The 121,896-nt window shown below is 49.6% G+C and overlaps 1 protein-coding gene across 2 annotated transcripts; it reads left to right on the top strand.

Moving 5' to 3' along the window:
- Nucleotides 1-3,240: 3,240 nt before the first annotated feature.
- On the top strand, nucleotides 3,241-52,110 carry SIM1 (SIM bHLH transcription factor 1). 2 transcript variants are annotated; one of them, XM_064170028.1, is made up of 13 exons: nucleotides 3,241-3,587; nucleotides 4,579-4,702; nucleotides 4,794-5,252; nucleotides 16,194-16,276; nucleotides 17,268-17,357; nucleotides 17,480-17,588; nucleotides 17,709-17,794; nucleotides 18,899-19,098; nucleotides 19,208-19,314; nucleotides 20,243-20,390; nucleotides 40,137-40,302; nucleotides 47,842-48,247; nucleotides 49,314-52,110. In XM_064170028.1, the coding sequence occupies exons 3-13, from the start codon at nucleotides 5,078-5,080 to the stop codon at nucleotides 50,042-50,044; spliced, it is 2,301 nt and encodes a 766-aa protein (XP_064026098.1). In that variant the 5' UTR covers nucleotides 3,241-3,587; nucleotides 4,579-4,702; nucleotides 4,794-5,077; the 3' UTR covers nucleotides 50,045-52,110. The 2 variants fall into 2 exon arrangements, with proteins under 2 accessions (XP_064026098.1, XP_064026099.1); XM_064170029.1 differs by lacking the exon at nucleotides 3,241-3,587 and adding an exon at nucleotides 4,115-4,260.
- The last annotated feature ends 69,786 nt before the right edge of the window (nucleotides 52,111-121,896 follow it).

Here is a 121,896-nt window from a genome sequence, read left to right as displayed (position 1 = left end):
GAAACTGGATCAGACTTGTCTTATAGGGAAGTGACCCGGTGGGGCTTTTCTTTCTTCTTCCCCATCTCTGCTTTGATTTACACAGTTCTCTCCACCCCCCAGCCCTTTCTCCGCACGCACAGGCACTCCGCGCTACACGCTGCGTGATGTGCCTGCTCACACAACTTTTCCGCTACGTGGGCTTGGAAACCTGGCCGTGAAGCGCTCTGCTTTCACCCAGCCTTTCTTCGGAGACCCATTTTATTGTGTGTCTTCAGACTCCGGCTGGGCTGCGGCACCCCTTTATTCCGTTTGCCCTATTTTCTCTGTTTTCCAGAGTATTCTCCCGCAAGAACGGATACGTCTGAATTCTGTGGAAGAGGTCTCCCGGTCCCCTTCCTCCGTGCCCCGACCCCTTGGTGCTGCCGAGCCTCTTTGTTCCGCGCTTCAGACACGGCGTGGGGAAGGACACGGGGGACCCTCCCCGCACCTCCCGAGGCTCAGCCACTCTGCTCTCAGGTGTCCTCAAGGCGCTGGCAGCACTCTCACTGTTGTAAACCCTTCTCCGACAGCGGAGTAGCTGCGATGGGGTCAACCCGTCGCTGTGCCTTCACTTCGTGTTTTAAACAGCGCCGTGTGACCCCAGTCCGAGACCCTGCAGCCTCAGTGGGGTGTGGTGGTGGCCTCACTGCACCCACGGCGAGTGTCAGTGGATAGGAAGACCACGAATTTATCTGCTTGGGCAGATAAATGTCCTGCCCTGTCCCTGCAGCAGGACAATGCTCACTCTCATCTCCGCAGTCACAAATAGCGTATTTTGAGGAGAGAAATCAAGGTTTATGCCTCTGAAACGACCCCAAAATTCTCCCATCCTTCGGGAACTGCCTCTTGAGATTTGCCGGGCAATGTCCCCTACCCCATGCCAGTCGCTCCGCGGCGCGGGGATTTTCTCCGCGGTCGGTACAACTTGACAAGCTTAATAATCGCCTTCCGTGCGCTGCTCCTTCCACATCTTGGGCTTTATGTACCGTGGCATTTACACATCAAAAATTACCCAGGGACTCGTCGAGTCCAAGCTCCCCGGGCTCCTGCCACTGAGGGAACCGGGACGGCGGCCGGCACCCACCGGGAAGAGCCCGAGTCCCGGTACAGCGGGAGAGCTGCCGTCCTCACTGGGGCTGTGCGAGCTCGGTCAGGGGGATGCTCACCTTCCCTGCTGTAAACTAGCGGAGTGTATCCGTCTGATTTCTTTATTTTTCCCAACCTGAGGGTGCTGTAAAGGACATTCCCTGCGGCTCCTGGTGACAAATAACTCGTGAGCTACCTGACCGTGTTAGCCCAGTTGTTGCCCATATGTCTAAATACCCTGCGAGAGACGCCAGGGGCGGTTAGATAGAGAATTACCTCAAATGAAAACCAGAAGGAATATGTTGGGAGTTTGCTTTTTTTTTTTCCCCCTCCTTTTTTCCCCTTCCTCTTCCCTCCTAAACTCACTTTACACCTGAATGCAGTAAGGCACAGGGAAGATTTTTTTGACAAAGCGATCGTTTCAACACCTAACAGGGGAGTGGAGAGGGGTGGTTGTTGTTTTTTCGTTCTTCCTTTCTTTCTCTCTTTCTTTCTCCCTTTCTTTCTTCCTTTCTTTGTCTCTTTTTTCTTTCTTTGTCTCTTCTTTCTTTCTTTCTTTCTTTCTTTCTTTCTTTCTTTCTTTCTTTCTTTCTTTCTTTCTTTCTTTCTTTCTTTCTTTCTTTCTTTCTTTCTTTCTTTCTTTCTTTCTTTCTTTCTTTCTTTCTTTCTTTCTTTCTTTCTTTCTTTCCCTCATTGCTCCTTTCTGTCCTTCCTTCTTTCTCTCTATCTTTCTTTCCTTCTTTCCACACGGTCACTGAATGACTCCGCATTTCTGTTTGTTTAGCAACGGGTCGCCTCGATAAACAAGACAATCAAAAGAACATTTCAGGGTAGGTAGATCCGTTTCTCTGCTGCTCGTCGACGCCTGGACACCCAGAGGAGTTGTCGAACGCCTCTCCTTCCATCCTTCCTTTATTTACCCAAATGAACACAGGGAAAGCTGTTAACTGAAGGGAGATTTAAGGTGATAAGCAGCAAAGCTGCAGCCCTCCGTGGAGCAAAAGGGACATTGCGCTTCCAAGGCTGTTTTAGTGGTCTGGGGTTTTTTTCCCCACACACACATTTTTTCTTTCGAAAACCTAGGTGATTCCTTCTTCCTCGAATACCCCGGCGGCCGCCGCGCCAGGACAATCTCATTTTAAGCAATTATTTCAGCCGAACTCTCTCACCGAGTGGTTTGGCAATAATTTCAGGCTTTTGAGAGTCCGTTACGGGTTTAGGGAGGACTCCACAGGCGTTCTCCTTCTATCTACTCTTTTTTTTTTCAGGAGCCAGCAGGTTTAGAAGCTGTTTCTGTTGTTTTTTTGGTCAGTTGGTTGGTTGGGTGGGTTTTTTTTTTGCCAGGGACTAGGGATATCAGGAATAGTGCCAGCCCCCGTGAATGAAAGACCCTACCGCCACCACCACCTCGTTCCACATCGACTTTGCGGGCAGTTTTAAAGTATCTCTGTCTCCTGTTGCTGGAGGATTGGGTTTGGGGTGATTTTTGCTCTTTTTTGGTCTGTTTGCAGGATTGACAGTGGGGTTTTTTTCAGCACGTAGCAAGAAGATTTGTTGTTGAATTTTTTTCCCCTTCCTCCTCCCCCGCCCCGACACCCTGCGAGTCGTTTCACGCTGTCCCACAGCGCATCACCCCTGGGCTGAACCGTACCCCCTTGAAGGGGGGGGCTAGAAGGGTGTGACAGGGGACGTGGCTGAAGCTTATTTCTCCCAAGAGCGACCATTGCCTTTGGGGGTGGCTGGAAGTTTTGGAGGCGGTTAATTTCCCTTGGGGGTTTGGGCGAGGGGGGGGGATAAAACAGCCGATCCTCACAACCCGCAGTCCCCAGGGGAGCCCGGGGAGTCGCTTGGTTGGCGACGGCCCCAAAACCCCCAGATAAATAACAACAAAGTGGAGCGGGCCGGTACGCACTGAGGGGAGCGGGGAGGGCCAGCGCGACCCCCGCCGCGGGGAAGAGGGAGAGACAGAGGGGCGGGGGCTCCGTCCGGCGCGCAGCGCCGTCACCGCGCCTCCACCAATCAGCTGCCGGGCGCCGGGTGGGGGCAGCCAATGGGAAGCGAGGTGAGTCCGTGAGTGGCATTTAGGGAGGGTTTGGCCGGAGAGGCAGAGGGGGCGCGGAAGAGGGGGGGGGGGGGCTAGGGGAGAAATGAAGTTGTGCTAAAAGGGCTTTTAGCCATCAAGAAGTTATTAGGCATTTCTCAGCCGCAAATTAGGGATTCTTCATTAATACCGAGCGCGCCCCCCCACTGCCACCCCCCCCCCTGCCCACACCATCTCGCCCCCCCCCCCCGGTTTTGCGAAAGAGGGAGAGCCTGGGAGCCGATAAAGGGGCTGGGGAGGCGGCAATGTCTGCCTGCCATCGGTGTCAGGAGCAGTGACAGGCGCAAACTTTTCCCTGTACCATTAATGAGCCAATTAAAGAGTTGGGCTCCTCGCCCCGGGAGAGCTCTCCGCAGGCTGCCGGGCTCAGGCACTCAAGGTAGGTACAACCCCACAGATCGCAACCCACCCACAAGCTGCCAACCTCAGCGCGGAGCCTCGGAGGTGGAGGAGGCAAGGCCGGTGGAAAAAGAGGGGGAAAGAAACAATTTGTTTGGAAAAAATGTGATGTTATGGGAAGGGATTTGGGGATTGGGGTAAGGGTGAGCAGAGCGTGGTTCCCCGGGCTGGGGTGCAGCTGGGGTAGGCAGAACATCACCAGCCCACGCCTCTTCGATTCCAGGTGGGGAGTGAGGGAAGCAGACTAGTGGAGGGCAAAATTAAAAAGCGAAGGGGGGGAGGGGGAAGAAGGGGGGAGGAAAAAGGGGGGGAAAAAACCAACAAAAAATTAAGAGAGAGAGAGAAAGAAGAAAGATAGGGGAAATAGAGGGGGGGAAAAGGGAAGAAAGAGTAGAAGAAGAGAATAAAGAGGAGGAAAAGGGGAAAAAAAGACCAAAAAAAAGAGAAGGAAACAGAACAACAACACCAAAAAAAAGTAATTAAGAAAAAAGAAGGGGAGGAGGAAAAGGGAGAAAGGAAAAGGAAAAATATAAAACAAAGGAAAAAGTAGAACTACTCCGGGATGGGAAACGCTTGCCCCGATGAGGGGCCGGGTTGATCCGAGCCCGCGGGAGTGCAGAGCGGAGGGGCCGGCGCAGCCCCGGGAGCAGCCGGTAACTCCTCCGCCCCTGACCGGGAGTTAGGGGCTGGTTTCGTTCTGGCCCATGCAGCCCACACCTGGGCTGAGGGTTATGAGGGCTGTGGGAGGAGGGTGCGGGGCAGGCTGCTCCGCGCTGCGCTCGACGAGAAAAAGAGAGACTTTTGAAGGATTGTTGGGTTGGGTTTTGTTGGGTTGGGTTTTTTTTCTTTCCTTTCTGGTGGGAGCAAACGCAGCCTACCCCTGGCAGAGCCTTGGCTGCTGGTTATTATTTCCCGCAGCTCCTCGTTGTGTCCCGGCTCTCTCATCCCAGGACTCGGTGTTGTCTTCACAGAGGCTCCCAGGAAGTCACCCAGCGCCCTGGAAAGCAGCGTTTCGGGGCTCGGATTGACAGCAGACCACGGGAAGAAACGGGATTATGATGAGGCTCTGCCGAGGAGCTCTGCTGCCCGCCATGAGTAGGAAAAAAAGGCCAGAAACACCTCCTTTGGTTGCTGTGTGGTGCCGCAAGCTTCCAGCTTTTTAATTTTAGATTGTTTCTTCCTGCAGTTGCTTGGAGTTTCTGAGCTGCATTGGATAAATGCCTTCTCCCATGTGATTGACTCTGCTTTCAGAGAATTATTGGTAAAGGTTGATTTTTCTTTTAAGAACACCTCTCTGGTCTTCAATTTTTGTTTGCATTCTACACAAGTGAACGGCGTGAGAGCCATGGCTGCGCTCGGAACCACAGCGTGATGCTCCGGAGAGATGAAGCACAGCTGAAAGTTTCCCTTCCACCTTTGGATGAATTTCTGGAGTTTAAATTGTAGGAAGAAAGGGGGGAAGAAAACATCATGAAAGAGAAGTCCAAAAATGCCGCCCGGACTAGACGGGAGAAAGAAAACAGCGAATTTTATGAACTGGCTAAATTACTACCCCTGCCCTCCGCTATCACCTCTCAGCTGGACAAAGCATCCATAATCAGACTCACCACCAGCTATTTAAAAATGAGGGTGGTTTTTCCAGAAGGTAGGTGGGAATGGCTTGTCGGCCTCTATTTCCATTCTTATTTAGGTGTTTCTTGTCGGTTTTACTTTTAAAAACCCAGAGACAAATGGCCTGGAGTGGTGTGCTCAGAGGCAGGGTGCTCTCCGCTCGCACTTTTTTCTATGGCGTAAATACTTCGCCGGCAGGTTTGGTTGGGGAGTTAAGGTGCTTTTTGTCAACACTTGAAGGCACTGAGCCTTGCTAAAGCAAACAAGGGTTTTCTTCCCCCCCCCCCCCCCCCAGTCTCCCCCTAGTAAGATGTGCTTCCCCCGCCAAGCACGTGTGTGGGGAAAGAGGGGGCGATTCACCCCTATTTATAGTCCGGCTATGGGGGGAGTTAATATATGGGTAAATATTTACATAAGCCTATGCGAAGTCCTCAAGGCTTAGATCAAGTACGGAGCGAAGGTGCTGTGTGCAGGTAGGGCACACGCCTGCCCACACACGCACAGCCCAAATAAATACGGCACCCAGCCGCAGAGCCAATGCCGTGGGGCTCGCCCTGAGCTTCACTGCGGCGGTTTAGGGGCCTTAAGAGACCTCGGATATTTTTACCAGTCGCTCTGTAGAGCCTGCTTCTCTTCCGTGATCAGTCAACTTGATATTGACTTCCACGGTCCCGTCTGTCCAGCAATAGCAGTGTCCTACAGTGTGTCCTACTTTGGAGTAGAATTAGGATTTAAAGTCGCCGTCTCGAGGCTTCTAAACAGGCTGCTGAGAAAAACAAACAGCACAGAAAGTTAAGAGAGTCGGGATAAAGTTCTGCGTTCTCACTTTGCTGCTTTTTGTAAAAGATGAGGTAAAACAAAACCCCTAAAAAAAAAACAAAGCACCGAAGGTATGTCGTGCATCCTTTATTTAGGTCAATTCGATCGAGAGGTAAAAGAAATAGCATTAAAAGCTTTTTTTGTCCCCTCCACCCAGAAAAAAAAACAACAAACCAAAACAAACAAACAAACAAAACCAACAGAAAAAACCTCAATCTTTTGTTGTAAAGTGTGCAGATGAGGAACAAAGTATCCTAGCCAAGTCCCTCTGTGCTTTCTGTGTCTGTACCTGGAGCTGGTCGCTCTGCCTGTTTTACAAATCAAGAGTACATACTAGGGCCTGGGTTTGCTTTGCTTTGGTGTCGGAACGGTTTGTTCGGTTGTTTGGGTTTGTTGCCGGGTTTTGTTTTTTAACCTGATTACGTCTGGTAGCTGCTGCTCCTAATTCTAGCTTTGAATGGTCCTAATTCTGCTTTTAAAATGCAACCCAGAGAGTCATTTGGACTTGAGGTACCCGCCATGGTCGCGTACAAAGGTTTATACTTCAAGTCTGTAGCACTATTTTCTAGTCTAGTGCGTTTTGCAATAGCTTAAACAAATTGTCTTCCACACCTCCCAGTCACACAGAACCGAAGGGATAAATTAATCCTTTAGAAAGAAAAATACTAATTAAAGCTCATCAAGCCTCTTCACTGCGCTCTGCCACCTTGAAGATCATTATGCGGGACACTTTCAAAGGAGACTGAGTTGTCCTTTATATTGTCAGCGCATACTTTATAAAAATAAAGCTATTGCAAACGCTGCTGCCCGTGATGTTCCTAAAAGGATTATTAGCAATGATTTGTCAACTCCTGCGGTCTCAGTGGGCTACCTTTCTGCGTGATTTCCAGCAGGTCTCGTCAATTACTGCTGCCTATGTAGCGGGTTGTTTGATCAGAAGAAGCATATGGTGTTGCTTGTAGGCTGTGAGTAATCACGAGAAGAGAAGAATAGCTGATCCCCGTTCCTCGGTGGCCGCGCTGGATGTTTGAATGCCCTGGGGAACCCTGCGGCCAAGTGCGCCGGGGCCGGGGCCGCTGCCTCCCGCCGCCGATGCTAATTCGAGCGCGGAGACCTAGGGGTGGCTGAGCCTTGGCGGCCTCATTAAAGACAAACTGCAAATTAAACAGAAAGGCAGCGAGCAGGCACCAAAAGGGCTCGGTCGTCCCTCCCAAGCTTGTTGCCGTCCCAGCCCTCCGGGCCGCGTACCCTGCGTAGGGCCGTGGTCCTACCGGGGTCTCCTGCCCACGCACCTCCGAGGAAGTGAGGGAGAAGGGAAGTGGCGAGGTGCCCGGTGTCGCATTGATCACGACCCGCTCGCCCACGAGAGGCCTCTCGGTGCTGCGGCCGTGCGGAACCCGAGCCCGGGGCCTCTCCCCAAAACCTCGGGGGGCTCCGGGAGCGGGGCTACGGGTCCCGGTGCAGATTTCCTTGTGTGTTGGCTCTTTGAGGTTGTTCCCGAGAGTGGAGGGGGGCACCACGACACGGACAATCCTGGCCCCTTTGTGGAGTTATCGCTTCGCTGGGAAGGGAGGGCAGGTAGTGGCAGCCGCGGAAATTATGTCCCCGACGGAAAAGCCGCTCTGAAAGGCAGGGCAGTGATGCTGGATAGATTTACCGGAGGGTGTGTGTGGGGGTCCAGTTGCTTGATTTTCTCTGGAGAGGAAAGCAATACAAGCAGGGTGAGAGGCTCCCTGGTTTGGGCACAGAGCTGAAGGTGGGCAGCTAGAGGCTCGGGAGCACGGCAGTATCCTGTCATGTGCTGCAAGATATGCTGGAGGAGCCAGGATTGAGAAGCTGTGTTGCCCTTCCAGAGTCTAACTCATGCTCTCTCTCCTCGGCACCAAAGCGAATTTCCAGCTGCCCGGAGAGGGTCTGCTCGGGGGGCTGCTTGTGCGTGGTCACGGGCAGGAAGATGTACAGGCGGGGCGGAGGACAGGGGGACAGGCAGCAAGAATCAGTGCGCGTTTCTCTGTGCGCTTTTATTTTTACGGCTGAGGGGTTCGTCTGAGAGAGAGGAGGTCACAACATTCCGGGTTCGGTTTGGAAACAAGAGAGTTTTCTAGGAGTGAAATGCCAGGAGAGCCACACGCACAGGAATCTTTGTACTGTTTCCATCTCACACCCAGAAATCTAAACAGTGCCACCAAATAAACTGGACAAACCGAGCAGAGGGTTTTTTTTTTCTCCCCAGCGAGCTCCTTCTCTTAACGGCTGTGTAATTCTTACAAGCTGTTGAACTGCCTGTGTTGTTCTCTCTACCCCTGATTTCGCTTTACTGGGTCTCCAGAAGATTACATCTGTCAAGGGCAAAAAGTGTTGAGCGGCTGGGGTAGCTTGTATTATTTCGATGCTAAAACTCTTCTGCCTCCGGAGGAGAACACCTCTCAGACCTGCATTTTTCAGTGAGCAGCGTTTGGAAAGGCTCCAGACCGCTGAAGACAGTAGAAAACATGCTGCTTTTAATTTTTTGTTGTTGTTGTTGTTTAAAGCAGATCTTCCTGATAATTTAATTCTTGAGCTAATGTTAATTAAAACAAAAAAATCCTACTCTCCCAATTTAACATTAAATATTTAATGCCAAGAAATGTAGCCTTATTTAAAAAAGCGTCACTAAATCTTTGAGATGCCAAAGAGCTTCACTCAAAGCCAGGCTGGTCGCTATAGCTAGAGAGGTAATTCTTCTCTGACCCCTGCCAGTATCAAAAATGAAAAGGGCAGGGGGTGGGGGACACCAGCCCCAAACGCCCTCCCCTTCAAAAAAAAAAAATCACCAAACAAAAAAACCCCACCCCAAATCAACAACCCCCACCCCAAATCAACAACCCTCGCCCCAAACAAACAAACAAACGAACCCCCCCAGGTGGTCCAATATGTAGATTTTTGGTTGTGTGGGTTTGGGGATTTTGTTTTCGTTGCTCTTGATGCTTGGTTGCTTGGTTTTTTTTTTTGGGGGTGTGTGTGTGATTGGGGTTTTTTTTGTCGTTGTTTTTTGGGGGGTTGTTTGGTTGGTTGATTTTTTTTTAGGGTAGTTCTTTTTGGGGCGGTTGTTTGTTTTATTTTTTTCAGAGTTTTGGGGCTTTTTTTTTTTTTTTTCCTTTTTTTTTAATTAGGAATATTTTCAGGGTCCTATTCTCTTTCCGTGAACAGAGAGGGAACAGGAAGGTTCGTTGTCCCTGTCCTAGTGGGGATGGATCATTTCGGCGCGGAAGAAGGGATTGATTTTTGAGACAAAAGCGGAGGAGGCTCCGTTTACATAAACTTCTGTGAATCAGGATGGTTAACATTTCAATATCGAAACCCTTAACCTTGTTTTATTTTAAAGGGGAAAGAGATCAACAGGAAGGGGGGGTGGAAGGGGAAAAAAAAGAAATCCGTTTCCCACGTGGATAGGTGATTTAATGCTGTTTTTCTTACTGCTGAGGGAAATGATTGAGCATTAGGTTTCAGTGTTTATTTTCTTACAGAAGTTTTTCCCATTTAAGCTGCCGTTTACTCTCTGTTTAATTCCGGTTTTGATGTGAACCTAAAATGTGAAGCGTACGGCTAAACTACTAACATGATCGTTGGAAAAGGAGATTTATGTGTTAATTTCTTTCGAAGCTTCCTCTTCCTTTTGAGTGGCACAGAACCGTGGTGGTGGTGGAGGATGGTTTTCAAGCGTGCGCTCCAAGCGCCTTGGTGCAATTCCTTCCCGGTTTCCTCAGAATAGGGCTGTTTAAGTCTGTGTCTTCTGTGGAAGCAAAGAAGGAGCTGCGCTTGAAAATTTCCTTGATTGTCGGTCGGGTTTTTTTTTGTTTTGTTCTGTTCTTTCCCCTCTCTCTCTCTCCAATCCGAGCACGGTTCCGTTTGTTTGCAGAGCGCAATCCCGTTACCCTCCGTGTGCCAAAACGCTGGGATTTCCTTCAGTCTCGGTATTATCTCCACTACCATTTTCTTAGCAGGGTTGTTTGTTTAGACAACAGGACTTTTCCTCCCTCTTATTATTACTTTTTTTTTATATAAAGAAAGCGGGCTGCTAACTTCTCCCTGCTTCGAATGAACACATGTGATTTACCGAGATAATAAATCTTCACAGAACCTTGCTAATGGCCTCTGCAGGCAGTTGGAAGTGAGCTGCGCTCTTCTCCTGTATTTTTATCCCCCCCCCCCCCCCCCCCCCCCTTTTTTTTTTTTTTTCCTTTTTAATATATCTTATTCCATTTAATCTGAGCCCTCTGACGGAGACCCACTCCTTCACAGAAACCTCATTTGGCTAAGATATGGAGTTATCATTAACCACTGCTTGCTAAATTAACTGAGAAATCTGCCTCGCCGGGCGCTGGGCGCTGGCAAAGCGGAGTGCTAGCGGTAGGCGATATAATGACATGGTTAATCGAATCAAGCTAATTCCTCCGTACAACATCCAGTTGCCTTTTCGTTTGGCGGTGATCAGGGCGTGCAGCTTGCGGTTCCGGCCCTTCTATTTGTCATTTTTCCCTAGGCAGCGAGGGAAAATGACCCGCCTTGAAGATGGGTACAGAAATGACCCCCCCTTTTGAAGATGGGGACCGAGCTGTTCTGCCTCCCGCTTCCCGGGAACGCAACCCTCCGTGCCCCACTGCTTCCCGCAGCAGAGAGAGGTACAAGACAACAGTGGTGCCAGGGAGGGGCGATGGGGAAGGTGCTGCTCTACTTGCTGCCTAGGGAGGAATTGAAATGGCCATGCTCCCCCTTAAAGCTCTAAAAGCGGATTCGCCGAGCAGGTTGAGAGGCTGGGAGGGGAGAGGGGCCCAAATCACTCCTTCTCACCCTCCCCAGTTCTACGGGGCCCGGCCTGCCCCGAAACAGGTACGGGAGGGGCGAGCAGCGCATGCAGAGGAGACCGGAGGGTCCCGCATCTCTTTGGAGAGTCAGAATCCCGATCGAGCTGCGCTCCTCCACCTTGAACGGAGAGAGAGAGGCTCTTAAAAGGGCAAAACGAAACGCACCGGAACAAAAGCGAGACGGCCCGGCATCGGGGCGAGCCCGGGAGAGCGGGCGAGAGGAGGGGGAGTTATAGGAAGCGTCTGGAAGCGGAACGGCGGTGGAATTCCTTGGAGCTGGCTCAGCCAAAGTCCCCGCTGGTGCCCCGACGGCCCCGGGCTAGTCCCCTGCGCCTCTTCGTGCCCTCAGCGACACAACAAAACTCTACCGGGTCAGCCCTGTCCCCAGGCCCGCATCCACCCGGCTCCGCTGGCCCTAGCGCCGCAGCCCTCGGCCCTGTGCTTCGCCTGGGCGATGCGGCCAGACAGGGCTCAGGGGAATGTCCTTAGGAGCGGGGTCTCCGGGGGCCGGAGGGAGCCGCTCACTCAGCCCTGGCCCTGGAGAACCTTGACCTCGACCTGGACCCAGCACAAGGTGATTTTTTTTGAGGAAGGGAGCCCTCCTCGCGGCTGCTTTCTGCCCCCCAAACGCGGATTCCGCGGAGGCTCCAGGTCCTCTGGGAGACCGCATTGAAAAGCCTGCAGATCAACGCAAGCCAAAGGCTTCTATCTTCTGGCCATCCCACCCCCACCTCCTCCCTCTGCTATTGCCAGACAAAGGAGGGGGTCGAGGTGGGTTCTGCGCTGCAGACTCTCGGAGAGGGACAAGTAACCCAGAGATTTGCCAGGGCCAAGGAGTTGCCCAGGCCTCTTGAAATCTCATTTGCCTGCTCCTGCCTCTTTCCCTTCTTCCTCCGTCTTTCTTAGATCAAATTAGGAATGATTGGGGAACCCCTTCTCCCTTCGGTGGGACAGAGGAGCTTCTTGCGACGCTATCGACATTGGATAGGGACGATGCCCACCCAACCCCTCCATTGGCTGCCTCAAGGCTCATATCAATCAAGCAGTGAGAGGAAGGACAGGGCCAGCGCAGCCTCTAGCCGTCCCGGAGGGACAGGCTGGCGGTAGGGACCCGTATGCAGGGTTCCAGGGGCGGACACGGCTGGGGAAAGTCATCTCACATGGACCCACCGGTGAGGCGGAGCCGTGAAAGCGATGGAGATGCTTTTTGGTGTGGAAAGCGTAGTGGTTTTTCACTGGGAAGTGCTGGGAGAAAAGATGAGTCAGCACGCTGGCTCCGCGCAGGACCCGCGCAAGCTCTGCCACCCTGTTAGGTAACGAGGGTGTTGCTGGCAAACTAAGCAACAGCTAATATTATTTTTTTCTTTCCCCTCTCTCCCCCCCCCCCCCCCCCCCCCCCCCCTCCCACTTATTTTCTTATTTTTTCTGTTTCCTTTTTATCTTTCCTCCTTTTTATTTTCTTTTTTCCCCTTTTGCTTCTCATTTTCTTCTTCTTCTTTCTTTTTCTTTCAATTTTCCTCTTTTTTACTTCTTTTAAATTTTATTATTTTCTTCTTATTTTTATTATATTTTTTCTAATTTTATTTTTAAAATAAATTTATTTTTTTTTCTCTCTCCTGACAGAGGGCACCTTCTTGTGGCCCAAATTATTTAACTTCTTAAGAAAAAAGAAATCTTAGAGTGGAGGAGATTGTTAGGCGGGAGCCTATAATCTACATTTTGTCAAGAGTATCAAACTCATTCCGAAAGAAAAGCTCGAGCCGTTTATTTTTGCTGCTTGAATAACACAGCTGGATGATGCCTTCAGCTTATGCTAGGCGGTTGCTCATCATTCATTCGCCAAGAACTGGCCTAAATGGTGCCTGTGGGATTAGGTCAATTTTAGTGGATCTACTTCGCCTCATTTGGTTACTAATTGGTTTCTTGTTTTATAAATCGAAATCTCATTTTCAGGAAATTACAAAGCCCATGCAGCCAGTCCAGGGAGGTAATCCGTGGGTCGGGGGGTATTTAAATGGAAATGGTTCTACAATGCAGCGAGTTATTAAGCAACAGTAAAACTTCGCCTCTATTTCCAAATGAAATGTGAGCTCGCTAGCTCCTTAGATCCCTAATAGACACATCCCTTCTAAGGCTACTTATGTAAATATGATAAACCAGACCTTGGGAGGGGGAGGGGGCGCAAAGAAGAAAGCAAATTTTATCTACGAAAGGTTAATGTGGCATATCTTGGAAATCTTCCAAAATAGATTATGTTTTCCTTTGTCTTCGGCCACTTTAGCTGGGAAAATCCTTTGCCTAAAAACCGATTTAGTTATCCTTCCCCTCACAAAGCTGCTTGTTTCTATTCCAAACCCATTATGCTGTTGGCTCTCCAAATTACAAGAGAATCTTTAGATCTCGTTTCCGACCCTAATCCTGAAGCGAAAGGGAGAGCTGATTTCCTTGTTTTGTTTTAAATAGACAGTCAAAGAATTCGCAGAATTTTCTGCGGTAGGTCAAGTGCAAGAAATCACAGTTTGCCCCCCTCGATAAAAGGAAATGGGATGTTAAAGCGAATAGACGGCGGGGGGGAGGGTGTTGGCGGTGTGTGGTTAAAAAAGAATATTAACGGAAAGGTTTTGGGGTTTGATTTTGATTTTCGTCTAATCTTTGACAGTAATACTCAAGGGGCATCAGGAGAACCCGTCGGTTTGGGAGAGGTTGGGTTGGGCAGTGGATAGAAGCGGTCTCCAGCTTGAAAGTGCCTGAAACATCTGGGAAGGACAAATAATGGTCTGGTGTCACAGGACCAAAAAAAAACCCAGCTGTCCAGGTAGAGAAATTAAAACGTTCCGTTTTCAAGCACTAACTGCCAGAGCCCAGCAGCGCCGGGTTGGCACCGGAGCTCAGCGCCCCGTGAAGAGCCGCCCTCTCGGGGGGGTGGGGGAGGCTCACCTGCCATGCCCAGGGGCTGTTCATTAACCCGCCGGCGTCGGGTTGTTTTCCCTTTTAGAAGAAGAATAATTAGAGTCGTAAACTTCGATTAATGAGCAACTTAAATAATAGGTGGGGAGTTGCAGCTTTAGTCCTGGATACTGGAAACTGTCACTCAGATTTCTCTTGGTTTTGGCACGTCGCAAGGAGGTGCCTTGGCCCCCGCTCTGCTCTAACTGGCCCTGCTGGTTCCCCAGCAGGGAAACCTCTGAGGAACTGGGGCAAAAGAAATACACAGCAAGTTCTTGTCTCACTTTCCCTGGAAGCTGCTCAAGACTTGCCAGCTCTTTGCTGATTCTGGATGGATGGGGGGGGAGGGGGGCGCAAGGTGACCCTCTGTCCTATTTGCTGTTTCCTGGCTGGGGAGTAAAGGTACCTGTGGAGCCCCCTGGTGCATCCCTCATAAATCTGCTCTGTTTGGACAAGGAAAGTCCGGGGAATTTGCAAAAAGTCTCCCTTAAGTGGGGAGGAAAAAATAAAGGGAAGAAGCCTGCGTCTGTCTGAGGCTGTGGGGTAGGGGCCAGACCAGAGAGGTGTAGGAGAGACAAACCTGAAGAGGTGGCCGAGGAAGGGGGAGGACAGGGAAAGGCGGGGACGAGAGGCACACAGGCTGCGGCCCTGCGGCGGTGGGGGAGTGCCGTTCGAAACGGGCGGAGGGAATCGTTGGTGTTGCTGAGACCGGCAGACACCTGGGTGAAACCGGTCAATAGCCGGGGATGCCGGCGGCTGCCTGCTGTCACCACCTCGCTCGTTTGGCTCGAAATAGCTGGGAAACGGGGTCTTGTCTTCTCCGAGCCCAGCCACTGCGGGACGGAGACCTCTCCGGCTCGGCTCTCGCCTCCCCTGGGCCATTCGCACCGCATCCATCCATGGAGTTGGACTTATTTTCTTTTTCACTCTGTCTTAGTGTCTGTGCGTGTCAGGCCGAGCCTTATTTTATGCCATAAGCGTGAAAGGTGTTAACCGCCCTGTTTGAATTATTTCAGCAACAACGAGGCTGTGAAAAGGCTTCGCCGGTAAAGAAGTAGTTCTACCCCGGTGAAGTAATTTCCATCTGGCTTTTATTCCTCCTCACTTTGCATAGGAGAAAAACAAGCAGCGTCTGAAGCATTAGAGAGGAATGGAAAGATTCAGTTTTGGAGGGGGCTGTTTGGAGATGAATCTTCTCAGGAGGCAGACAATTCTTCTTTGGGGGATAGATCGACTCTCTTTGCGTGCAGATAGTCTTTGGGGACAGATCATCCCTCCCTGCAGACAGAACTATCCCTCTCGCTTGAGGAGAAGTTGGGGCAGGAGGTGGGTCCCTCGGACACGGTTCCGTGGGGCATGAGGGAGGATGGTCCATGCCACCAGTGACTTTCCTAGGCTGTCCCTTCTAGCAGCCGTCAAACCGCACTGGGCTCAGCTGCAGGTGGTTGGCTTTTGGGGAGGATCACTAAAAGGGGAAAATACTTTATAAACACGGCTCTCGGGAAGAGCTGCATGGGTCACATCTGGTCTCTCCTTTTTCCCTCCCGAAATAGGTGATTGCAAACCTTCCAGATGAGAGGATTTCCACATTCCAGGTTGGATAGGTCTAGTAGAAGATAACCCTGCCCATGGAAGGAGGGTTGGAACTAGATGGTCTTTATGTTCCTTACCAAACCAAACCATTCTGTGATTCAGTGAGAGAAAATGTCACAGGTCAAACTGGAAGGTGATCTCTGGCAAGCAGAGGGTCTAACCCATTCTTATCCCTCCAAAGCCTGCTGACTAATGTCCCGACAGGTTGTGACCAAGCTCTACCTTCTGCAGGGAGATTAACCACCGGGATGCTGCCGTGATCGATCTCGCATCTCCTGCTGGCCACCGCCGAGAGCTTTGGCTTCCTAGACACCATCCTGCCAAGCTAACCGCGTCCTTCTCTCCCCATCAAAGACCTCCCCAGCACACCTCTTTCTTTCACTTTAAACAACTCCCGGGTTTGTCCAGGATCCCTTCGGTGGCGTGAGGAGAAAACGCCCTTTCACCAGCAGCCGAGGACAGCACTAAAAAGCCCTTTCTTATCAGGCAGGCTGCTTCCCTAATTAGCTCTTAGAAATGAACTTCGCTATTAACTCAAAAATAGGTATTTTGGTACTTTTCTCTCACGGGGGTTGGGTTTTTTCCCCTTTAAAAAAAAAAAAAATCCACGAAAGAGGCTGCTCTGTGCAACGAAACCCTGCCTAGTCCTACAAAGATTTATTTGTGTGCAAGGTGGAGAACGAGTACAAGCACAACATTGACAAAAAGTTCGTCTCAAACGGGAGCCAAAATTTTATCTCCTCACTTTTTTTTTTTCTGTCTTAAATCAACAGGACTCGGAGAAGCCTGGGGCCACTCCAGCCGAACCAGCCCGCTGGATAACGTTGGACGGGAACTGGGATCCCATCTTTTGCAGGTACGGGTCTGGAAACGACAACCATGTGGTATTAATGATTAAAGAAATCATTCCCTCTACTGAGCTTTTAATTGCCACCTTGACTAATTTTTAACTGTTCACATGTTTAATAAAAAGGGGTGCGTGTGTGGGGGGAAATAACTTCAGAAAGAGGAACCGTCTCGGCTGAGTGTTGGGGCTGCGGTTTGGTTCTCCCTGGCCCCAGCGCTGTCCACAGCAGGGTTCTAGCAGAGGGATTCACACTACATCCTTCTGCGCCAGGACTCAGGAGCATGATGAATTTTTCCCAAAGTATTAATTAACAAGGTCGATGGGCGGAAGCTCAGGATAGTGCAGAACCAGGGCGAGACTTTAGGGACATGTTAGAGGTGCGACGGACAGGCTGAGCAGGCACAGAACTTAGCGTGGACACAAGCAGAGCACATTTGAAAAGCCGCTAAGGTTTGAGCTGTTAGGAGTATTAGCGGTTACCACCAACACGCAGTTTGGGTGAAGTTGTGTGGCCTTGCGGGGGTCCGACTCTGCCCTCGGCGCACCCAGAAGTCCCATCCCTGTCTGCTGAAACATGCCTGATAAATTATCGCGCCCCTTATTTACAGAGTCGAAAGTTTTAGATGCTTCTCTCTCCCTTCAAGTCTCCTTAGCAAATACGCACTCTCCAAACTCCCTAGAGACACCTGGAATGGGGTAGAAGTAGATTCCTGTGACCTATTCTTAGACACTTCCCAAGCACTTTGCACGGCTTTTGAGCGCAGCTCCTCTGAGGAGTGGGTTGCGTTGGAATAAAGTATTTGGGTCCAGGAGCTTTATAGGGATTCCTGCCCAGGACTTGCCCATTTCCTTCCAATGTCCGGACAGGAAGGCCTGTCTGCTACAGTAACTCCGAGGGGCAAGCGCTTACTTGGTGGATCCATCAGCTTTCGGGGGTGGTTCTGTCTGCCTGACTATGGATATATTTACACTTCCCACCCCTCAATCACAATTTCTGCAGACCTTGGACGGTTTCATATTTGTCGTGGCTCCGGATGGCAAGATAATGTACATCTCAGAGACCGCCTCGGTGCACTTGGGCTTGTCACAGGTACGCTGGAGGTCCAACTACCCCCTATACCTGCCCCCCAACCCCGGCTGGCAAGGGAAGGGCTTGCAGGAAGCGATGCTGGCCATGAATCCCTTCCTCTTCCGCTTCCTCCTCTCTCACAGGTAGAGCTGACTGGCAACAGCATTTATGAGTACATCCACCCTGCCGACCACGACGAGATGACCGCAGTGCTCACAGCCCACCAGCCCTACCACTCGCATTTCGTGCAGGGTAAAATACCCATCCCTCCGCCCTCGCCTGGTCTGCGCAGCCGCGGAGGGCACCGTGCAGGGCAACACGCAGGGGCAGCAGAGCCCGAGGCTCACCCCTGTGTCTTTCCCCGCTTCCCAGAATACGAGATCGAGAGGTCGTTTTTCCTGAGGATGAAGTGCGTCCTGGCCAAGAGGAACGCGGGTCTGACCTGCGGAGGCTACAAGGTGCGTGCCAGCGGCCAGGACAACCTCCACCTGCCCTCTCCCATTCCCATCCCTCCCGCACCCTGTTCCAGTAGCGCAGTGACAATGGGGACAGAGCTGGGGATGGAACCCTCTGTCCCAGCCTGGCGTCCTTTCATGTGGTCCAGTGCCAGAATTTCGCTCGGAATATTCAGGTTCAAGGGCTCAAACCACAAACCCAAGGCATGGAGCTCCCCGCGGTTTGCTTGGGTATTTTTTTTATTTCATTAGTTATTTATTTAAATTTTGACTTCTAACCTGACCGCTGACGATCCCGAGGTGTTTATGGAAGCTGTCAAGGTGACACGATTGCAGCCTTGGGTTAATTTGTGTCTTTATTGTGTAACTCGTCAGCTTCAGAGGCAGCTCTCCAAGCCGAGGATGTTCTGCTCTGGTGCTTCCCACGCTTCTGCTCAGAGCTCCTCGATGGGGACACCTCTTGCCCTCCTGCCCGCTCCCCGCTTTTGTGCCAGCTGCACAATTCTAGAAAGCAGTGGGAATTTGTGCCATCTTCTCAGGCGTTGTGCCTGGACGTGCTGTATAGCAAGGACATCTACTGAAGCAGGAAGAAACACCCCAACAGTAGAGAAGTGGGGATGGAAGCACAAAACGCTCCTCTGTAAGGATACGTACCTGAAACTGCGTCCAAAAAGAGAGGTTCTGGCCGTGGCGACACAGGCACACGTGCAAACTCTTCCACACTCGTTCGCTCCTCGTTATGGAGCTGGAACTGGCTTGGCACTGTCGGGCCCTCCCTTTTAGGGGAATAATGAAAGCATCGTTAGTAGAAGTGATCCAAAACCCACTTAAGTCAGTGGAAAAAAACAACCAAAACCTCGGTGACTTTCACGGGGCTTAGAACAGTGCTGGGCTTTCGTGTGGGAAAAAGTCAACCCAAAGAGAGGAGCTTGAACCCGAGCACTGCCGCTTTGCCGGGAGGGTGGTGAGGGGCAGCGGCTGCGGGGCACCCAGCGGGGCCACATCAGCGTCAACCGGGTGGGCATGAGGGTCTGTCCGGGTCCCCTAACCTGTCACAGCCCACCCCTCGCTAGGCAGCCCCCATGAGCTTTCCTGTGTCTCCGGCAGGTTATTCACTGCAGCGGGTACCTGAAGATCCGCCAATACAGCCTAGACATGTCCCCCTTCGATGGCTGCTATCAAAACGTTGGCTTGGTCGCCGTGGGCCACTCGCTGCCACCCAGCGCCGTGACGGAGATCAAGCTCCACAGCAATATGTTCATGTTTCGGGCCAGCCTAGACATGAAGCTCATATTCTTAGATTCCAGGTAGAGCCGGGGTTATCCAAATCCGCTCCCTAGCCTCTCCCTTCTTCCTCCTCAGGCCTCCTCTGTTGTCTTCTCACTCAATGATATCTGCTGCTTGTGTCTCTTGCAGGGTAGCTGAGTTAACAGGTTACGAGCCCCAGGACTTGATAGAGAAGACCCTTTACCACCATGTCCACGGCTGTGACACCTTCCACCTGCGATGCGCACATCACTTGTGTAAGGAGACGGTGTTCTTCTTCTCCTACTCCTCGCCCCTCACCTTTTCCCTCTGCAGATGTGCTTTGGGTTTGTCAGCACTGACCTTTAGGTCGGAAGGGGGAAAGACAGCTGCCGGGAGAGGAGAAAAAGCAAAGCCTGCAGCAAGTTTTAGTGAAGCAAGACGTTAGAGACCCAGCTTTGAGCCGCAGGCAGGAGAGAGATGGAGGAGATGCAGCGTCAGTGAAAAGTTTTTTTTCCTCCCTCCTCAGCTCACAGTTGCAGGACAAGAAGTCCTCTGCACAAATCTCAGGCGCTCAGTTCACTTCCAATTCCGGTTAGGGAAAACTCTTATTTCCTTGCTCCAAAGAAAAGAACAGGGTGAGGAAAAAGGGGAAGAAAAAAGCGATGCCAGTGAAATTCAAATACTTTTTTTCCACTCCCACCAAGTCTCACAAAGCCTTATCTGTGTATCTAATTTTGACTGCAGTAGTGAGCCCGATTCGGAGAGCTGTTCTTTTTTCTATTTTGATATCTTGGTGACATTAATACATGGTTAGAAGAATAAAAAGGAGATTAATTTCCGGTAAGTTTCCTTAACAGTGCTAAAACCCAAAGCCAGATTTATAGAATTAAATCTTGATGACTATGCGTAGGGACGGGGGAGGGTGGTGGGGATTCAACCTCTCCACGGTGTGCTAATCAGTCTCCCCGAATAGCTTTTGCTAACGAGCGGGAAGATCAGGTCTGGGTTGGCGATGCCAATGGGGAGGGGGGGTTGAGGGAGTGGTGGTCCACGCCGCTTCCCCATGTGATGCTGAAGGGATTCCCAACCACGGGGCTGGGGGATCGAGGGGGGTGGGTGGTAGTGATGCATCCCGCCCTTCCCATAGCTGATGGAAAGGGAGGTGGGAACCGCGCTGAGCTTGTCCCTGCTTTGTTCCCGCAGTGCTGGTGAAGGGACAAGTGACCACCAAGTACTATCGCTTCCTGGCCAAGCACGGCGGCTGGGTCTGGGTGCAGAGCTACGCCACCATCGTGCACAACAGCCGCTCCTCCCGCCCGCACTGCATCGTCAGCGTCAACTACGTCCTCACGTAAGTCAGACCAGGTTGTACGGACTCGTTCCAAGCCGTGCCAAGCCGTGCTCGACGAGCCCCTTCCCCCGTCAGAGGTGCTGACCCCCCCTCGGTGTCACAGTGCCCAGCCAGGACGGCTAGGAAACACACGGAACACTTTCATCTAGATGAAGGGTTTCCCGTCTGCCTGCTTCTTCCTTCTTTTTTGGAGAGAGGAAAAGATTTAGGGGGGTTGGCACCCACATATTTTGATGCTTCTTTTGCCCCCACCTTAAAAAAAAACAAAAAACAACAAAACCCACAAAATTAATTTAAACTATTAAAAAAAAAAAAAGAGAGAGAGAGAGAGAGAAAATGGAGGGAAAAAAAAAGAGGAAAAAAAGAGAAGTCTCCACGTACGGAGTTATTTATACTCAACAAACAGGACATCTGTTTTTCTTTTCAAAAATCTGGGGTTTGAAGTTCTTAATTTCATCCAGAGTCTCTATCAAAGCTCCGAGATTTCTTTTTTGTTCTCGGGGAGAGAGAGAGAGAGAGAGATCTGTACAGTGAACCACAAAGAAAGTTGGTGACCAGAAGGGTCAGTGAAACTTTTTTCAGAAAGGTAGAGTAAACCCAATTTTCGAATAGCATATTGAAGCCCCAATAAATCAGAGTGACTGCTGAGACAGGATCCCAGCGCCGCGAGTGTCTCCTGTGCCTAGGCATTGCCGGCTTGTGCTCTAGCTCTGCTGCTTGAACCGAAGCACAGAGGCCCAGTGAGGGTGGCGAAGCAATCTCGGACTCTTTTGAGGTGTTCGCCACTGGTTTTGTCCTGTTTGTCGCTGGCTTTGTCAGCATTTCCCCCTGGATACGGCAGCAGTCTCTGGCTGCGGCACTGATGCTTCAGTATGACCATGATGCCAATCAGGTCGGTGGCACCTTCTTGATCCTAGGGCGGAGTACAGATATGCTGGGACTGAATATTCCTCTGTTCCGCTGCCCCCGTTCCATCCTGGAGGCAGATGTAGGTGCTGGAGATGTCCCTGCCCGTTCCTAAACCCGCGGCGATGGCAGCGTCGCGACCTCGCCGCTGCGGGTTTGGTGCACAAGGTTTGGTGCCTGTGACAAGGATTTGGTGGCCAAGTTTAAGAAGTGCTTCTCAAAGCGAGGCGGCTGAGGTGGGAGGCAAGGGCTCTGCTGGCGTGTGAAGGAGCGGCTGGTGGCGTGGGGAAGGGGTCGCGGGGGCTCGGCGCCTGCGTTGCCAGGGTGTAATCACTTGGGTAGGCAGGGTGAGACCGCGGGGACTAATCGAGCTTGCGGGGCAAGGCACACATTTGGGGGAGTGCAGGGAGTAAAGTGTCAGTTCTCCCTGAGGGAAAATCGCTTTCTTTTACTTTAAAAACCCCTGTGGAGCGCGGCGGCATCCTCCGGCGGTCACCCAGCAAGGGTACGGATCAGCAGAGGCATCAGCAGCGCTGTGCAGCTGCTCCGTGCGCCCCTGTGCCCCTGCCCCAGCCCCTCTCGGTATTTTTCACGGTTTACACCTCTCGGTTAATGTCAAGAACTTGCTTTAGGTGAACTGCAAAGGCAGAAGTCCCTTTACAAATACCCCCCTCTCGGGTCCTCCGTGTCCCCATGTTCCCCTGGGTGCTGTGTTCTCTTGTCATCCCACACTTATGTGTCCATTTGTCACCACGAAATCTCTGTCCCCATGACCCTCTGTCCTTCGTGTCCCTGTCTCCTGTGTTCTCATCCTCCCACATTCCCATGTCTCTCTTACAATGAGCTCCCCATCCTCATGTCTGTCATATTCCTTGTTCCTCTGCTCCCTTTCCCTCCTCTTGTCCTTCTCCCCTGTATGGTGACACTAAGAACCAAGGAACCCAGAGAGAGCTCCTGTGCCAGGGTGGGTTTGCACCAGAATTACTGCACGTTTTCCCACGAGGACCAGACAGTGTTGGTGCCTTCCCTCTCCTTTAATCTCAATAGCATCCATACCACTCTCTGATCTCTACCTGAGATGACCCGGGTGGGAGTGAATTCAGGTGGGGATGTAGCACCCTGCTGTATGTGAGCCAGTCAGACGACTCCTTGGGAACTGGTTTCCAGCAGCAGGACCAGTTAAACCATGTGCTGCCCCTCGCTGCTTTCCCTTCATGCCAGTGCCCCAGTCACCTCTGCTGTAACCCAACCCGGGATGGGGACTGGTGGTTTAGGGGTCTGTGGCCACCATGGCCAGGTGGGTCTGAGGCCATTTATGCCCTTTTTGACCCCCTGAACAGCCCTTGTATTTCTCCATGCCCCATTCAGCAGCCAGGACACTGGGCTTGGGGAACCCTGGGTCTCACTGTGCCCCCTCAAACTGGCACTGCAGGGCAGCTGGCTTCTCCCAAAGAGCAGTGCCAAATCATTGTGATTATTCCTCCTTGTCTGGCTTGTGCTGGGGCAGCCTCTTTGTGGTTTTGTGCCCATGGATTTTAAGGACAAGGTCGTGTTCAACCTGTTTTGAGCCAGGCTGATGTGTAGCAGGACTGGAAGTGTTCTTCAGCATCTCTCTTGGAGAATGATGTCACACCACAGCATGGCTTTTTTACACCTCGGTGTAAGGCACCCTTGTGCTCTTTGTGTAATTACCTGGAGTGCAGAGGAGGGCAAGAGGACAGGGAAGGAGTCAGAGTAGGATCACAGAACGGTTTTGGTTGGAAAAGATCTTTAAGATCACCAAGTCCAAGAACCAGCTAACTCTACCAAGGCTGGGCCTAAACCCTGTCCCTCAGTGCATCTGCCTTTTTGAAAGACCTCTGAAGATGGGAACTCAACCACCTCCCTGGGGAGCCTGTTCCAGTCTTTGAGAACCTTCTCTAAGAAGTGTCTTCTAATACCCAACCTAATCCCCCACCTGATACAACTTGAGGGCATCTCCTCTTGTCTTGCTGCTTGTTACTTGGGAGAAGATAACAACCCCCACCTGGCTCCAGCCTCCTTTCAGGGAGTTATAGAGAACCAGGTGGTCTTGCTCAGCCCCCTGTTGTGCAGACTAAATGACGCCAGTTCCCCCAGCTGCTCCAGACCTGTTCTCTAAACCCTTCCCCAGTTTTGCTGCCCTTCTCTTGACCTGCTCCAGCACCTCGGTGTCCTTCTTGGAGTGAGTGGCCCCAAAACTGAACCCAGTAATCAAGGTTTCTTCTGATATGAGGTAAGCTCTGCTCCAGGAGAGCCAAGTAGCCCTGTAGCACTCCAAATTTGCAAGTGTTTAATGTATTTCATTCCAGTATAACCCCCATAGCTACTGCAATTCCTGGATTACTCCAGGAAGCCAGGAGCAGCCAAGATACATCTGTGTGTCTGTGTGTGCATGGAGGGTTCCTCCCACACTTCACCCACCCAGCAGCGGGTTGCGTGGCAGAGCCGCCTGTGCAGATGTGGCTCCTGGCAGAGGTGCAGGTTTCCTCACTGCAGCCTCCTGGTGTTATAAACCCCGCAAGGAGAAGAATGCTTACAAAAGAGCAAGTCAAACTGTTGCTCTTGACTGCTGTGCATGGAAGCCGAGGAGAAAGCAAAAGAAGTGCAACCCAGGCGATTTGTGTTCTGAACTAGCAGGGTTGTGTTTGGGATTGCAGGGCGGAGCTTGAAAGGCGGGATGCTTCTTGCCAAAGGTTCCTTTGGAAGTTGGAAGTGTTGGGGGATGTCCACTCAACTGAGGTGACAATAGCAAAAGGGACCAGAAGCTTTGGAAGGTGTGGTGCAGGCTTTTGACCTTCTGTGTCTGTGGTCCTCTCATGCAGGACTTTGTCCCTCAGGGAAAGCCTCAGGAGGGTGGTTTTGTTTGTTTGTGGAATGAGAAGCTTCTTGTTGCTGTTGAGAATAGCCTGAACGCTCTGATGGTTTGTGATGGGGCAGATACTGAGTGGCACAAATGCCAAGCCTGGTTTGGAGCACCAGTTTCACTGTGGGCTGGGCAGCAAGAGCAAGAATCTGATCTTACAGCTTAGCAACTCCCTTGGGTGATATAGATGATGGAAACAAAAAGAATGAGAAAGGGTTTATGCAGAGGGGCCCCTGCCCCACAGTGAAGAGTATCAAAAAGGGGTCATTTCCATCTTCCATAAATCCCAAGCTATGAGAAAGTGAATTCTAGGCTCAAGAACAAATGTTTGTCATAAGCACATCTGAACTAACCAGGTAGGGTGGCAGCAGCGTTTTAGCAGCAAGAGGAAAGGTTATTTTTTGTATGCAATAGCAGCGAGTCAGAAATTAATACAAATGACCTTTAAGGACTTCAGCTTTCCAGCAGACCTATTTGCTCTCCTCTGTATTCTGCTTGGCATAGGTGAGTACAGACACAGAATATTTGTTTCTGCCCTTGTTTGTTCTGTACACACAGTTGCCATACCATCGATTATTAGCTGTGCATGTTGATCACAGAGAGGGACTCCAGCACGAGTCAATTAATAGAGGAGCGACCACTGCAGTGAAGTTTATATTTAGACCGCAAACAACAAGCTGCCTTTAGACAAACGGGTAACACAAAGTGCAAATCCTTTGACTTTTTGAGGCAAGAGCAAACACTGTAATATTCTGCCCCCAGAGGAAGCCGAGGGAGCTTGTCTAGATGTGTTTTGTCATCCTTCATCATTTAAAAGAATAGCGACAGGGGTGGCAGGTACAGATGAAGTGGATTAGACGCCTAATTGTGGCTAATCTCCGCAGTGGGGATGCGGTACCTGTAGGAGGGAGTTCCAGCTGACCCCTGCACGCTGCATTGTGAAGCTGGCTGGTTAGGAGCACAAATGGAATGCGATTTGTTGAAAAGATTGTTTCACAAAGAGCTGCCACCTTGACAAACGTTCTGCTTAATGATGTGCTAAATGTAATTTAGACTAAATTAGCCATTAATTGTATCTACGCACTTCATCTTTGCATTGTTCTGGCCATTTGTAGGTTTGCCTGCTACTGGTAGGTTTAAAATGACTCCAGAATGTGCTATTGCCGTGTGTGAGGGCTCAGACTTTGCAACATTCCTCCCTGGCACATTATGTGGGTTTCAGGTGGAAAAATCAAAAAGCTCTTCCCTCATTCTTTTTGGACAGTTGCAGTGAAATATCCTTACAGCTCTTCACAGAAATCTTTTCAGCCTGTCTCTGGGACATCAGGTCTCACCTCCTTCTCTTCCCAGTCAACAGGAAGCTCATCAAGCTGTGTTTCCACAGCTCCAGGCTTACCTTTCTCCATTGCTTCTCTCAAACTGACCTGTTTGGAACTGCCACAGAGTGCTCCCCTCAGTCAAAGGCAGGCAGATACATAGCATCATAGAATCAACCAGGTTGGAAGAGAGCTCCAAGCTCATCCAGCCCAACCTAGCACCCAGCCCTGGCCAATCAACCAGACCATGGCACTAAGTGCCCCAGCCAGGCTTGGCTTCAACACCTCCAGCCACAGAGACTCCACCACCTCCCTGGGCAGCCCATTCCAATGCCAGTCACTCTCTCTGCCAACAACTTCTTCCTAGTATAAAGCCTGTATATGCTCTCTTGCTGCTCAAGCGTGTGTCGGAGTGCGTAAAATAACGAATGCTCTGGGGGGGTACTACTTGCAGGAGGAATCCTGCACACCCTTCCTTGTGTCATTGTTGTATCTCATTGTCTGAGAAAGCTTAGCCATCTGATTGTGACACTGAGGAGGAGGCTTTGTGGCTTCAACAGGATCAGGCATCTTTCCTGTGAAGAAAGTTGTGCATTTTGTAAGCAGCAGAAACAAAAATGTCTCTGTGCAAACGTGAGCTCTGCCAGTGGCCTGGTGGTGCACAGAACCTGCTCCCAGTTCATCTCCCCAATCTGCAGAGTGCTTCTTTGCCCCTAAGGCTGGGAAGCCTCCCATCATTCCCATGATTTGATTAGCAGTGTAAGTATCTAGAGGAATCACTTTAATACATCAAAATGCTCGGGCAGCACATGTCTCGAAGCAGGAAAGAGAGCATAAAAGGATTCCTCTCGAGCGACTGCAGGCAGTATTCTGTTTGTTCACCATTAGTTTTTATTACAGACTTGTCTCCCTGGAACGTTGTTTATATATTTCCTGCAAATAGGAGACAGGCTTGGCCAGGTGTCCACAAGACGTTTCTGCAGTTCTTCTTTGTTCATGTAGGAGCTTTTCCTAGCTACCATTCATTTAATTCACTCCAAATTTCTATGCTTGTATTTAAACCAGGTGACTGTAATGGCCAAGGCACTAAAACCTGTGGGCCAGAGTCTCCAGTCACTGCTGGTAGGAAGCAAGTTTTATTTGCTAGGGTAAGGATTAAAGGATTGCAGCTCAGCTCCGCAGGAAAAAAGCAGTCATTAGTTTAAATGCATGCATGCTGATAGCCTCATACTGCATGAAAGTCAGGGTTGCAAAGAGCTGTCTCTATTCCAAGAAAGAAAAGTGGCTTCAAATGCTTTCCACTTCATCCTGCTTCCACTTGGAGTGGACCTGTTCCAGGTCTGCTCCCAAACACTGGGTTATGGATCTTGTAAAATGCTTGTCTGGGATTGAGATGCATCCAACAGGGACCGTGGTCAAAGCAGGTCTTCTCTCCAGCTGTCTGCCTGGTTTCACTGATGAAAGCTACAGGGCCATCACCAGAGACTTTACTCCTACAAATGGCTCAGTTTGTGGTTTAAGGTAAACTGCCCCAGAGCTCCCTGCCACAGAAAGATTGGGCTTGGAAGGGACCTACAAAGATCACAGACTGCACTCTTGCTGCCAGGGCAGGTTCACCACGTAGGAGGAGCACCAGGGATGGTCCCCAAAGGGAATGGAGCACCCAGTTGCTAGAGTGGTGTTCACAAGCCTGGTGGTTGCCACTCAGAGGATGAAGAGCAGGGAGAGTATTCAGTGTCTGTAGCAGGAACAGCTGAGCTGCAGCTTCAAGTCCAGTGCTCCCATGCAGAGGTGGTGGAGTCTCCACCTCTGGAGACATTGGAGGTCCACCTGGAGGATGTGTTCCTGTGTGTTCTGCTCTTGCAGGGGGCAGTTGGACTGCTACCAGAGGATTCCCTCCACACTGTCTCTCAATACTCTGCACAAGACTGGCTGCACAACTGGCTCCTGCTGTCCTGGCACCAGTAGTATTTTCCCTCAGCAGGTTTACAGTTTTCCTACCTCTGCTTCTGCTTCCTTCATCTGTTGTGTGTTTGGTCCTTTTGCTCTGGGCTGCACCCCAGTGCTGCTGTGGTTCCCATGCTGTGTGCCTGCAGTTATCATGAGACCCAACAGGTGTAACAGTTGCCAAGCAGCTTCCGAACCCCACGGTGCGGTGCTCCTGCTAGTTTTGTGTGGAGCACACACGAACATGGTGTTCTGACACCGGCTAAATGAAGTGCTAGTGAGTAAAGCTCCTTTGTCCCTTCAACAGTGGCAAGTATCTGCTTAAAATCTATTTCTCCTTCCCTCACCTCTCTTTTGTACTTCTCAGAGTGGGCCAAGCTCCAGCACAAGTGTTTGTGCTCGGCAGGTTACTCCAGAGCAGCCCCTTCACTTTGGTGACACTATTTATGGAGGCAGGCTCTGCTCTGTGCGAACAAGGGTACAGCATCTGACCCTTCTGAGGGCTGGGGATGGCTGAGGGCTGGAGTCAATCTCATGATCTGCAACACAGTGAGACAATTCATTCCTCTTGTAGTCTTTTGTTATCATCCACTTAGTGCAATTAAACTGGAGAAGTCCTGATTTAGTAAGGCACCGGAGCACATGGCAGGCTCTAGAAGTGCTTAGCCATCACTTTCAGTCCATGAGTGTATCCTAGAGAATCCAGCTCTGAAATAGGAAAAACCCAAACCCCTAAACAACCAACCCTCAGGCACAGGCTTAGAAATAAGAATATCCCTTGGCTTTGCCAAGGAGAGATGGCTGGAAGGACGCATTTGTTACTGTGTTGAATTGGGGCCTAATCAAGAGCAGCCACAGTTGTGCAGCTACAAACCGCTGGGTATAAATCCTGGGGGGCAGCGACGCTGGAAAGAACAGCTATTATCTGCTGAAGTTTCAGTGCAGCCATGGAAACTCAAATGCCTGCCTAACTCGAGTTTGGCTGCATCCCTGGCATTGTCTGGATGTTTTGACACAACCTGGAGTGAAGATCTTTAAACCCATCCAACCTTCAAGGTTCTTACATCTGTGCTTCGAGTTGGGGAGCAAACATGCAGGCTCTGCCCCGAGGGCAGCCTGTTCCTGAGTAGCCTGTGGCTTTCCATCATCTCTGTATGAAGTTTGGCAGCTGCTAGCCTGGGCTTTTGCTGTACAAAGCTCTCTCTCTCTCTCTGACTTAGGCTCTGGTTAACTGCAGTCCACCCAAAGGCACTGCCTGCTGTTTTTCCCTTGCTGTTTCCAAAGATTGTTTTGTGCACAGAAGAAAATCATGATCTGTTCTGACTGTTTCACCAGCCACATCCCAGTAGAATATTTGCTGAAGTAAGGACCGGAGTTGGGGATGAAATATCCTGACACCATCATCCCCTCTGCAGCCAAACAGCTGAGAAGTGCCCTCCCAAAATAATTCTGGTGGTCTTAAGCTGCCAGTAGGCAAGAATCCCAGAATGCCAGGTTAGAAGGGACCACAAGGATCATCTGGTCCCACCTTCCTAGGTGATAGTGGAGATTAAATGAGCTGGCCTAGCAAAGCTGAAGTGTCTTCTGGAAGGTGATCAGCATTCCTTAGTGCTTTCTAGTCTGTGAAAACCAGCAGCAGGGGTGGGAATGTGGCTTTAGTCCAAAGGAACCTGCATAGCTGTGTGACTTCACATGAGAACATGCTTCTGTGGTGGGATCTAGTGTGACCAAGGAAGCAACAGGAGAGAGGGTACAGAGCAGCATTTGCACAGGTGTTGCTTCATATGATTAAGGGGATGAAGGGGAACTAAATTGTAAAGACTATTCTGAAGCCCCATAGGGGAAAGAGTTGTATATGACCTAAGAACTCAGAGTCCACAGCTACATAATTGTCTTTTATGGCTTCTAAACACCCAGAAAAAAAGGCTTCTCTGCAATTTTGGGCTGGCTTTTCAGTTGCTGTTACTTACAAAACAAAGAAGAGTCACAGCTTGGCAGTATCTTGGCTATTTCAGCCCTTTTCCTTGCCATGGGAGGAAAGAACTGATATGAGGCTCTTATCTCTTAAAAAAAGGGTTCCTGGATGCTGAAATGAAAACCTCCAGCATCCTTCATGAAAACCACGAGGAGCTTTGGTTCTCCTTAGAGCGCAATAGGAATCCTTAGCATTTGGAAACCTGTGAATCCATCATCTCTGCCAAGAAGCCATCAGCATCCTCTCAAATCCTTTTGTCCAGGCAGCGCGATCTGGAGTGCTACTGCCAATGATTTCTGCTCAGTTAGGTACACAATAACAATGGCATCACATGTATTCAGTCGAGTATTTTTATTCATGGAATACAGCCTGAATTTATTTTAGCAGTTTAAATAAGTGAGTTTAATGTATATTTAGTCAAGCATTACAGTAGTGAGGGCTTAAGCAGATTAGAAATAAACGGATCCAATTAAAGGACACGGCTGCGAAACTTGGTGTGTCACAGGCATGAATGAGCTGTTTGCACAGCAGCTGTAAAGAAACCATTAATGATTAACTATCTAGAAGGGGTTTAATCAAGGCTAAAGGGTGTAGGAAATAGTTAAAAGCATTTGTGTTGAATGCATGGAGATGCTGAGGGAATAAAAAGCTGCTTTGCCTTGGTAGAGACATGGGAACTGGTCTCGGGAAATGTGTCCTGGGTGATCTGTGGTAGATGTGCAGCTGAGGGGGGGGCTGCAGCTGAGAGGCAGCTTAGTGACATAGCTACTGTGCACTGGGAGAGGAGATTGCTCCTTCCAACACCCAGCTCGAGTTTAAGAGGTGAAGCGGACAAAGATCTTCACAGGCTCACAGGATGTCAGGGGTTGGAAGGGACCCAAAGAGATCATGAATACAAGCCTGGATGAGGCACTTAGTGCCATGGTCTAGTTGATTGAACAGGGCTGGGTGACAGGTTGGACTGGATGAACTTGGAGGTCCCTTCCAACCTGGTTGATTCTATGATAAGTCCAATCCCCCTGCCAGAGCAGGACCATCCAATCTAGCTCAGGGCACACAGGAACACATCCAGACAGGCCTGGAAAGGCTTCAGAGATGGAGACTCCACAGCCTCTCTGAGCAGCCTGTGCCAGGCTCTGGGACCCTTCCAGTCAAGAAGTTCCCCCTTGTGTTGAGCTGGAACCTCCTGTGCTGCAGCTTCCATCCATTGCTCCTTGTCCTACCTCAGGGAGCAGTGAGCAGAGCCTGTCCCCCCTCTCCTAAACCGCAGCCCTCAGATAGTTACAGACATTGATTAAATCCCCTCTCAGTCTTCTCTTCTCCAGACTTAGCAGCCTCAGGTCCCTCAGCCTTTCCCCATCAGACAGTGCTCCAGTGCCCTCATCATCCTCGTAGCCCTCTGCTGGACTCTCTCCAGCAGATCTCTGTCCCTCTTCAACAGGGGAGCCCAAAACTGAACACAGTACTCAAGATCTTTCAGCAAGGAAGTGTCTCCTACAAGAACAGATCATTATCCTCCCTTCCAGAGCCCATATCCAGCAAAGTTAAGGTAGGGATTCTCAGCAGTGATGGGTGCTAGGCTAAATCTGCCCCTAGCACAGCTAAAAGTCCCTTTGACCACCTGGAGGGCAAGCAGAGGCAAGTGCTCAGGGCTTGATAGAATCATATGGCAACAATTTGTTGAATGGCCCCAGCGGTCTGTGGGAGGGTTGAGAATTCAATCCAGACCACTTGACTACAAGACCATTGTCTTAAAGGCATCAGTGGTATTCAGGGTCTATTTTTTTGCCACATAAAAGTAATAAGAAGGCTGAGATGGGAAAAATCTCCCTTGGATAGCAGCTTCTGTTGCAGTGTTGTCAGTCTGGCTCTCTGCAAGAAGAAACCATCTTACAGGGGAGTGTGAGAGCTTGGGCTGATGAATGAGGCATTAGTGCTGCATGCGTTCAACTCCCATTGGGCTGAGGTGGTTCTGCCTTTCACTGGAGTGGTTGAGAGGGAGTAGGTGGAAGAAAAAATAATTAGGTTGTTAAAAGTCTCTTTAACAGGTCTTTGGTTTGTTCAGAAACAAGAAGAGGAGGCTCAGGGGAGAAGAAGAGGAGGCTCAGGGCAGAGCTCATTGCTGCCTGCAGCTGCCTGCAGGGAGGCTGTAGCCAGGTGGGGTTGGGCTCTGCTGCCAGACACCCAGCAACAGAAGAAGGGGACACAGCCTGAAGCTGTGCCAGGGCAGGTCTAGGCTGGATGTTAGGAGGAAGTTGTTGTTAGAGAGTGATTGGCACTGGAATGGGCTGCCCAGGGAGGTGGTGGAGTGGCTGTGGCTGGAGGTGTTGGAGCCAAGCCTGGCTGGGGCACTCAGTGCCATGGGCTGGTTGACTGGGCAGGGCTGGGTGCTAGGTTGGGCTGGCTGAGCCTGGAGGTCTCTGCCAACCTGCTTGATTCTGTGACTCTACATAGGTCTCTGGAGTTGTTCAGTTTCGATATTAAGAGCTCATCAGTCCACTCCCAGCCAGCAGCTCAGCAGGGTTTCGGGGCACCACCAGGGCGTTGTCCCTTTCCCGGGGCAGGGTCGGGCCCAAGCAGGCCCTCGGCCTCTGGGGGTCGGGCGCCAGCAGCCTTACGCCGGGCCGAGGCGGAGCAGGCCGGGCGGGCGGAGCGGCCGCAGGCAGGCAGCTGGCTTGGGAGCTGGTCGGTTGGTGGCCCGCAGGGTGCAGCAGCAGCAGCAGCACACCCCGATCCGGGCAGACACACCACTTAGAACGTTCCAAAGAGCTGTGCTGCCCAGTTCTGACCATTTCTACGCCGTTGTTACAGACTGGTACAGAGCTATCGTTAACCTGTATCACTGGGCAGTTCTTACCCAAACAACCTGTGGGACCACCCAAGCTTTGGGAAGTGCAGGTGAATTTGTAAAGGGATTGGAGACCCCAGAAGATTGCAGAGAAGTCACCACAAGCACTTAATAAAGGCTGACGGAGCTCAAGGTTTGGCATGCCCTCAGGGGAGGTGTTGTGAGCCATCCAAACCCACCACTGCCAGGGCCCTCTAACCCTGAGCTCTCATCGTCAGGCAGATTCTGTCACACACAAACACTGCTGAACTCTAAAGGTTTAATATGGCAAGCACTGGCTGCACCTTGAGCACGGCTCTTAGCCAGTTGTGGTGCTGGGCTGCTCTCAAGAACTCCCAGGATAAATAAAGATGAGGAAACCAAACTGAGATGAGAACATTTCACTTGCTGACAGCCTCTTTGTGGTGCTCTCTGTAATTAACAATGCTGCTTATACATGTTTGGCCCAGACTGCCCCAGGCACTTCATCCACAAACAGTGATAAATCCCTGGTGCATGTTTTGCTCTAGCAAATGAAGGTAAATACAGCGTTAAGAAGGGCTCCTTTTGGAGCCAGAGCTGCCTGGTGGTGTGGTCAGGAGTGACAAACTGCCTTCAGGCTGCCGAGAACTCCTCCATGCCGTGGCTGCCCAGAGGCCAGGCTGTTTTGTTTAGCTCCGTGCCTGTTAAATGGCTGCATGCTGGGCAGAGAAGCAGACCTGGCAGCATGCACAGCTCCTCTGGCAGTGGTTTTCTAGAGGACATCCTCAGACATTGCTGTTAACTGATCCAGAGGGGAGACTTTGGGCTTCAATTTTCATGCATGCCTCAAACTCTTTAATCAAGCTTGGGCTGCTCTGCCTTGAAAAGCAAGCACAGGAACACGATCTGCATCTGAGCCTCATGGCTGGAGAAGCTCTGAGCTGGCTCAAGGTGTAAGCAGCTACCTTTGCTCATGCCACTTATGAAGGGCTGCCTGGAACTTAAGGAAAGGATCCAGTGTACAGACCTCACCCTTCTACATGTGGGTGCATTGCTTGACTTGTAACTGTGTTAGTGGTTAGCAACCACTTGAAAGACCTCTGGAGGGTCTGTTTGGTTTGGTGAGCAGTAGGTCAGGTCTGATGGGACTTCTCCCTTGAGAAGTGTTGGAAAGGGACTAGATGATTCATAGAGTCATAGAATGGCTTGGGTTGGAAGGGACCTTAAGCATCATACAGTTCCAATCATCTACCACTAGCACAGGTTGCTCAAGGCCTCATCCAGCCTGGGCTTGAACACCCCTGGGGAGGAGGCATCCACAACCTCCCTGGGCAACCTATTCCAGTGTCTTCCCACCTTCACTGTCAAGAATTTCTTCCTCATCTCCTCTCTTCTAGATTCAATCCTTCACCTTTGTCCTGTCACTGCAAGCCCTTGTAAAAAGCCCCTTCCCAGCTTTCCTGTAGCCCCTTCAGACACTGGGAGGTTGCTCTAAAGCTTCCCTGGAGCCTTCTCTTCCCCAGGCTGAACAGCCCCAACTCCCCAGCAGTTGATGGTGCTGTAGGAGAGGTGCTCCAGCCCTCTGGTCATGTTTGTGGCCTCTTCTGGACCTGCTCCAGCAGTTCAATAGTCTTTAAGGCCCTTCCAACCCAAACCATTCTATGTTTCTGTGATTCAGTGGTTGCTAACCTCATCTCAGTCAGTGATGGAGAACCTGGGGCAGGTTGCCCAGCTGAGTGTCAATGGAATTTCATAAGAGGCAGTGAGGTTCAGCAGGGTTTTTTTACCCTGCACTGTCCTGAAGTTTGGCTAAATGAAACCTCCTGATTTTGCCTGGCTCTGGAAGATGCTAAGGGGATCACATATGCTGCTCCTGACAAGGCTCTGAGCAGGCAGAGGCCTTTGTAAACATTTCTGAGACACATTGTACATGAACAGAAGACCCAGCAGATGAGGAAATTGTCTGTTTTGTTGTACCATCTGCTGCCTTGGAAAGCCATGAAGATGACAAACAGCCAGAATCTGCTCTCTTTTCTCTGCTCTGCTGAATGGTGCTCTGTTAGCATCGCACGAGCCGGGGTTGGGAAGTGTTGGAAGCTGTCTGAAAGCAGGGCAGTGATGTATTGCAGGCTGTGGTCAGACACGCCTGAGGAAGGACAGACTTTTACCACCTTCATGGCTGATTCTGAGTTGCAATGACTGAGCAAAAGAAAGTGAGCATTAATGAATTACCTCCTTCAGTTTAATCTCACAGTTCCTGCTCTGTGTTCTGTTAGCCTGGCAGAGAATCCAGCTGGCAGAGATCCCCACTGACAGAATTTCCCTGACTGTCTTTAACTGAAAGAAATGCAGAGGGCAGAGATATTTCAGGGAAAACCAGAGGGAATGCTGAGCACGTGGGGGTCAACAGAAACAACAATGCCACCAGCTCAGAAGGCACACTGCTTCCTTTGGCCCAAGCAATGCCTTCCACCAGGGCCCCTGGTTTGAAACTCGAGAAGTAGAGATTCAGCTTGGGCTCTAGGAAGGAGATCTTCACAACGAGGATGATGGAAGACTGGGACTGGTTGCCCAGGGAGGTGGTGGAGGCCTCACCCCTGGGGATACTCAAGGTCAGGCTTGATAGGGATCTGAGCAACCTGACATAGTTGTGTCCCTGCTGACTGCAGGGTTGGGGTTGGACTGAATGACCTTTAGAGGTCCCTTCCAACCCAATGCAGTCTATGAGTCTACGCAGGAAGCTGCTGCAGTAAGATCATCTAATGCTTGAGATATGGTTGGCATTGGCAGTCTTGGACAGTCTGTCTTCATTTGTAGGTTGGACTCAATGGTCTTAAGTGGTCTCTTCCAACCTGGTTAATTGTGTGATTCTATCACAGAATCACCACTTTGGTTGGAAAAGACCTTGAAGATCAGCACACTGTCAGCTTCATTAACGTGCAGAAGGCTTACACGTGGGTGTGGTGCTCAGTGTTTGCCAGGTCTGGGTGCTCACTTCCATTCTTTGTGTGCTGGGACTTCAGTGGCATCATGACCTTGGCCTGTGGCTCAGGCTGCCAGTTGAGAGATACCTAAAGCAAGATCTGCTTCCTGCTGTGCACTGATATCCTGACTGCTGCTGATTGACTTCCAGCCCAATGCCTTCACCCTGCCTGCAAAGACTGAATTTCTGTGAATCTTCTTTAGGACTTCTGAAGTTAGCAGCTTTTGGTGGAGTTCAAGGCACTGTAAATGTGTCTCTTCCCTGGTTACCTGTGTCTTCTCAGCCACTGCATGCACAGCTCACACCTCCTCTCTGGCCTGTTGTGGCACTGCTGTCAAAAGCTGTTCTGTCTTGTGGCAGAGTTGGCCACCAGCTGAGCAGTTTTGGGCACGTTTTTGTATGATTAGTGGTTTTTTGGAAGGTTTTCTTTTCATTTTGGAGCTTTTGCTGCTTATGACTGCAAATATATAAGATATAAGACCACAGAGAGGGTGGTCAAGGACTGGAATGAGCTGCTCAGGAAGGTAGTGGAGACACCTACCCAGGGTGTGTTTCAGGGTGGTTTGGATGTAGTGCTTAGGGCTGTGGTTTAAGGTGGATGTTGCAGAGTAGGGCTCTAGGTTGGCCTTGGTGATCCTGAGGAGCTTTGCAAGCCTGGGTGCTTCTGTGGTCCTGTGACCTATGCAGCTTGCTGTAGCTAGATCCTTTTAGCAGAGAACATTTGTGCTCAGCTTCCAGGTCTGTAGTGCAGAGAAGTGTAGTTGGTACAGCCACCAGTGCTTGGCTTTCTGATCCCCAATAAGTGCTCTCAAAATGCAGCCCAAGGTTTATAATGGGCACTGGAGGAGCCTGAGGCAGGGCACAGAGTCGAAATGCTTCTGGAGTTTGGTCTGGGGGGGAAATGGGAAGCAGCCTACTGCAGCAAGAGGATGTTATGCTTTGCATTCTGATTGTCTTTTGGCTTCCAGTGGAGCATGGGAATCCAGTCTGTAGGTGCCTGATAGTGTGACCGTGCTGGACAGATTCTGATACTTGGGGAAGGAACAAGACAGGGGAGAAATAAGACATTTTTGGAACCATGTGCCCACACATCCAAGTGTTCTGCAGAGTCAAAGAGGACCCAGGCTTTCCACCCAACTGTGGGCAGAATGGCTGTTTCCCATCATGAAAAGGTGGAGGTCTTCAATGTGTTTCTCTTTGCAAAGGAGCATTACTTTGGTCTTGTCTGGATTCACTTTGATCCATCTGTTCCTCATTTAAGAGCTAATTTCCTGTAGTTATTCTGATGTTTTATAGTGATGATAGTTGCATCAGAAAATGAGATAAATAGTAGATTGTCAGCAACATACTGTTAGCAGTTGAACACATGCCATATCACTCTCTCTCTCAGCAGTCTCGTGTAGATGGATGTAGGTTGCATGGATCCCTGTGGGATCCTGAAGGTGAGGACCTTGGGGGGAAGAGGCTCATACCCACCACCTCTCCTTGAGTTACACATAGAACAGGAGATGCAGCACTGCTGCCTTGGGAATATGTGATAGAGCATTCCTGTGTCTGAGAACAGGAATCTGGAGATCAGAGTCCCATGGCTGGTGGAAGCTTTGTAAAGTCCTCCAGGAAGTTGTCAGATTTTCCATCTGTAGTTTGTGTACCACTAGAAGCTTCCTAACCCTTAGCCTCACAGTGCATATGGACACACTCAAATGTTTCCATTCCTGGGTGGAACAGGGCCATAGAATGGTTTAGGTTGGAAGGGACCTCAAGGATCAGCCAGTTCCAACACCCTGACACCTCCCACTAGAACAGGTTGCTCAAGGCCTCATCCAAACTGGTCCTGAACACCTTCAGGGAGGGAGCAGCCACAACCTCCCTGGGCAACCTGTGCCAGTGTCTCACCACCCTCACTGCAAAGGACTTTTTCTCAATATGCAGTTTAAATTTCTCCTCTGCCAGTTCAAACCCATTCCCCCTTGTCAATAGTCCCTCCCCAGCCCTCCTGGAGCCCACTTCAGATACTGGAAGGCCACTCCAAGGTCTCCTCCAAGCCTTCTCTTCTCCAGGCTGCACAGCCCCAACTCTCTCAGCCTGTCCTCACAGCAGAGCTGCTGCAGCCCTCTCAGCATCTTGGTGGCCTCCTCTGACTTCCTGCTTGCGTTGGGGGCTCCAGAACTGCACCCAGGACTGCAGGTGGGGTCTGAGGAGAGCAGAGCCAAGGGGCAGAATCCCTTCCCTTGCCCTGCTGCCCACACTGCTCTTGCTGCAGCCCAGCACAGGGTTGTGTCTGGGCTGCACTCACACTGCAGGCTCCTCTTGAGCCAGTTTCCTTTTTATGCTTTGGTGATGTCGCCAGCTAAGCACTGGCTGCAAACACCAGCTTGTGGTGTCCATTCCAAAGTGTGGTGTGCTGGGAGGCTGAGTCCTCAGCACAACCATACCTAGGACTTAGAGGCACACAGAGCTTTGGGCAGCCTGGTTTGTTTGGGTATTTCAGATCCCCATGACCTGGAAACATCACAGAGTACAGTCTTGAGGATATGAATGCTTGGCCCTCACCCAGCTGGTTACAGTAGTGCTGGAGGGACAGTCTGTGGTCTGAGTACTGGGGAGGTATTTAGCCTCCTTTGTTAAAATTCTTCCTTTGACATGAAGAAAACAGTAGAGTGTCCCAGGGTGGCATGGAGCAGGGCTGGGGAAGTGATGGCAAGAGTGCAGAAGAGTGCAGAGCTGTGCAGAAGAGTGCAGAGCTGTGCAGAAAGGGAGGCAGCTCCAGCAGAGAGGGAGGCAAAGGCTTTGTGTGTTCATGAACCTTCTCAGATCCCAAAGGCTGTGGACAATTCATCTACAGCATTTTGACTAACATTACTCTCCAGAGATAATACCTTCTGTTCTGACACTGAGCCCTCGACTCTGTCCCTTCTCTTGTGATCAAAGAGAGGAATGTGTTCATCAGGGCAAGACTGACCGCTTTGGTTTGAGCGTTGATAGTATCTCATGCTGCTGTAGTTAGTTGCCATCCTTTGCTTCTGATGTGTCCTGTGACACAAAGAATCTGGTGGGACTCAGCCATGGAGACAGCTGTCACCTCAAGGTGCCTGGATGGAAATTCTCAGGGTAACCACAGGGATGCTGAATGCTTAGAAGATATGTGGGAGAGGCTTATCTGTCAAATGGGCCAAAGCAAAGCCCTGATTTCAGATGCTCTCACTGCAGGCAGGACATCTGACACATGCAAAAGCCAAACTCAGAAGAAATGACCTAATCAGGAGGCAATTTTGCATTGCAAAGCATTCACTGTGCTTGGCCAGTCTGCCTGCCATGGACAGGCAGCAGTGTGGTCAGCACAGCTGCAAGGTCAGGCTTGACAAACTGTGCATCTATGTGCACTGCAAAAAAGCCCTTGGCCTCGTTCAACCACTTCTCAGGTGCAAAACCCCCACTTAATGTAGAACCTGGGTGGATTTGTTTCTCTGTCCTGCAGGTTTATTTATGGCTGTTCACTGAATTGTTGCATTGCACTGATTCCAGAGCTACACCAAATTTGTCCTTCTGCCCCTCGCTTTCATCTGAAAGAATTCCAGTGGCCTGAGCTGTGATGTGCTCAGGCTGTGGTGCAGCTCCTTCCTCAAAGGTTATTGGGCTGTTGTGGCTTACACCAACCTCTGTGTGACTCTAGAGCAAGATACTGTTGCTAAAGCTGTGTGAGCAATTTGTTGCTGATGCAATTACTTAAGGGTGAGCCTTTAGGATTGGATGGAGTGCGTGATGGACTGTGTGAATGGGTCTGCTGCCTCCTTGCCTTCACAAGAGAAGCATTATGCTTCCCTTGCTCTCCCACTTCTCTGCTGACTAACACAAAGGAAGAGACAAGCCATGAATCCTGCCTCTCTTCCTCCAGGCAGGTAGGTCAGGAAGAAGCTCTTGCTTTGCTCTCCTTCAATAAATCATTGTCAGAATAGGTTCCGTATGACTACATGAAAGCTGGAGAGATCATTTCTTACTCCCCTGGGTACCAGCAGCCATGCAGATGTGTGCAGGGGGGTGCAGCCTGCTGCATATGCCCTCATTATGCTTGGTAGGCTGTTGGGAACGTTGCCTGTTTTCCTTAGCAGAGAGTTTAATGGAGCTAAGACAGAACTTCACAAACTGCCCTGCTGTTTAGCTCCCCGTGGAAAACCTCTGCTGTTTGGTGAGAGTGGCCTCAAAAGAGACCAGTGACTTTAAATGAGACCAGCCACCATAAAAGAGAGCATTTAAGTCCCCAGATTTGCACCCAGTTAGCTGTTTGCCTGCTAAACTCATTCAGCGAAAGGAACTTCAGAGAGAGGAACAAAAAAAAGACTCAGGGAAGAGAAGAAAAACAAAAACACAACCAAAAATTTGCACCAATTGCCTGAAGCTCTGCAAAACAACTACAGATCTTAAGGACAAAATGCTGCCCATTCAGTTATCATTTAGCCATCTCTGTAGGCTGATGCATGAACAGGTGCATGAACACCCCCACCCCCACATACACACCTGCTGAGTTTGCAGCGGTAGGGTTAAAAGAGTTGGGGGGGGGGGGGGGGGGGGGAGGAGTGTGTCCTGTTTATCGCTCAGCAATGCAGAGCCATAAGAGAATGCTCCCAGATCTCCATCCCGTTGTGCTCTCTTAGGGCAGAAAGCAGATCAGGATGATAACAGTTGGATGCAGAAAGCAATCACGTTTGCAGTACAAAAATAGTGCTATTGTTCAGCGAGCCCTGCTGGCTCCAAGTGCGCTAAGAGGATATTCTGCTTTGCCCTGGGTGGTTGGATACAGTTTGGGGTTTTTTTTGTCCTTACAAATATCTTTCATTTCCACCCCCCACTAAGAAGGCAGGAATGTTTCTTATTAAGATATGAAGTGAGTTTGTTGTGGCTTTGGTTTCACTTTTGCCTTTTCTGTAGGGATACTGAATACAAAGGACTGCAGCTCTCCCTGGACCAGGTCACTGCCACCAAGCCAACGTTCTCCTACGCAAATTCAACTCCAGCCATAGCAGATAACAGAAAGGGAAGCAAGTCTCGCCTCTCCAGCACCAAATCTAAATCAAGGACATCACCATACCCACAGGTAGCTGTCTCTGAAAACAAACAAACTCCCAGATGAAATATTTTTATGAACACCTTGACTTTTCCACTGTTATTTCATCCAAGCAAATGGCTCAGTGGTTACTCTGAGTGTAATACTCATAGGGGACAAGAGGTTACAAGAGGCTGGGGCAGGAATATGCTTCTTTAAACTGCTTCCAAAAAGCTGGAGGTATTCCTGCTTCTGCTTGGGTAATAAATTAGCAGCATCAGCAGTAAGAGAGCTCAGAGCTGCTGAGGGGTGGGCAGAAGGATGAGCGAGAATGCTGGGTTTGAAACACTTGGTTTGAGGGGATTGTGAGTTTTGCCCTTTGAGGAAGCTCGCTGCTGCTTGCCTGTCTGGAGTAATTCCAGCTTGGCCTGAAAGCTGCCAGGTGATTGACAGTACTTTAACACTGGAATCTTAGGCAGCAGGAAGGAGTTCTCAAGAGGGAAAGCAACAAGCTGGCTTGCTGAACTGCAGCAAAACAGCTTCTCTTGTCCAGTCTGGGGAAGAGAAGGCTGAGAGGGGGGCTGATCTATGTCTGTAAATTCCTGGGGGGTGGGTGTCAGGATGAGGGTGCCAGGCTCTTTTAGGTGGTGCCCAGGGACAGCACAAGGAGCAATGGCTACAAGCTGGAACACAGGAGGTTCCACCTTAACACCAGGAGACACCTTTATTGTGAAGGTGATGGAGCACTGGAGCAGGCTGCCCAGAGGGGTTGTGGACTCTCTTTTGGAGACTTTCAAAACCCACTTGAATGAGTTCCTGGGTGGCCCTCCTTTGGCAAAGCAGTTGGACTCCATGACCTCTGGAGGTCCCTTCCAACCCCTGGCATTCTCTGATTCTCTGTGTGCAAAGCTTTGGAAGGGAGAAAGCAGCAGGAGGTGGTCACTGGTGCCAGCAGATTTTCATTCTCTAGATTTCACTCTCAGGTCTAGTGTGTAAGGGACTTGTTCCTGCTTGGTTTGGTCTCTGGGCTGGGGCTTACCTAACCAATTTCTGCAGCCAGTGCCACAGCAGTTGCACGCTGACGTTGTCAGCAGCTGGGCTCAGACACATCTGTTTGCTGCCACAACCACTGTGTTTACTAAGCAGTGATGCAGTCTCACCCCCCTATGCCAGCACACAGTGGAGAGAAATGTATATATTGACGATTTTACTTCTAAGAGCTATGCAGTCCAGGTCAATATTTAGCTGCTATTGACCTCCATGGCTGTAGTTTCTCTGCAGGCACAATGTTTTCTGAGCTGACCTGGAGTCGTCGTCCCTGGGGCAGTTCAAGGCAAGGTTGGATGTGGCACTTGGTGCCATGGTCTAGCCTTGGGCACTGTGGTAAAGGGTTGGACTTGATGATCTGTGAGGTCTCTTCCAACCTTGGTGATACTGTGATACTGTGATACTGTGACCTCTCAGGGGGAGCCCAAGGGTCTGAATCACTTTCTTCTTTTCCTTCTTTTCCCCCTCAGAAGCACCAAGGGTAAGAATTTCAGCCCAAGGACATCTGTGTTCGGCACAGGGAGCACTTAACCAAGCTCCTGGAGAGGAACTCAGGTTCTCAGTTGTAAGGATCTGATTGTCCAGAGGTGTCCACAGCTCTTGTGCTTTAACCACTCTTCACAGGCATTTCTGTGGGCTGTTAGAGAGGTCTTCCTCTTGAGTGTGCCACATCAAACACTTGTAATCAAACTGCTTTAAAGACTTGGGAAAGATCCCTGCACCAGCACTAAATCCAGTTTTTAGGGTTACTGTGCATGGTTTACTGAAGTGATCCTTTGTCCTGCCACAATCCTTCTGGAAGTCCTCCTTTGCTACCAGGACAGTCCCAGCTGCAGACCTGTATTTCTCCCATGTCAGTTTGCTTTCTGAAGGTGACTGTCACCAGCATCCCCTGAAAGAGCTGGGGCTGCTCAGTCTGGAGAAGAGGAGGCTCCCAGGTGACCTTCTTGTGGCCTTCCAGAATCTGAAGGGGGCCTACAAAAAAGCTGGGGAGGGACTTTTCAGGCAGTCAGGGAGTGATAGGACTTGGGGGAATGGAGCAAAGCCTGGAGATTCAGCCTGGAGGTGAGGAGGAAGTTGTTGAGCATGAGAGCAGTGAGAGCCTGGAATGGGTTGCCCAGGGAGGTGGTTGAGGCCCCATCCCTGGAGGTGTTTAAGGCCAGGCTGGATGGGGCTCTGGCCAGCCTGCTCTAGGGTAGGGTGTCCCTGGGCAAGGCAGGGGGGTTGGCACTGGCTGATCCTGTGGTCCCTTCCAACCCTGCCTGATTCTATGATTCTCTCTGTCACCAGGAGAAATCCTGGACCAGCAGTGGTGATTTATCAGGGATTGTTGTTTGGAAGCTTAGGATGTTTCATCTCCAGTTTCACTCACATTCTCGTTACCATCACTCAAAGGGAAGCAGCTCTGCCAGTTGCCAGTATCTTGAGAAATGGCTGTGCCACTCATCATGACACATCACCATGGGCAGGGCTGGCAGCTTGGATTTGCATCCCTCTCATCCTTCTCCACCGCTGAACAAACTGTTGAAAGGCTCAGAGAAGCTGCAGTGAAGAGCACACAGCAGGTGCTGCTGCTGCCCGTGGCCCCCAGGCTGCAGCCCCTGGAGCTTGCCAGTCAGAGACTCGAGAGGTCAGGACTGGAAAAGGTGGTCCTGGGGCTTCATTTACACAGGAGCCTGGACTTGGCTGGAGGAAGGGAGCAGGAAGCTTAGTAGTAAAATAATGCCAGTGAGTAAAGTATCTCCCAGAGGTAAGGGACCCTTGGAGGATTTAAATGTGCATACCTCTTGTCCTTTTGCCTCCTCCCTCTCCCCTTACAGGTGTACATTAATGAGCACACCTGAGTTTTGGAGGTAAATTGGGCTCTTTTTAGCTCTTCTAAACAGATCATCTGGATTAATTTTGCACCCCATCTTTTTGGGCTCTATCTTTGCCTCCTCAGGGGTGACCTCATTGCTGTCTACAACTGCCTGAAGGGAGGCTGTGGCCAGCTGGGGTTGGGCTCTGCTACCAGGCACACAGCAACAGAAGAAGGGGACAGAGTCTCAAGCTGTGCCAGGGCAGGTCTAGGCTGGATGTTAGGAGGAAGTTGTTGGCAGAGAGAGTGATTGGCATTGGAATGGGCTGCCCAGGGAGGTGGTGGAGTCTCTGTCCCTGGAGGTGTTCAAGAAAAGACTGGATGAGGCACTTAGTGCCATGGTCTGGTTGACTGGATAGGGCTGGGTGCTAGGTTGGGCTGGCTGAGCTTGGAGCTCTCTTCCAACCTGGTTGATTCTGTGGTTCTCCTGCTGAGGTAAAGACAACAGAATGAGGCTGAATTTATAGTCAGCCTTTTTTTGCTGGTTTGGTTTGATTGGCTGGGGCTTTGGGGTTTTTGTTTGGTTGTTTGTGGGGTTTTGCTTTGGTTTTTATTTTTGGGGGGGCTGTTTGCTTGTTTTCATTTTTTTTGCTTGGTTTTGTTCCCCCCCCCCCCCCCATTTCTTCCTGCACCCCAAGGCTTTGCCAGCTTCCAGCATATTCAAAAGCAAAGCAAACTCCTCTATTTATAGTTAAAGCATAACTCCTGATCTGGTGAGGAGTCACCAGCAGTGGGGCTTATTTTAATGGACATGCTGTATTACTTTAATGTAAGCCTTTCACCATCTGTTCTGCCTATACCAGTGAATGCAAAGAGAACATATTTTACATTTCAGGATTACATTAGTAAAAAAAGTAAGATAAAAGTGATTTAAAAGCATGCATATGTTCTCAGCACAATGCAGCTCGCATCTGTGATGGCTCCCCCCCCCCCCCCCCCCCCCCCATGGTTAGGACACAAATCAAGAGGAAAGCTGCTAATGGTGGTGTAGTGAAAGTTTTTCATGGCAGAGAGGACTCTGAGAGGGTTTCACTATGTATTTAATGTTTATAATGATAAAAACCTGAGCAGGCTGCCAGAAAATGAGATCCCTCTAACAGCTATTGTTGGAACATCTGGCAGGCTGCATGGAGCAGGCTGATGTTGCTGTGTCTGACAGTGAGTGCTCAGGGCAGGGATACACCTGTAGAAATGGAAGGTCAGGGAAAAGAAAGCCACCTGAAAAAAAGAGTTCAATTCAAAGAACCAGAGAGTGGTAGGGCTTGGAAGGGAGCTGTGGAGATCAGGCAGCCCAACTGCCCTGCCAAAGCAGGGTCACCTAAGGCAGGTCACACAGGAGTGCCTGCAGACTGCTTTATGAGCCTGCCACACTCCACTGGGCTCTCAAAAATCAGGGTTTGCTTGGCCATAGAACTTACCATTCCCTGCTTCCTTGTCCCTTCAGCCCTCCTGAAGTTTGTCTTGGAGTGCAAATATTGTAGAATCTTAGAACTGTTAAGGTTGGAATCCATTCCAGTCCCTCAGAGCTCACAATCCACCACTGCTGCTGAGCCAGGGCTTGAGGAAAGTCAAGTGTCAGGCACGGCTGCCCTGTACAGAGGCATTAACAAACTGAGGCATGCTGATGAACATGTGGTAGGATATCAGTGCTGGGCTAGAGACCCTTCTTACAGCACTGCTAGCCCCACTGCTGTGCTCTCCCTGTGCTGGCACGCTGGCTTAGCACTCTGGAAGGCATTCCTAGTATCCAGGGGTGGTGATTTAACTTCCAGGTACCAGCTGAGGGAACCTTTGATTTATCCCTTGCTGTTGTTTGTGCCAGAAGACAAATCAGAAGTCACCCAGAGGGATTTTACCTGTTACCTGTCTAATCTTTTATCATGTTTTCATTGTGTCTGATGGTTCAGCTTTGTCAAAGTCCCCAAAATCATGAATTCTGCCCGCTAGGGGTCAAAAATCAGCAGAAAGAAAAAAACATTTCTGGTGAAGCAGGACTAGAATTGGGAAAACAACAGCAAAAACCAACCCAACAATATATTCACTGATTTCAATTGGCTACAATCTTCATTAAATCTGATTCCACTTCTCGTGGTCTTTCATCACTTGATGTATGGGAGTCTAATTCTGACTTGAGAGGTAGAGTTTCCACTCTCATTTCAGCACAGCAGTAGCTCTGATCATCCTTTCATTCCTGCCTTCATCAGCATGTCACACATGCCTGCATTTGGAGCCTCCACCTGTCAACATCAGATTCCCACAAGGGCAGTGGTAGGACTCTGGTGGGAGATGCAGCTTGACAATGCTAAATAGGGATCTGGTTGGCTTTAAAGGCAATTAGATGTGTTTTCTGCTGATGTCTGCTTGTGTTGTACCTTAAGAGCAAGCAGTCATAGCAAGCCCTGGTAGCCAACATTGGCCACAACTCTGTTAATTCCACACTGGCCGTGGTCCAGCAGCTGCTGCAGGTCACATCTCAAATGATCATCATTTACATTGAGCACAAAGAGTGGGCATGAAGTACTGCTGGTCTTGATGCCATGGGTATGTGGCCTTACAGGATGCAGCTCTGCTAATGAGCAGTGCCCTTTGAAATGGTCTCCATGCCTTTAGGTGCATGAGGACCTCTGCAACTGAATCCTTTGTGCTTGGGCTCATGATTAAAAAAGGGAAAAAAGGAGCAAATTTTCAGTTAAATGGAGAAATTCCCTTCCACAGCAGCTATATTGCACCCTGAAGTGCCTTTACAAACAGAATTCATAGGAGAATGTCTGCTAAAGCAAAATGGAATTAAGACTTTTCAATTTGAAAGGCTCTCTGGCAGCTCTGCTGTGAGGACAGGTTAGGGGTGTGCAGCCTGGAGAAGAGAAGGCTCCAGGGGGACCTTAGAGCTGCCTGCCTGTGCCTGAAGGGATCCTACAGGAGGGCTGCAGAGGGACTTTTCATGAGGGTGTCTGGAGACAAGACAAAGGGGAATGGTTGGAAGCTGAGGCAGAGCAGGGTTAGATTGGAGCTGAGGAAGAAGTTCTGCAGTGTGAGAGTGGTGAGACTCTGGCACAGGCTGCTCAGAGCAGTTATGGATGCGCTCACCCTGGGGGTGTTCAGGACCAGGTTGGATGAGGCCTTGAGCAGCTGAGTCTAGTTGAGAGGTGTCCCTGCTCATGGTGGGGAGGTTGGAGTAGATGATCTCTGTGGTTCCTTCCAGCCTGACCCACTCTATGATCTCTAGAACCTTGCCATGAGTATTGGTGACCCTCACTTGCTGACCTCCTCCACATCTGCATTTTTGCCTGAGGATGTTCTCCTGACAACTGATAACAAAGCCCAGCCCAGCTCCTCAAAGCCACAAGCCTTGCCTGCTTCCCTTTAGAGGAGCGATGGTGTTAACAACCAGCGCTCCCAGACAGCAACTGCAGCACTGCAGAAGTACCCCAGGAAACGCCAAGCCACTGCTGGTGCCGCACAGATGGTTTCAGTTGCTGCAAGGCAGACATCTGGTCAGCACTTCTCAGTTGAAGTCCATAAAACCTGGATGCTGGCTGATAATGAGGAGTTTCATAGCAACTCCGCGTAGCGCAAAGGCAGGTAAGCTCCTGCCTTCGGAAGAGAGGTCTAATGGCTGTTAAAAGCAGAGGCAGAGCAGGCATCTGGCTGGTGAGCGCTGGAATGGGAGGGTTCCGAGGTTTCATGCTGTAATGCGCTGATTTGTGACGCCAGTGTGCGGCACTGAAGAGGGGAGCATGCCCGGCGCTGGCCTCATCCCCCTCCGTGAGCATGGGTGAAATTGATTTAGAGAGATCCAGGAAATTTGACAGTTCCAATAAATAAGAAGATTTAAAAACGAGAGAGCTAAATCCTGGGAGGTTTAATAAGCATTCTTCTTTCCTTCTCTCCCATCTTCTTTCTTTCTCTCCCTTCTTCTTCTTTCCTTCTCTCCCTTTGTTGTCTTTCTTTCTCTCCATCTTCTTCTTCTTTCTTTCTCTCCCCTCATTGTCATCTTCTTTCTCTCCCCTCATCATCTTCTTCTTCCTCTTCTTTCTCTCCATTCCCTTCCCAAAAGTTGGAAACATTTTCATGAGTACCCATTCATCTGTGCCATTCAGTGGAACCCTTGCTCCTCCCTACAGAAACACTTCTGCTCCTCTTCTCTCTGCTCTTCCAGCTGCCTGCTGGCTACTTTTTTCTGTCTTGGGAGGACCCTGCTCTAAGAGAGGGTTCTGAATGCTCACCCTGCCTGCTTCAGCCAGCAGTAACCTCTCCTGAGAAAGGGCTCCTGGATTTTCCTTGTTCCAATGCTGCAACAGAGCTGTGGGGTCTTCAGAGTGAGAAGTGGGAGGCTCTGGCACAGGTTGCCCAGGGAAGCTGTGGATGTCCCCTCCCTGGATGTGTTCAAAGCCAGGCTGGACAGGGCCTTGTGCATCCTGGGCTAGTGAGAGGGGTCCCTGCCTGTGGCGTGAGAGCTGGAACCAGGTGGTCTTTAAGGTCCCTTCCAACCCAACCCACACATCTATGAATCTGTGAGCTCATTGTGGGCTCTTGTGCAGGGGAGGACCTGGAGCCCAGTCAGAAGGTGCAGGCGTGGGCATGCTGGCAGACCCCAAACTGCCACCCCCGCACTGCCCCTTCAGCGCACGCAGCTGCGGATTGCCCCCGGGCACGGTCACTTCCCACTGCTCCTTGTTTTGCAGTATCCAGGATTTCCCACGGAGCGATCCGAGTCGGACCACGAGAGCCAGTGGGGAGGGAGCCCCCTGACCGACACAGCCTCCCCGCAGCTGCTGGAGCCCGCGGACAGACCCAGCTCCCAGCACCACGACGTCTCCTGCGCCTACCGGCAGTACTCAGACCGCGGCGCTCTCTGCTACGGCTTTGCCCTGGAGCACTCCAGGCTGGCTGAGGACAGACATTTCCACACGCAGGCCTGCGACGGGGGCAGGTGTGAAGCTGGTCGCTATTTCCTCGGCACGCCGCAGCCGGGCCGGGAGAGCTGGTGGGGGTCTCGTTCGGCACTGCCTCTCACCAAGTCGTCCCCTGAGAGCAGAGAAACCTATGAAAACAGCATGCCCCACATCACGTCGGCACACAGGATCCATGGTAAGAGACGAGGAGGCTTGGCAGAAGTGGCACCGTGCCAGAGAGTGCACAGCGGCACAAACTTGCAGCTGCTTGTGCGAGAGGTAGAGAAGGAGATACACATCCAGAGGTGCTAACTGCTTATTCCATCCCTTCCCTAAGGGTAGTTAATACAGATGGTAATGGTCTGCAACTTCAGCTTTGTTGCTTGCTTTTGCTGTAAGCCCAGGCCCCCAGCAACAGAGCAAGGGGACACAGCCTCAGGTGTGCCAGGGGAGATATAGGATGGATGTTAGGAGGAAGTTCCTGGCAGAGAGAATGGCCCAGGGAGGTGGTCGAGTCACCATCCCTGGAGGTGTTGAAGCCAAGCCTGGCTGGGGCACTTAGTGCCATGGTCTGGTTGATTGGCCAGGGCTGGCTGCTAGGTTGGACTGGCTGAGCTTGGAGGTCTCCTCCAACCTGGCTGATTCTGTGATTCTAATTCCAGGTGCTAAAGTCATTTTCATGGTGACATCAAGTCTTAGGCTTTCAGCCTGCAGGTAGCTTTTGAGGTAGACTTGACTTGAACTTTGCTGAGGAAAGGAACACTTCAGCTTCCCTTGGAAATGTGCTGTTCTCATCTAGATCCAGGCAGTTCCAAATCTTGTTCTTTTCCAAATGGAGTGTTTTGACAACACTGTGTGAATGTTGCTGTCAGAGAGCTGTCTTTGGGCAGAAAATATTTTCTTCCATGGTTGCTGTGCCTGTGCAGGTACTTGGGTTACCCTCAAGCATCTCAGGTAGCTGTGGACATTGGTATTGAGCTGCTTGCAGCTCCTCTTCATGTATTTTCAGCTGTGATGTTCGCTCCCTATGCAGACAGTGGAAAGCAGGAGCTGCCACTGACAAGCCAGAGGTCTGTCATGGGCACTCTTGGTGCTCGGTTACAGGTCACTTGCCTCAGGTTTCTCTCTGTAAAACAAGGCTCAGAGTACTTGGTGGAATCCTGGGGTGGCTTGGGTCAGAAGGGCCCTTAAGGGTCATCTTGCTCTTCAAGATTTCTCACCTCCTTCAGCCTCAGTGCTTGTCCCCTTTCTCTCTTTCCTAGGCAGAGGACACTGGGATGAGGACAGTGTGGTTAGCTCACCTGATCCTGGCTCTGCCAGTGAGTCGGGCGACCGATACCGCCCTGAGCAATACCAGAGCAGCCCACATGAGCCCAGCAAAATCGAGACTCTGATCCGAGCCACCCAGCAAATGATCAAAGAGGAAGAGAACAGACTCCAGCTGCGGAAAGCCACCCCTGACCCCCTGGTGTCCATCAATGGCACGGGCAAGAAGCACGCCCTCTGCTTCGCAAGCTACCCCCAGCAGCAGCTGGCAGGAGACGTTTGCCGCGTCCCGACGGTTGCCAACACTCCTCCTTGTGAGCACCTCCAGCAACGAGATGGGAAGATCATGAGCCCCCACGAAAATGACTATGACAACAGCCCCACCACGCTCTCGAGGATGAGCAGCCCCAGCTCTGACCGAATATCCAAGTCGAGTTTGGTGCTGGCTAAAGACTACCTGCACTCAGACCTGTCCCCTCACCAGAACCCGGGGGAGCACCCAGCAGCCTCCCCCAATTACTACAGCTCGCACAGGCAGTACTTTGACAAGCACTCTTACACCTTGACTGGCTATGCCCTGGAGCATCTATATGACACTGAGACCATTAGAAACTATTCCCTAGGCTGCAACGGGTCACACTTTGATGTGACTTCTCACTTAAGGATGCAGCAAGACCCTGCACAAGGACACAAGGGCACCTCTGTTATAATCACCAACGGAAGCTGACGCTTTTGTTTTTGTGGTCTAAAAACTTCTGTCCTTTAAACAAAAGATAACCTTTGAGATCTAATTGGAAGATACTCTCTGTTTTCATGCCCTTGTCATTACCAGCATTTGATATACCACAGTGCACTAGAAAGAATAATTTGAGGCTTGGGGGGATAAGTTAAAAAATAGAAATGCCCTGGCAGGCAGGGTGAGAATGAAAGGAGCTAAATGCCAAGCTGGTGCCATGCATGCTGAGAAGGATGGAAGAGGTCTAGGCAGGGAATGCTTGGAGCAGGCTGACAGAGCAATCTTTGTACCTTGTGCAAGGGGTGGTTGTTTGGAAATGCTGCCATGGGCAGACCTGAACTGTGTGTGCCCCACGGGTCCCAGCCAACCAAACTGCTATGCACTGTTTCTGGACAGAAAGCTGGGAGGTGTTCCTGCAAAACACACATCAAAATGTGTGTTTCAGGGGAGCTGCTGATTCCCCAGGGGCCAGGTGTGCTGGGCTGGTGATTCCCTAGGGGCCAGGTGTGCCAGGCTGTTCCATGGTGAAAAGCTTCCATGGCTAATCAAGGTGAAATCAGAAAAGGGAAGAAAGAAGAGAGAGCTACTCCTGTTATTTCCTTGTGTACTCACAGGCATAGCTGCTTACAGGTGCTTGATCTGCAATGAGTCCAGTGAGCAGTGTCCTTATCATTAGCAGGATCAAGTATTTATTGCTGCTGTATTTGAAAGAAAGAGAGCCTTTCTCAGCAGGGTTTTGAGGAGTACATGGGGCTTGGCCATCTTGATGTAGAGGTTGGAGATTGTCCTCATGTTTATGGATGTTCTGGGTGGGTAATAGAGTGAAATGGAAAAAACAATGTTGGGAGAAACAGGCTGGGATTAGGAGTGGTCCAGGCTAGCACACACATTTAAGCCCATGGTTATGGGTGCCCTATAGTAATGATTATAAAGCAAGGAAAAGTTGTTTTAAGTGGCCAAATAGTTAAGAATGAATTTGAAACACGGGAGGAACTCAATAGAATTGTGGGAATTTTGCTGTAAAATACAAAAGAAATTGCATAAGTGCAAACTTAGAGGTGGGAATAGGCAAAGCCTCTCTTGTGGTTTGTCCTGATAAAGTTTTGGAGTAAATTAAGAAAGCTTAGGAAATTGTAACTCCTCTGTCTGAGATAGAGGAAAATAATAGGTGTGACTTGGAGGAAGAGCTGTGCATTCTTTTCTTGCTTGCAGCAGAGGATCTAATGAGCATCAGAAGATATTAGGGATGTCAAAGTCCATCCTAAGTGCATACATAAAATACTGAGGGGAGTCAGGGTTCTGAGAAGCTGAGTTGTGTCAAGTGCTGATAGTCTCAGGGCCTGTCCTACAGTCACAGGAGACATCAAAGGAGGCAGAGAAATGCTTTGCAGTTTTTAATGACCTCATGAACAGAGAGGCACTAATTGGTTGGAAAAGAGTAAACAAGAAACATGTGCTAAAAGAAAGTCAGCTGGGGCATCTGGGGGCATCCCTGCTGGTCCTGCCCTTCTCTGTTTTGGTGTTTAGATGAAGTGTCCAAGTGCCACAGGAGCAGGACCACCTCTCCCTATCACACCAGTGTGGAGGTGGTGGGAGTTGAGGTGATTACTGAAATGAGATTAGCATTAAATGTGGCTTCATTTGTCCCATTAGGGAGCTCAACATATGGGCCTGAATCATCAGTGGGCCTAAATCTAAACCAGCAGGCTATGAGCGGGTTAAAAATATCTTATTTTCAAATAAAACTAATCAGAAGCAAAAGCTAAACAATAACATCATAAGTAGAGATGCACTTGAAAGCAGAGGAAATTACCTCTCTGAACTTGGACTGTTGTGCATAGTCCTGCTCCCTCCAAGGCAGATTGTGAATCTTGACTTGAGTAGTACCTTGCTCCGTGAGCAACCTTTGTTGATCGCTCCTGGTGAAATGTACATTGGGCACAAGGCAGAACAACACAGTCTGGTCCTCATTATCCAAACCTCAGAATAGCAAAGGTGGAACAGAGCTCAGCAAAAAGATAAAGAGACTGGAAGCTCTAATAAAAACTTAAAATAAACTGGCTCTGTCATCTTTGTGAGGGAAAAGAAGAAGGGGGAATGGCACTGCTGTGCACCAAGCTCTGTGCAGAGGAGAGAGAAAGAGTGGTCTGAAGCTATTTGATCTAGCAGCAGAAATGAGACAGGGCATTGAGCGTTAGCCAAGGCAAAGAGAGAACGAATTTCTTTGGCCAGAAGTTTATTTGTCTAACTGCCAAATGAACAACAAAAGTCATAAAGAGCAGCTCAGGACTTTTGTTTGCTTGAAGAGGCAAAAAAACCCTCCCAAACCCAACAGAAAACAAACAACAGACAAATAAATAAGGGAAAGAAAAACATTGACAACTGCTAACTCAGAGGAAGGAACGGACCAAAAATGACTTCTTTCAGCCCAACCATTGTATATATTCCTAAAGCACAGGAAGCAGAAAGTATTTTTGATAAATCTAGTTCTGGATACATATTTATTTCATTTATTGCCAGGAAGAATACAAAGAAGTTTGTCTTGGGAGCCTCACTGTACAGCATGAAAACACAATTTGCAAGGGAAGTCAGGTACCTGGTGTCATCCCTGCTAGTACCTATAAAACTAACTCTGATTGTCAATGTTATGTTGTGTTACAGAAGCATCTCCTGAGCTCTTAAGATGAGTGGGATTTTGTCAGCACCTGAGTTCCTTGGGCTCACCACACACTCTCACTGTCAAGCTTTTCAGCAAGAGGCAACAGAGTTCTGCAGAGCAGCTGCAGTTCCCTGCCTGTGGCCTGGTGGCCACAAGCAGTCAGGAAATGACAGTTTGGGCACCGTTGTGCTTGCGTTCTGCCAGGCACCTTTGAAACCCTTCTGCTTTGCAAACCCAGCAGGCACAATCTGAGTGGCTTGTACTCTGTGTGAGTCCAGCTAGGAAGAAAGCCTATGCAATAAAAATTCCCCATCCCTATTTACTATGATCCCAAAATAGAACTTCCCAAACTGCACTCATTTATCCTATTTTCAGCAGTCGCAGTCCACTACGATGACAAATCCCAGCCAGATGCGCTGTGAGAAACAGGATTCAGCAGCAGAGAGGTCTGGAATGCACAGGCCAGGGCTGATGCTCTCTTCCCTCCTGCCATTCCAGCAGCTGGCACATCTTGGCACTTCAGTGCAGGCTGCTGGCGACGGATGCCTTTTGTCAGCTAATTTGCCATCCTGCTGCTTTACACAGCCAGGATTTTCCTCTTAGCTGACAGAAAGCATTGAGTGTTGTGAAGCTGGGCTGTGTGCTAGGTGAGAGCAAGTTTGCAGGCTTAGTTACAGCCTATGGGCTCACTGCAGGTTACAGCTACTTTGCAATATGACAGCAAACCTGGTTTGGTTTTTTTTAGCCCATTACATTTATGTTTTTAATCTGAATCTCCATTTAGTATCCTTCAAGGATATCATCTCTCTCTCTGTCTCTTTTCTGTTGTTGTTTTGTGTCTTCCTTCTGCAAATCAGGTGAGACAACTGACAAAATGGGACGAAAGCAGCTGTGCCAAATACTTCTAAAAGCTGTCATGTAAATAAGGTGAACATCCTGGGTTGGAAAAAGAGAAAGAAAGGGTTGCAGAGAGTTTCTGGAAAAGGGGCAGCCACCCCAGAGAGTCAGCCTGGCTGCTCCAGAGGTCAGCTCACCTCTCAGCCAAGGGACAAAGCTGTGGCAGACGCTTTGGTCTCAGACCTTCTGCAGGCAGAGCTGTGCACAATGGGGGCTGCAGCACCCAGCTCAGGGACCAGGCCATGTCTGGTTTAAGGTGGCTGTAGTTAATGGCTGCCAGCAATGTGTTCTGGCTCTGATCTGTCGGTGAGCTGCGCCTAAGCAGAAGAAAGCACAGCCCTTAGTCACCAGCGACAGCGGGGAATGGAGATGCTTTCCCACAGGTGTACCGGCTCAGCCCCGCAGTGCAGAGGAGGAGCTGTCTGATGTGCCTGCAGCTAGCATGGACGGTTCAGCATTTCAGTTGTATGCCCTGAGGAGCTAAACCCCTTCCAAAACACCCCCAAACCCAGCAAGAGGAAAGCCAAAAGCTTCTCTGTGAGCCTCCAGTTTGGTGTTGGTAAAGCCTGCTGGAGCTCTAGCTGCGGGGTTAAGCTGTTGTTAAGCCCAAAACACGCAGTGCTCTGGGTGGCCAGAGCAGTGGTGTGGCTGCTGTTGCTCACAGCATTCGATAGTGGAAAAAAATGATACTAAATGAAGTGAGGTTAAGCTTCAGTGTGGCATTCAGCTGGTTCTGTGCCTAAATCTGGCTCTGTGTTGCTAGCAACACATCACTCTTTGGAAAGAGGTAATTTATGACTCCATCTCTGAAGCTCTATTTGAAAGCAAAGATCAAATGTGGGAAGAAAACAAAGCTTTGTCTGCTGCTGCTCCCCCTCTGACTCCTCTCTCTCACACAGAGTGCTCGAGGTTTCCTGACTCTCTAAGGGTTCAAAACACAGTTGAAAAGTATGGGTTTTTGTTGCAGTTTGGACTGCATGCATTGATATAGATATATCTACACCTTCTTTTCAGCTGCCAATCCAGTGGGCAGTTTAGAAAGGCAAGAAATCATCTTGCTCACACAGCATAAAACATTGGCACCCTTCCACTTGTGAGGAAATCAAGTCTAGCAGGAGAAGGACTTTCTGAGACACTGTAACTTCCTTCCCTCCCTTCCTCTCTCTCTTTCTCTCTTTCTCTCTTTCTCTCTTTCTCTCTTTCTCTCTTTCTCTCTTTCTCTCTTTCTCTCTTTCTCTCTTTCTCTCTTTCTCTCTTTCTCTCTTTCTCTCTTTCTCTCTTTCTCTCTTTCTCTCTTTCTCTCTTTCTCTCTTTCTCTCTTTCTCTCTTTCTCTCTTTCTCTCTTTCTTTCTCTCTATCTCTCTTTCTCTCTTTCTCTCTTTCTCTCTTTCTCTCTTTCTCTCTGTCTCTCTTTCTCTCTTTCTCTCTTTCTCTCTTTCTCTCTTTCTCTCTTTCTCTCTTTCTCTCTTTCTCTCTTTCTCTCTTTCTCTCTTTCTCTCTTTCTCTCTTTCTCTCTTTCTCTCTTTCTCTCTTTCTCTCTTTCTCTCTTTCTCTCTTTCTCTCTTTCTCTCTTTCTCTCTTTCTCTCTTCTCTCTCTCTTCTCTCTTTCTCTCTTTCTCTCTTTCTCTCTTTCTCTCTTTCTCTCTTTCTCTCTTTCTCTCTTTCTCTCTTTCTCTCTTTCTCTCTTTCTCTCTTTCTCTCTTTCTCTCTTTCTCTCTTTCTCTCTTTCTCTCTTTCTCTCTCTCCCCCTTTCTTTTCCTTCCCCAAGGTAAATATCTCACTCCTGACTAAAAAGATTGTGGGGAAAAGAAGCCCTTGAGGCACAATGGAGCATTTCCTGCTGGCTTTACAGCCGTGGGCTACGTCTATGGAAGGGGAGCGGAGAGGCAGCGGTGGGTCGCTAGCATTTCCAGCCCCACGCCTTGCCAGCCGGAGGGGCTGGTGACACTGTAGCATAAGCATCTGTACGTCGAGGTTGTTTTTCCTTTGGACTGTAACGTAGGAGAGACAATTTAGCTCTGTATACAGCATCTTGCAAAGTGTTTCCCCCATTTATAACTATTTATATTGTAAATAGCTTTCTGAAGTAAATCTGAAGTTAATGTGCATAAGATGTATTTATTATGTGAAGATTTTTGGGGTTTGGTTGTTTAAAATATAGCTACCAATATGCCATTTTCTTTCTTTCTTTCTTTCTTTCTTTTCCCCCTTCTTCCTTTTTTTGGTCTGGTTTTCTGCATGGTTCAGGGTTGTCCTGTAGAGGATCTATTTTCAGGGCTTCATTTGTATGAATGCATTTCTTGGGGGTGGTGAAATAATTGATTTTAATTCCTAGGAGTTCTAAATTCTGCCTGAATCTTGGATCATGTCTGCCACAATATGAAAGGATACTGATAATGTGCTGCTTGCCCACCTAAGAGTGGTGTCTCAATCTGCCCAATTACTGTTCTGTCAGCAAGGGCCAACTCACAGGGGCTTAATTAAGACTAATTGCCTACTTTATTAATAACTTTCGTTGTTCACAGAGAGAGTGATTGGCATTGGAATGGGCTGCCCAGGGAGGTGGTGGAGTCACTGTGCCTGGAGGTGTTCAAGAAAAGCCTGGATGAGGCACTTAGTGCCATGGTCTAGATGACTGGATAGGGATGGGGGATAGGTTGAACTGGGTGAGCTTGGAGGTCTCTTCCAACCTGGTTGATTCTATGATTCTATGTTTCTTGAAGCTAACTACTCCTGAGCCTCAGCTAAACCATCTTGGGGCCTTGGAGCATGATGAAGCACCTCCTAGGTGCCTCAAATACCATGCTTAAAGCAAAAGCAATGTTAGGACAAGGGAGGAGGTGAGAAGTTCTGTACTGCATTGAGACCTGAATGCTGCTGGTACCTGGGCTTGATTGATTCCACAGCGACACAGTCATAGAATGCACGGGGTGGAAGGGACTAGTAAAGGGCAGCTGGTCCACCCCTCTGCAGTAAGCAGAGGCATAGATGAGGTTGCTCAGAGCCCCATCAAGCCTGGCCTTGAGTGTCTCCAGGGATGGGGCCTTCAACACCTCCCCAGGTAACCTGTTCCAGCCTTCTACCACCCTCATAGTAAAGCAGTTCTTGATGGCCAACCTAAACCTGCCCTGCCCTGGCCCCAAAGCATTGCTCTTCATCCCACTGCTGCATGCCTTTGTAAATTGTCCCTCTCCAGCTTCTCTGTGCCAGTTTGGCCACTGCACCCCTTCCCTGATCTGTGTTCTGGGTTCATCTGAGCTGAAGGGTTCAGGGGCACAACTCTCACTTCCTGCTCCAGTTTCTGAGCTGTCACACCCCAGCGTCTCTATTGTTTTCCTTGAGGCTCTTCCGTGCAGGTGAACTAAAATGAGATTGCTGATGCCAGAGGGCAGTGAAGCCTGCTGCTGTGGCTGGGTGAGAAAGCAGCTTCCTTGGGAAAGTTGCTGCTCACACATTTTCCATCCACAGGATTGAGAGCAAAGCAGGCAGCAGAGATGGGGAATTTGCTCACTGGTGAACTGCTCTGCACTAAAGAAAACTGCTGCCATGGCCACTGCAAGTGTGCAATACCATCAGCAACTTCCTCTCTCCCCATATGGTGACCAGCAGCAATTCCATCTAATGCAGCTTCTCTGCCAGGAGGTCACAAGGAGCCTGCTGCTGCTGTGCCTGTGGCACTCAGAGGGACTCCACCGCAGCCTGCAGGCTACCTGCTGGCTTCAGGGCTGTCAGAGGAGTCTGCCTGAGCATGCACACAACGCTCGGCACTGTGGTCCAGAGTGCAGGCAACAGATGCTCCTGGCCCTCGCCAAGCCTGCTCCTCCCCTCAGCCTCCTCTCCCTGCCCACAGCCCTTGACTGCCTCCTCCCTCGCTCCCTTCGTTTGTGGCTCCTTCAGGCAGTCTCTCTTCCATTTCCCTTTCCTGCTCCTGCCCCAAGCCCTGGCCTGTGGTTGCACCAATTCTGCCACCCAGCTTGCTCAGCAAGTGGGCTCTGCTGACCCTGAAGCTCATGTTCTCCCTCTCACGAGGAGGATGCCTCTCTGGCTACAGTTTCCGTCCCTCAGCCTCCCCTTTCTGTTTCCCTTCTTTACACAGCTGCTGTAAACGCCAGCCCGAGGACTCTACAATCTTTTTTTTCTCCTCCCAGGCATTAGCTGTGCCACAGGAAAGCTACTGGCTGAGGGAATGGAGGTGATGAACTGCTCAGGAAGGCTCAACAAAAGATGATAGATGAGCTCAGCATACCAACTACGGGGACTGCTTTAGCTGCATTGCACAACGCCATCACTCCTGGCCTGCAAACAGAGCATAAAGATGAAAACTGAGAGCAGAGAACATGTTCCTGTGCTGGAAAGTAGCAAAAAAAGCTGCACTCAGGTGCACCTGAGAAGGAGACTGAAAATTGGTTAAATTACATGCACATAATGAAGCATTTATGATGATTAATTTGTTCATCTTACAGCAAGCTATCCTCAGCTTCATCCTTTTTTTCACGTCATCTGTGTTGCTCACCTGTTATCTGTGCTCCTTTTAATCAGCAAATGAAATATTCTCTAACAAGAACAAGATAAAATTCAAAGCATAAACTAGGGCCTGGGAAATAAACCCCATAAAGTAGCAGAGAATTCCCAGCTTTCAGCAGAGCAGAGCCTCCACTCTTTCAGCTTCACAAGTGGTGAGAAAGGAAAGGAAGAAGGCAGCAGGGATGTGAAGCTCTGCTTTTCCTCCCACACTGTCCAGCAGAGCTGCACGGGCAGACTGTTCCTGTCTGGCAGAGCCCTGCCTGTGTGGGAATGTCCTCCTGCACTGCCAGCAGCCAGCTGCTGAAATCAGTGAAACAGGGATCTGCTGGAGAAGGTCCAGGGGAGGACTACGAGGATGATGATGAGGGAACTGGAGCTCTGCCTGAGGAGGAGAGGCTGAAGGGCCTGGGGCTGCTTAGTCTGGAGAAGAGAAGACTGAGAGGGGATCTGATAAATGTTCCTAAGTATCTGAGGAGGGGGGCACAGGCTCTGCTCACTGCTCCCTGGGATAGGACAAGCAGCAATAGATGGAAGCTGCAGCACAGGAAGTTCCAGCTCAGCACAAGGGGGAAATTCTTGACTGGAAGGGTCCCAGAGCCCTGGCACAGGCTGCCCAGAGAGGTTGTGGAGTCTCCTTCTCTGGAGCCTTTCCAGGCCTGTCTGGCTGTGCTCCTGTGTGCCCTGAGCTGGATCGTGTGGGCATCTCTCTGAGTGCCTTCCAGGCCCTGCCACCCTGCGAGCCTGGCACCTTCCTGTGCCCATGCCAGCCAACAGCCACCGGCCCCAGCTGCCCACGCCGCTGCCACGTCCTGTGCAAGGACTCTGCCCGCTGCCTGCCGGGCTTCTTGCTGCCTGCCTCTGCCTCTGCTGCCATCTGAAGCCCAGGATGGGGAGGGTGGAGGCTGCACGGCAGTTCCAACAGAAGTCAGATCTATTTTTCATCTGAAGCTTCTTGGGCTCGATTTTGACACCAGACCTTTCATCAGGTTATGAATTATCCCTCAGGAAGCAGGGCTGGGCTTTGTCTGCCTTCTCTGTGGGACAGTTGTGTCTCTTCCCTGGCTGCGAGGGGAGAGGAGCAGTGAAAGTTCTCCTTTGTGTTTTCAATTTGGAGAGTAGCAGCGAGGTGAAAAATACCGCGGTGGTGTTCGGGCTGTTCTGGTGGAGGGCACAACTGTGCGCTTGGATGTTGTGCTTCTGCCTTGCCTTTAATCACCCAGGCAGAGCCTTTCTTCTCTGCCGCTTCCTAGTTAACCTCCCCACACAACTGCAAAGCATTAGAACGGCTCCAGAGGCTCCTCGGCTGCGAGTGGGGCTCCAGAGCAGCGCCCACAGCTCCACGAGGCTGCTTATCTGACAGGCTGCTCACACGAACCAGCTGAGCCTGGTTGGGTGTCTTTGGCTGAGCAGCTTCGGCTTCCTGCCATCAATCTGCTCCCCTGCAGCAGTGAATGTGCTCCCCTGCAGCAGTGAATGTGCTCCCCTGCAGCAGTGAATGTGCTCACCTGCAGGTGCCAGCGAGCAGAGCAGCCGGAGGCAGCAGCGTTAGCCCACGGGCGTGTTTCGTGTGCCACCCAGCAGCCTGCCTTGTGCCCAGCTACTTGGCCTACTCATTAACCTGGCTTTTCAACTTGGTGTGTGCTTACTGACTCGAGGAATTAGGTGCAGCGTGGGGGAGATGCAAAGCAGGCAGCGCTTACGGAGGTTAGTAAACAAGCTCAGCTGTGTTCACTTTTGCTCTAGGTCAGCCTGCTGCAGGGAGTAATTCCATACGGCAACCTGATGCAAGCTCACTCGAAGTAAACCTTGAAATGGACCTTGGCACAATCCAGCCAGCCAGCAGGAATCCATTCCCAGCTTCTGCTGAGGATTTCCTGATAGCTTCCTTCATGTAAGGAAAGAAACAACAACACAACAAAAAAAGCTCCAAAGCAGAACAACAAACCCACAGCAAAATCACAACAATGACAGCAACAAAAAACACATCAAGAAAAGCCCCAAAACACCAAACCCACAAACAAACAAACCCCAAAACACCAAACCCACAAACAAACAACCCCCCGACAGCAACAAGAAGAGAACAAACAAACAAAACAAAGCAAAACCCCAGAAAATCACTCAAACTTTGAAACTTTTCTTACTGTCTGAAATACTTCTCCCCTCTCCTCCCGCCCTGTCCTGAACCTTAGCCATGGAAAAGCCTTTCAGGCTGCTTTAATTTACACCAAGAGCCACAGAAATCAGGAGGTGCAAGCACAACACAGAGGTCTCTGCCACCAACCTTGCTTTGCTGTGTGCCTCAGGTGGTGCACTGCAGTGGGTGTAACCTCTAACGAGGGGCAGATGTGGTGGGGTCACAGAGGCTGCCCACTCCTCATCTTTTTTGCACCAGCTCCTGCAACCTGGCATGGAGCAGAAGCTGCCTTGGTCCTTCATCAGGCTGTGCTATGGGGGTAAGTGGCTTGTCAGAGGTTGTTACGTGGGTAAGGGTGAGTGGGATGTGTGGGGATCTGGGTGGTGAGGGAGCACCCTGTGGGGTGCCTGCAGCCTGAACAGCCAGGGCTAAAATCTTGGCAGCAATGAAGTCATTCACAGAATATTTTGGTCCCACTAAAGAACAGCCAGAAACATAAAACTATTTTGGAAGCCACAGCTGAGGCAGCTCAGTGTGAGTCCTGAGCAGCATGGGCAAGCAGAGAGATTTACTCCTGCTTGAAAAAAAAACCCATAAGTTAAGGAAAAACGACCCCAAAACGTGGGTAGGGAAAAGCAGAGCAGATCCTCTCCTGTCATTCAGCTGAAGGATGTCAAATGTGAATAGAAACCTTGAGAGAAAACTTGGGCTGGAGAGCAGAGATTCTGGCAGGGCTGTCTGACCGTGGGGCTCTTAGGAGAAGCTGCTGATTGAAATCAATACCAGCAAGACCCAGAATTCCAAAAGACCATTTGTGAGACCTGAGAGGGTCACTGAGCAGAGGTGGCAGCTGAAAGCGTTCAGCCTGCAATTGCCTTCAGCAAGGTGCTTCGGTGTTTGCTTAAGTGACTTTTTGCAGCCAGTGGCTGAGCACACATTTAACATCCCACCCGAGATGGCCCTGCTGGGGGGAGGGAAGTTCTTAAAGACTTCTGTGTTTTTACCAAGCCCCCCCCCCCCCAGCAGCACCCCACGGGGGCTGTGTGTTAATTAATCCTGTCTGATTAATGCACTGCCTCAAATCATAGAACCAGCAGGAGGAGGGAGGTGACTCTTGCTCTCTGCTCTGCTCTTGTGAGACCTCACCTGGAGCACTGCATCCGATTCTGGTCAGCCAGCCTGACCTTAAACACATCCAGGGTTGGGGCCTCAACTACCTCTCTGGGCAACCCAGTCCAGGGTCTCTCTTCAGCAATGTCAGACATGAGCTTTCTCCCTAGACAGCATCGGGACATGGAAACTGAGACATGAGGCAGCAGGGGGCCGAGGCTCAGGGGATTATCTGCTCACAGAGCTGTGTGTTTTATTGTTCACTCAGACACTGCTCACTCAAATCCAGCTGGAATATCTGCTTTATGTGTCTGACCTTGACATGGTCTCCTGCACCAGGGAAATGCCCATTGATATGGTGAAACATGGATGCTCAAGTGAAAGTTACTTGCCAAGAGCTGCATGGGCCACATAAAAGTGTCACTGGGATAAAAGATGTTCCAACACCAAGGGGTCTGAATCAGCGAAGTGATTCAATTCTACTGCAGAAATCATCTGATTTAGGGCTTCTTGCTCAAGTAGGAATGAAACAAGAGAAAACATCACAGATGTGTTTTCAAGCAGCCTCCTGCCTTTTGCTGCAGTATTTCAGTTCATCTGATTTCCTTTTGCTGCAGCTTGGGGATTACTTAGGGTGGCAGAGAAAGCTGATCTGCATCTGACGATGTAAACAGAAACAGTTAGGTTTCAAACCCAAGTCACATCAGGCATTGCTCCAGTGACCACATAAATTCCCCCTCCCCAGGTGAAGAAGAGCAAGGAGGCAGCATGCAAACTCACCCTGCTACCATGCATTTGCAATATGGATTGCACTTAGCTTTTTATTTGCCACAGACGAAGTAAATGATGTGCAGCAGAAGGGAAATTTCAATGGTCTGGCATCTGTGGAACACCATAAATCACAGTGCACAGAGGGTGCTGGAGAAAAGAAGACTTTACCCAAATGAAACAGTGTAAGAAGCAGTGTCCAAAACCCAGTCCCTGACTAACAGTGAGCAGCCTCTACAAGCACCAGAGGTCCAACTGCTGGTTGGTGTGAGCACACAGTAGCTGAGGGGCTCCAAACACACTCTTCCAATTCACTTTTACTGTCGGTCTGCAGCAGTAATGTGAACATAATAACAAGCACCTGAGATGCTCTGAGGCTTTGCAGAGATTATAGGAGAGCATTTAGGTTAAGATCTTCAGTGCCCCTCCCACTCTACCACATTCCACATGGCCTTCCTAAGGCCTTCCCCTTCTGGAGCATGCAGAATGCTTTGCCAGCCGAACACCTCCATTGCCTGCAAAGTACACAGCCATGGCTGGCTGCTGCAGTCACCACGGAGCTGCCTTGGCCAGACCTGCCCCCAAAATCACAGCACACTCTTGACTCTCACAGAGAGCCCACGGACTTAAATGTCCTTTATTTCTGACCTTGCAGATAAACTCACAGGATCAGGGACAAGTAGGGGTTGGAAGGGACCTCTGGAGATCATAGAGTCCAACGCCCCTGCTAGAGAAGGTTCACCTACAGCAGGTTACTCAAGATGGCATCCAGGTGGGTTTTGAGTGTCTCCAGAGAAGGAGACCTCACCTCCTCTCTGGGCAGCCTGCTCCAGTGCTCCACCACCTTCAAAGCAAGCAAATTCCTCCTCATGTTTGGATGGAACTTCCTATGTTCAGGTTTGTGCTTGTTCCTCTTGTCCTGTCGCTGGGCACTGCTGGAAATAGACTGGCCCCATCCTCCTGACACCCATCCTGCTAGTGTCAATCAGCACTGCTTGGAATCCCCTTCAGCCTTCTCTAGGCTACACCCCCCCCCCAAGCCCCTCAGCCTTTCTTCACAGGATGGATGTTCCTCTCCTCTAATCATCCAGTTTAGATTACAGAGATTTCAGAAGGAAGAGGGAAAGAAACATGAAGCCATGAAGCATTCAGGTGCCTGTGAGGGGGAAATAAAGGAAAGTGGCTCACAGAACTGCAGAGTAATGACAATTCTGGCTGGGAATTGCTGGATGTATGTAGAAGGAGAACAGACACAAGAGCATATAAGAAAGAACTTCTCTTTCAGTCAGACTCTGTGCTGCAGGTTCCATTAAAGCACATCAAGTAGATCTTCATTAAGATGAGGTTGTTCTCAACTAACCCAGAAAGACAGATGCCTTTGGGTTGTATTTTGATGTCCTTTTCCCAGTGCCAGTAAGAGAAGAAGTGCTGTCAGATGCTGTTTTTGTTTCCTTTCAGCAGTGGCCCTGTGGCTGGCAGACAATGAAATGAGGCAGGCAAATGGATTTCCAAAGGCTGTTAAGCTTGACAGGGCACCAAGCATGTGGCTAAGGACCAGTCTGCATCTTTTGTACCTGTTCCCCATCTCAGCTGCACCAGCCCGAGGTGGGGAGGGCAGCCAGAAGCCTTCCACCCCTATACAGCTTTACAGCAGCTAACTGTGGCAAATGGACCAGAGATATTCCTGGCTTGAGGTGGTGTAAAAGAGAAAGAGAGATCAAAATGAGCTTTTGTGACAACAGCATCCACTGTGGTCACTGCTGTCATAAATCAAGCAGCAGGTGGTTTTCATTGGTGAAATCTTCCTTGCTAATTTTTAAGCTGTCACAGATCTAAGGCAAGTTAAGTGGTTGGGTTGGAGTGGATTTGGTTTCCTCAGGAATGTACAAAGCATTCTGTCTTCAGTTCTGCAAGTGGAATTATCACTTCTTCCTGGCCTTGCCAGGCCATGCAGGGCTTGCTGGCTCAAAGCAAGCGTAATTGGCTTTAAAGGAGGAAAGACAACAGGCCTGCAAGTGCTGCAGAAAGAGCAGGTCACCTCCTCCCTTAAAGACCTTTAACATCTCCTGTAACCGTGCTGACAATAACTCCTCACACAGAGTGGGAGGGCTTGGAAGGGATCTCTGGCAATCAGAGTCCAATCTCTCTTCCAGGGCAGGCTCACCCAAAGGAGGTCAGGCAGGTTCTGGGCACAGTGTGCTAGTGACAGTGCAAATAAACTCTCTTCCAGGGCAGGCTCACCCAAAGGAGGTCAGGCAGGTTCTGGGCACAGTGTGCTAGTGACAGTGCAAATAAACTCTCTTCCAGGGCAGGCTCACCCAAAGGAGGTCAGGCAGGTTCTGGGCACAGTGTGCTAGTGACAGTGCAAATAAACTCTCTTCCAGGGCAGGCTCACCCAAAGGAGGTCAGGCAGGTTCTGGGCACACTGTGCTAGTGACACTGCAAAGCCCCCTCTGGAGCGGGTTGACCACCTCGGCCCCGGCGCTGCGCTCCTGCACAGAGAGATGTGTTCACACACAACTGCGCCGAGAGGCCCTGGATGTGTTGGGGTCAAACTGGCAAAATAGCTACAAGTGTATTCTGCCAGCAGGCTCCAGAGGAGAGGGGCAGATGTCTGTCCTGCCTTGCAAACACATTCCTTTACAATCTGTTACCTCATCTCTTCCACTGCACGAGAGGAAAGTGAGAGACAGAGAACCCAGGGTAACAGTGATGCTGGACCATATGGAATCCATAAACAGGGTTGTTCTAGAAGGAGGAGGCCTTTAATGGGGGTGGGGGCCCCATTGTAGTTGGGCCAGACATTACCTAACTCCCCAGGTGAGAGAAGAGAATAGGTGAGAATAGGGAGCAGACTCTGGGAGCTTAGGGTACAGAGCAAGGAGTTCTGGAAGGCATAAAGAGCAGCTTGAATCCCTTTGGAGGTCTGAGTTCCTTTGTGCTTTAATAACCTGCTCCTGCTTTCTGGGAGCTGAACCTTCCTCATGAAGACTACTGGGTTTAGAATTTGGTCTGTTCTTCAGAAGTGTTTACTTAGGAAATAAGGACATGGCACTGCTGGAGAGGGCTCAGAGGAGGCTACAAAGCTGGTTAGAGGGCTGGAGCACCTCCAGTATGGGGACAGGCTTAGGGAGCTGAGGCATGGAGGAGGCTCTGGGGAGACCTTAGAGCAGCTTTCAGGACCTGAGAGGGACCACAGGAGAGAAGGGGAATGACTTTTCCATAGAATCACAGAATCAGTCAGAGTTGGGAGGGACCACAAGGGTCATCTAGTTCCAGATACTCACACTAGCACCTCACACTAGAACAGCTTGTAGTGACAGGACAACAGGGGATGGATAAAGCTTGAGGAGGGCAGATTGAGACTGGAGATGAGGAAGAAGCTCTTTACAGTGAGGGTGGTGAGGTACCGAACAAGTGGCCTAGGCTGTTCAAGGCTGTGCCTCCCTGGGGAGTGTTCAAGGCCAGGCTGGATGAGGTCTTGAGCCACCTGGGCTGGTGGGAGCTGTCCCTGCCCCATGGCAGGGGAGTTGGAACTGGATGGTCTTCAAGGTCCCTTCCAACTCAACCATTCTGTGATCCCATGAAATCCTGCACTTCCATGTGAAGCCATGGGGGGAAGGAACCGAGGGAACACCCTCCACTACAAAATGCCTTTTCTTTGGCAAAGGCAAACCAGTGATAGCAACAAAGACTCAGGGCTGCCCTGAAAAACTGGGCTGGAGAACAGTTAGGATGCCTCTTTTAGAGCCACTAAAGCTCATTTTGGACAGCAAATCAACCTGCTGAAAGCAGTCATTGCTCTTGATGCTACTGCCTGAGCCAGCCTAGCCCATGGGCTACCAAGTGGGCCAGCTGTCTGCAGAAAGGAAGCCCCAGGAGCTCTCCCTTTCTGTTCATATGGTGTCTAACTGGTCAATGCTTTAACTTCATGAGTGCAGTGAAGAATGATAGTCTCTGTCTCCCCCAGCATATGTGAGAGTTTCAGGTTTTGGCCTTGTTGTATTTGACCTCATTTGGGACAAGAATGCTTTTATCTAAATCAAAGCCAATTTCTAGTATTAGGCTGAACTTGTGAAGACCCCCAATGAACAGAAATATCACAGGAATTAGGCAATAGCTTCAGAATGCATTTTGAAGTTTTAAGCATGTGCTTAAGTGCTTTTCTGGCTCTGCTTTAATGAAAGATGGAGACGTAATGTGGAAATATGAGAGAGAAATTCTATTGCATTAAAACTGGAACGAAGCCCAGTGATGAGCAAAACTCAAACCCAAATCCTCTCCTCAGATTTAAAATTAGCTTCTCCCCATGTTTATTCTCTCCATTTTGCTGCTGCCTGATCTGAGGCCCTGGTCAGAACACCACAGAATCATAGAATCATGGAATGGCAGAGGCTGGAAGGGACCTCTGGAGATCACTGAGCCCAGCCCCTCCTGCCTAGAGCAGGTTACACAGGATCACATCCAGGCGAGTTTCGAAGGCCTCCAGAGGAGGACATCACAACCTCTCTGGGCAGCCTGCTCCAGGGCTCCCTCACCCTCAAAAAAGTCAGGTCAGAATCCCATCCAAGCCAGTGTCTTTTGCAGCTGTGACCAAGTCACCCCGCAGCAGCTGCAGCTGCTTACCCCCTCAGCTAAGGCTACAGGTCAGATCGGGATGCCCTTTTGGGAGGCTCAGAGAGAGGCAGGAAAAGTCTGAAGGGGAAGACAGTCAAACGCCTAAGGAAACGGTGAAGGATTTCAGGAGGAACAATACTCTGTTGTTTTCTGCTGGATCTCTCGGCTGGCTCCAGAGGAGGAGCTGCGGTTTGTCTGCCTGCGCCAGGGGAAGCGGCAACTTGGGAGCAGCTGATTGTGCCGAGCCTCGGCGAGCCCCTGCCCTGGGAGGAGCTGGCTGCTCCTGGCACATCTCTGCTTCGGAGGCCGCTGCCTTGGAGCGGCACTTGCGAGGGTGGTGCTACCAGCAGCGCGGCAGAAGGAGCGCTGCGTGCCAAGCGCGGCCGCGCCGGGTCGGAGCTGGCTGCGTTCCTGCGGGTGTTGACAGGCAACTCAGACAGTCCTCCTCTTCTGTATTTGCTAGAGCTGGAGGTTTTGACTGCGAGCCAAAAGCTAACTGGGTCCAAACGGATGAAGGCTAGGTCAGACAGTTGCTAATACATGTGATGGTCTGGATGCAATCTGGATGCTGGGGCAGGGAGGAGTTTATCTCTGGGCTCTGTTCCTCGTGTGCAGCCATTGTCGGTTACTGCTGTAAAATGTGACAACACAGCCCAGCCTTTCCCATCAGTCATTACAAAGAATAATCTCACAGTATCAACCTGCCACGCTTCTTCCCTTCCTTAACCTCTCAGGAGATAGGCAGCAGCATCTTGTGGAGGAAGCCACTGCAGGGTTAAGGATTCCACAGTGCAATCACGTCAAATGGCAGATATATCTCAGTGCAGGATCAGCTCTCTTTAACATGCAGACCCTGGACACCCATGAAAACCCACTGAACACTACCTTATTATGGGCAAGCACATGAAAGAAAAATGGGCCATGAGGAAGATATATAGGAAATATTTCCCTATTCTGACTTTTAGCACCACTTTTTTTTTTTTTCTCTCATAGCTCAGCAGGAGACCTGAGCTGTGCTGAGCAATTGCCAAACGGGATGGGGAGCTAATGAGTGGGTTTGCTCTGTGTTGTCTCCAGTTCAGTGGACCTTTGTAGGGCAACAACCCACTAGTAGAACACAGCTCATTTTGGCAGGCCATTTTGTGTGCATTATTGACCTTTCCTTGCTGCCCATAAATCCTTGGCAATGCTGACACAGAAAGGCACCAACTGACCTTTCGGGAAGCGCTGGGAGTAATCCATTCCAGCTGCAGGCTAAGGACACTGACCATATTCCAGTATAAATCTCTCCATCAGCACCATGGACTGCTGGCAACAGCAGCATTCTCACTCCTCAGACTGGTTCTCCCCGCTAACAGACCCCGTGTCCCCTAGGAAAAAGGCATTGCTCACTGGTTAAAAGCAGGAGGAACAAACAGCCTTTGTAAAGCTATGTAAGGAAAGGGCAGGGCAGTACTGGTTTGCCCTTCTCCAAAAGCTGGCTAGAGACTAGAGCACCCTGCCTTGGCAGCTCTTAGTGGCAAGTGTTCTTGTCACTTTGCTCATGTGGAGCTCAGGCTCAAGCCCAGAGCAAAGGGTCCATCTCCAGGGGCTGCACTCACATCCTTTCTTCATCTTTCAAAGCACAAGTCTCTCTCCTCCAGGACCTCTGAGCACTGCACCCTCTCCATGTGCAGAGTGCAAGGCTTGCTTCTCTCTTTCTTCCAAAGGAAAAACCACCCCAAGAGCTCAAGGACTGACTCTCTGGCTGTGGTAAACTGTTGCAGTTGTGCCAGGGTCCTCATGAGACTGGATCCTTGAATCAGCTGTGTGGTGTAGCTATCCTGTGCTAAGGAGCAGTGGCACAGGGCTTGCTGTCTGTGGAAATGCTCCTAACTAGACGTCAGCAGTGGATGAGCTGCTGTGAATGTGTTCTGCAGCACTGGCTGTAGGCTGAGAGCAACCTAAGCTTGCAGGCTGCCTTACCTCGGGGTGCTTTGTTCATGCTCCTACATGAATTACCTTTGACTTGCAGAACTTCCCCCATGGCTTTCCTATTAAACCGTGCTGAAATGTGAGAGTGGATATGGCAGATGAACATCACACACTTCCAGATGGCTCTGCAGGCATTGCACTTCCTTGGCGAGGAGATGCACTGGATCCTCTTTCAGTAGATCCCACTCCTGCCTCTAGGGCAAGTGCAGTTTGAGTAACTGAGAGACAACCTAGAGCTGAGGTAGCAGCACTGAGATCTGTGCTCAGAAAGTGGCAAAGACTAATTCTTCGAGAGGGAACTGAGTTCTCCTCTAATTAGCAATTCTTAAGCCAGCTTAAGCAGGTGTCAACCTTTGCTAGACACCCTCCTGCTGGATAACCACGGAGAGAACCGAATCAGGGAAAACTACCCGAGAAAGCTGCATTTCTGCTGGGTCAGGTCCTTGGGCTGGCCTGCTGGAGGGGAGAGAGGAGGGTGGTGCAAGGAGCAAGCACCTTGGACAGAGGTTGCCACCACTAGCAGCGCTTTTAGAGGAGCAATGCTGCTCAAGGAGGGTTTGCCTCTGTGGGAGCCGCTTGATGAGTCACAGCTTCAGGAGGAAAGCTCTCCATGCACCCACAGACTGACATCCAGAGGTCACCCTTGGAGCCTCACTGGGACTCCTGCTACATTTTCACAGAATCACAGAATTATCCAGGTTGGAAATGACCCCCAGGACCATCAAGTCCTAGCACCTAACCCTTCTAATGAACTAACCATGGCACTAAGTGCCCCAGCCATCCTCCTCTTAAACACCTCCAGGGATGGGGACTCACCACCACCCTGGGCAGCCCATTCCAATGCCAATATCTCTTGCTGTGAAGAATTTCTTCCTAACATCCAGCCTGAACCTTCCCTGCCACAGCTTGAGGCTGTGTCCCCTTGTTCTGTCCCTGGGTGTCTGGCAGCAGAACTCAACCCCACCTGGCTACAGCCTCCCTTCAGGCAGCTGCAGACAGCAATGAGCTCTGCCCTGAGCCTCCTCTGCTGCAGGCTGCACACCCCCAGCTCCCTCAGCCTCTCCTCACAGGGCTGTGCTCCAGGCCTGCATGAGACAGAAGAGTTACTTGTAGGGAGAATGAGTCTGGGATGAACTCATGACTCAGCTGGCAATGCCTTTGACTTCAATGAATTTCTTGTCCAGCTAATCCCTTTGAAGGAACTGTAAAGATGGTTTGATGAAGCAAAATGGTTTCCAGCCAGCAAGAAATGATGAAAAAAATTAAGTTCCTTTCTGTGCTAAACCTTCTAGAAGTCTGTTAGTCCTGAGGGGTAGTTTCTCATTGAATCACAGCAGTGCTAATGGTCTCTGAGAAGTGCCCTGGGGGGGATGCAGTTCAAATTGGGCCCAGCTAGGAGGACAGTGACAACTCTTGTCATTGCCTAGCAGGCTGCTCAGAGGCTTTTATTGTACCTAGATGATTTCTAGATGATTTGATTGCATCTAAATGATTTCCAAAGCACTTAATTCTGCACACACCAAAATCTCTTGACATCAAAGCAGGTCGTGGGTGGGGTTTGGATTTTATTTTCAGTCTTTTATGCCCAGCCTCAATGATTTTTATCTCTTTAACTGAAATGGTCCTTTTAGCACATTTGAGGAAAGCCAGGCTGCCCTTTCTTTCACCTCTTCCCTCTGCTGAGCTAACCACTGAGGTTTGCAGTCGGGTGAAGAATGAGTTTCAGGTTAGGTCTGTGGAGGGAACACTTGGTGCAGTATCAGAGAAGGTTTTTCACAGCCAATTTCTGGACACTCCAATTCTCTTAAGGTTCAGTTCTGGGAAGTTATGTGATGGTGTCTGCAAAGCCAGGCTGTGTTTGCAGAGGTGTCAGTGCCTGGCTGCTGAGGAGCTGCAGGGCTCTATGATGCCTCCATATATCCCATAGCTTTCCTATGCTCCCTCTGGGAACACTTGATCACAGTGTTTTGTCCTCCCAAGCTGTTGGCAGGCCCTGTTAACTTAGTCCTCACCAGAGTGTGATTTGTGGCGATTGGGAACCTGCAGATTTTACCACTTAAAAAGTAAGCAAGATCAGGCCAGCCACAAATTCCTGCATAACTCACAGCTCTGTGTAAATCAGAGGGAATCTGGGACAAGTAAATCCACATTTCTGCTTCTTTCACATTGGAAGTAGCTGATGTTCTGTGCTCAAAACCAAAAAATCCCTGGTGGGAAATAGAGCCCCATGGGACCTTCCACTTCAGCACAGCTGCATCTAGCCCCTGAGCACTCTGGTGTGCAGTGGAAACTTGAGGTCAGGTTCTGGAGAAGAGGACAAGGTGAACTGAGAGGAAATCTCATTCTGTCATGGAAAGGGCAGAGCATAAGGTTGAAGTAACTGGCTCCTAGCAACTAACCTTTCTTCTTCTGTCTGGGATCACTCCCCAGCACACCCAGCTTTATCCTGCCCACAGAAGCTAAACTTCTTGTGCACAGAACAAGGGAGAAGCAGCAGCTTCATGCTTGAAGATCTGCTGCTCTTTTGAAGCTGTAGAAAAGCAGAGAACTCTGTGAGCCAAGAGAAAGAAAAGCTTTGCTGGGGCAGACAAATTTATTTCCTGGGGTTTATGCCATGCAGAGGCAGAGGTGTTCTGGCTTCCCAGGGCCGCTGAAGCTCAGGTCCTGCTGCAGAGGTTTGTGTGAATGTAAGTCACACGAAGGAAAAGATGCAATGATATGCAAGGACTCAGCTGTGCAAGTAGGGTGTGGTGGTCTTCCAGAAACTGCTACCTGCTGCAAAACACAGCTTTGTCTTTTTGTCTGTCACTATAGGAAGCACTGATTGAGGACTCAGGAATTCACCTTTTTCCTCCCCAGCATGTCACAGCACCCTGTAATTTACAGCAGCAGGTCTCCTTTCCTCTTATCTGCTGTGGTTCATGCCTTCTGTCCTTGTCTTTTCTCAGCCAGCTGTACCTTGCTAATCACCCATGAAGGAAGTCATCCAATTATGGCTTCAAGTTGCACCAGGGCAGGTTTAGGCTGGAGATGAGGGAAAATTTCTTTGCTGCAAGAGTGGTCAGGGGTTGGAACAGGCTGCTCAGGGAGAGGTGGTGCAGTCCCCACCCCTGGAGCTGTTCAAGGAATGTGTGGCCATGGCACTGTGGGGACATGGCTTAGTGTTGGTTTGGGATGATCTTAGAGAGCTTTGCCAGCCAAAACAATTCTATGATTCTAATACAGCAACTTGAGCCTTGAGCATGCTGCCACTTGCCAGTGGAGTAGCATCCATCTGCCCAAGAGGCTGTCTTCAAATTGCTGTAGAAACCAGCACCAGCTGTGACCACTTTAAGCATAGTTTGGCTTCTCTGTATGAAGAGTTTATAGAGGGGAAGGTATTTTAAACATGGTTGGACTCAATGACCTCAGAGGGCTTTCCCAACCAAAGCAGTTCTATGATTCTAAGTTGGGAGTGACTGGATACAGCCAGCAAGCCACCAGTGATGTTGTAACCTGTCTCCATGGCTTGAGGCTGGAGCACAGAGAATTTCAAGAAGCCCTCTCTCCCTTGGCCAGTTCTAGCCTTTGCTGTCAGCTTTGCAGCCATTCCCCACCGAATGCTCTCTCCTTCCTTAGTTCCCCGATACAGGTGGCTGCCATTTGTAGAGCTATCCATTTCTTTGCCCATTTTAAAGCAGCTATTATTTATGCCAGTCCCTGCTTCTCATCCTCTTTATTCGTTTAGACAAGAACAGCTACAAAACATTTTAAACAGCTTGAGATAAAGGTTAAGCTTAAAGATCAGATGTTATCGTGCACGGCTTCGGAGTAATGGCTTAAACCTGCTCCGACACAGTGTTCCCAAATCGTGGCTTTAATGTGCATTTAATTTGGGCCACTCTTTCAGATGTAAGAAACGTGAAAACATGAACCAAGCTAAAAAGCTACGGCCCATAAAGAAAATCATCTGCAGTAGCCTGGCAGGTAGAGGGCTGTGCTTCTTTGTTCTCTGTTTTTGTTGCTCGCCATGCGCAGGACCATACAGGACCCAAAGCACCTCCTTTGCCAAACGACTTTCATGACTTTATCTCAAGCAAACTGTGTAGCAGTGACAGGTGTGTCACTCGGAGGGGATCCTTGGGTGCCCTGCATTCATCCTCTGAGTAACTGGGGAAGATTTAGCATTGGGATTACTGCGAGCTCACAGCCCTTGGTACCACCAATAAATTATGGCTGCTGGCGAAATAGATTACTTAGCCATTCGCCCCCTGCCAGGGGATGCTCTCCAGATGTGTTGCAGCTGAGTTTCCCTCGAGTGCCACGAAGTTGATCTGTTGTTTAGGACACCAAAAGAATCCTTCAATATCTGCTAAACATTTTACCAGTTTGCAGTGCTCTGCTGTAAGGATTTCGCCCCCTTCCTCCCCTTTGCTTTCTTCCCTCTCCCCATCCCAGTGCTCTCTAACAATACCTCACTGTTGCAATGCTTCTTTTTCCTCCTCCAAAGTGTAATTTTATGCTAATCCTTGAGCTGCTGAAGAGGGCATTAGCTTTCAGCTCATTTTCTGCTTTGTTGTGCCAGGGGAAACTTTGCTGCTTCCGCCCTGGCACAACCTGAGCTTTCCCCGGACATTACCTATTGCTTCCACACTTCCACTCTGGGTTTGGTGATTATTATTGTCAGCAGATAGAGATGCCACAACAGGGCTGCATCAGCCTTCTGTCTGCTGTGTGTATCTCACAGCCCAATTGCTGAGAGGGCTGAACTTTCATCTCTCTATTGGAATATGGCCCAGATTCTGGATTTCAAAGCAACTAAAAAGGAAGACAATCATTAAGACAGCACTGACTCAAATCCCAGCTCAAATACACAAATGCTGCCCTCAGCATCCCAACCTTCAGAAGTGCTCCACAAAGCTCTGAACCCCCAAATTTCTGAGAGGTTTTTTGGGTTGTTTGGGTTGTTTATTTTTAATGGTGGTCAAAGTATCCCTTTGGTTGCCCTTAGTTCTCCTTAAATCCTGTGGATTGCTGTGTGCTCACCAGTTGAGCAAATGGCTCCTCACCTCAGTTTGGCTCAGCCTGCACCATTGCTCGTTGACTTAGTCCCCATGTATGGTTTGTTTCAGGTTCAGTATCAGTCCAGACAGCCAAAAGACATGGCTTGGGTCCTTTCCCCCCCCCCAGCTATTGATCTCTCTTGCTCTCCCAAATCCTTTAGTATTGGCTCTTAGGATTACTATAATGCTATAATCATTCTGTTAAGGATTCAGATTTGTGGGAGGCTAAAAGATGGTAACATCAAAAGGATTGAAATGCCCTTGAAGCAATCAATTTTTGTTCATCAAATACAAATGCTGAGAGGCTGCTTTCAGCTAATAATTTATAACTGAATTAATGACACATGGCTTCCATCAGTAATGGTCTCTCTCTGGGATCTTTCTTTTTCCCCCCTTTCTGTGATCTGATTTCATATTCTGGGAAAGGAAATCAGAGTGATAAAGAATTTAATCAGAAATGGGGACTGTCTGGAGTTAAAAGCACAGGTCTCTTGCTTCAAATTGAGTGTTGATGAAATCTTTATCTTTCCATTTTGCCAAATTTGTAGTTTCAAGCCAACTCTACTCCTGTGGAACTGTATTTCTACTTATTTCTATCCTACATACAAAGAATCCCTGAGTTGTGGGAAGCACCTTGCAAAGCTTTGGAGTCCCCTGCACGCACAGGTCTTGAGGCATTTTGGTCAAGCAGAAATTTCTCCTATTAACAGAATGGTACCAAAAAATCATAGAGCCATAGAATCAACCAGACTGGAAGAGAGCTCCAAGCTCATCCAGTCCAACCTAGCACCCAGCCCTGGCCAATCAACCAGACCATGGCACTAAGTGCCCCAGCCAGGCTTGGCTTCAACACCTCCAGGGACAGCAACTCCACCACCTCCCTGGGCAGCCCATTCCAGTGCCAATCACTCTCTCTGGCAAGCACTTCCTAACATCCAGCCTAGACCTACCCTGGCACAACTTGAGGCTGTGTCCCCTTCTTCTGTTGCTGCTTGCCTGGCAGCAGAGCCCAACCTCACCTGGCTACAGCCTCCCTTCAGGTAATTGTAGAGAGCAATGAGGTCTGCCCTGAGTCTCCTCTTCTACAGGCTGCACATCCTCAGCTCCCTCAGCACCTCATCTTTTCTCCCTCCAAGCTCCTTCCTCATCCTCCTCCTCCTTCTACAGTGGATTCTAGCAACAGGTTCAGAGCAAAACTGCCACTTTGAAAACACACTTCAGGTGCTTGACTTTCATTTCCTGTCACAGTCGTTTTCCTCCTTTTCTGGTGACTTGAGCTGAGTCTGTTTGTTCAGGAAGACTTATCCAACTCACTGACAACTTGGGATTTTCCTTGCCTTTCCCCCCACCCCCAGTTCTGTGTAGAAAAGGGAACATGCCCCAGGCTTGCCATCTGTCAAAACATTCTGAACAAGAGTAGCATTAAGAAGCCAACAGCAGATAGGGTTAGAGAATAAGCAAAGAAAGAGAAAGAAAAGAAAATCCACACACCTGAATAAGAGAAAGTTATTGAACACCTGCACAGACTGAGCTCAGCTTCCTGCTGCCTCCTCTCTCTAGATTGATTAAGGATAACCTCACTACAGCAGTTGTGTGATGAAGCTGCTCTGTGAGGCAGTTCTGCTATGGTGTGGTCCTTGTGTACAGCTGTCAGGGATGTCAGTGACTCTCTGGGCTTGGTTATGGAGGTTATGCTGTGGCAGAAGGGGAAAAAACAACCATGGCATTGGCTTTGGGAGTGAATCATAGAATGGCTTAGGTGGAAGGGACCCTAGAGATCACCTACCCCCACCTCTCAGCCAGGCTTGCCTGCTCAAGACCTCATCCAACCTGGCCTCACGCACCCCAAGGCAGGAGGCATCCACAAGCTCCCTGTGCAGCCTATTCCATGACCCTGGATCTTACCTCTTACAATGTCTCCCTTGTTCAGTGCAGCACAGATATTCAGAGGAACAGAGGTGACCTCCGTGCTGCTTGCACTTCTCTTACATGCAGTGTGGCAAGGTCTGCAGGGTATGAGGTGTTAGCAGGAGTAGCAGGTAGGTTTTCAGGTCTTATGGGTAACATTAGAGGTCTGTTTCTCCTCATACAGCCTGTCTGCTCCTGTCCAATTCATTATTTCCTACATTGCCCTTCTCCTTCTTCAGTCTTCCTTCACCATCCACTCCCTCTCTCTCAAACTCTCTGCAGCTTATAATTGGTTTAACAGTAGAAGAAGTTACTTATATTGAATAGCTGAAAGTACTCAGGATAATTTTGTTACAGCAATTTATATCCAATTAACACTAAATCTTAAGCTGTAGCAATTCTTCCACACAGGTCTTGGAAATTATCTACTGTCCCTGTGTATTAAAAGTGTCTGTGGCATGGATATCACCTCAGAATTGTTGAGTCCCTTGACCTAGTTGGTTTTCAGGATCCTGGCTTGTGCAGAGCCTACACTGAAAGCAGAACAGGGATAAAAAAGCAGTTAAATAGAAATAACAACAACAAAGCAGTGCATAAAGTAGAGAACCAAGAATACAGCAACATGAAAGAAATCTCCACCTCAGATCTGAGTGGTGCACAAATCTCCAGGATCTGAATTCTCTGAATTTAATTGGGGGGAAAAAATAGCTAAAATTCTGCAAGGTGCTTAACACCTGAAGTGAAGCAAAGCTCAGCTTCACACCAAGCCTTGCAAAAGCAGACTGAGGGACGGGAAACAAACACAAAGTGAACCTTCTGAAGCATTAAATCAAACCCAGTTGCTGACTATCAAAAGTGGGTCCCCTAACCTGGCCTTGCCAAGTGCTCACACTTGAAAAGCCAATGTAGTGTTCAAAAGCTCCCAAGAAAGCTGAGCCTTTCTCCAAATAAAAGCTATGAAATAACTGAAGGACCATAATAAAAATGATCAATAAAAGCAAGCTTTTAAACTAATAGAAAACCTTGTACCAGTTAGCTTTATGACACTCCTGCTCCTTTCCTCACACACAAACTTTGGCAGGAGAAACTTCAACTCCCCTCTGGCTCTGCAGTTTAATGCAGTCCAAATGTCTTTGCCACTAGGAAAGGAGCGAAGGCAACACATTCCTCTTTGTGGAGGGAGCTGGTGGTCCCAGACCTCAGCTCAAGCAGATACCTGGACCTTTCCTAAGTTTGTCTTCCAAGCAAGGAGGAGTTTCCATCACCTTTTTCTCCCTTCTCCTCTCTCAGTTTTCCAGTGTTGGAGCTGAGATGAGCACAGGCCTCGTGCACAGATGTGTGGAAGAGGCCCCAAAGAGTGGCCTCTCTCAAAGATGTTAAACACCCTTTAGCTGCAGAAGAGAAGGGACAAATGTCTGCTTCTTCACTGGGGGGCTCCACACCTTTGCTGTTGTGCGGGGTGTCAGATTGTCTTTTGTCTCCTGACTTGCATGCCTGATCTCACAGCATCTCTGTGGCAGTGCTGGCAACTCCTGGAGCTGAAGCCATCTCCAGGCACAGGCCATGGTAGCAGCTGCTGCAGCAGCAGCTTTAGGTGTGAACAGCCCACACACAGCCCTTTACCTGAGCTGGGCTCCTGGCCAAAGCAGTGTGACTCGGAGTGCAGGAGGAAGCCCCTGCCAGAGGCAGCCAATCTGGCTCCCCAGAGCTGTTCCTTCGCTCTTTACGACAGCAGCAGCCCTGCCCCGGCTCGCCGGAGCTGCAGGAGGAAATGTTGCCCACACTACCAGAAGCTGGCTCCAATTACCAGCCTTTAATGGAGAGGCATGAAGATGCTGAGCTACTGTCATCCTACAGACACATGGGCACGGGTTTGGAATGTGCAACTGACTTCAATGGGATAGTTGGGATGCCTGGAGCTCAGCCGGGCTCTAGCTTCCTGCCCATGAAACTTCAATGGCCCTGGGGGCAATGGACCACCAAGCGCTGGGAGGTACCCTCTGTGTGGAGGTAAAAGTGTTCCAAACAGAGCCATCAGTAAGGCCACAAAGGTACTTCGATTGCCTTTGATCCCAGCAGCCGCTGGCACTGCTGCTGGCTGGGCTGCTGTGTCAGTGCCACCTGAGTCTGTGCCAGCAGCAGTCTGCACCAGCAGAAACCTGCTAGACCAAACCTCACTCTGCTGGGATAGGCTACGAGGTCCTCGCTGCCGTGGGCTGTGGGCAGGTGTTGGCCATTTGTCAGTTAATCACACAGCTGAGAACAGCCGCAGGTGGAACCTGTAAAAGCCCTTTCGCCAGGCCCGCTCGGCAGTCAGTGGCCCTGGAGATGGCGGCTGGCGCCAGGAGCTCTGACTCCTCAGCCAGCCTCTGAAGCGCAGGAGGAGGGGACGTGTCCTGTACCAGGTATGTGACAGTGCTCCGTGGTCCTTTGAAGTCTCCTCTGCTGGAGCAGGCCCGCGGCGGTTGCGTCGCGTCCGGGGGGCAGCAGCAGCGCCGGTACGAGCCGAGAGCTTGGCGAGGCTCCTGGCCGGGGCGGCGGCGTGCGGCGGCGGCGGCATGGCTGAGGCTGACTGCCAAACGAGGTGTGAAGGGTGGGTGACGTTTGCTGTTGTATGAGATGGAGTCCTTCACGTTGGGAGCGGTAAAAGACCGGCCCAGGTTGCTTGGAGATGTGGCTGGGGTCCTCTCCCTGGAAGCATTCAAGGTCAGACTGGATGTGGCCCTGGGCAGCCTGCTCTAGCTGGAGGTGTTCCTGGGGCCTGCAGAGGGCTGGACAGGACCACCTCTGAGGGTCCCTTCCAGCCTGATACCGTCTGTGAATCTTTGACCTAAGCAGCTCCTCGTGTGCCCCGCACTCTGTGCCCAGCTGGCAGAAGCTGCCCGCAGCACGCCCGTGTGCGGCCCCGGCTGTGTGTGCCCGCAGGGCAGCGCTCAGCTCCCCCCGGCCGCGCCTGAACAGCCACCAGCGCGGGGCTGCTTCCCAGCTTGCTTGCGTTTGCTCCCGAGTTGTTTTCCTAAGGACCTCCACACACCGAGTTCATTCTTTGTGTTCTTTCTATTGATTTTTCCACAACTGCCACGACACAGAAGTGTCTTTCAGGCTCTCTGTTGAACTGCATTTCCTCGTGTTTTCCCCCTTAATCTTGGTCAGCTTAGCTCTTGCCGAGGTGAGGGCAGGGTGTTTGTTATCGCTGCTCCCCGTGTGCTGTTTGCCTAGCTGTGCTGGTGCTCCTGGAGCAGCTCTGGCTCCTTCTCTTACCTCCCTGCAGGTGTTGGGTTTGCCAGCCCCAGTGAAAGTTGGGATTCCCAGTAACTGCTGATAGGCTTTAAGCCCAGCAACCTGGGGCTTTCCCAGACATCTTATCTCCTCAGGAGCTGGGTTCTTTGTCAAGGAAGAAAAATAGACCCCTCCAAAAAGAGTAAAAGCTGGGGGGGAAAACCTCACTGAATTAGTTTGCTGTTTTCTTGGCTCAGTGGCAATTGGTGGCACATTTCAAATCCTTAGAAGCAAAAGGAGATAATCAATAGTTTGGAGGAGGCTGAGGGGAGACCTCATTGCTCTCTACAGCTCCCTGAAAGGAGGCTGGAGTGAGGTGGGGGTTGGCCTCTGCTGCTTAGTATCAGGTGATAGGAGGAGAGGAAATGTCCTGAGATGGTGCTAGGGGAGGATTAGGTTGGAGATGAAATTATTTCCTTTGCTGCAGGAGTGGTCAGGGGTTGGAACAGGCTGCTCAGGGAGAGGTGGTGCAGTCCCACACCCCTGGAGTTGTTCAAGGAATGTGTGGCCGTGGCACTGTGGGGACATGGTTTAGTGTTGGTTTGGGATGATCTTGGAGAGCTTTGCCAGCCAAAACAATTCCATGATTCTAATACAGCAACTTGAGCCTTGAGCATGCTGCCACTTGCCAGTGGAGTAGCATCCATCTGCCCAAGAGGCTGTCTTCAAATTGCTGTAGAAACCAGCACCAGCTGTGACCACTTTGAGCATAGTTTGGCTTCTCTGCATGAGGAGTTTACAGGGGGAAGGTGTTTTAAACACTTGACTTTTTGTTATTAGCAGGGCATGCTGCAGACCAAGAGCTTAGGCTCTTGGTTGGCTGAGGGCAGGTGGACATTTGCAAGCCAACAACCCAAAGAAGTAAAAATTAGTTAATTACAAGAGCTGGCCACGGTCAGAAGCTGAACAAAACAAAAGCTTGGAGAGCCCTGGAGTTGATGGTTCAGCTGTGGGTGTATTCTGCTGGAGCAAGGCTAACTGCTGGCTGTGCAGCAGGCAGAAATATGTTATCTACCCGGGACTGTGGCTTTCTCTGCTGCTTTTTGCTTTGGTTGTTTTGGGTTTTTTGGATCCCTGAACGTATATCAGCAGCAATGTTCACCCTCATTTCTTCCCTTTTACTTCAGTGAAGTTTGCAAGCAAACTTTCAAACAGCTCTATTTGGGAGTAGACTGACCTCCTTCAATAGCTTTCAGACATCAAAGCAGTGTGTGCTCTGTCTGCAAGTTACTTCCCTGAATAAATTATGATTTGATTCATCTCCTCATGATCTATTTTGAGCCTTTTGGGGAGAGTTATGAAAGCAAAAGTGCTTTTTAAATAGTTTTCATTATTTTTTGCTCTCTTTTCCCGTTTGCTCTGGCTCATATGGTGTGGAAGCTCACAGCTCGCTCTTGCTGCCTGACATATTCTCACACAATTACCCTTCCAGCATATTCCCTCTTGCTGGAACTTACTTCTTAGGCATTCCTCCAGTGCCCCTTGCACCCGTGGCCGTCTGTATGTTCTGCTGATCAAAGAGCCTTCTTCTTCTCCATCCACTTATCAAGCAGTTCACTTTTACATCATGTGCCTGTTGACACCACAGCTGCGTTCTTCCAACTAGAGAGGAGAAATGCAGTTGGGTTGGGAAGGTGGCCTTAAAAATGGACCTCGGGTAGGAGCAGAGCTGTAGCTGTGTTTTTTGGGGGTTATTATCATAGAGGGCTTGGGCTGGAATGGACCACAGAGATCATCAGGGTCCATCCCCTTTGCCATGGACAGGGTTGCTTTCCACTGGACCAGATTGCTCAAGGTCTTATCCAAACTGTCCTTTAACTCATCCAGGCAGGAGGCATCCACAGCCTCTCTGGGCAGCCTGTTCCAGAGCCTCACCACCCCCAGACTGAAGAGTTTCTTGCTCAGTGCCAGTCTAACCCTGCTCTGTCTTAGCCTCAAACCATTTTCCCCTCTCTATGCACCCTCGTGAAAAGTGCCTCTGCAGGATCCCTTCAGGCACTGGCAGGCAGCTCTAAGGTCTCCCTGAAGCCTTTTCTTCTCCAGTCTGAATACCCCCAGCTCTCTCAGCCTGTCCTCACAGCAGAGCTGCTCCAGCCCTTGGATCATCTCTGTGGTCCCCTCGGGGCTCTCTCCAACAGTGCCTCAGCCACACTGTTGTCTGCAGACAAGTCACCTACCCAAGCAGCTGCCTTGCAGCCTGGCTGGAATGTCAGATGGATGCTGGTTCAGTAGAGCTACCCAACTGCTTTGCTGAACCTGAGACCTTTGCTTCACAGTGCCTCATTTCTCTACATAAACATCAATTTAATGCAAATTCAGTGGAAAAAAAAACCCTCTGCCTCCTTTATTGGATAACATGCTTTAAACTGGTATTTACCAACATGTCAATCCTGCCAACCACAGCCTGGAAAACAAGCTGCAGATAGCTGTAACAAAAATACGTGAGGACTGGAGGTTCTTGAATGAAAACATATGTTGGGGTTGGGGCTGTTAAGTGAGTTTGGCTGCAGGCAGGTCTGGTTTGCTCCATTGGCAGGGACATGGGAGCACAGCTTTGTGGGATCTCCTCTGTTCAAGGCATTTTAATCTACAACCTTTTAATCTTGAAATACATATTCCAAACTGCTGTGGGGCATATTAGAAGCAAAGGTAATTTTCTATCAGCTTCCTGAATCTCTGAAGCAGGCAAAACAGGTCTCAAAAGTTTCTCTAAGGTTTGATGTAGACCATACCATGCTCTGCTGTGGTGAGGCATCACCTGGGGTGCTGTGTCCAGCTGGGGGGCTCCCCAACACAAGAGAGACATGCAGTGTGTTCAGAGGAGGGCCACGAAGATGATCAGAGGGCTGGAGAACCTCTCCTATAAAGATAGGCTGAGAAAGCTGGGGCTGCAGGCAGGACTCTGTGTGCTGGTTAATGCATGTGTCCCTGAAGTGTTTTGACTTGCTGGTCTGTGAGCAGGTCCAGTCAGAGAGGGTTCTGTGTCTGAGCCTGGCAGTTAGAGGCTAGCTACCTTCCAGCTGCCAAGCTCAGACATGAACTGTTTCTAACTGGACCTGGTGGGAGCAGCACTGCAGGCACTCTGTAGGTGACCCTGTTGTCCTGCACAGCAGTGCAGCTCCAGTTTCACCAGCACAGTGTCCAGCTATTGCCCAGTGTCAGTCAGGGTAATTTTTGTTGCTTCCATGCTGGGTATCTCCACCTCCTCACTTGCTCTGGGTCTCCTGTTGAGCTACTCTGCTGCCTGGAGTCACTTTGTGCTGAGGCTAGCAAACTCCTCGCTCCAGGGCTACAGCTCCGGGTCCCACGATGGGTTAAAAAGCACAGAGAGATCAAGGTAGAACTTTATCCTGCCCAGATGGCCAAATGCTCCTATGGTGGCATGCAGCAGCTTTATGGCTGCTCCTTCACATCAGTTCAGGATAGAAAAACCAGAGCAGTGTTGCTGTCACTGACCATCAGAGGTAGGTAGAATGTCAGTATGAAACCCTGAGCTGGGCAAGAGGCTTAATCCCTCACCTGTCTCTGGTTTTCACCTGCAAAAGGCTGCTGGAACAAAAAGCCATCACTGTCAGGGGAGCTGCCTTCCTCTCAGATGTGAACATCTCTCTTTTTGTTACCTCCGGCTCTTTGTCTGGCCCTGACTCCTGCTAAAAGCCGAGCTGATGGGCTCCTGGCACCTCTTTTGAAGCCTGCAAGCAGCCAGCAGGTTGGGTTCTCGTCTGCCCAGCAATGCTGCTGGAACTTTCCCGTGCTGGTGCCTTGCTTTGTGAGCCAATCAATCACTTTTTCTCCCGGCAGAACCTACCCTTCTCGAATGACTGTGATTATACATTCATAATTGCAAAGGCCAAATAAAAGCCTGGAGCATATGGGAATGATCAGAATCCGGTGTAATAGCAGCAATGCCATTTACTGTACAGAATCAATTTAGCACACCAATAAATCCATCCATATATAAAGCCCTGACAAGCATGCTGGTTGGTGTGGGGTTGTTTTCCCCCCTTTCATTTAAATTCTGGTGCTATTGTTTTGGGATAAATTGGCTTGTCACAAAGATATGGCTTTTTTTATTCGATTCAGTCTTATTGCATCATTAAAATATTGTTATCTTTTATGTTTGGCAAACATTTGTGGGCAGGCCATTAGGCAACATAAAACACACTGCAGTAACAAATGCCTGCTTTTATGACTGCTGTCAGACTATATATTCTCTAATGGTCTAACATTATCAGCAATCTAAGCCCAAATTGTCACAACTAAAAGTCTATGAAATACAAGACACATCTATAATCTCCAGGAGTCAATGTATTGAAACGTTAGCATCAGAGGTTGAGGCAAATCAATTCAGCCAAAAATTGCAGAGGAATTTTTCATTCAGGCAGCAAAAATAACGAAAGGAAGCAGCAAGTTATTGCCAAAAAGATTGCTTGCACCCAAAGAGTGCAGAGTTTCTCTGGGCTTTTATGTACTGTCAGCAGGAGGAAGGGAACACCAAAAAGGTGAGCAAGAGAAGGAAGATTTGCTGAAGGTGCAATGTTTGTGTTTTTATCACTTCTGCTGTAAATGCTTCTTGACCAATGAAATGGCCTTGGTGATCTTGGAAGCCTTTTCCTAGCAAAACAATTCCATGAGCTGGTTTCATTACCTCTTTGTAAGGCTGACTTGTGCTGCTCCCCAGCACCCTTTATTTGGCCTGAGACTTGTCCTGCGTGTCTATAGGAGCAGAAGAATTGCAGACAAGGTAGGGTTCATTCCAAGCTGTGTGAAAACTGTGCTGCTGGAGAATGCAGCCAATGAAAGTATATCAGGGGCACTAGATTGAGGCAGTGGTGAAGTCCAAGGTGTCCTATTGCGATTGGCAGCAATTGGCACCAAACACATCTGAGGATTGAATTTGCCTCTTCCGTGGGACCACTGAAAATGATTTCTTTTCCCATCTCCCCTTAAACCTCAGAAATGAACTTTTTCTTTTGGTTGTCTTCTTTCCTAAAGGTGATGACAGGAACAATTTCATTGGCTTAGAATGACAATGTTAATCACAAGGGGCTGTCAAGGTACATAATGGCAATATATATGTGTTGGAGAAGCGGCTTGGCAGGGCGTGCTGCTTGGTATGAATCTGCCTTTCATTGTAGTCTTTGACAGCAACAGTTTAAAGGGTAAAGAGAGTTCTAAAACCTCAGCATTGCAGCCAGACAATGTGGAGTAAAGAGAGGCAGAAAAGCAAACAAGCTTGAAAGAAAGTGGCCAGACTCTCAAGCGCATTCCTGACCGAACGGGGAGGCAGTGGCGCTTCGGCGGGCGGCTAAAGCAGACCTTTGGCTCCCTGCCTAAAGCCGCCTGGGTTTTCTGAGCCTCCCTCTCTGCACTGAAAAGGTGGAAGGCACACAAAAGTCTGCTACCTAAGTTGGCTTTGGAATACAAAGGTTCTGTGTTCAGTTGACTTTAAGGATTAGATGTGTCGGCTCCAACAACCCCAGCTAACCTACGCTCTTGCCTCCCCTCTGCATCTCTGCCTCCTTGCAGAGATTACTCCTCAGCTGTTGGGCTCTTTGCTCGTTTTGTTCCCACTGCTTCCACAGATTCTCTCCAAACACTCGGCCACTTTTGAAGATCTGCACTCTTTGTCATTTGCTTATTGTCCTGTAATGCAAGTACTGGAGCTGTTTATGGAATGCTAATTAAAGCCTCTTTACCCCTTTCCCTTTGGAAATGAAATGGAAACATTTGCCACTGACTCAAAGAAAACTAAGTGGTGTGGAGCTGATTTCTCTTATTCACACTATAATTTTCTAGCCATCCTCTTTTCCTTGTCTGCTTCCATCTATAAGAGTGGATGACAAGTAATCAGAGTGGCAGAAATGTTTGTTCTTTATTTGCCTTCTCTTATGCAAATGAATAAGCCTTGTTGCAGAGTGCTGTCCCATACCTCCCCCTGAACTCCTGGCTCATTGCATGGAATCAGTCAGGGTTGGAAGGGACCACAAGGATCAGTCAGTTCCAACTCCCCTGCCATGCCCAGGGACACCCTACCCTAGAGCAGGCTGCACACAGCCTCAGCCAGCCTGGCCTCAAACACCTCCAGGGATGGGTCCTCAACCACCTCCCTGGGCAAACCAGTCCAGCCTCTCACCACTTTCATTGCAGTGACTTATGAAACTCTGCCATCCTCTTCCCATTGTTTCCTGGGGAATGCAACAGTGCTTGGAGATGACAGTCTGATTCCTTGCAAAAAGGGAGATTGTGACCCTGCTGAAGCTGCTGAGATGCATTGGGTTCACCTGGCCGTAAAAACTTAGAGCAACTCAGAAAGCCAAATGCAGGATGATCCACCATGGCCTAATCAACTGATCCTTTTCCGTTTGTGCTGACAGCAAGAGCAGAGGGGATGGGAGGGAGGGAAACTGCAGAGGCAGCATTCAAGACCCTCCTAGGCCAGGCACTTCCAAACTGCATTTATGTGAACTCTCTTGAATTTGCTGCCTAAGGACTTCTTATCCAGCACAAGGCTTTCAGCCTCAGTGTCCTCCACTTTTCCCAGGCAGTTATCTCATGCTCCTAAGCAGATTGCAAACCATGCAAAAACTGTAAGCAAGGTGGAAAGGGCAAGAGGGAAACGGAGGCAGTGCAGGGAGTGTGCATCGTGCTATGAGGATTCTTAAAAGCAACGGGACTCTTGATCTGGACACAGCAGAGCACTAATGGCAGAATGGGTACAGGGTGCTTTGCTGGCTGGAACTTCAAATGTGCAAAGAGAGAGTAAGTGTTGAAGGAGCAGAGGCACTTTGTGTGCTATGTGCTGACTTGCACAGCAGTTTCCATAACTGAAAAAGCTCAAGCCATGCAATATCCAAATTTGATTGATAAAGGGAGGGGGGAAAATGTTTTCTTTTCCATCTCTTTGTGGTACTTATTTAAAGGGCTCTGATTTACTCAGAGTAAAACTGGATGGGTGTGAATTTTGGGAAGGCAGTTTGCTAACAAACTAAAAATGGAGTTTTTGAGGATGTGGCACTGCAGGAGCAGTTTCCTGGGCTTGGTCTGTGTTGTGGGTTTTGGGTTGGTTTTCTGGGTGGTGTTGTTGCTGTTTGTCTGCAGTTAGTTGTTTGTTTGTTTAGGGTTTTTTTGGATGCAGTTTTCAGTTTGGTTTTTATCTACAGTTGTGAAGAGTTTGCTTGGAAATATTGGTGAGGGAAAATGAGGTGAAGCAATGAACTTCTTAAATTTGGCACAAAGACAGAAATGACTCTGAGGAGGATTCAACTGAACATAGGACTGGTGGCTGACAGGAGGGAGGAAAGGAGCTGTGTTAAAAGAGGAGTAGGAGGATGAAGTTGCCAAGGAATCTGCTGCAATTAAACTTAGGTCTCATTATGGGGCAGATCAAAGTAGGCTGTGGGTGCTTTTTTACCTCTTTTGAACAAAATGATGTCCTCTCTTGAGCAACTAAGTAGACCTGAGAAGAGAGTTTAGTCCTCTTTGTTTTGTTCAGGTTACTAATTCATTGCGTCTAACACAGACAGTGTTTGGTAACTCCACTGCAGTCGCAGGAGAGGAAGAAATGATCTTGGGGTGTTGGTTTCAGATGCTCTGAGTTAAAGGTGCTGGTCATAAATGCTGAGAACAAGATATCCTCCCTCTCTGCTGGCCAGCTCTGCAGAGGTAGGGCTGCATGTGGAGCACTGCCTGCAGGATTGCTCACAGCACAGATCTGCTGCTTGTGCCTTGGTTATGCTGCTTCTGAGCTCCTCACGCAGGTGTAGGGAGTCAGTTGGAAGGCAACGCCCTGCTAATTAATGGCCACAGGCTGCATCCATCTTGCTGGTGTGAAGAGCTCTCCTCGATGAACTCTGGCTGTTTCCAGCTGAGGCCTCCTCTGATACAGGAAAAAATGCAAGCAGCTTAATGGTGATTTGGTGAAGTTCTACTTTCTCTGTATCCACTTCACAGTGCTGGCTGCACAGAGCCCAGGCATGGCCTCGTCACTTGGTGGGCAGGTTTAAGTTAGTCACACTACTCAGTCTGTGAGCCTGATTCTCTTAGTGGCATGAAACCACTTCTCTCCCTCTCTGCCACAAAACCAGTCCAAAAGGACAATTGAACCATTTTTTTTTCTCTTGCCTGAGATTATTTTTGGGAGCATTCTCCAAGCCAGAGTGTTTGTTTTTTTTCCTTGAGGCATGTGCTGCTGGAGCCATGAGAATTAAAGCAAACCCAGGCTGATTTGGTAAGAACCTTTTGTGTTCCTCACTCACCTCTAAGATTTGTAAGCACTATGACTTGGAAAGGGCTCCTGACTTGACCCTCAGCCCAAAACAAAAGTGTTAAGTGGAGAAGTTCTTCAGACTTACTGTTTCTGGGAGACTTTGTAAGCACTAAAAGCAGTAGAGCTCTGCTGCCTAGAGAAGGATGTGGGTAACAGAGCCTCTGTTCTGCAGATGTGTTTCATTTGGGTTTCTCTACCACTGCCTACAAGAGCTTTTGAGAGACATGGAATATTAGAGCTATTAGATCATTAGCTACAATAAGGACCTTGGGCTTTTCTTCTTTCTTTCTTCCCTTTCCCCCCCCCACCCCCCCCCCCCCTTGGCAGTTTCATATTATCTACTTATTTACTGGGTCTGAGAAGTAGCAACAGGGTTTGAAAACAGAACTGAAGAGAATGCCTGATTGCTTCATACCTCTCTAGCAACAGATCTTTACTTCACATGGGATGAACACAGTGACACAAAACATCTCCTAACCCCTGGTGTCCCAGCTGAATGACAGCCTCACTGTGGCAGTCCCAAAGGACATAGCTCCTGTGGTAACCCCTGTCTAGCCTCTGGCAAAGAGGCACTGCAGCTTAGGGCTCTCATCTTAAAGCTCACTCAAACTCACAACTGCAAAATGATAAGGAGAAGATCCTCCAGATCTGGAGAGAAGAGGACACAATCCACATTTAGAGTAAGAAAATGTCTTTGTCCAGTGAAATGATGGAAAGTTCTCCCCCTCAGAAGGAGCTGCCTCCTAAAAACCCCAAATAGTAGATGTTGAGGGGAGTGGAAAGAAAAAAAAGTCTTTGAAAGACTTTGTGAATTTGAAATCTGATGTTAACTGAATGGCTGCCATAAATTAGTATCCCATGAGCCACACCTTAGTGGCTGCCACCAAGATTCCCTCTCAGGGCACTATTTAATCTTCTGACTTTCTCACCTGTCTCTGCTTTGCCTGGCTGGCAGCACCCAGGGGCTGAAAGGGTCAGTAAAGCTCCACCAGGCCAGCTGCAGGCAACACGGAAGAGAGCTGCAAGGCTGAAGCTGTAAAGGGAGAGCTTCAGCCTCTAATCATTTTAAGAGGCACTGCCCACTTTGATCTTCAGCACAACTGATTCACATCTTCTGCCTCTCCTATTTTCACCATTTATGAGGTCCTGCTGTATTTTCTTCCTCCCCTTGCACATTCACAGGTGTTGATAATGTGGGTCAACAATGTTATCAAGAGCAGCAGAAGTCTGCTGTGTCAAAAGTTTGCTCAGATCCTCTCCAATTGAGATGCCTTTTTCTGGGCACTTAAATTCACACCACCTGTGGACCACACAAGGGCTATTTTGATCACTATGAAGTTCACACAGGAGAGGTGTTGAGGAAAAGCCAGCAAGAGAAAGGTGAACCAAGCCTGGCCACTTAGCAGTTTGGTGGGGGGGGGGAGACCCTGTCCCACTTTGTCCTTAGCCTATCTCTGTGTGTGCAAAGGTGACTCAAACACTCCTTTCCTGGGATGCCTCCAGTTGCTTCAGGCAGTTTGTTAGGGGGGGATTTCAGTTTGCCTTGGTTTGTGGTGCTTTGTTGTTGCTTTCTGGCAGTCTGATGGCCTGGTTTTACCCTTAATGTGGATCAACAGACTAATGGCAGTGAACTGACAGCCTTGGGAAAGAGTCCCTGCTCATCAGAGTCACTCTGGTAAACAGCTCGTGGCAGGTCTGTTAATCATGTCAGCCTGGTGCTGCCTTCCCCTCCTCCAGGCTCACTGTCACATGCTGTGTGTGCCTCATGTCAGCAACAGGACACTGGGATGCAGGCAGGGAGTCAGCTGATGACAAATGCACCATGAGCCAGCCATGGGCACTGGAGCCCAGGGGGCAGCTGTGTGCTGGGCTGCAGCCAAAGCAGGGAGAGCAGCAGCACAGGGAGGGGATTCTGCCTCTCTGCTCTGCTGCTTTAGCTTTTACCAGTCACCAGGCTCAGGTCTTCCACCCCGAGGGGCTGCACACCTTGCAGGCAGATGTGGGGATGGAAGAATGGGAAGGAGTCTCCTTCCTTCCCTCCCTTGCTTCCCTACAGATCCTCACATCCCCACCACAAGTGTTTACAAGAGGAAGCCTTGTACCACTTTCTAACTTTTCTGTCTGGGCTGGTGTCTGTCTACTGATGTAGAGCAGCAAAGAGCAACTTTACCAGGCTGTGGTCCAGGGAACGGTGGAAATGAGCCTTGCTGGGCAGTGGCCCAAGCATGAACAGCTCATTGGCCGTAGAAGTGGGCAGCAAACCTTCTTGCACCTCACAGTGAAACTTGTGAGCTCCTTCAGTCTGTGCATAAGCACACAAGAATGGACAGAGAATTGAATTTCTTCTCTTCTCCCTACTGTCAAGCCATAGAAGGACAGCAAATGGCCCCAAGCTACACCAGGGGAGGTGTAGGTTGGAAATAAGGGAAAATTTCTTTGCTGCAAGAGTGGTCAGAGGTTGGCACATGCTGCCCAGAGAGGCAGTGGAGTGCCCATGCCTGCAGGTGTTCAAGAAAGGCAAGGCCATGGCTCTGTGAGACAGGGCTGGATGGTGTTTGGTTGCAGGTGGAACTGACTCCTGGAGGTCTTTTCCAACCTGAATAACTCTGAGTCTATGGTTAATTGCTCACTACTCTGGATGTGTCTGTGTGTGTTGGAGGCTTTTGTTTGTTGCTTTGCTCTTCCTTGTTCCTGGTGGGTTTGGTTTTCATGGCACAGTTTCAGTAGGAGAAGCCTTTTGGAAGTCATCTACTCCACTTGCAGTAGTTGTGGGAATGCAGATAAGATCTCCTCTTCCCTGGCTGCTCATGCCTCCCCTCTGCAACTCAGCACTCCTTCAGCAGGACCTTCTTGTTTCAAAACTGATTTCACTTTGGATTTAGGCATTTCTTTTGCAGTACAGACAAGAAATCGAGCAGAGCAAAATGCCCTCCTGGGGAACTAAACCTCCCCTAGGAGCTGCTTTGTTCACTCGACTCAACTTCATCCCAGTGAAATAAGCAAACCAAACATCACTCAAGTTTGTATTGAATGCTGCAGTAAAAAGCCTGAAAATAGATGTGCACAGCAGGCCACAGGCTGGAATTCCATAGCAGGGGGGTGGAACTAGATGATCTCTAAGCTCTCTTCCAGCCCAAACCATTCCATGAATCTACAGCAGTTTGGGAGTTTGTTTTGTCTTGTGTCCTAGTGAAAGGGTTTGGGGAGCTGGAAATCCTGCAGGTAATTTTTGTGCACTGCAGTGAAAAGCCATGTGGGGAAAAAAATGTTCTTCACTGCTTTGCCACTTCTCTGCTGCCCTGGTGGAAAGCACAAGACTGTGCTGACTCTCACCTTCACCTCAAGGGTAAGACAAGAAAGGGCCTGACAATGTTCATTGTAAGATGATGAATTTTGCTTAGGGGAAGAAGAAAAGTGAAAAAATCAGGTGAGAAATCATAGAATCAGTCAGAGTTGGAAGGGACCACAAGGAGCAGCCAGTTCCAGCCCCCCTGCCATGCCCAGGGACACCTCACACTACATCAGGCTGGCCACAGTCTCATCCAGCCTGGCCTTAAACACCTCCAGGTCTGGGGTCTCAACCATCTCCCTGGGCAACCCATTCCAGGCTCTCACCACTCTTATGCTGAACAACTTCTTCCTAATATTCAATCTGGATCTCCCCATTTCCAGTTTTGTTCCATTGCCCCCAGTCCTGTCACTCCCTGAGAGCCAAAAAAAAAGTCCCTCCCCAGCTTTCTTGTAGCCCCCTTCAGATGCTGAGAGGATGCAAGAAGGTCACCTAGGAGCCTTCTCCTCTCCAGGCTGAACAGCCCCAACTGCCTCAGTCTCTCCTCACAGCAGAGCAGCTCCAGCCCTCTGCTCATCCTCATGGCCCTGCTCTGGACACCTTCCAGCACCTCCACATCCCTCTTGTCCCAGGGGCTCCAGCACTGGATGCAGCACTCCAGGTGGGGTCTCAGCAGTGTGGTGCAGAGGGGCAGGATCACTTCCCTCACCCTGCTGCCCACACTGCTCCTGCTGCAGCCCAGGCTCTGGTTGCTCTCTGGGCTGCCAGGGCACACTGACAGCTCAGACTGAGCTTCTCATCCACCAGCATCCCCAAGCCCCTCTCCCTAGGGCTGGTCTCAAGCAGTTGAGTTGTCAGTTGAAGGTTTTAGAGTATGCCCTGACTGCTTTCCTCCATCTCTGTGCTGTGGCTCGGCCACCAGGGCAGAGTGTACTTGAGCAGAGAAGTGCCAGGGAGGCTCAATGTGAAAGCTCTGCAAATTGCCAGCTCACCTTTGAGCCCTGCTGTGGATTAGGGGATCAGAAGTCATTACAATAGATGCTTTGTTTGCTGCTGCGTGAGGGGAAGCTCCGTTTGCTGTGCAGGATGTTTGGAGGTTGGATATGCACACCCAGGGGCAGACAGGCTTGCTCAGATTTGAGTGACAACTTCAGGGAGATGGAATTTGTTTGGAAGTTTCTCCATGTTTGTAAGTTTAGGTCTTTAGCAGCACAGCAGTGAACGTGGGAAATGTAGTCCTAACTGCTCTTCCCTCAGCAGAGGGCAGGCAAAGTTGCAAACACCTCCACGGGAAGGGGCTGTGCAGGGCCCCAGAGCTGGCTGTATTTTGCTGGAGAGGTGATGGTGAGAGCAGTGCTCCAAATGAGTCCAGCTCTGCTGACTCTGCCCATCCCTGCAAGCAGCAGCAGAGAACGCAGACCAGAAACACTCCCAAAGCTTATTCTAAGAGTTGGTTAGGTGTTAAGCACTGATGAGTTGTCCAGGCTGCACTGAGAGTTATCTCCCCAGCTGCAAATGAAGCCACATGCATGCTTTATCAGTACCTTCCAGGGTAGGGATAAAGGAGGGGCAGGCAGATGCTCCATCCCTGGCAATATTCAAGGTCATGTTGGAAAGGGCTCTGAGCAACTTGATCTTAGTTGAAGATATTCATGAAAGGGTTTAGGTTGGAAGGGACCTTAAAATATTGTCCAGTTCCAACCCCTCTACTATGGGCAGGGACACCCAGCTTGGTCCTGCACAGCTCCAGGGAGGGGTCAGTCATGACCTCCCTGGACAATCTCTTCCTGTGTCTCACCACTCTCACTGTAAGGACTTTCTTCCTAAGTATGCACAGAGTCATGAAGGTTGGAGCAGACCTCTGAGATCATGCAGTCCCATCTGCTACCCAGCACCTCCATGACCCCTGGACCATGTCCTGAAGTGCCAGTCTAGTTGAGAGGCATCTCTGTCCATGGTGGGAAGGGTGGAGTAGATCTCTGAGATCCCTTCCAGCCTGAGCCATTCTATGACTGCCAATTGATAAAGCAGATGAATAGTTACTAGAGAGTGGTACCTCCAGGCCATCATTCAAGTCTTGGGGCACCAGCTGGGACACCTGAGAGTTGCAGCTCCTCTTGGTGCACCAGAAGCAGCTTAGCATCTTTCTGTTTGGGAATCTCTCTCAGTAGATGCCTTTGGTTTGGGGCTGCCACTGCAGATTGCTTTATTTGCACATAAAAGGCCTCTGGGCCTCTCCCTTCAGCTCTGTGCCACAACTGGTTTGTATCAGTGGGGTTACTGCATCAAGGGCTTACTAGAGAGGCCTGAGATACAATTAGTAGGACCTGAGTTCTTGGGCCAGCTGGACCCCTTCTAGGAGAGACCTCCCTCAGAAAGCCCTCCCTTTGCCTCAGTTTGGAGAGGCAGTCAGCTGGCCATTAGATTGGTTTCTGTTGAAGAGACATGCCCAGGTGAGAGCACAGCAGTTGTGGCCGAGGCTAATGAAGGTAATTGTCTTCATTGTGCCTTCCTCCTTCAGCAGTCCCTGAAGAGCTGGTGTGACTAGCACCGTGGAGTTGCCTTGGTTGGAAAAGCCCTCTAAGATCAGGTGCAACCATTGACCCAGCAGCACCATGGGCACCAAGCCATGTCCCCAGGTGCCATGTCTGTACATTACTTGAACAGTGGCAGGGATGAGGACTCCATCACCTTCCTGGGCAGCCTGTGCCAGTGCCTGACCACACTTGCAGGACAGGGATTGTTCTTAACATCCAATCCAAGCCTCCCCTGTCACAATTTCAGGCCATGGACCAGAGTCCAAGAAAAACAAAAGGACAAATTGCTTCTAGGCACCTTGAAGACAATAACCTGTTAAGTGCCAGCCTGCACAAACTGTCAAACCAGCCCAGGGTTTCCTCGCCCTCCTGTGACATAGAGGGGAGGTTTCTCTGGGCTTTGAGCTGCCTCATGAAGATGGATCTTCACTTGGCTGGCAGAAAAGAGCCCAGGGTGGAAGGGACCTCAAGCTGAGCATCTCCTCTCAGTGTCAAACTTCTGCCAAAAGCATTTTTAAGAAAGCAAACAGTGTCTCGGGATGTCTAAGCAGGGCATTAGATGTAAACCAGCTGCTCTGCTCGGTCCTGGCCTCAGCTGCAGCATCGCTGCATCCAATTAGAGGCACCCTAGCTCCAGAAGTTTGTGGACCAAAAGAAGGGGAGGGCAAAAAGGTTGGTCAGAAACCCAGCAAGTGTGGGCTTTCAGGAAAGAGCTGTGATGAGAGAAGTGAAAGGTAGGTGTAAGTCTTGGAGCACATTAAAGGTTGCTGCAAATGTGAGATTCACAAACTGTTAGCCAGGCATGCTTCAGGGCTTCGATCCGTTGGTCTTCAGGGTGAGAAGCTGCATGCTAAAATGTGGCTGGGAAGATTGAGGTTAGACATCAGGAAAGATTTTCTATCAGTGAGGATAATTACCCAGTGGAAGAGATTTCTGAGGGGAGCTAAAGAGCCTCAGTTGCTGGAGGCTTTTAAGAAAGCCTTGGGCAGACATCTGCCAGGAAGGGCTGAGGTGCAGCCCATTGCACCTTCGGACTGGCTGACCTCCCTCCTAAGGCTGTGATCATGACTGTTCATCCTGAGTGATTTGTAAGATAGTGGTTTAGAGGTGACAAGGTCAAATGTGGTGGCCCTATCGATTCCCCACTGGCCCTGGCAGAGCTGGGTGCTGGCTGGGGAAGCGATGAGCTAAACTGAGCGGCGGTCAGCAGAGGCAGGGGAAGAGGGCAGAGTCTGAGGCGACTACTAGGAGTAATTTCCTTTTCCTCTCCTGACCTCCAGTTTGAACTTAGCTGATGGACTTGCCATCTGTAGCTGCTTCTTAAAGGAGCCCTCACCCCTCTGCTGTGTGGAATGGCATTTCCAAGTTCAGAGCTGGTCATTGCAAGTGGGGAAAGAAGTATGGGAAGGAGATGTTCCTGGGAAGGAAGGGAGCAGGGGGTGACAAAGTGAGAGTTCACTAGCAAGGCAATTTAAGTGCCAGCAAGAGATCTTTTGAAACTTGATGGGAGCAGCAAGGAGGTGAATTTGGGATCTGCAGGGAAAGAGGTGAAGCTGGCATCTTGTTGTCCACAGGAGGAGACACTGCACCATCTGGGCAAAGCGGAGCTTTCCACCGCCGCAGTGCCTGCGAGCCCTCAGTAACGCACTCAGTGGGGTGATTTATATCTGCCAGAGGGCTTGGTTCTTTTGATCATTCCTTTCCCTGAGGGGCACAGCATTGTTCTGGTTTAGGAGCTCTTTAAATGGTATGACTGATGAAAAAAATGTTCCCCAACACATGACTTTGATATTCCTGTTGCATTCCCAGGAAAGCTTCAGGATTTATCAGCCCACTCGTGTGAAGCCTCAGAACTTTCACTCGCCTTGGTTTGTTGTTTGGAATGGCTCTGCGGCTGCACAGTCTCCCTTGACTCCCCAGGTCACAAGTGTGGGGGCAGAAATGTGGAGGTTCCTACCTCCAAACACTTGGTGAGCACCAGCACTCACCAGCTACTGTGATACCAATCCGGAGGGGAAGCTGGGGGGAGAGGGAGGGGAGGGGAAGCTGGTGGGGAGAGATAAGGCTGAGGGAGGGGAATGACTTTCACCTCGGTAGGAATTTTAATTCTTTTTTAACATGCAAACTAGCTCTGACTCCACAAAAGCTGCTGCACTTTCCCCCCGCGGCTGCTGCTGCTCTGCAGCTCGTGGATTGCCTCTGCAGGGCACAAGAGCTGCTCTGGAGCTGTCTGAGCTGGCATCAGCTGCAGGCTTGCAGTATGTGAGCGGATTGGCAGGGTGTGCATCGGGCTGGAAGGGACCCTCGCAGGTCACTGCAGCGAGCAGACTGCAGAGGTTCAGCTGTTTGTGGGCTGCAAGTGCTGGCTAGCTGGAGGACAAACAGCCCTTCAAGGGCAGGGCTTGCTCCGGGCTTCTCAGGGGGTTAGTCTTTGCCTACTGAGAACCAAAGATCGGATTTGCTGAATCGCTCTTTACAGTCCCAGTTCCAGGAGGTTTTTCGTATCAAGTCTAAGTGTTAAGCACTGAGCAGTCAAATTCTGGCACATTCGTATCCATGTCTGGATTTCTGGCACGTTCCATGTCTCTCTCAAGATGTTTACCGATGCTGCTTTTTTGCCCATCACTCAAACGCTGCCTTTGCCAGAGGCGAATTGGCTGAATTAGCCTCTTTCACCTGACTTCCTTCCACTTCAAACAGACCCCGCTCCTCCTTGAAAGGCTTTCTGTTCTTCCTGGGGCTCTCAGGATTCCTGCGCTGGGGTTCTGATGCTCCTGCTGGCTCGAGGAAGAAATGCAGCACTAATAAATTGTAATAAATTGTCAGTCTCAACGGGTCTGTGACCTTCAATCAGTAGGGGGTTATGTGCAACACTTCATTTCCCCTTCTTTTAGCTGGAGCTGTTTCCCTTGCTGCTAGGCAGTGTCCTTGATTTATGGGTGGGCCACCAGCAGGATATCTCACCTGCAAAAATAGTTCACACTGTGCTGTTTATTGTACTAAGTAGGCTTCATGCTGGCTGAGGGTTTTTACAAGGGGAAGGAGCTGCTGTCAGTCTTTCCATCACTCGAGCAAAGCTGACTCCAAAGTTCTCTCAAATTTCCACTTGAAGCCCTAGGAGCAAGAAGCCAGAGCAAGCTGTTGGCCCTGCCTCGGTCTGTCAGCCGCCTCTGCCCTGCTTTTTCTTGGCTTAGAAGCTCCACATGAGATGAGAATGAAAACAACAATAATAATTAAATTAAAAATCCCCTGTTTTCAGTTCTTTTTCAATCCCATGCTTAATGGAGAGCAACCATTGCATGCTGCACACATCCTTTGGGGTGTCTGAGTGTCCCCCATCTCAGTGCTTACCTTGCTGTTTCCTGTGGTCAAAACAGAATGCCTTGAGCTGCTGAAGGAAAGCTAAACCAAGCCCAGCCTCACTGCCCCACTGCTAGCATCTCAGTGCCAGGGCAGGGCAAAAACTTGGCTTCCAGAAGATGAGCTGGAGGTGAAGGAAGGAGGAGGGAGGCAGGAAGAGCAAGCAGTAAGGCAGCAGGCACCTGCAGGTTATGTTTTTTCCAAGAAAATATTCCATGTTTTAGCAAAGCAGCATTAAAGTGGGGGGGTGGGAAGGGAATGAAAGATGTGGGGAATATCTCCTGGGTTTGCCTATACTTACACTGCTAAACTCTGTAACAGGACTTGCTGTAAAGACTGCCACTGTGGCTCTGCAAGGTTGGTGAAAGGATTCCTAGAGTCTATGATTCTATTATTTCATGATTCTCTGATTCCATTATCATTCCATGACTTTATGATTCCCTTTTTGTGTGATTCTCTGGTTCCATGAGCCCATGATTTTGTGGTTCTGTTATTTCATGTTTCCATAGTTCTATCACCCCAAGATTCTCTGGTTCTGTTATTCTATGAGTCCACGTTTGTATGATTCTCTCGTTCCATGAGTCCGTGATTTGTGGTTCTGTTGTTTCGTGTTTCCACGATGCTACCATCCCATGGTTCTGATTCAGTCATTCTCTGGTTCCATTATTCTATTAGTCCATGATTTTATCATCTCTGATTCCATTATTCCAGGGCTCCATGATCTTAACCAGCTGTATAAATAAGACAATGTCCTGGCTTGCTCAGCTGCTGACTACTTCTACTTCAGTTCATTTCTTGTTCCCTGTTACAGTGCAAGATGTCTTCACCCCAGTGCTGGCTGTCTACCCTTGGCACACCTAAGCTGGCCACTGAGAGCTCAGTGCTTGTCTCTGTATACCTGTGACAGCAAATGTCTGCCTCTGGGAGTGTGACACTGGCACAGGCTGCCCAGGGAGGCTGTGGATGTCCCCTCCCTGGAGGTGTTCAAGGCCAGGCTGGATGAGGCCTTGAGCAACCTGGGCTGGTGGGAGGTGTCCCTGCCCATGGCAAAGGGGTTAGAACTGGATCTTTAAGGCCCCTTCCAGCCCAGCCCATTCCATGTAGCCATGAAGCTCCAAGAGCTGTGGCTGTGATGTGAGGAGAAGGGACACTGGGCAGCCTGGGTAGTGATTACCTCTGCTCTTTTATCACCTTTGCAACACAGTGGTTTGGATTCTCTGGGAATATGACCCAAGATTGGCTTTGCTTCTGTGTGTGATCTGTGTTGGAGAGTCAGTTTTGGGGAAGCTGAGTGGATTTGATGATGATGGTTGTTAAAGATGCTTGTAATACTTGTCCCTTTGGAGCTCTGTGTTCCAGAGTGCTTTGGGAGGGAAGTCAATGGCATTACTGCTAGCGAGAAGCATTCTCTTTTGGCTGGCTTTCCTCGAGCCCCCCTGAAGAATATTTGGCTCATAATGTTTAATATTTTACATAATATTTTACTCGTTTTCCTCCTGGCACTGAAGCAACAGAGCCAAGTAGGAAATCTGGAATATGTTCCACATTTTTCCCTTCTGTCTGTGATCAGTAAGCTGCAAGAGATGAAAGGGACTGCGACTTGAATGCTTCCTTTCTGAATGCTTGGAGAGGGTTTTTTTCCCCCCCTGAACCCTGAAAATAGTTCCTGTGTTGTTTGTCATTGATTCATTTTTCTGCTATCATCACAAATATAACTGATTGGACAAAATGGGAATTGCCCTTGGAAAAAAACAACCCCCCAATTCTGATCAGTGCTTGAGAGGGTTTCTAAATGGTTGATGCTGATTCAGAGGGAAACCAAGATGAATATTTTGAGTTTGAGGAGGGCAGGTTGGAACTTGTGGTTAGGAAGGAATTCTTGGCAGTGAGGGTGGGGAGGCACTGGCACAGGTTGCTCAGAGAGGCTGTGGATGCCTCCTCCCTGGAGATGTTCAAGGCCAGGCTGGATGAGACCTTGAACAACCTGGGCTGCTGGGAGCTGTCCCTGCCCATGGCAGGGGGTTGGAGCTGGACGAGCTTTGAGGTCGCTTCCAACCCATCCTATGAATCTATGAAGAGAGATGATTATTTTGATGGTGTAGCAATGAGTGCTTGGGATGGTTTGGGAGTTCCCTGCCCCCCTACACTTATGGACTCAGCCAACTGGAAGTTAGGGACTGCAGCTTTATACTCACAGCTTGGCACAAGATACAAGCAGATAGTTACAACATTTGCAGCTATAGGCAGAAATATGCAAGTCAAAGGTAACAGAAGCACAACAGCCCTCCCAGAAACCAGGGTGCCCAGGAGGGGCTCCCAACCACCCTTCCATCTTCTTCCCACCCCTCCACCTTACACAGAGTATACCTTATGTGCAAGGTGAGTTTGGAGAATCAGCAAGGGGGGTCAGAAGCAGGAGGATTAGTTACACAGAAGCAGCCCAGGGAGAAACACAGACTCTCAGAGACAGAGACACACACAGAGTCTTCCTCTTATTCATGTTTTGTGTCCTTGGTTTTATACACCTCAGCAAGCCTATGAGTGCAGCAGCCATCCCCATTGCTTCCTTTTCACAGCCCATCATCTAAAATGTTCCAGTTAGCCTCACACTAGCAGAGTGCTGCAGGTTCTGTGTGCTGCAATGTTAGGTGCATGTTAGGAGAGCAGTGTGCAGAGCCAGGCTCTGCTTCTCCAACTCTTACCTCCTTGCAATCACATTTTGTACATTGCTGGGAGCAATTAAAGAGCTCAACACAGAAAGCAGGCTGCCAGCACGTATTGGTGTCCCTGAACATGCCATCATCCTGTCCTCTTGAAGCTATCAACCAAAACAAAAATGACACAGGCTTGAAGAATCCCAATTTTGAGCTTCGTGTTGCAGAGTTGGAACTATGCAGCAAGAACCAAACAGTGCTCAGACAGCTGTGTGCATAAATCAGAGCAAGGATGGGCTTTACAGAGCTCTTGCTAAGTAAACACACCACATGCACCAGCAATTAGATGGAACTGGTTTAGAAAGTGCTTGGGTTTGGTTTGGTGTTTCTTCACTCCAAGCAAAAATGCAAAGTAGTCCAGAATTGAAATATATTGCACAGAAAAACAATGCCAACTGTGCCCAAAGCCTGGCAAAGGAGCATGGAATGCACAACACACAGAGTGAGCTGAACTCATTTTGCCTTGCTGGTTTTCCTAGGGTGTGATATGTTGGCCTGCTAGAAACTAGCTCCGTGGAGTCTTGGTGGATGAGAAGTTATCCACGGGAGAGCAATGTGCCCTTGTGGCCAAGAAGGCAAATGGTATCCTGGGATGCATTGCAGAAGACTGGCCAGCTGGTCAAGGAGATTCCTCTTCCTTTCTACTTTGCCCTGGTAAGACCACACCTGGAGGACTGTGTCCAGTTCTGGGCTCCTCAGCTCCCCACGCACTAGGGAGTGTCCAATAGAGGCTGTGAGGATGATGAAGGGACTGATGAGAAAAGGCTGAGAGCCCTGGGGCTGCTGAGCCTGGGAAAGAAGACTGAGAGGGGATTTGGTCAGTGGTTGTAAGTACCTGAGGGGGGTAGGGGTGGCAAGAAGAGGAGGGTAGGCTCTTTTCAAGGCCTGTGGTAGGACAAGGAGCAGTGCACACAAACTGGAAGCCAGGAAACTCCACCTTAGCATGATGAAGATCTTGTTCGGTGTGGGGGTGCTGGAGCAGGCTGCCCAGGGAGGCTGAGGAGTCTCCTTCTCTGGGGTCTTTCCAGAGCTGTCTGGATGTGTTCCTGTGTGACCTGCTTTGGCAGGGGGGGTTGGACTCTGACCTTCAGAGGTCCCTTGTAGCATTCTGTGATCTTCAGTTTCCCGCAGGAGCTCTGGCTGACGTTTCCAGTGCCTGCTTCTTGAGAAGATGGCATTTTGGGGGATGTCTGTGCTGCTTTGAGGGAATAGCTGTAAAACTGATCTGGTTTCGCTGCCCAGAGAGCTTAATGCAGCAAGGTTGAGTTTATTACAAGGGAAGGCAGAGCAGATTTACTGTCTGCGTGGAGGCAAACACGCAGAAAGAGCATGAGAAAGTGATTATGTAATGCTCTGATTTGACATGCCAGTAAGTATAAACTAATGCTGATTTGAGCCTCCTAATCATGTTCACACTGATTCCAATGAAAGGGTGTGTTTTCTATTACACTGATTTTACCACTGATCTAGTGGAATTCCTCTCCAGCAGGAGTGATTATTAGTCACAGAAGTGCCCCAGTGCTGTGGCCCTCCCCAGCCTCTGCTGCGCACCACTCGTGCAGTGTGCCTGGTGCCCCAGGAGCTGCAGTGAGGCTCAGGGGTTAGACACTTACCTCGCAGCTGGGTGTCCATGTGCAACCCAGAGCTCGCTCCTGCTGGCTGTGTCCAGCAATCCAACGGCTCCTACCTCCTGCGCTGGCTGCAGCAGCAGCTAACTGGTGTAGAGCCACTCCACTCGGCTCACCTGACAGGGCCATTTGCACCATGATTCATCAGGATGGAGTTAAGCTAAATCGGTTAAAGACTGCCCTTCTGCCCGTGGCAGGCAACTAAACGATCCTCGTGGTCCCTTCCACCCCTGACTGGTCCTATGATTCCTAAACCTTTTTAGAGCTCCCACCCAGCTGCAGCACTGGTAACATCACAGAAGGGTAGGGATCACCCAGTCCAACCCCCCTGCTAGTGCAGCTTCTCCTAGATCAGGTCACACAGCACCACATCAAGGTAGGTTCTGAAGGGCCCCAGAGAAGGAGACTCCTCAGCCTCCCTAGGAAGCCTCCTCCAGGGCTGAGCAGCCTCGCAGTAAGGAAAGTTTCCCTCATGGTGAGGTGGAATCTCTTGGGTTCCAGTTTGTATCCATTGCTCCTTATCCTGTCACTGGGCACCACTGACAGGGGCCCAGCTCCAGCCTCTTCCCCCTCACCCTTGAGCTCTTGCTGAGCATTGAATCATAGAATCGATCAGATCACCCTCTGGGGCTGCTCTTCTCCAGGCTCAACAGCCCCAGGGCTCTCAGCCTTTCCTCCTCTCGGGTGCTCAGCCCCCTCAGCATCTTCATAGGCTCTATGGAGATACTCCAGCAGTGCCCTGTCCCTCCTCAACTGGGGTAATTGGAGACAGAGCGAGGGGACTGGCCTCAAGCTGAGGCTGGGGAGGTTTAGATTGGACATTAGGAAAAGGTTTTTCATGGAGAGAGTGGTCAGGGACTAGGATGAGCTGCCCAGGGAGGTGCTGGAGTTGCCCACACTGGATGTGTTTCAGGGTGGTTTGAATGTGGTGCTTGGGGCTATGCTTTAAGATGAGTGTTGTAGAATAGGGCTCTAGGTTGGACTTGGTGATGCTGAGGGGCTGTGCCAGCCTGGATGATTCTGTGGGGAGCCCAGAGCTGAACCCAGTGCTCCAGATGTGGCCTCACCAGGGCAGAGCAGAGGGAGAGGAGAACCTCCCTCAACCTGCTGTCCACACTCCTCTTAGCAACATGTATGTTGGAAGAGAGGATAGTGTAGAACTGCTTCTGGGTGTTGCATTCCCAGCAAGTGGTTAAAGGATTTCCTAGTCCCTTCCTTTACTGCCCTAAGAGACCTGCCTGTCCCTGCTGCCTGTGAGCACCCCAGTGCACATATTCAGATGTGCTGAGCTACAGAATCTCTGTAGATACTCTTTGACTCTCAAGCCTTTGCTTTACTGTAATTTTCCTCCTCATCAACCTGTTCCAGTGTCTCTCCACCGTCAGTCAAGAACTTCTTCCTAAGTGTCCACTGAAACTAGTGGCAACCAGTAGTAAGTGGGCTGGAGACCCTGCCCCATGAGCTCTTCTGTGGCTGTGGAGCCCAAAGAGCAGCAGTGAAGCTTTGCCAGAACACATCCCTGTGCTCCCAGGGAGAGCAGGATGCTCAGGTTCCTGCAGATGTGTCTTAGGCTTCAGCATCAAACACAGTGCTGAGATGTGCAGGCAGTGCTGTGCTCTGGGGTGAGAGGAGTGCATTAATGCTGCCTGGGCAGCAGCAGCAGCTGCTGTGGTGCTGGGGCTCTTCGTAGATCTTCAGCTCTTTTATTGCTTATATACACTTAGCAAATAATAACATTTCAGTTCCTTGGACATAATGAAGATAAGTCAAGTTTGGGGATTTCTTTTGGTACAAAGACACACTTAGGGAGGCATTGGTCAGCTGCCAGGTGAAGAGAAATACTACATACGAGAAGTGCTTTAGGCAAACATTAGCTAGATAAATTAGATAGCCTGAAAGCTCCTTTCCTCACTGTAGGATAATCAGGGAATTTGGTCAGCCTCCAGCTCAAGATATTTATTTGACTTGCTGCAAAGGGCTACAACATACCCCATAGCTTTGGGGAATACAGAACTAAACCAGCCGAGCCTGAAGGGAAAATGCACTTGTGAATACAGACAGTGAGAAGCCATCCATCACTGCTGAGCAGCCCTGGAACCCTGACAGCCTGCATTGATTTGGGTTGATATTTGCAGTCAGACCTTGCTCCTGGAAGCAGTGAAACAGGCCTCTGTGACACTAGAGTTACAACAACAAACCAAATGACTTCATCTTCCAGAAGCCAGGCTTGCAAATGCCCTCCAAAAAGGTATTTACAATCACTGAATGGTTTAGGTTGGAAGGGACCTCAAAGCTCATCCAGCAGGGACAACTCCCACTAGAACAGGTCACTCAGGCTTATTTCTTTAAGCCATGGCAAGGGTTTAGAATGAATTTAGTCAAATCTGGGCAGGAGTAGATTTCCAGAGCCTTGCACACTTCCTCACCATTGAGGACTCTGTGGTTTAGTGGCTATGGTGGTGTTGTGCTGATGATCTTAGAGGGCTTTTCCAACTGAAATGATTCTACAGCATCTTAGACTAGAGCACCCAAGGAACCAGAGGAGCACTCTGTGCCACCAACGGCACCTGCTCCCCAGCCTGGGCATCCAGGCAGTTTTCCACTGCAAACCTCTTTGACCTAGAGGAAAGCACTCAGCAAGAGACTGGACTGAGGCAGAGTATGACAGGAGCTGCCCTGTGTGATGTGCACTTGTGGCTCTTTGCTCAGACAAGGCACAAAAGGTATTTCATGCTCCCTTCATAACAACATCCCATAGTTTCTGGACAGATATTTTCTGCTTTTCAGCTGAAGGACACACTTGCAGGGTTTGTGACCCCCAGGTGAATAAGGAGGCAAATAATTTCCCTGCAAAGAGGGAAAATGTGGATTTTCTCATGCCTAGCAGAGTGCAGGAGAGATCCTGGATGCTCCAGGCCCACACTGCAGTGAGACCAGGGCTGGTCAGTTTAAATGAATTAAAACCTCTCTAACTCCTCTGAGGCTTCTTGATTCCTGCTCAGGTTTAAGCTGCAGTCACAGCCTGCTGTTAGCTAATCCGCAGGCTGTGGCTTTGCCATCCTATTCATCACAAATTCCTGCAGCAGTGGGAATGGGGGAGAGCTGGGGGAGGGAGGGCTTTAGGTGGGTTATAAATCACCAGGAAATGACTGAGAAATCCCAAAGCAGAGCTCTGCAGAGTGCTGTGCCAGAGATGGCCTCGTGCCAGGCAGGCTGCAGGTAATGCTGGAGTTATCTCAGAGCAGTGGCAGGGAAATGCCAGGTTCCTTCTGAAGGGAGGAGAGGGAATTGCGTTGCAATTCTGGCAGTTTCAGCTGTTAAGACAACGAAAAACAACCCAAACCCCTTCCAATTGCCCTTTTCTGGGTTTGCTTCACACAGTATTGTAGAATCACAGAATGGTAGGGGTTGGAAGGGACCTCTGATGACCAATCCCCCTGGCAGAGCAGGATCAACCAGGGTAGGTCACACAGGGACATATCCAGGCAGCTCTTCAAAGTCTCCAAAGGAGGAAACTCCACAGCTGCTCTGGGTGGGTGCTAGGCTGGACTGGATGAGCTTGGAGGTCTCTTCCAACCTGGCTGATTCTATGAAAAGAAACCCCTCAAACTCAGCACTGCTTTGAAGTTTTCTGAGTCCAAGCCCCTAGGAGGCAGAGAAGGTCTTTATTTGGGGTGTTGTGTTAAGTAAGGAGGATATGTTGCTGTTGTTAAAGCAATGATGTTGAGACCATCTTTACCTGCCCATCTTCTACATGTTATCATGTGAGAGCCTCTTCTCTCTTCAGGAACAATCTTCTCCTGCACTTTGTCCATGGTTGGGGGATTCTTTTCTTTCTCTCCTTACAAAACAGCTCTCCACTTCCCTTGCTCCTTGCTGAGTCTCAGGATGGTTGCTTTAATTCAAGTCAAATGTGCAGGCTATGTTTTTTCAACATAATTAAAGACTAACTCCTGATAGGGAAAAAACCCAACATTAGAATGAATTAATTGTTGGGCCTGGTTTGATATCAGATACAAAGGATCTGCTTTTAATTAAGTGTCCCTCTGGTGCAAGTGCTGTGTTACAGAAATGCCATCCCAGCATGCATATGAATACTGCATTAGAACTTCGGGGTCGTGTTTGCATAGTTTACTGCTTTATGAAATGTGTTGCTGTGCTCTGCCCTACTGGAACTGAATTAAATTATGGGACTCAAGCTGGCACAGGAATAATGGACTGAGGATGTACACAGCATCAGATTCTTCCCACTCTTGCAAACAGCCCACCAACCCAAATGCCATCTGGTTTGGTGCTTTTGTTGCTGGAGGAAGAGGAGCAGCACAGAGAAGTCAGGAAGGATGCTTGCAGGCTGTCTCATGGTTGCATTGCAGGATGATGTGGAGTTGTGACATGGCTTTTGCCTAGTTGGAGGAGTGTTTGGAGGGAACTGCTTCCAGCACAACAAACAAGAGCTCCTTCATTAGGATTTTCTTTTTAAGGGGGAAAAAGTTTTGCTGTGGAACTGTCAGAGCAGCTGTGAGAGGGTAACTTGGGACAGAAAGTGTAGCAAGGGTGTCCCTCCTCCAGAGCTGAGCCTGAGCTCTCCAGATCAGCAAAGCCCCAGGAGACTTTACCCAGCTGTGAGGCTTTTGGTTAGACTGTCCCAGCCGTGTGGAATAAGGAGAGATTCCTGCTTCCCTGCTGTCCTCTCTCTCCCCTCCTAGCCAGCATCTTCTGCTTTTCCTTCCATCAGCCTCTGCACATGAAATGATTCTTGAACTTCTCAGCCTAGTTTTGGATTCCTGCTCTGACATGATCAAGGGAAGAAGGCCTAATTGAAATCTGAGTGTTTAATGTGTGACTATCTGATGTTTAACAGCTGTTTCTGAGGTATTCAGTAGTGAGCAAAGTGTTTCACTTAGCTGAGCAGGCTTTTGGGACCTCAGTGTCCTGAAGGGCCTGGGAAATACTGAACAGAAAGTGCTTGGTACACGTGAGTATGTTTTGCTGTGTAGCCATTGAGGGAAGCAAGCAATTCATCTCATCTGAAAGTGGTTGGGTTAAGGCAGGCAACAGGAACTGTTTGCTGAAGGGCTGTGACTTCTTTGAGTGACCACAAAGGAGACCAGGGTGACTTAGGCTACTAAGACTGCAGCAGATGAGCCCCAGTCTGGGTGTGATGCTACAGATCAGCTGGTACCTGAGTCTGCCAGCTCTCTCTCCCCATTTCAGTGGGAGGGTAAATCCAGCCTTGCAGCAGAACTAAGGAGGAATATTGCAGTGTTTCTCTATTGCCTGATTAGACATCTCATATGTCACTGGAGAAGCAGAAGGTTTGTACTTAAGAGATCCCTTTTCTGACATTCCACTCTGATAGCTAAAGACTATGACAGTTAGAAATGCAGCAAATGTTCCAAGCTAGATTGAAGCTTGCTGCTACCCTGTGAATGGCAGCAATCATTGTTCACAGATTCAGAGAATGGTTTGGGTGGGAAGGGATCTTCAAGCTTCCAACCCCTTTCCCATGGGCAGGGACATTTCCCACTAGAACAGGTTGCTCAAGGCTCTATTCAACGTGGCCTTGAACACCCCCAGGCAGGGGGCATCTACAACCTCCCTGGGCAACCTGTGCCAGTGTCTCCCCACCCTCACTGTCAAGAATTTCTCCCTGATCTCCCATCTCAATGTGCCTCTCCTCGAGCTTCAATCCACTCACTCTTGTCCTTTGGGTGCAGCAGCATAATTAGGAGCAATCACTTAATTCTTGTGATTGTGTGGCAGAGGGACAGGAGGTAGCACTGAGACAATCTGCAGCCTAACCAGTGTCAGCTTTGCTGTTGTTTCCTGTATGTGTTGTGGTAAGAGAGAGTTCCTAAAGATAATTCAAACCATGATTGCAGGTATTTACTTCAGAGGTTTTTCCTCAAATGATTTGCAGCTGCCTGTGTTGCAGCTGATGCAGAGTGACACAATGCAAAGCTGTTTAATTTGAACAGACTTTCTAACCCCTTGGGAATTCCTGGGAGCAGCAAATTTTTCCTGATAGCCAACTTAACCCTCCAAAAGCAATAGGATTTATTGACAGAAACAAAAGGTGTGAGGCCCTTAAGATTAAAATATACTGGTTTGAGTTTTCTCAGGTTTTTGGGGGTTGGTTGGTTTGGTTTTGTTTTTCACTTGCTGAAACTGAGCCTATTGGATTTAGTTCAGGTCATTTGTTGGGGGTACCACTGAGCCACAGACATGATGGCACCATCACAACTAGAAGAAAAGGCCTAAATTGCACCAGGGGAGGTTCAGGTTGGTCACAAAAAAGTCTTTTCTGCAAGAGTGGTCAGGCACTGGCACAGGCTGCCCAGGGAGGTGGTGGAGTCCCCATCTCTGGAGGCATTCAAGAAAGGTGTGGCCATGGCACTTGGGGACATGGCTTGGTGGCCATGGTGGTGCTGGGCTGATGGTTGGACTGGATGGCCTTAGAGGGCTTTTCCAGGTGAAACAGTTCAATGATTCTACTCCTTCAGACCCATGCAAGTTGATGTCATCTCTTTGGCTAATAAAATACCACTTCCTGGAGGTAACCACATTGCATTGATGGCAAAGGAAGTGCACTTAGCATATGCTTGGGGGTGCTGTCCCTGGAGGTCTTCAAGAAAAGACTGGATGAGGCACTTAGTGCCATGGTCTGGTTGACTGGCTAGGGCTGGGGGTTAGGTTGGACTGGATGATCTTGGAGGTCTCTTCCAACCTGGTTGATTCTATGCTCAACCCAGGCAAGGTGCACTGCACTAAACGAGGACCGCTGCAGTGCCACCGCATGGCTCTGCCCTCCTCCCTCACAGCCCCAAGCAGGTGCCAGGGAGCCAATCCCTGCAGCCTGTTTCAGCTCAACACCCTGCTCCAGGGGCAGCTCCTCTTCCTTGCGAGAAGAGCTGCCCGGTCTGATGTTGGAGCTCTGGCAAAAAGCCTGAGCTCATTGATTACAGATCGCTGTTAATAAAGAGTATTTGTGATGCAGCAGTGGCGATACAATCTCCACAGGCCGGTTCATGATGGCCCTTCAGTCTCCACAATTAAGCCGTCCAGCAGGCATGCCCCCTGTTGCAGCTGCTCTGTCAATCTCATTTTGCAGTACAAATGATCTTAGACCCAGTGTTTGACATGGGGGTTTAGCACCAAAGAAGGCAATTCTGAACTTCAAATGAGCCTAATTGGCTGTGCGCTCAGGCGTTCGCTCAAGCTGCTCCAGCCCATCAGAGGCACATTGCCGGCTAATTGAAGGGCTGGAAGAAAGAGACCCACGGAAATCACAGCCGCTGGGCCGCCGGAGAGGGCTTTCGCCGGAGAAAAGCTGCAGAAGAAGGCTTTGGTTTTGCTGTCCAGGCAGCCACCTGCCCGGCTAGGGAGAGGCTGCGCTGCCGCAGGGGCTCCGGCTGGAAGCTCTCAGTGGGGCATGGCTCTCAGTGGCTGAGGCTAGCAAAGCCCGCAGGTAAATGGGACCTTTTCTCTTGCTTGCTTCGATACTGAGCCGTTTGTGTCGCATCGCCAAAGCATTTTCTCCGGGCTGGCAGCTCTGTTCCCGCTTCTCTTGCGGTAACAGGGAGCCTGCAAACGCAGCACCTTCCTCCCCCAGGGAGTGCCATTCTGCTGCGGAGCTGTTCCTGTGCTGGGACTCTGCCGTGGGAGCTTCTGCTCACGCAGATTTGCTGGCTTGGTTCGTTTTCTAGCACAGCTGCATTTACATCTGCATCCTTGCTGGGGGCAGCGAGGAGCCTGGCTTCTCCTCGGAGCTGCACCTCTCCCCCCTCCGCTTCTCACTCGGCTGATTGAAGTAACTTTCCTTCAAAGGTCAACTCGGAGCCTTTTGCCCCAGTGTCTAATAATTCCATCTCTATTCTGGGAGTGCTTCCAACCCCTCCTTGTGCAGCATTTGTATTCCACATCTGAAACGGTGACAGCTTAGTACCTACTTCTTTGCAAGCAGGAAGACAGAGCCGACTTGTAGTGGCTTGGGTGTTCCCTGCCCCTTCCCCCTTCCCCCCCTTCCCCCCGGTCAGAAATCACCCAGACTCAACTCAGCCAGCTCTGGACATTTGAATGAAGCTTATTGTTACAGCTTAGCAGACTATACAAGCAGATAGCTACAGTATATACATTTATATACAGACATAGACAAGGTAAAAGGTAAAACAGAAACACAGCAGCCCTCACTGAAACATGAGTCCTCAGGAGGGGCTCCCAACCGCCCTTTCACCTTCTCCCACTCCTCTCAACCTTACCCCAGTCCCAAGGAAGAATGGAGGTTCAGCCAGGGGGTTAGGAAGCAAAGTGGATTAAGGAAATGGAGGGTGAGGTTAGAGAGAGATGCAGCTCTGAGCTCTGCAGCAGATGAAGCAGGAGCAACTCCCTTATCTGTGTTTGGATTCTTGTTCTTCTACATCTCAGCAAGCCTATGAGTGAATCAGACACCAGCACTGTTATCTAATCCTTCTCACCAAAACATTCCAGCTAGCTTCAAACTAGCACAAGATCAAATAGTACTTCTTGCTTGCCACAGGAAGAAACTGAGGATTTGGCTACAGAACTCCACTTCTTGAAAAGAAGTCTGGGGGAGGAGCTGATAACTCAATCTAATGAAGCACTTCAGCAGCTGCATACTTGTTAAACATGTAAGCAGTCCTCTGATTCCAAGTGCCAGGTTGCCTGTCTGAACTGTGGAGGTATGGAGGGGCTGAGCCCATCTAGAAGTCCCTGGCATGTAGACCTTTGGGCAGGGGCAATGCTCACCCAGTGAGTACACAACTCTCCTGAAAGAAAACCAGAGATGTGTATGGGTGTGTCTGGGTGATCAGAGGCTTGTGCCTCAGGATGCTTTTCAACCACATTAATTATACCTTTATATTATAGCTTTACAGTGAGGGGGGTGAGACACTGGCACAGGTAGCCCAGGGAGGCTGGGGATGACAGAAGCACCCAATGTGATCAAAGATCACATTGGGTGCTTCTGTCATCCCCAACCTCCCTGGGGGTGTTCAAGGCCAGGTTGGATGAGGCCTTGAGCAACCTGTTCTAGTGGGAGGTGTCCCTGCCGATGGCAAGGGCTTGGAACCAGATGAGCTCTGAGGTCCCTTCCAACCTAAACCATTCTATGACTACAGGGAGTGAAAAACCCCACAAAGTCAATGAGAGTATCTTTTACTCAGCCACCAGGTATTTGTAGCAGCATTTCTCTGTTCTTGTCTTCTTTAAAGCCCAGTGGCAGTGACACTAAGCCCGAAGCAGGAAAGATTTTGGTCAAAGTCTTTTGTACAGCCTAGCATTTTACAGGCACCCATAGAAGCCAACAGCAAAACTCTCGTTGGGCTCCAGTGAGAAGAGAATCAAATCCTCTCCTGTTTCATGACCAGAGGCTAAATTCCTTCAGCTGAAACAAATAATGACTGCATGTTCAGAATGTACTTTCCCCAATCACTGGAGGTGCATTACTTGCTCTGGTGCTGGCTCATCTCTCAGAGCCTGAAGTCGAGCGTATGTAAGAGGATATAAACATAACAGGGTTAGTTAAGGAAAATATCCTTTTATTGCAGAAATAGGCACCAAATTGAATTAAAACATCACGATGCTTATCTCTCTGAGGATGTATTTCAGTGTGAACCATAGCCCAAGAGCACTTTAATGTGAAATCTGGAGGCTTGTCCTATGCATACGATATGAACTGCGTTTGTAACCCTATAGTAAAGGCACTAATTGGGAAGTGCCTTCTGGGTCCCTGAACAGTGGGATGGAGCTGTAGCTACAGGGATCCTTGTTGCTGAGCTCAGCAGACAAGCTGCCCATGTCATTCCAGATGTTTCTGTTTTTTGGGGGCAGAGGACCTCCCAGGATCAGAATGCTAACATGTCTGAGGTAGAGAAGCCACCCTTTGACACTGGGAGCTCAGTAGTCCTAACCCTATAGCTCTGCAAGAAATTCAGCTGGATCCTCAGGGGCAGATGGGCTAAACAGATCCATGTTGTCAACCTCCCCAGCCAATTGCATCTGCCACAAATCTCATGTTTAATTTGCACACACACACACAGAGAATGTATTTCTAAACCAAGAGGAAGGAAAGGGGGGGATGCAGAAAAAGCCCCCAAATGAAGCTGAAGCTCTTATGCAGAGAACCAGCTGCACTCATCTGTGCCACGGACCAGCTGAGTCAGCCCTTACCCCCAGCCCTAATTAATTTGGGCACACACTGTAGCCAGCAAAGAATGGCAACAGACAGAAGAATGGACTGGTTTGAGGGGGATTAGACCCTAGCAGAAAGGGTGCCTGGGAGAGAGAGTGCCTGGTGATAGTTAATTGCTGCCAGGAGGACCAAAATCAGGGGCAGCCTGTAAGGGAAAGAGAAAAGGAAGGGCTGGAGTGAGCAGTCATCAGGTGTTTGCTGTGATGAAGTTCATTGCCCCTGCTGTTTAGTCTGGTGCTCAGCCTTAAGGCCCATTTGGAACTGGCACAGTAAGAAGCCTCATTAGAATAATAAGATCCGAGTGGGTATTGTACTGCTGGGGTCAGAACTCCAGACGAGTGCTGAGTGTGGGACGTGGGTCCGGGCGCTGAGCCGTGGGAGTGGCTGAGGAGTCTGACGATTCCACACAGCAGCTCCTGCAGGAACATCAGTGCTTGACACACCTTCCTCTAGTGTCAGCCCTCTCAGAAGTGATGTCTGAGGAGACTGTCGCCCTTTGGGACTTGTTCTGCCAGGTAACATCCTGCTTTCACCTGGGAAGCAGGGCAGGGTGTGCCGAACCGCTGCAAACCCAAGCGTTCCTCTGCGCTGCTTTGAGCCTCTCTCTAGGGGCGGGAATGAGTTAAGCATACACAGAGTTAGAGAATCGCTTAGATTGGAATCTAAGATCATCACATCCAAATGTTAACCCAGCACTGCCAAGTCCATCACTAAACCACCTCTGCACATCTTTTCAATCCCTCCAGGGTGGTGGTTCAATCGCTTCCCTGCATAGCCTGTGCTAGGGCTTGAATAAACCTAACCTGATACAACTGGAGGCCATTTCCTCTTGTTCCTTAGGAGAAAAGGCTGATCCCCACCCGGCTGCAGCCTCCTTTCAGGGAGCTGTAGAGAACAATGAGGTCTCTCCTCAGCCTCCGCTCCTCCAGACTCAGCATCCCCAGTTCCCTCAGCTGCTGCTCACCAGCCCTGTTCTCCAGACCTCTCACCAGCTTGGTTGCCCATCTCTGGACCTGCTCCAGCACCAAACGTGAGTCTATGTTTCCACTTCTTAAAACCCAAACAATGAATGCTCAATATTTGATAAGCAGGCAACATATTAGACCAGTCTTGTGGTGTCTCAAGAGCAAGCATGTTGTACTTAATGAGGAAAGGAAGTGCAGCATTATTGCTCAGCTGGATGCAAACTGATGGTGTGCAGAACCCTGCTCTGCTTTCAGAAATGCTTTCAACATTTTGCTTTGTTTATCACTTGTTAGCTGAGACTTGATGAGCAGGGCTCTCTGGAGGAGTGAGTAACAATGCTAAAAGGAACCAAGAGATTTTCTGCCATTAGGAGGTCATCCCAATTAGCAAATAGCATAAGAATGTTGTGTGTATGTGTGTGGAGATGAGCTGTAGGTGAAGTGTTCATCCCTTGGAGGGTTCATGAGCAGAGGGCTGGAGCTGCTCTGCTATGAGGAGAGACTGAGGCAATTGGGGCTGTTCAGCCTGGAGAAGAGAAGGCTTTGAGGTGACCTTATTGTGGTCTCTCAGTATCTTAAGGAGACCTGCAAGAAAACTGGGGAGGGATTTTTTAGGCTGTCAGGGAGTGATAGGACTGGGGGGAATGGAGCAAAGATGGAGGTGGGGAGATTCAGACTGGATGTCAGGAAGAAGTTCTTCAGCATGAGGGTGGTGAGAGCCTGGAGAGGGGATGCCCAGGGAGGTGGTGGAAGCCTCTTCCATGGAGGTGTTTGAGGCCAGGCTGGATGAGGCTGGAGCAGTGCAGGTGGGGTCTGAGGAGAGCAGAGGAAAGATTCTAATCAACCTGCCTGGAAAACCTACATCCACCAGACATGGAAGTTAGCTCATCCATTTCTCTGCCCCTATTCCTCATTTGCAACAGAGATAGGCAAAAGGGGATGCAGAAAGATAAACAGCACCCTCTGAGTCCTGGAGCTGGCAGGTCCTTCTGATCAAAGGCATGGAGGAGAGCTCCTCTCACACACAGTCAAACAGCAAATTAAACCACGTTTGCATAATGGATGCCAGCTGACAGCATGAGCTGCACCGGCATCATCTGCAGTGCAAGGGCTCAGGACCACATCACATTTGGGTTAGAAACAGTGCAATAAAAAAAGATCCTGGGGCCCATGTGAAAGAAATTAAACTGATCTGCAAACATGGATTTGGATGGGAAACCTACATCCAAACACAGGCAAGGAAATCTGGTGAGCTGCTGCCAGTCGTGCGCCGGAATGATGTGGTAGCCACGGTCTGCTGGGGGCCAGGAGAAAGTGGGAAGCCATTGCTGAGGGAAAGAGGATGATCCAAAAACTGAGTTACAATAAATCTGTCAGGAAGAGAACACCTGACAATGAACTTCCTTTGCACAGAGTGTGGAGAGAGAGCTCTGAGTCTGAACTTCCTTTGCACAGAGTGGAACAGAGCTCTGAGTCTGCCTTCATGGGCCATGACCTATGAACCTACACATTCTATATTAAACCCCCCCACCAAATCAAACCAATATGGATCTGGGCAGATTTACTTTAATTCATTATATGATTTTAATATTAGCTGCCTTTTTAACTCAAGCCCCTTCCCCTCTGCCCATCAGAAAAGCAAGAGTATTGCTCTCAAACTGTAAATCTCATCATTGACTCCAACATCTTTCTTCCAGAACATAAGTCCAGGAAACCCTTTCTGATCCTGGGAGAAGTGCACACTCAGATGGAATAGGAGTCCATCAGTTTTTCCCCAGCTACTCCTGCTAATGCATTCCAGATGGGCAGCATAGATCTGGACTTAGGTGGCATGGAAAAGACTCCAGAGCCACAGACATGAACCAGCATAGATACGAGTGAGGAATATCAGCTGGAGGTTAGAGGAGAGCACAACAGGCAGTTGGATGCTCCACTGTACAAAAGCAAACTGAGAAACCACAGGAACTTCAGAGGAGTCTCTGGAGTTGTTGGAAGTCTGGAGCACGCTGGAGGTGCAGGTCATGGTCAGGCCATTTTCTTAAGCTTTCCTTGGACAAACTGAACATAGCAGGATTCCAGAGGAAGGTGCTCTGAGGATGGATGGATGATTAATCCAGCAGGCATTTTGCTTTTCAGTACCTCATATTCCTCCTGGAAACACCTTCACAGGACTTGAAATGTTGTCTTTGACACAGTGATAAATGCAACAACTGCAGCTGGACTTGGAGATGAGACATGGCCAGGACTAATCCCTGGCCCCAGCAGCAAGCAGCACAGGACAGTGATGTACAAAAAGCTAACACTATCTACACCACTCTGGCCACAATTTCCTATTAAGCTTGTTGTGAGCAGACCACAGCTTATGTCCCCTCTTGGACGTGCCAGGGCAATGCCTGGACCTATGGGGCACTGCCTGAAGCTGTGCCAGTGAGCAGAGCATCAGTTAACCAATGCGGAACAGCCCAGCCTCAGGCAAGCTCCCTGGGACAGAGACAGTGTAGTCACACCACATTAGCCTGCCTTCTCCTAATCCCTTTCCCCTGGGTGAACCTGTTCCTGTACCTGGGTGAGGTTCCTCACTGAAGGATCTGGACTGAGTAGGATGGATCCTGACCTCTGTGCCTTAGGAAGACAAATTCCACTTTTCCTGTTTTGGAGCCTTTCCCATGAACAAGACTTGAGGTGCTGCTGAATGTTGCTAGACAGTGACAGTTCTGTGACAGTGCCTTGTGGCTCTGCAGCAGATCAATTTGGTGTTAGCAGATCTCAGTCAATTACTCACATCATTTTCCAGTGAAATTAATACACTGAATAAAGCAGAGACAGCTTAAACACCAAGCAAAAGTGCTTAAACCATACAGAGATTATTTCCTTTTCCAGAAATCCTGACAAATCTGCTCTATTGCTAAGGAATTTCTCTCTTGGCAAATGATCCTCATCACCAGCCACAGCAGTCTGCTCTGCTCCAATCACTAGCGTGGCTCTAAGCTCTCCCTACCTGCGAGACCCCTAACGCAGAGGTTAGGCACAGCAAGAACAGCCTCAGATGCCTTCATCTGCAAGGAAGCAAATTGGCTTTATGGCTGTCCTTCAGCTGCCTTGGCTCAGCTTGGCCTCCCCAGGGTGTATTGAGCTAGCAGGCTTGGGCAGTCAGCTTCCTGCCTGCTGCCAGATGCAGGCAGCATCCAAGAGTTTGCGAGATGGTCTTTTTGATGTGGTGTAATGGATGAGCACTCGGGGGCAGGCAGCTAAGCATTTCATAACACAGCCCTGCTGTATGCAAAGCTGTCGTGGAATAAGGACTTACACCTGATTTCAACTCTGCACTCTCTGTCTGGTCTAATATCCTTCCAAATTGTGTGACAGGGTTGAGAGACACGGTAAGAGGAAAGGGTGTTAAGAGGTTTGCAGTGGTTCTCTTTGTATCCAGGAGCAGCATTAACAAGAGCAGACCATGCTGCTGGCACAGCCCCAGAGCAGGCATTAATCTCAGCCCTCTGGGATGAGAAGGGAGTGAGACCCTTGAAGACTCAGTGCTTTTTCTGAGAATTACTTTTAATAGTCCAACTAAAATGACCAAAGGGACAAAATAATGGACCAGTGTGAACCAGAAGGGTCTTATTTCAGTTCTCATGTCTTGGGTTTTTGCTTTTTCTATTAAACACGCATATATGTATTGCTGTCTACAGCAACAGACCTTGTGCTGGCCTCACAGGTAAATAGTGAGAGAACAGAGAGGGAATGGCCTCAGGCTGTGACTGGGTAGGTTCAAGCTGGACATTAGGAAACATTTTTTTTCATGGCAAGAGTGGTCAGGGACTGGAATGAGCTGCCCAGGGAGGTGGTGGAGTCACCCAGCCTGGATGTGTTTAAAAGTTGTTTGGATGTGGTGCTTGAGGATATGGTTTAAGTTGACCTTTGTAGAGTAGGGATAAAGGTTGCACTTGATGATCCTGGGGCTCTTCTCCAACCAGAATGTGAAGTATATAAGAAGGAGGACAGAAGTTTCTGAGTGCTGTCTTTCAGTTTAATCATCCCTGCAGTGCCCATGCAAACCTTCTTGAAATGTTTGGTACTCTTTTTTGCCTGCTGTGACACAGTGGCAGGAGCTCCTCAGGAGTTCTGTGGAGACTTTGGAGCTAGAAGCCCTTGACAGACTTCTCTTGGCTTTTTGCTTACTTGATGCATCTCTTTTGCTGATGAGTGCTGTGGAGTCCTCTATTGAAGATAACCTCCCAAGCCGGGCAGTGGTTGCAGTGAAAAGCTCAAGGCTCTGCCACTCTATCAGCGTGGGTGTGGGACTGGGAAAAGAAAGCAGAGGATTTGCAGGTTCTGGTGTGTAGCTCTCTTTTCTCTACCTCTTATATTCATTTCTACAAAGAAGAGGGGAAAGTTTTTTGTCCTGCTACTGAGAGGGTACATGATGGAAGTCAGTTAAGGGGTAGGCACAGGAAAAGGAATAAAACACACTCCGAGAACACAACCCATGGCTGCTGCAGAAGATCTGGGTAGCATGTGGTCACTTGTCAGATGCATTCTTCCCTTTAGAATGAGAAGACCTCCAAGGCTCCTCAATCCTGTAACATCTCAGCTTGGCTATGTGCCTGATTGTCCAAAATGGGTGGCTCGGACTTCATTCCTTAAGTGCAAATAGTCAAATCACCCCCATCTGTGGCATGCATTGAAGAGGAGGCAGCCTGCTGTGGAAGTGATCACCAACATCTGCACACTCGAGGCAGGTGACTCTATTTGTAAACACTTTCTGGCTCACACCAGAAGTGGTTTGAGTAGTAAAGTGTTCTGTTTCCTCAGAGCAGAGGAAGAGCATGGCACAAGAGATGCTTCAGTTTCACGGCAGGATTTACAGAGGGCTGATATGTTGTTATGAAGCCAAACACTATTTCATAGAGCCACAGGACCCAGCAGGTTGGAAGAGACCTCCAAGCTCACCCAGCCCAACCTAGCACCCAGCCCTGGCCAATCAACCAGACCATGGCACTAAGAGTCCAAAGCAGACTTGGCTTCAACACCTCCAGGAACAGCAACTCCACCACCTCCCTGGGCAGCCCATTCCAATGCCAATCACTCTCTCTGCCAAAAACATCCTCCTGACATCCAGCCTGAACCTGCCCTGGCACAACTTGAGACTTGTTCCCTTGTTCTGTTAATATTTTTCATATCCAAGCCACTCAGTGTTGTTCCAGTCTGACACTGAGAGGGTTCTGGTGGGATGCTGGGTTTGGTTGTTCTGTGTTGGCAACACCAGGATGAGCTGAGCCGGAGTGCTGCAGGTCTTTGACATCCTTACTGGGAGCCTTGTCCATTGGTGAGGCCTTTGAAAGATAAACTCAACAGCTGAACTGAAGCTGCTGGACAGATCCTTGGGGTTTTATCCTCTCCTTGGCTTTAGTTTTTGTTGTTACCATATCTCTTGGGCTAACTAGGTAGTTTCTATAGCAACACCCATTGAGAGTTGAACTAATGAAAGCCACAGCAACTCGGCTGCAGCAAAATCCCTCATGCTGACAAGCACAACTCCTGTTCCCATTGTCCACCACTTGCACCACAGATTCATTTCTCCAGATACTAATCTGCCTCTGAATTTGACAAATGCAGCTGAGACACCTGAACTGTAGTGTGCCTGCAGGCCAATATTGTCACAAAGAGTTAAACCAGAGCTGGTTTTGTGTGCAGAAATACCTGCCTGCGGATGGATTTGTGTGTGCAGAGATACTGCTCAGCAGTGGGAGGGTTTCAAACAGGTATTTGTGTTGTTTAGAACTTGAATTTTTAAAAGCAACCCAAACAGAGCAATTTTGAATATCTGTAACTTAATTCTAAGGTGGGAGGATTTCATGTATGCATTTGTGCTCTTTAGGGCTATTTGAGCATTTAAAACCAACTCAAATAGAACAAATCTGAGTTTCTTTGACTCAATTCTAAGTTGTTTGTTTGGGTTTGGTTTGGGTTTTTCTTTAATTGTTTGGTTGGTTTGTTTCATTTTTCAAGACTACCTCACTGGGCTGTTGTATTCTATGGCTCTTGAATTGGATTCCAAATTGGCAGCCAACAGGATCAATGCCTGGATGCTGGAGCTGAGGATAGGATGTCAGAGGAGCATTCAGTGGTTCTGGTCGTTGAGGGGCACTTGAGCTTTGTATCTCACTGAATCAGTGGTTCAGCTGTGAGTCCTCTGCTGTTGGCAGTGCCACCTTCCAGCTGAAAGAACTAACCACTAAGAGCCCTGCTCTGGCTCACCCTGGCCCCTTCTGAACAGCTTTGGAGAGAAACTCGCTGCCTATGGACCACTTTCCAAGGCTTTTCTTTACCGGAGCTCTCCAATCTGTGTTGGCTGCTGGCAGTGTGAGGGCCTTGGTACAAGACTGCAGAGAGTGCTAACGATGGAAGCTTGGTGATGTCCTGCTTAGCTTCTTGTCTGAGAGTGCTTTGCCTTCTGGCTGTGGACTGTTAATTACTGGATGCACCTCGGAGCCGAAAGCAGCCTTTGCCTACCTTTGTGAGAGTTGATGCTGATGAGCTGATTTCAAATGCAGGTGGAATTGTGGAGCATTAATCAAAATCAAATCATGAGTCCTAGTAAACTGTACAGGCACTTGACATTTCTCACTGCCTTTTTTCCCCTTCTGAAAAGATTGGTTTGAAACCAGTGCAGGCACCACAACATTTATTTATCATGTGTCCCTTTGGATTTGCCTCGACAGTGGAAAAGATGTCTTTGGGGAGTTTTAATTGATTGCTGGCATGGATTCATCTCCCCTTAAGTAGCAAAGTAAAGAGGAAAAGTAGAGACAAGAGCCAAAACACACCAAGTATTTCAATATTCATGTAACACTTTGGGCACAGCTTCTGATCTCATTTTACAGAAGAGCCATGCAAGAAGCAGTGCTGGTGAGCAGTGCTGCAGGAAGCAGCAGTGCTGGCAGGGACGAGTAGAGAGAACACAGTTGAGAGGTGACTGCAGTGGAGGGAGGAGAGGAAGCCCTGCAGAAGGGTAATTGCTGTTCTCTGTGACACTGCTCTCGTTGATGCTTTTTTCTTTTCCTGGTCATGTCATTTGATGCTCTTTATACAAAGGAGCAGCAAAACAAATGTGGTGATATGTGAAAAGGTAATGCTTTGTTTGGCCATAGCTGCTTTAGTAATTAGCTTTGGCTGGTCTTCCAGCTGGCTTCACAAAGCACAAGGTTTTATCTCTGCTTCCTTCTAATAGGAAAGATCTTTAGCTGCAACCTGCCAGCTCCAAACTTTACAGCTCTTCAGCTCAGCACTGGGCATAACTGATAAGGAGCTGAGCCATACAGGGAAAAACTCAGGGCTCAAAGGAGTTCTGCAGGAACTTAGAGAGGTTCTGAGTTTGGGAATAGCTGACATCAATAAAGATTCTCTTCTCCCAGGCAGCCAGCAATAAAACAAGGGGACACAGCCTCAAGTTGTGCCAAGGCAGGTTGAGGCTGGATGTTAGGAGGAAGTTGTTGTCAGAGAGAGTGATTGGCATTGGAATGGGCTGCCCAGGGAGGTGGTGGAGTGGCTGTGCCTGGAGGGGTTCAAGCAAAGCCTGGTTGGGGCACTTAGTGCCATGGTCTGGTTGATTGGCCAGGGCTGGGTGCTAGGTTGGGCTGGATGAGCTTGGAGCTCTCTTCCAACCTGCTTGACTCTATGATAATTGCTGTGTCCAGATCCAGCATTTCACAGAAGCTCCTCAAGGTGAATCAACATCTTGGACGTGTCCTGTTTGAATGTCTCTAACTCTTTGTTTAGCTTTAACAAGTTTAAAGGCATCCCTGCTCCTACATGGGCAAGCAAATGGTGTGTTGGATAAAATAGGTGGGTTCTGAAGTGCTTTGTCTCATGGAAAATTATTTCTTTGGCCATCTAAGACAATTTCAGATCAGCTTTTCACAAGGGAAAAAGGAGGTCTTCAATAAGTGCTTAGTGCAGCTTTAATGCAATTGATTTCTGTGTTGGAGCGTGGCAAGCTCTCAGGGGTTTCAAACCCATCAGGTGCTTACCATGCAAATGTTCAGCACTGCCTTTTGCACCAGCTCCCATCTGAACTAAAGCAGCAGAAGGCAGCAGGACTGCACAAGAGCAGCTCACCAGAGAATGTGATCTGGCTGCTTTGCTTCTGCTGTCACATCAAACACACTCCTTAGGGCAAGTCACTTAATCTCAAGCTTAGTGGTGAAAACCAACTGAATGTGTGCGTAGCGTGGGTTCTTCTCAAGATTTATGCCATAACAGCCAAACATCAGCTACAGCCTCTTCAATTTAATAACTCTGTGTTTGGACAGAGGATTGTTCACTGGAGTATTTTGAAATAGGAGTCAGTTACTGTGCAGAATCTGTTCAATCAATTTCATGGCTTGGATACATTGTCCTTAGCTAATGGGTATCAACTTAATTGCTGCATGGAAATGTTCTCCTGCTCTGCAGCCCTTGCCACAGTGCTATGCTGCCCACAGCAGCCATCTCTCAGCAGCAGGCTGATGCTAATTTATACATTTCAATTCATTCAGGACTGGCTGGCCATTTACTGGGGCATGAAAATGGAAGAGTTTGAGCTGATTTTTTTCACATGAGCTTGTCAAATATGTTTATTGCAGAGCACAATTTTCTGGGCATAAATGTCAAGATTTACAAATTACCTACACCAATAGACCTCTGAGCCAAAAAGACAAAAAAAAAAAAGGACCAAGAAATCAGGCAGTTAATGTTTTGGATAGTCAGCTTTGATGGATGTAGTCTGGTGAACTTTCTGCTGGAGGGAAGAAAGTCAAACGCAACAGCACATTGTCTGGTGTAGTATTTTTAGCTCCCTTTTGTGCTCATTTTCAGTTCAGTTTCCAAACAAGTAGCGACCCTGGGATTAAAAACTGAAGCTGCTTCTCCTTTTCATCAAGGAGAAAATACTTAACTGAATATAATACTCCCTTTTGAACCTTTAAACGTTGTCTTTTCAGTTGAAAGAGGCTGCACAGAATCTGCAGCAGTGCAGGTCCACCTGCAAGCAGTCAGGAAGCTGCCACAGCAGCCTGCTTTAGAGCTGGTCAGAATCTGTCTGTATGTACAAATGTTTTCTTCTTATACAGGGAGGGATACTGCTCTGCTGCTCGGTGCAACGTGCTCTGCTGCTCGGTGCATGGGGATGGCTCTCTCTGCTTGCTGCACACCTTATCCTGCAGTGGAATCAGCTGCCAGGGATGATGCTGGATGCAGAGGCAGCCCAGGTGGTTCATACCGACTGGACACCCAACTTCTTTATCGAATCACAGAGTTATTGAGGTTGGAAAAGAACTCTGAGATTAAGAAGGAGGTGTTCACGGCTAGTTTGGGTGAGGCCTTGAGCGACCTGTTCTAGTGGGAGGTGTCCCTGCCTATGGCAGGAGGTTGGAACTGGATGATCCTTGGGGTCCCTTCCAGCCTAACCCATTCTATGGTTCTAAGCCCAGCCATAACCCAATTATCATGACCATCAAATGACATCCTGAAGCACCACATTGACAGATTCTTCAACAGCTCCTGGGGTGGTGACTCCACTGCCTCCCTGAGCAGCCTGTTCCAGTGCCTCTTCCAGAGAAGAGACTGTTCCTGATGTCCAGTGATGGATGAGCCTGAGTGATACGAACTACAGGCTGTAAAATGAGCACACAAAGAAGGGGATCTCTTGGTTGTACTTTTGACATGCAGCTAACCATCACTTTGTTTTCTTCTTGCAAACAGGGTGAATGTTTTCATATCTCTCCCAAGCTGAGGTGGTGGGATGGAAAGTAAGAGGATTATTGTAAGACTCAGAGCCTGAAACCAGCATCTCTGTGCTCCACTTCTGCTTTTACCTTACACTGGATCCCAGCCACAGCATTCCTCCAGCATCTCTGTTTTCCTGCCCTTTCCAGAGAATACAGAGAGCAATCCTACCCTGCAGTAAGCCACAGATATGT

The sequence above is a fragment of the Pogoniulus pusillus genome, chromosome 33 (genome assembly GCF_015220805.1).
Source record: "Pogoniulus pusillus isolate bPogPus1 chromosome 33, bPogPus1.pri, whole genome shotgun sequence".
NCBI classification, from domain to species: domain Eukaryota; kingdom Metazoa; phylum Chordata; class Aves; order Piciformes; family Lybiidae; genus Pogoniulus; species Pogoniulus pusillus.
The sequence above is the reverse complement of the archived record's forward strand: the minus strand, read 5'-3'. Positions and strand labels throughout refer to the sequence as shown.

Bases quoted from the DNA above. Each gene is read 5' to 3' on its own strand.
- SIM1 (XM_064170028.1), top strand. From the start codon at position 5,078: ATGAAAGAGAAGTCCAAAAATGCCGCCCGGACTAGACGGGAGAAAGAA. The intron at 17,795-18,898 runs GTGCGTGCCAGC...TGTCTCCGGCAG, and splicing joins TGACCTGCGGAGGCTACAAG to GTTATTCACTGCAGCGGGTA. The intron at 20,391-40,136 runs GTAAGTCAGACC...CCTTTTCTGTAG, and splicing joins AGCGTCAACTACGTCCTCAC to GGATACTGAATACAAAGGAC.